Source organism: Anguilla anguilla, chromosome 15, assembly GCF_013347855.1.
Source record: "Anguilla anguilla isolate fAngAng1 chromosome 15, fAngAng1.pri, whole genome shotgun sequence".
NCBI classification, from domain to species: Eukaryota; Metazoa; Chordata; class Actinopteri; order Anguilliformes; family Anguillidae; genus Anguilla; species Anguilla anguilla.
The window spans coordinates 33,427,948-33,572,126 of record NC_049215.1 but is presented as its reverse complement, the minus strand read 5'-3'; the positions used below and the strand labels follow the sequence as shown (position 1 = coordinate 33,572,126).

Genomic DNA, 144,179 nt, shown 5'->3' with positions numbered 1-144,179 from the left:
AGCAACAGACAATGTGCATTTAGACAATCAAATACAACTGTATTATATCAACTGGGACCACCTGTGTGATAACTTATAGATACAGATCATTTTGTTGGCTGAACAGATGCACATAGTGTTTTCTCTGCACATCCCTTGTGTATGGCTTTCAATTTAAGAAAAATGAAATAATGGACGACATTTAGGATTAGTTTTAGCTGAACTGGCCAAAGTGTGTTTGGAAAAAATTATTTCTTTTAATTGTTAGTCAAAGTTATCAACAAAATTTGATAAAATCCAATATATCATTAGAAATGTTAATTTTTGTCTGCCTTCGGTTTTTTCATTAAATTAACTAGTATGTTTTTTTATTGTTCCCAGTGCAGCTATCTCATTTACAGCAGCTGTAGTTTTCTCTACAGCTTCTTTTACAGTCTCTGCTTCACTTCCTGCCTTAGCCCCTGCAATTGCCCCTATAATCGCCCCTAAAATTGCACTCCCACTGGCAAATCCCTGTCCCTTTGTCAGTGAACTGCTTGCTACTGTACCTTCAGCAGCATGTTTAAATGCAGTTGATGGTACAAGACCTAAAAATGCACCATACAGAAACCCTACTGTTATGCCTACTGTCTTGATTAAACACCTTTTCATTACATTCTGTTTTGCCTTTTCTCTGGTATTTCCCTTTGCCATTTCCTCTTCAATGGCTTGTTCCACAGCCTGGAGCATCTCATTGGTGTAGTGCTTCCCTCTGTTCTGTGTCACCATCTGATCAATCGTGTTCATAAGCTTTTCGATTTGAGCGGCGTTGCTTTTCTCATCACCGTGGCCTTCAGTGGGATTGTTCCAGTATTTGTTATCGATGACATGAAACCGGTGTCCACACTTTTGGACAAGTGTTTTCAGGCAGTAATTTTCATCCACAAACTGCTGGATGGTCTTGCCGTTCTCAAGCTGGTCTCCGTGGGTAAACAGGACAACAGCGTACTTCAGAGCCTCCTCCCCAAACATTTTCAGAATCTCTTCCACTGCTTTCTTCTCCTCCACTGTGTGTCTCCTCACAGGCAGCACTATAAGAAAAGCGTGAGGTCCAGGGGAACACTCTACGATGCATTTGGCTATCTCATGTTTTAGCTCTTCATCAGTGCACTCAGTAGAACAATACCCTGGTGTGTCAACCACAGTGATTTTCCTCCCATCAACAGTGTTGGTTGCAGCCTCACATGTAACTATATCTGAGTTTGCACGACATGACGATTTGAGCAGCTTCTCTCCGAGAATGGTGTTGGCTGTGCTGCTCTTCCCAGCTCCTGTCTTACCCACCAGGACAATCCTTAGATCAGCTGACGCTAGGAAAGATGATATTACAATAAGAAAATGTCATATTTATAAAATACACACAGGGTTTCCCCCAGAAACATTGTTAGGCCCTGTGGCAAGTATCTTTTGACAGGGCCCAGTGGCCCGGCACGGGCCGGCAGCCAAGTGTCGTTTTTGATGGGGGCCCGGCGAGGGCCAGCGACAGACTGATGGCAGCATTAATGGTAAATGGACTGCATTTATATAGCGCTTTTATCCAAAGCGCTTTACAATTGATGCCTCTCATTCGCCAGAGCAGTTAGGGGTTAGGGGTTAGGTGTCTTGCTCAAGGACACTTCGGCATGCCCAGGGCGGGGTTTGAACCGGCAACCCTCCGACTGCCAGACAATCGGTCTTACCTCCTGAGCTATGTCGCCCCCCATTAAGGTAGGGCCCTATAGTTTCTGTGATAACAGAATCGCGGAATTGAGAATTTAAAAAAGCTATAACACAGATTCCATGGGGCCCTACATTAAGTCAGTGCTAAAAGCTGACTGGAGATTTGAAAATATGACTATGTAATGTGAATGTTGTTATAAATAAGTCATTTATTCAACACACATTTTAAAAAATCAACAACTATTTACAGCATAGCAGAGTCTTACAAGGAATCTGACAACAATGTACAGTCTTGGAATGCTGTGGTTTCAAGAACAACAAAAGAACTTAAATTAAATTAAAATAAATAATATCAAGGTTTTTGCATTCTACAATGTTACAATGTTGTATTGAAGTCTTGATTGGCTACTGAATTTTACAACAAGCCTTGGAATGCTGGGGACATTTAAATATTTAAAAAACTGTCTAAGGTTTTTTGGCTTTTACAGTAGGGTACCTTTCCTCCTTGACATTATCCCTAAATGGCACAAAGTAAGTATCTGTGTTACTGACTGTTTGGCTAGCTAGCTAAGTTAGCTACATGACCACGTTGTCAGATAATATTTCCCAACTGTGTAAACTGGCTGACTTGTTTACATTTTGGACAGATGTGGCTCCTCAGTAAATCAATCGTTGTTTCTGTCGCAGCACTTTAGACACAAGCAATATCAAAAAAATCCTGAAATTTCTTCTTATCGTGAAGAGTGCCTGACCCTTAACCGTAGCGTTTTTTCCCCAAAGATGGTATTTCTAGATATAGCCTAATTTTGCCGCTGTGTTAACACATTTTTACAGCTGCCGGTCAGGCACTCTTCACCATAAGAAGAAACTTTAGGATTTTTACGATATTACTTGTGTCGAAAGTGCTGCAATGGAAACAACGGTGGATTTACTATGTAGCCACATCTGTCCAAAATGTAAACAAGTCAGGCAGTTTTCACAGTCGGGAAGAATTTTATGACAACGTTGTCGTGCACATCAGTGTCATCAAGCTAACGTTATTAATAAACAAGTGAAGTCGTTATTTCGATGGCAATGAATAAGTCATGTAATGTTACAATACATCGAACGTTACATTCATGCTACTTTTTTAACGGAGTTGGAAGCGTCAAGTGTTGAACGTCACTGTGCACAATGAGGGTAAAGAACACTGATCCTCAGACCTACTTTCCTACAGTGCGTTCACGTTTTAACCAACAGATGTCGCTGGTGAGCTTTTCAACCGAGCCGCCCCACTGTAACTGTAGTTTAAAAAACATCTTAAAAATACATTTAAAAAAAAATTCCCCGATGGTTAGGCCCGGCGGGGGGTCAATTTAGGCCCGGCGGGCCGCCGGGCTTGCAATACACTGCCGGAAACCCTGACACAGGAGAGCATACTCCTGGGGACTCATTTATAAAACTTTGCTTAAGTATGCACAAAAGAAGAAGTGTGTACGGTCAAAAATATCCTGAATAGCCTAAAACCATCCATATGCTCACTTGCATGCAATTTTCTTTTTATAAATCAAAATGAACTTGACATTTTGCATATATACACAAGCCTTGTATCCCACCCTGTTAACTCCAGTGGTGGACGAAGTACGCAAATCCTGTACTTGAGTCAAAGTACAGATACCCTTGCTAAATTTTACTCCACTAAAAGTAGAAGTCTTCAATTTAAATTTCTACTTGAGTCAAAGTACAAAAAAAACAAAGTACAAAGTACAAATCTTTTTAAAATACTTGAGTATCAAAAGTAAAAAGTACTATTATTTAGTATGGTTATGTTTGTCAGGGGTTGCTGACATGACAAAAATACAGTAGGCAAACTAAATTGTTCACGGTCCTAACATACTGTAAGTAAGAGTGAAAACTATGGTATAAATACAAATTCAGTTTAATAAAAAAAAAAATGGAACAAAGGCACCATCAATTCCAATATTTCACTATCAAATATAAAAGTACATTGAGGTTTCCTGGCGACTTAGCCACCAGAAATGATATAGCACAGGCAACAGGTCATAGCTTAATGCAGAAGTGAATGCGATAAAAACACTATTCCAAATGCAAAATTACAAATGAAAAATATATCAGCTAGGTATATCAACAAACATGGCTTAGGCATACACAGAAGTCCTCAATAATAATAGCATTTCCCAAGAAATTACGAAACATTGTTCACAACGTTTCGTCAGGTGCAGCGTCTTTGCCTGCTAACACAGAGTGAATGCGATGATGAGAAAACTTTCAGTTGACCTATAAAATGATATTTCAAAACCAAACTTAGACGTGTTATACATGGTTAGAAAACTTATACTCTCACCTACTGAATAAATGAATTCTCAATCAAGCAGGGCTGTACTAAAAAGGGCAACAACGTTGTCAAAAACACGTGTGCAGCAGCTTCTGGTCTGGTTTTACTCCAGAAAACGACGTCAGCTTGTAATACCACACGTTGCGTTCAGTGTTGTCATCCTTTGTAGTACAATCTGGCTTGATCTACAGTTAATCGATCCAATAGGTGACAGAATAAGCTTTCTAACGATGTATAATATGTCTAATTTGACTTTTGTAATACTGTTTTATATCCCAGCGTATTCAAAAGTTTTGTCTCATTATAGCTGCATTACGCATTCAGTCTGTGGTAGCAGTGAAAGCAACGCTTTATCACCCCAACTCGTAGATAAAAGACACTGCACTTGGCAAAATGTTATCGATGACTTCCGTTGTTTCTTGGACAATACTATTATCCTCGAGAAATTCTGAGCGTGGCTGAGGCATATGTTTGCTGATAGACCGAGCTGATTTACTGTTTTTAGATGTACTCAGACTGTTAAGCTGCCTCTCTTCCTTCCAAATCGCCTGTCTCTACTCGCCTTCCCCGCCTAGCTAACGTCTTTGGTTCAAAGTGTCATGATCCGATCGAAATGCGCGCTGTGCCCTGATTGGTAGGCTTCAGTATGAAAGTGATGTCATATTATTATTCTTTTAGACTATCCATTTTCTCCACATCAAAGTAACGAGTAACTGACAGATATCGCACAAAAGTAGTGAAGTAAAAAGTAGGATATTTCTTTTGAAATGTAGTGGAGTGAAAGTAAAAAGTCTCCCAAAATGGAAACACTTGAGTAAAGTACAGATACTTGAAAAAGGTACTTAAGTACAGTAATGAAGTACATGTACTTCGTTACTGTCCGCCACTGGTTAACTCTCACAACTAACCATAATATGGAATGCCCATTGTGAATATTGATATGCATATAAATCAGTTTATCATTCCACTGAATTGTCGCAGAGAATGGGGAAATCAGTCTGCAAAACGAAGAAGAGAAACTTCACAAACTGTGACAACAAGACGCTCATTACAGAGGAAGAGGTTATAATGTTTGGTGGAAATAGTTCTGGCATAACTAATGAAAGAACATTTTTGAAATTTAGAAGGTGGCAGACCTTCAATTGGATGCGAAGAAGCACATTGTGTGAGGAGCAAAGCCTAACTCACTGGGGGGAAAATAGACATCCTTCTCCCCCCCCCCCCCCCCCCCCAAAAAAAACTAACAATCCTGCTCATGTTATTTACGTCACAGCCCTTGCGGTTCCCTGGCAACGCTTGTGAAGTGCTAGTAGCCTAGTTATATTAAGATGTTTACAACGATACAACTGTAAAAAATAGATGAATGTATAATTTATTACAATAACGGGAAACAACAGGAAGAAAACGGATTTTGCACGTGTATCGAAACAGCTCTGTGTGTGATGTAATTGTGCGACGGGTCATCTCGGGTGGCTAACCACTTAGCTGTTAGCAATTGGCTTTTTAAAATGACACAGAATTTTTTTTGATTGTAAAAAATGTGTAAAAAGCATTATTTTTTCATATACAATTAAAGGTCCAAATGTCATAATTTATTTTAAAGGAATTCGGAAATAGGCATTCATTTGTCCCATAGGGGCGTCTATTTTTTGAACCGGAAGTCTCGAAAATGCTAACGAACTCGAAGGGAATGACGACATGACTTCTGGGGCCTATTGCACCTTTATTAGACTTTCATTTAGAAATATAGGCAAGGATATGTCATCTACACACTAATATAAGTAGAAATCAATCTTCTGACACAACAAATCGCTGCTTGCTTACCTCCTGTTATACCCGCCATTGTCTTGTCAGTTGAAAAACTGGAAAAGGACAGTTCTGATCAGACCTTCTGTTCTAGCATGCAAGTCAAGAGTAGCTCTTTGAGGAAATGACCTGCTTTCTTAGCCAAACACGTAACAAGTGGATTCCAGCATATCAGATTACCCTGGTCTGATGTCTTTATGGTAAATCACGTGTTTAGCAGAAAAAATGACAGTAGCTGCTATGCATTTACAGATTACAGAAGAAGTGAAACAAGAGTTGATCAGTCAAACTGGTCTCTGTGGCTAAAAAGGATAATAACATTACTTAAGAGCTTCCTCTCCAAAGCAGTCCGCAAACCTCTTCATCACTAGTAACTCCTCTGCAGTTTGCTTGTACGTTTTCAACACTATACCAAAGATGTGCATGCCATAACATTCTGGTTGTGTATGTAGTTGTGCACATATTTTGTAACCCACTGTGTAAGGGCCAGATTGCTTCTATTTTACTTCCATTGGTATACGAGAATGGATGGTTTGTTTTTAAAATGTAACTTATTTTCATTTTTAATGTATTTTTATGAAGCACATGTGCAGGGCTCTCACACCCAGACCAGTGATTCTCTCATTTCTTCACTGCATCCAGGCCTTTTCTTTTATGTAAATATCACACAACTGATTGAGTTCATATTTTATGATATATTTTTATGCTTTACTCTGATATATTTACTGGGGTTAACTAAAAAAGCAAAATGAATTTCTGGTCCCCTCAGGGTGGGTTTTTGATCGTTTCATTGAATAGCAAGCATGCAGTTGGCAAGAGGCAGGAATACACCCTGGACAGGTCGCCAATCTATTGTAGGGCCCACACACCATTCACTCGTACATCCAAACCTACGCACAATTTGCAGACTCTAGTTAGCCTACTGCTTGTCTTTGGACTGTGGGAGGAAACCCACGAGGACAGGGAGAGAACATGCAAACTCCACACAGAAAGGCCCTTGGTCAGGATTCAAACTCGGTACCTTCTTGCAGTGAGGTGCTATTCACTGCTCCATTGTGCTGACCTGAAGTTATTTCCTTTTAAATAATTTTTTTCCACTGAATAATGGTATCACAATAAGAAGATATAATTTTTGCATATTGGTGAGCATAGAAATCATTTGATAAAAGTTAATTTTATCCAGCATTTTTTGTTTATGTTAATTGAGGGTGTCAGTAATACTGGAGGGCACTGTATATGGTAGTATACTGTATATAGTGTATCTGAACCAAAACCCTTTAAATACACAGCTTTGTATATATTTTTTCTTCCCAAAAGGTTACTGTGTCATTCGGTCCGGTGGTGAAGCGGATTGGTCTCGGCAACGCTGGCTGGTGGAGAGAGCACACGCACCTGGGTTGCGTTCGCTAATCAGCCCAGGTGCTTAAAGGTGTGCTGCTCTCCAGAGTTCAGGGCCGAGACCGGGAGCTCACACCGAGAGTGCGTTTCTTTGTTTAGTTTTAGTTTACATGTTTAACAGCACAAAACTAAAATAAGCCACCATGTGAAAGTAGGAGGAGCTGGTCGCTCCGTTTTACTTTTTTTAGCTTTTTGTTTTCGCCTGGAACCCGTGAGAGGGTGAAGGTGTAAACACCTCACAGCTAGACCAATGAGGGTTTGTAGCTGGAGGGGAAGGCACCGCGTGTTTTCCCTTGGCTGGTGTGATTCAAAACGGAGATGTTGGTTATTTTTCCTCTGTTCGTAAGAACAGGGCACAATTAGGCTACACTTAAGAATGCACTGGTTCCGTCACCGCGGGTCAGATATGAAGGCGCTGCTTCGTATCCCACTTAAGACTGGCCTGAAACGGACCAGTAGCATTCTGGTTGCTCTCCGTTCGCAAACGGGGCTATGCTGTCATCAGAGATATATCTGATCTGTCTCCGGACTGTCAATATTCCAATGGGAGCATCAGAATATTCACAAATGCGCGGAACAACACATCAAATATATCCATGACCACAGCAAGTAAGCGTAACAGTTACTAGGTTTTACCCTCGTGATAATCTGACTCCATATGAAATTAGAATTTAAAATTTGGGTTTAACTATACGTGGAACTTGGGAGTGGTTACACTCGACTCTATCTTGTGCCATCATTCCTCAATATAAGCTCCCGGGTTTAGCACTATTGTTAAATCTCAGTTCGGTGAAGAACCCAGAGAGTAGGAGGCTGACCACCATAATATATGCCTTCCTTTGTGCATAGATAGTTATGAGACCAGGACAGTGTGTATCTATCGGGCTCCTTAAGGCGAATTTGACAAGAACCGGCGTATAACGCCCATGGGTCCTCTTAAGCCAAAACACCAGAACCAATACTACCAATCCCATTAGTGGGCAGATCGTGGTCACCTATCTAACTTGAAGACCTCACTAAAGACGTTTGCTGTACTAGACCCCTGATCAGTAGGTCCTAGTCATAATTGTCCCCCTGAGTATTTAATCGGAATTTCGGCTGAAAAGAAGATAAAATGGATTAGAGTCATGAAGACCACGCAAGTTAAAAATAAGAAGAATTTGTTTAACAGGCGGGTAGGTCATTAGCTTCAAATTCACAATCAATTATAAGGTTTAAAAACATAAATACAGAGTAAAAAGTTCTTACCCAGCCTGTTTAGCTACACACGAAATCACAGAGTCTGCGCAGTGTGGGAAGTCGATTGCGATCTTCCCTGTTCAGCTATGCAAAGAACACAGTGCAGTGTGGGATGTCGGTTACGATCTTCCTTGTCTAGCTACACACAGAGCACAGAGTATGCGCAATGTGGGAAGTCGATTACTATCTTCCTTGTGCATCTACACACAGAGCACAGAGTATGCGCAATGTGGGAAGTCGATTACGATCTTCCTTGTGCATCTACACACAGAGCACAGAGTATGTGCAATGTGGGAAGTCGGTTACGATCTTCCTCGATTGCTTTGTCTCCCTTCCCTTTAAGCTAAATCCCGCGTTTGGTCTAGGCGGCATTGCCATAAATTAACCTGTCCGAGTCAAATCTGGAATTCCGGCCCCCACCATTTGGAGGCTGCTGTTAAAACAATAAGTGGGGAAATTGGGAAAAGGAGATGATTCCATTGTGATAGTTTTTTCCTGAGTTTCTGTAACTATGTTTTATTACATTTCATTTGGTATGAAACATATTTCATTCAATTTCTAAAATTTTTCTGAATACGTCCATACCAAACATCAGGGGATGTAATATTATGGTGCAGTTGTCATGAAAATACCCTTTTGTTGAACCATTTTACATGCAATCCATGTTATTACTACATAAGGCATAATACAGTAATACAATGAAAACATGTGAATGGTTTGTACGGTTTTCCGGGGTTTGTAAATAGGATAAACCGATGGTTTAAAGTCCAGATCCAGAAAAGAAATAAAAAGTGTAATGACGGAGGACCACATAAGGGCACTGTGGTACTGTCAAGTGCAGTTGCCCCACCATTTTGCCAGAGGCCTGATGATCTTTTCACTCGTAATGACCCCAACACACACACCCCCACAACCATAGACAAAGAGACCAGTTCCCCTTAGTTGTGTCCAGATGGCAACATTCCAGAGGCCCAATGGCCTGCTCATCCCGAGGAAGTCCGAGTAACTTATTGTTTTAGCACACGGCTCTGGGTTCTTTGAAGTCCAGGATGACTCTCAGCCTGCAGGTTCATTCAAATTCCAGCCTTTTCTGGGTCCCAGTTTGACTTCTCTCTTACAAAGGCTTGAAGATGTTCATTTATTTTATGTTGTGTTTGTGTGGGTGTGCTCTCTCTCTCTCTCTCTTTCCATGAGGTAACCAACGGTGTCAGAGGCGTCACTAGGGTGGTGCGGGGGGTGCGGATCGCACCAGGTGACACCATCAGAGGGGGGTGACACCGAAATTACTGGCACAATTTTTGTGTGCAATATTTTGTGTAGCGACGAGTTGAAACAGCTAATTTCTCCGTTGCAGTTTACTGCCGGTTGATTGAATTAGCGGTATTAATGTGGCGAGAAGTGCTTTGTCGTTTGAATGCATAACACGCAATTCCTTGCGCCCACACCCGCCAGCACCCCCCTGGTCGACAACAGCGGGTGACCCCAACGATCGACCGCACCGGGTGTCACCAGCCTTAGTGATGCCAGAGCTGCCACATCTCCCTCCCAGGGGTGTCACGCTGGCATCTGACTTTCACCAAAGATGTTTGGAAGATTAGTTTGGTGGAAAGTAGAATAGTGAGCATTAAAGAGACAATAAACCAAAGGTAATTTATTGTTCATTACAGGCATGTTCAGAATAATATGTTTTAATTTCCCAACATGTTAACAGATGCATTCATTAAATGGTTCAATACATGTGTACAGAAGCCTCCACTGAGGAATGATCAAAATAGAAAGATTCTTTTCATTACTGTATATGATATATATTTTCGTCTCTAGAAAAGTAGTGTTTCCTAGAACTTTCACCTCTTCACAGAAACATGACATCAGATTAAATTTTGATTACTTGTGAATTATCACAAGGATAGTCGCAGAATTTCACAGAATCTATAACATCACAATACACAAAAACTCAGAATTATCACTTTAGTTATGTCTTTGATGTTTTCACTCAGCCCATTTAGACAACTAGATTATATCAACTGGGACCACCTGTTTGATACCTGTTAAAGGTACAGATCATTTTGTTTGTTGAATAGATGCACAGTGTTTTCTTTGCACACCTCTAATACATGGCTTTCAATTTAAGAAAGAAAATGAAATAATGTATGACATTTTGGATTAGTTTAGCCAAAGTGTGTTTGGAAACAATTCAGTTTAATTGTTAATTGGGTGGTATTCCCCTTCAGCTGTGCCTGTTACAGCAAATATGGCTCTCTTTACGCCTTCTCCTACAGTCTCTACTTCACTTACTGCATTTGCCCCAATTATCCCCCCTGCAGTCGCACCCACACTGGCACTTACTCCATCTACAAATCCAGGTCCCAGTGCCAATTGCTTCCCTACCTTTGATGCTAGCATAGTTGCTGTGTGTGCTCCGGCTAATACTATAGCTTCAGTATCACATGATTGAATCACTTTTGCTATATCAATTGCAGCTGATCCTGCATCAGTACCCAGCAATGCACCACACAGAGATCCTGCTGTTATGCCTGCTAACAGGATTAGAAACATTTTCATTACGCTCAATTTTGCCTTTTCTCTTGTTTTTCCCTTCGCCATTTCCTCTTAAATGGCTTGTTCCACAGCCTGGAGTATCTCACTGGTGTAGTGCTTCCCTCCGTTCTCTCACCATCTGATTAATCGTGTTTATAATCTTATTGATTTGAGCAGCATTGCTTCTCTCATCATCGGGGCCTTCAATGGGATTCTTCCAGTATTTGTTATGGAGGACATGAAAGCAGTTTCCAAACTTTTGGACAACTGTTTTCAGGCGGTCATTTTCATCCACAAACTGCTGGATGGTCATGTCATCGTCAAGCTGGTCTCCGTGGGTAAACAGGACAACAGCGTACTTCAGAGCCCCCTCCCCAAACATTTTCAGAATCTCTGCTTTCTTCTCCTCCTCTGTATGTCTCCTCACAAGCAGCACGATAAGAAAAGCGTGAGGTCCAGGAACACACTCTACAATGCATTTGACTATGGCAGGTCAAAGAATAATCCTCAGATCAACTGACCCTAGGAGAAAAAGTTGATATTTAAATCAAATAAACAGAGCTACATTGCACTGTATGAGACACGAACATTTTTGCATGTTAATCATCTAAATTTCCGCTATGAAATGTAAAATTACAGCTAAAGACAACTCCTGGGCCACTGTTACAGTCAAGATGGAATCTGTGCAATAGTGCACGTGTGGTAAGAATTCAGGTGTCTGTGCACATGTAAAAATAGAACACTTGATTTTGAGCAATAAATATATTTAATGCAGTTGTTTCCTATGCTAGAATCACCGTTAGTTCTTTATCACATGTTTCACCCATTGCATAACACATCTTCTGTTCAATAGAATGTCAGCCCACATACGTACACTGAACAAAAATAAAAAATAGTTAAAATAAAATTAAAATAAAAAAATAGAGAATAGTTAAAGTATATTTCATGTTTATTTAATCATCAATAATCAGCAATATATCAACAAAGTATGATATAGTCAAATTCAAATCACTGCTAATACGGAAGATAGTACATCTACCTTCGCAGTTCTCCTTGGTTTTTTTCTCTTTTTTTCAATGAATTATAATTTATTTGACAAAATGGGAAATCGATGCACAGACAATACAGGCTGTGCTACTCGACTAGTTCAAGAAACATGATCAACATCGGTCATGGTCACATCGCTAGATAATCAATACAAATTACTGAAGGGCTTTTTGTAGGTCTGCTGTGAGACATTAGCATGTTCCTACTTCAGCAGAAGTATTCTTGGTCTACAGCAATAAATGTACATGAGCCTAGAATACCATCTCAAATGGAAAATCATGCACTATAGTAGATATGGCACTTGCTGGTATAGATAAGTGGACGGTTCTAGAGTTCCTCTATTAATCAGCCAGTGGCACCTCAGCCTCCAAGACCTTGGAATGACTGAATGGTGACATGGCACATGGTAGTGAGTGATCTCTAAGCCTTGAAGGTTTTAGGGTTAAACTGCAGTGTAGCCAGCTGACCATCAATCAGTTTGCTCTATACAAGCGGTGAAGGTTTCTTTATGGTAAATCACGTGGACTTAACAGAAACTGAATAAACTCTATGCAGTAAAACTACATAATTAAAGGGATGGGGACAGATCTGTAATATCCTCATGTATACTCTCTTCTTGTCCTAGTTATTCTGCCAGAAAAAAATGCATATTTTGCTTAACTCTTTCTCCCTTTTCACCTGGGTGTACTACTCTCTAATAAAGCTAACACACAGCAGAGAGCTGTGGCATTATTTGATGGTCACATGCAGGGCTAGACTGGGACAAAAAATAGGCCCTGCCATTTTTGGCTCAGACCGGGCCCACCGCAATCGGTCGGACACCGCCCATCAGAACAACATCCTCGCAGACCGTTCAATATGTATATGATATATATCTAACCATTTGCCAAAGCCCCTACAGAGCGGAGTGTTATGGACAAGTCAAGTATACCAATGCAAGTGGAGCAGTGTACTCACTCACTCTTGACCCTGGTGATCAGAGGTGGCTGTGGAGTAAACAATACCCATACTCAAAAAGTAATTATTAAAGAAAAACTCTGTTGTATGAATAATTCAAATGATTTAATACAATTTTATGTAAAAAAAAAAAAAAAAAAAACACATTCACTGTACATTGATTGCCATTCAAAGGCAAAGAATAAAGGTCTTAAATAAAACAAATAGCCTACAATACAGACTCTCTACAGTAGACAACGTACAATGGAACATGCTAAATGCTAAGGCAACTTCGCTTTCCCTCGGTTTAGTTTTCTCCATTTAACGCAAATGCATCAGAATCGTCGTCATTTAGAAATGAGATCGCATTGATGTATGATCGTGATTTTTTTAACGAATTGTGCAGCCCTAGTCCATACAATTATTTATTATATCCTTGCAAATTTAGCTACTTCTCCTGCCTCCTCATTCGTAGACTACCTCGCTCGCGCTGACTAGTCTCGACGTGCACCTCTCTCTCGCTCCTCTGCTCACACCTCTGATAGTGTAGTAGTGATGTGTCCCGAGTGTTTCCGTTTTTGCCATAAGAATTTGAGAACACATTGTTCATTCTGTTAAAATATTCAGAGAAAAGAAAAAGCCCAAAAGCATTTTTGATCGACTTGTTTATGTATGAATCTTATTAAACCCGCCCCATATTAGACAAACGGTTGTGACTGGCCCGCCATATCTCAGGACGAGAGAAATCCATTTAATACTAGCCTGAGTGACCAGACTGATCTGCAGAGCGGAATTAAATGTGTTTTAGGCAATGGTATTATCAGAGGCAGAAGAACCACAGTACAATATTTTTAGCTCATCAAGAAAAACACAAGAGAGCTAAGCTAACGACAGTGCATAGTGTCTCCCCAACACTGATAATGATAACGCTAGCTTGCGGCCAAACCATGCTAACGTCATTACTAGCTTATAGTTTTGCTTGACACTAGACTAACCACATGCTGCTGCTTACCACTTCAGCTTCATTATCCTGCTCATTTTGTGACTGTCCCTCGTCTGCCCTTTCGGGTTCATCCTGCTCAGAACTCACTATCAGAGCTGTCTCGCTGTCTGCCTCATCTTGGACCTTCACATCTCTGATTTTAAACACCTGTTGCTGGTGCTGACTGCCAGCAGCAGGCACTGCAGGAGCCCCCACAGTCGTTCCAGCAAACATTTAAGTTATTTTGACACATTTTGAGGCATCCTCCGCCAGCTTTCTTATTTTTTTCTCCCGCAATTTCTCAGCACCACTTTTACGCTTTCCTTTCTCCATCGCACACCGCACCGACTACGAGGCTGAGGTGATGTCGACTCGAGTCTCAAGGGCAGAAACGGACAGCGAGGGGTGGGGCCTAGACATGTGATTGGGCCAGCCCAGTGTCAGTATAGAAAACGAACCAATGGGCCACTGAAATTGGGCCAGGTCAGTGTCAGTATGAACAAAAGGCCCACTGGCCCAAAAGTAGGTCGGCCCACCGGGCATTTGCCCGGTAGAATATAGGCCCAGTCCATGCCTGGTCACATGTGTGCCACCAGAACTTCATATCAAAATTTAGGAAATGTGAAGAATTATTAATGGTATATGCAATATGTACACAAAAATGCAACAAATTTTTATTTCACAAAATTCACAAGCTAGCATGGTAAATGGACTGCATTTATATAGCGCTTTTATCCAAAGCGCTTTACAATTGATGCCTCTCATTCGCCAGAGCAGTTAGGGGTTAGGTGTCTTGCTCAAGGACACTTCGACATGCCCAGAGCGGGGTTTGAACCGGCAACCCTCCGACTGCCAGACAATCGGTCTTACCTCCTGAGCTATGTCGCCCCTAGCATCAAAATTATTATAAAACCTCCAACCTTTCCCATCACTGCAAAATAAATTGTGTTGATAACTAAAAGCAGTGAAATTTTGCAAGGGTTTTACCAAGTCCCAAAACATCTCCAAATTGCACATTTTGGATGTTTTGAACACATAATCTACACGAAAAAAACTAATTTTCTTCACTCAAAATCACATATTTTGAACAGATAAGAGAGGAGAATCAATTCTAAAAAGTGTCAATATCTTAAAAGATTTAACATTATGTTCAATGCTGAAATACGTGCGTTAGCTGGCATGAATTATAAGTGAAAACTAATATTAGTTTGGGTTGAATGTGCTTTACCTATTCCCAGAGAACTCGTCCATTGGAAGCTTTGCAAAAGAGAGAGAGAGACGGTCTGTGCCTATGGCAGCGGCTGCGTCTGACTGTGGCTTGCATCTGCAAGTTTGTTGTTTACATTCTAAACATGTTAATCGATGGGAAATTATCCTGTGTGAAATCGTAAACATCTGAAAAAAATATCTGCGCTATTTGCAAAGAGCACATGCAACTAGGTGAACTACTAGCAAAACTTGGTAGTCTAGGTGGTCTTGCTGAAAAGCTGTTGGATGAGTGGCGTGCAGAAGGTTGATGTGGAATAAGAAGAAATAAGGAGAACACTGAACTCCCTTTTTTAGTGAACTTTGTCTAGGTCCCCACCGTTGATCAAACTTCCGCTATAAACATGAAAATGAAGCTTCTAATTGAGATCCTCTTTTTCAAGCACTTCAAATACTGTCACAGTTATAAAAACCTTTTCTTTGATCCGCCATTATTACAAATACATTTCATAGCACGATGGCAAGTTGTTGGAGAACTAGCTGGCTTTTCTGCTGCGCACATTCCCTCACTATCAACACGAGCTTTGTGACACAGAGCCCCCTCGGCAATACGCAGTTAGGCTACTTGGGAATGGCTGGACCCATCAACACCAATAAGGGGTGTCTAATGTTTGTTTGGTTGGCTTAAATCCTCCCGTAAAGTCGCACGTACAGGCGAAGCTTAGTCAGCTGGGCCACTCGGTTAAGGCTAGTTTGCCTTGAATGGTGTTTCTCTCCCCCTTGTGCTGGTGGCGTGTGTTGCATTTAGAGTGTTCATTTTTTCAAAGCGGTGAAAACTGTTAAAATTTCATAATGGCGCAGGAAATGACAAAAGTCGAGAGTGAGAAGGTTAAAAAATTTATTCAAGAACCTTCAGATACAGTGTTTTTGACCTTTAGTAAAGTTCAGGAACAGACTTCGCTGAAAAAAATGAAATATGATTTTGAAATGAAAAAACAAGAATTAAAAATGAAACAAGAAGAAAGAGAACTAGAATTAAAAATGAAACAAGAAGAAAGAGAACTAGAATTAAAAATGAGAGTGAAAGAAAAAGAGAGAAATGGAAATGTAACGAGGAGAGAAAGAAATTGAATTGGAGAAACTGAGGCTTGAAGAAGTCCGCATACAAGCTAATCTGACCTTAGAGCATGACCGATAACAAGAGCAAAGCTCTCGGAGACATTCTTTGAATCCGACCGTGGGTAATCACGCTGACATAGCCAGTAATTTAAGACTCTTTCCGGAAATTTCAGAGAAAGATCCGAACACTTTTTTTGTTTTATTTGAGCGACTTGCTAAAACTTGTAAATGGCCTATAATCAAATAGTTGCCGCAGCCTGTCTTGGTCGGTAAAGCTCAAGAGGCGTATTCTGCTCTTAGTGAGGAACAAACATTGTCATATGATGCCGTTAAGGAAGTCATTCTGAATAGTTATGAGATGGTGCCTGAGGCATACCATTTAAAGTTTTGAAAATGGAGGCGTGGAGAGGGTAACACCCATGTAGAGTTTACCCGTGAAATGCTACTCCATTTCACACGGTGGTGTAATGCAACTGGAGCCGATACTTATGAGAAACTGCGTGATTTAATAACCTTGGAACAGTTTAAAAATTCTGTTTCAGAGGATGTTGCCACCTACGTAACTGAGTGTAAAGCCTGTGCCGCAACTGAAGCGGCAGTATTAGCCGATGAATTCGTTCTTATTAGGAAAGGTAGTTTTGCAAATCGAGGCTTCCGTGGTGGTTCCCGCCAGGGTGGTTCCTCTTGGGGGGGATTTCCAAGGGGGTTCTGGTTCTTGTTCACAGTCTTCCGAGTCTGGTTTTAGTCAGTCTACCTCCAAGAGAGGCAGTTCATCCCAGGCGAAAGAAGTAGCTGACACTGATGGGAAATTGATCCTCACTCGCTCCTGTCATGGGTGTCACGAAAAAGGACATTGGATAAACGAATGTCCTAGTAAAAACCGTAAAGACCCTAAATATGTAGGTCTTATGGTAAAGTCAAGTTCTCAGCTAATTTCTCCTCCTTGCTCAATTGATCAAAAAGACAAGTCATTGATTTGAGGCGAAGCCTCTGATTACACTCCTTTCATTTCCAGTGGAGTAGTTTCATTGAAAAATGATAAGAAGCCAATGAATATTTTGCGAGTTACGGGATCTTCCCAAAGTTTAATATTGGCTAACGTTTTACCTTTCTCTGCGGACTCGTATACTGGCCGCAGTGTTTTATTTAATGAATTATTTAATTTCTACGCCTGACCGTAGGAAAAAAGTACAATTGTGTCATATTAATCTCCTTAAACCTTACCATTCGGGGGAATTATTTGAGCCTGCACAGTCTTCCAAGCCTGCCCTTCCGGTTCAGTCTGTTCTGTTGTCCCAGATTGCAGAGGGCCGTGACTTAGCCAGTCTTGAAATGTCCCCGACCAGTGATGAAGGGGAAGACATTGTGGCAGAAGGTGTTTTCGGAGGAAAGTTAAAAAATTCTGAGTACCTGCAGTCTTTGGAGGATTATTTTAGATACATGCCAAATGAACAGCGTGGTGACCTGGACCACCTGGTTCAAAAATACCTTTGTTTATTTCCTGATGGCCCTAGTGGTACGAATGTTTTAACTCATGATATTGATGTGGGCTCCGCAATTCCCATAAAACAGCATTTTTATAGAGTCCCGTTACCCAAGCAAAGGTACTTGGTCACGGAGATAGATTATTTGATTAAAAACGGTATTGCTAAACCTTCGTTTTCTGAGTGGTCTTCTCACTGTATTTTGGTAGGAAAACCTGACGGGACATATCGTTTTTGTACCGACTTCCGTAAAGTGAACGCTGTCACTAAAACCGATAGTTTTCCTTTACCAAGAATGGAAGATTGTGTAGATCAGGTCGGGTCAGCTAAATTTGTTTCTAAAATAGATCTGCTCAGGGGATTTTGGCAAGTGCCTCTTACGCCGCGTGCTCAGGAGATCTCCTCATTTATTACCCATAATGGGTTATTTTCCTATTTGGTAATGCCATTCGGTTTAAAAAATGCGCCTAGCACATTTCAACGGCTAATGAATCGGGTGTTGCAGGGCTTGGAAGGCTGTGCGGCCTATATGGATGATGTGGTGGTATGTTCCGACACCTGGCCACAACACATGACACGGTTGGAGGCCTTGTTTGACCGCCTGGCACAGGCCTTGTTAACCATCAACTTAGCAAAGTGCGAATTTGCTAAAGGGACGGTGACTTACCTGGGTAAGGTCGTGGGGCAAGGGGAAGTTTGGCCGGTATCAAGTAAGGTTGGTGCAATTCCAACTTCCCTGTACCGTCTTCAAAAAAAGAGCTAATGCGTTTCCTGGGGATGATCGGGTACAGTCGGGGGTTTTGTGAGAATTTTTCCACAGTTGTAGCTCCGCTCACAAACTTATTGCCTGGCAAAGTTTCCTTCCACTGGACGGACCAATGTGAAATGGCTTTTAAATCGGCAAAAGCCTTGCTTTGCAGTGCGCCAGTACTTGCTGCTCCTCGTTTCGATCGTCCATTTGTGTTACAAGTGGATGCTAGTGGGGTAGGTGCTGGTGCTGCTTTGCTACAAGCAGACGACGTGGGCATAGAGCATCCGGTTGGTTATTTCTCACGAAAATTCACTCCTTGTCAAATCCAGTACTCGGTCATAGAACAGGAAACCTTAGCTCTCATTTTAGCGCTCCGCCACTTTGAAGTGTATGTCAGCTCGGTGCCAGGACCGTTAGTGGTGCATACAGACCACAATCCCCTTACATATTTACGTTCTATGGTTAATCACAATCGCCGTTTAATGCGATGGTCCTTATTTCTTCAACCCTTCGACCTAGAAGTTAAACATATTAAAGGAAAAGAAAACCTAATTGCAGATGCTCTTAGCCGTGCACCTGTATAGTGGGCCTATAGCTCGCTTTGCCTCTCCGCCTGTTGTCTTTTCTCTCTGTGTCTCTGTATGTATCTTGTCGTCTTTATCCTGTGGGGGCGCGCACCACAGGGTGGAAGAAAGCCGGAGCTAAAGGAGGTGCTGAACAGAAGGTGACATGATGAGTGAGGCGGTATAGTGGGCCTGATGGTGGAGGGAACAATTAATAAAACTTGTGTAAAAAAATGAATTGTATGAATTGTGTAAAATATGATTTGGCCGTGCCGCCACCTATTGGTGACGTCTTTTGGGGGGAGCGTGTCACGCCTGGTGCCCGCCCTGTGTTTTTTCACCTTTTTTCTTATATTCATTTGAGTAGGTAATCTATGGACGCCATTCGTGGAAGCCAGCGATTACCTTTAATTGCTTCCAGCTGGGAGGCGAGGCCGCGGATTGCTTAACCGTGGTCAGCTGGGATCATGCTTTTTAAAAAGGCTGCGAGTTCTACCAGCGGGAGCTCTCTCTTCTCATTTTCACCCGCTTGCCTTTTTGACTCACCTGCGTAGTAGCTAGCCAGCTTGTCAATTTGCCAACTCACTGCGCTGCACATTCTGGCATTTCCAGCCAGTTCTTTGTTGGTAACTTTTTGTTTTTGTGTAATAAATTCTTGTTATTCCTTCACTCGGTTGTCGCGTGATTTCATGTGTCGGACCTACGAGCCGGTTCGTCACATGAGTCATTTAAAAGGTTCCAGGCTTGTTTAGTTTGTTCTGAAACTCAATTGACTTAAAAGTAAACCAGTAAATCAGTGTTCAGATAAGCAGATGTCTACTATAAATACAGTAATTGTCACAGATGTGACATATATGCAAATTATATTATTAGAGTATCAAACGCCAATGCATAAGACTTTGATTGGTGTTTTTCATCCGGAGTCATCAGTGTGAACCGCCACCAGATCGGGAGCACACCCAACGTACAGTTCAAAGTGCTGCAGAGCGAGGATGAGGGTGAGTGCCTCCTTTTCAATAGTAGGTTAAACCTGTTGATGTTTATCAAATTTACTAGAGAAATAACAACGGGATGATCTATGCCTTGAACGTCTTCTTGAAGAAGGACTGCATCAGCACCTGCATCACTTGCTTTCACATCAATTTTGAAAGGTACAGCAAAATTGGGAGCAGACAAAACCAAAGAGGGAACAAGGAGAGCTTTCATTCACTCAAAAGCTTGCTGACAGAAGACCACATAAAGCTGATCTTATGACTAATAGGTCAGTTAAGGGAGAAGTGACAGCTGAGAAATTTGTACAAAGACCTCTGTAGTACTCAACCATTCCCAGGAACCAACATAATTCACATTGTGTTGTCGGGACAGGGAACTGACTGATGGTCTCGATTTTAGAACCCAGCAGCCGAACTTGTCCTCGCCCAAAAGGGTAGGTGACCAAACTCACACATGGCCAGATTCAGTGTCAACTTAGGACTGGCCAAACATTTAAAAAGAGTCCAAACTTGACCGAGTGTGCTAGTCCCACAAAGTAGAGTGGATGATTAAATCATCTAAATAAGCCTCACAGTCTGAGAACCCCAAAATAACTAGTATGTTTTTATTTCCCAACATGTTAACAGATACATTTATTAAATGGTTCAATACATGTGTACAGAAGCCTCCACTGAGGAATGATCAAAACAACGAGAGAATTTTCATTACTGTATATCATATATATTTGTCTCTAGAAAAAGTGATGTTACCTAGGGCTTTCACCTCAGAACAGAAACATGAAATCAGATGACATTTTTATTACTCACAAATTATTACAAGAAGAGTCGTAGAATTTCACAGAACATCTAACGTCACAATACACAAAAAGTCAGATCATTTTAATTATCACTTTAATTATGTCTTTTTTTGTGTTTTAGCTCAGCAACAGACAATGTGCATTTAGACAAATAAATACAACTGGATTATATCAACTGGGACCACCTGTGTGATAACTTATAGATACAGATCATTTTGTTGGCTGAACAGATGCACATAGTGCTTTCTCTGCACATCCCTTGTGTATGGCTTTCAATTTAAGAAAGAAATGAAATAATGGAAGACACTTACGATTAGTTTTAGCTGAATTGGCCAAAGTGTGTTTGGAAAAAATTCTTTCTTTTAATTGTTAGTCAAAGTTATCAACAACATTTGATAAAATCCTATATATCATTAGAAATGTTAATTTTTGTCTGCCTTAGGTTTTTTTCATTAAATTAACTTTTGTTGGTTAACGTTTTATTGGTCCCCATTGCAGCTATAGCTATCTCATCTACAGCAGCTGTAGTTCTCTCTACGGCTTCTTTTACAGTCTGTGCTTCCCTTCCTGCCCTAGCCCCTGCAATCGCCCCTGCAATCGCACACTCTTGGGCCCTTGCTGCATATCCCTTTCCCTTTGTCTGTGGTCTGGTTGCTGCTGTACCTTCAGCAGCACGTTTAACTGGAGCTGATCGTATAAAACCCACAAATGCACCATACATGAACCCTACTGTTATGCCTACTGTCTTGATTAAACTCTTTTGCATTTCACTGTGTTTTGCCTTTTCTCTGGTATTTTCCTTTGCCATTTCCTCTTCAGTGGCTTGTACCACAGCCTGGAGCATCTCACTGGTGTAGTGCTTCCCTCTGTTCTGTGTCACCATCTGATCAATTGTGTTCAGAAGCTTTTTGATTTGAACAGCGTTGCTTCTCTCATAATCGGGGCCTTCAGTTGGATTGTTCCAGTATTTGTTATCAATGACATGAAGCCGGTTTCCACAGTTTTGGACAAGTCTTTTCAGATGGTCATTATCACCCACAAACCGTTGGATGGTCATGTCATCGTCAAGCTGGTCTCCGTGAGTAAACAGGACAACAGCGTACTTCAGAGCCCCCTCCCCAAACATATTCAGAATCTCTTCCACTGCTTTATTCTCCTCCTCTTTGTTTCTCCTCACAGGCAGCACGATAAGAAAAGCGTGAGGTCCAGGGGAACACTCTATGATGCACTTGGCTATCTCAGGTTTTAGCTTTTCATCAGTGCACCCAGTAGAAAAATACCCTGGTGTGTCAACCACAGTGATTTTCCTCCCATCAACAGTGTTGGTTGCAGCCTGACATGTAGCTGTAACTGAGTTTGCACGACATGAATATTTGAGCAGCTTCTTTCCGAGAATGGTGTTGGCTGTGCTGCTCTTCCCAGCTCCTGTCTTACCCAACAGAACAATCCTCAGATCAGCTGACCCTAGGAAAGATGACATTACAATAAGAAAATGTCGTATTTATAGAATACACAGGAGAGCATACTCCTGGGGCCTCATTTATAAAACTTTGTTTGAGAATGCACGAAAGAAGAAATGTGTACGGTCAAAAATATCCTGAATAGCCTAAAACCATCCGTATGCTCACTTGCATGCAAGTTTCTTTTTATAAATCAAAATGAACTTGACATTTTGCATATGCACACAAGCCTTGTATCCCACCCTGTTAACTCCAGTGGTGGACGAAGTATGCAAATCCTGTACTTGAGTGAAAGTACAGATACCCTTGTTATATTTTACTCCACTAAAAGTAGAACTCTTCAATTTAAATTTCTACTTGAGTCAAAGTACAAAAGTTACCTACTTTTAAAAATACCTAAAGTAAAAAGTACTATTATTTAGTATGGTTATGTTTGTCAGGGGTTGCTGACATGACAAAAATACAGTAGTCAAACTAACTTGTTCACAGTCCTAACATACTGTATGTATGAGTGAAAACTATGGTATAAATACAAATTCGGTTTAATTAAAAAAAGTAACAAAGGCACCATCAATTCCAATTTCACTATCAAATATCTAAATACATTGAGGTTTCCTGGCGACTTGGCCACCAGAAATGATATAGCACAGGCAACAGGTCATAGCTTAATGCAGAAGTGAATGCGATAAAAACACTATTCCAAATGCAAAATTACAAATGAAAACTATATAGGCTAGGTATATCAACAAACATGGCTTAGGCATACACAGAAGTCCTCAATAATAATAGCATTTCCCAAGAAATTACGAAACATTGTTGACAACGTTTTGTCAGGTGCAGCTTCTTTGACTGCTAACACAGAGTGAATGCGATGACGAGAACTTTCAGTTGACCTATAAAATGATATATCAAAACCAAAATTGGATGTGTTATACATGGTTAGAAAGCTTATACTCTCACCTACTGAATTACGTTACGTTAAAGATGTACACTATGCGAGGAGCAAAGCCTAACTCGCTGGGGAGCAAAATAGACTTCTTGCCCCCCCCCCCCCCCCCCCCCCCCCCCAGTTTCCTAAGGTTACACTGCCATAGCCAGTGATTAATAATAACTAAGTTATGGCACTTATCAGCCTGTAATGAGGCACTATTCAAAGTATACAATGTGATATGATAACACTTTATTGTCTGATTACGCAGGACTTTATCTTGCATCTTAAAATGACAGTTGCAAACGTGAAAGTCGGATACATTGACACAAAACATGCATATTAACAGATATCCAAGAAAATGTCTCCCAGATTGAACCCTTCACTATCAAGTTGTGGGACCTCACGTTCAGCATTCTGCAGTAAAAGAGTACTCTAATCGTATGCATCTACTGAGGGACTGTATACCGTTTCTCTGATGGCATAAGCTGAAGCTCTGAATTTTATGCATGGAAGACCGAAAATAAGCCTAGATGTTCCTCTGACAAGGGATATGATCACGTGTACTTCGATATGAAATGAAAGGAATTGAGTGAAACAAGTCAGACTTTTTTTTGTATTTCACTATTTTGCCATCGGAGTCACCGTTTCCCACAGTCTACAAAATGTGTGCATTCATGGGTCGTAGTTTGTGTAAATGTGCGCATATTTTGATGATAAGTTTCTTTTTTTTGAATCCCAAATCCATGAGGTATTTGGGATTTATAACTGAGGCTGCAGAAGCTTTGAATGAATTGTATGTAACCAGGTGGCCAATGTGTATAACACTGCCCAATTTAAAGAAGACTTTCACACCTTTGTGTGCTACACAGCTAGCATCTGAAACCAGGTTTAGATTATCATTGCACCTTTATTAGATTTTCATTTACAAATATAGGCATGGATATATGTAATCTACACACTAATATAACTGTCTAGAAATCAATCTTCTACACACAACACAACACGAAGCAAAGGTTGGAAAAATGGCTGCTTGCTTACCTCCTGCTTGCTTACCTCCTGCTTGCTTACTTCCTGTCATACCCATATCTTGTCAGTTGAAGAACTGGAAAAGGACAGTTCTGATCAGACCTTCTGTTCTAGCAAGTCAAGAGTAGCTCTTTGAGGAAATTACCTGCTTTCTTAGCCAAACACGTAACAAGTGGATTCCAGCATATCAGACTACCCTGGTCTGATGTCTTTATGGTAAATCACGTGTTTATCAGAAAAATGACAGTACCTGCTATGAATTTACAGATTACAGAGGAAGTGAAACAATAGTTGATCAGTCAAACTGGTCTCTGTGGGTAAAAAGGATAATAACATTACTTCAGAGCTTCCTCTCCAAAGCAGTCCTCAAACCTCTTCATCACTCGTAACTCCTCTGCAGTTTGCTTGTAAGTTTTCAACACTATAACAAAGATGTGCATGCCATAACATTCTGGTGGTGTATGTTGTTGTGCACTTATTTTGTAACCCACAGTGTAAGGGCCAGATTGCTTCTATTTTACTTCCATTGGTATATGAGAATGGATGGTTTGTTTTTTAAATGTAACTTATTTTCATTTTTTATGTATTTTTATGAAGCACATGTGCAGGGCTCACACACCCAGACCAGTGATTCTCTCATTTCTTCACTGCATCCAGGCCTTTTCTTTTATGTAAATATCACACAACTGATTGAGTTCATATTTTATGATATATTTTTATGCTTTACCCTGATATATTTGTTGGCAAAATGAATTTCTGGTCCCCTCAGAGTGGGTTTTTGATCATTTCATTGAATAGCAAGCATGCAGTTGGCAAGAGGCAGGAATACACCCTGGACAGGTCGCCAATCTATTGTAGGGCCCACACACCATTCACTCGTACATCCAAACCTACAGGCAATTTGCAGACTCTAGTTAGCCTACTGCTTGTCTTTGGACTGTGGGAGGAAACCGTGGTACCTGGTGGAAACCCACGAGGACAGGGATTATATCAACTGGGACCACCTGTTAAAGGTACAGATCATTTTGTTGGTTGAACAGATGCACAGTGTTTTCTTTGCACACCCCTAATACATGGCTTTCAATTTAAGAAAGAAAATGAAATAATGTATGACATTTTGGATAGGTTCAGCCAAAGTGTGTTTGGAAACAATTCAGTTTAATTGTTAATCAAAGTGAAGAACAAAATCTGAGTAAATCCCAGCCATTGTCACGAACGGCACTATATCATTAGAAATTTTTGTTTATGGCCTTCGGTTCTTGTATTAAATTATGTATTTTTATTTAATAATGGTTTTTTAGTGGTTTTCCCCTTCAGCTGTGCCTGTTACAGCAAATATGGCTCTCTTTATGCCTTCTCCTACAGTCTCTACTTCACTTACTGCATTTGCCCCAATTATCCCCCCTGCAATCGCACCCACAGTGGCACTTACTCATCTACAAATCCAGGTCCCAGTGCCAATTGCTTCCCTACCTTTGATGCTAGCATAGTTGCTGTATGCGCTCCGGCTAATGCTATAGCTTCAGTATCACATGATTGAATCGCTTTTGCTATATCAATTGCAGCTGATCCGGCATCAGTACCCAGCAATGCACTACACAGAGATCCTGCTGTTATGCCTGCTAACAGGATTAGAAACATTTTCATTACGCTCTCTTTTTCCTTTTCTCTTGTTTTTCCCTTTGCCATTTCCTCTTCAATGGCTTGTGCCACAGCCTGGAGCATCTCATTGGTGTAGTGCTTCTGACACCGTCTGATCAATCGTGTTCATACTTTTACTTCTGTATAGTTGAAGTTTATCTAAACTTCAACTATGCAGAAATGGAGCATCGCGTAGTTCTGGCAGGTCACGAGAGTCAAGCGCTCCGGCCGAATCAGCTGATGGCTCAGCTGAGTGATGTTCGCCTATCACAGTACATTCACTAACAGGGCGGTCTACTTAAACTGCCTCCCTCTACTCATTCAGCTGCTCCTCCTGCATGCAAGCGCTGCACGTTGCTTCGTAAATCCCCTCCACCACCCCAGCTCCATCCCCATGCGTCAAGAATTTGCATTCTCCATTCCTATGTGTTAAGAATTTGTATTGCTCCATCCCTATGCGTTAAGAAATTGCATTGCTCCATCCATATGTGCTAAAAACTGCTTTGCTGCTGGATCTGTTCTGTGTGTACCCCTCTAGGGGGGTTTGGCTGCTGGCCTCCCGGCCTTATCCACGCGGGCTGCGTGGTTGGCGGGAGAGCTCCAGAACAGAGCCATACCGCCAAACATAACTGTATTGCCTTTATTGTCAATAAAGTTCTACTTGATGACAGTGGTCCTGACAGAAGTAAAAGTATTCTCAAGTAAAGTATTGCATGTTTAAATTACATTTCTGCAGCGTACTATTTTTTTACTTAGGACTATTACTACTACTAATAAACTATTGGTACAATTTTTTTTTCCACATAGGATCTCATGAATAATTGAATTAGAGTAAAATTACCTTAACCTATTTAACAATGGGGACCATAATTCAGGTGATTGTCTTGAATAACTTCAATAAATTCATATGTGTTTCATGGATATGAGAAATATATTTCAGTTGTTTCACTCGCAATTGCACTCATTTCAGATTCTGCCCCTGTGGTGTAGACGACAGTCTGGATCTATGATAGATGTCTTGAACCTTCTCACATTGTCAAACAAATATCTCGAAGAAAAAAGATTTAAAAAAAAAAAAATGCTCAAATCATAACGAGGCAAACTCAAGCCCAACAGGCAAAAACAGATGGGCATATTGACCTGCTAAATTTAACATTACTTAGTAATATGAGTACTCACACAATGTAGTGTGTCCAACTTTACACTTATAAAGGTTCACTAAAACATCTCGTTTTTTAAGCATTAACACAAAACGATGGACCTCAATGCATCGCAACAACGGACACATTGTACAACAGGTACATTGGTCAGCTAAATTTTCCATTACTCAAAGATCATTCCCTGGATCCCTCGCACTACTAAAGGAAATCACACAATATAATTGTGTCCAACCTCACATGGGGAAAGTAAATTCCACTGTTTGGCTACTTACATAAAGTGCTTGGTGCACGCTTCAGCAAAATGCCTCTCTCCAGTCTTCATAACAGTCAAAGCATGTGACCGAAGTTCCCACTGTTGGTCAAAATAATGCACTGTTACCCCGAGGTAACTGTGATTGCTCAGTGAAGTCCAATAGTCTCTGATGAGCGCAACTGTCGTAGTCTGAGGAGGGCATGGCTTTTTACATAAAGGTGTATAACTTCTGAACGGTTTGACCTAACACCACACAACTTTGTAGGCATATCAGCTCACATAAGTGGAGGCTAACCCTCCATTGTTGGCCCGATCAAACAAAATGGCAGTGCTAGAGAGCTCATTTCCGGTTTAGGCATAACCACTATGCCGATTTTTTCTAAACTCGGCACATTGGTATAGGGGCACTCCAAATGGACAGGAGCAAATATGAAGGCGATTGGCCATAAGGTGGTGCTATCATGAGCGAACAGGTGTGGTTTTTGGACAGTTTTGAACAAGTATATCTCCTGCCCCATTTGAGCTACAGTCATGAAATTTTGGACATATGTGCAACTCGTCAAGCGTAACACGTTTCCCATAAGGACCCATAAGCTCCACCCATTAGATCTTCCACAAATGAGATTTTTTTGAAAAATGCTTCAAATGCTACTAATCCTGTATGATTTGATTACACTATGCAACCTCCTGTTCTCTTGTCACCAAACTTTCCATAATGGCGTGTTGTGCTTGCTGCTTGGCCCCCGTAATCGCTACTTGCAGTTATATTTGTTGTTGTTGTTGTTATTGTTGTTGCTGTTGTTGTTGTGTCTAATAATAATGACACTTTATTTTGAATGTCCAGTGTTGATAGTCAACTTCATATCAAGTGAATATCATTTGTGTGTCAATTAACACTCTGTTGACACTCAGTCTTGTTAAAAAATATCTATTGACACTCAATAAAGTTCTAGACTGCTCACGCTCCACTGAGTGAGCAGACATCAATTGAGCATGAAATATTGCTATCTACTACAAGTAAATGGCCTGTCTGCGGACATTTCAGTAAATATGAATTCAGTTTCAAAAAGAGTCAACTAATCATGGCATGACTATCAACATATCATTTACCCACGTTTTCATCATCAAGTGACATCATCAAAATGTCATAGTTAAGCACCATCTATTGGTTGCCTACGTGTTGACTATCAACAGACTCTCAGCAAGTTGTTACTATTAATAGATGCTAAACTGTTGATTTAAAGTTGAGTGTCAGCATTGGACACTCAATATAAAGTGTTAACGTAAAAATACAAATATAATCATAATCATCATGGTAACCAATACAAAGTTATACCGATTTAAAATGACAATCCTTGGCATGTTTTCTAGGGTCAGCTGATCTGAGGATTGTCCTATTGGGCAATACAGGAGCTGGAAGGAGCAGTTGGTGGGAGGAGCATCACTGTGATTGACACACCAGGGTTCCTTGATGGTAAGAACCCTGGTGAAGCACTGAACCCCAAAATAATAGAGTGCATCAGAGAGTGTTCTGAAAAACTACCTCACACCTTTGTTATGGTGTTGAAAACTTACAAGCAAACTGCAGAGGAGTTACAAGTGATGAAGAGGTTTGAGGATTGCTTCGGAGAGGAGGCTCTGAAATATGTTGTTGTCCTTTTTACCTACGGAGACCAGCTCGACGACCACACAACCATTGAGCAGTTTGTGAATAAAAACGAGCAATTGAAATTGTTTGTCGAGAAGTGCAGAGGCCGACTTCATGTCATTGACAACAAATACTGGAACAATTCCACAGTAGTCCACGGTGATGAGAGAAGCAACGCTGTTCAAATCAAAAAGCTGCTGAACACGATTGATCAGATGATGATGCAAAATGAAGGAGAGGACTACACCAAAGAGATGCGCAGAGTTGTGGAAAAGGCTCAGTCCGCAGGTCAAGCAAAACCAGTGCAGACAATGATGAAAATGTTTCTGAAAACAAGAGCAGGGGTTCTGTTATTTCTTTATAAATGGCTGACACATGCATCTAGATTTTTGCCTAGAGCAAAGGGCGCTCTCTTTGGGGCAATAAATTATGTTTGGGCATGTGTAACTAAGAAGAAAGAAAGAAAGTAAGGCAACTAAACCCAATACTGATGATGCATATAAGACACAGGGAAAAGAAGCAGAGACAGAACACTAAGAATTTATTGGCCAGTGGTAATATTTGGGTTTATTAGTAAGAAGAATAGGATTTTTTATTTCATTTACCAAATTACTTTCTCTAATGTCATTGAAAGATTCATCATAACTGAAGGGGACCTGTAGAAACCTTGTCCAGATTTTTAAAATTCTACAGGAAATTGCCCTCTTGTATTAACCATTGGATAGATCCCTTTAGGAATCTGCATTGTATTTGGGGAATGAGACCATGATTCTTTGGGACACACATTTTTATATAAGAACATTTATTGCACTCTCTTTTGATGCAGACAGAAACATAACAGAAATTATGATAGCGATTGTGTGTGTGTGTATGTTTGTGTGTGTGCGCACGTACATGTGTATGCACGCATGTTTGAGTGAGAGAGAGGTAGGTTTGAATAACATAGAAATGAAATATTGCACATTGATTGAACATGGGGCATTGGTTGTGTAATACATTTTATTTGTGCATTTTATCAGTGTTTAAAATTGTGGATACGTGCTCTTCATTTTCAGCACTCACACTGAGAATATTCATGGCACAGATTTGCAATGTTCAGATCTTGTCATTGAAATGTCATTGTAATGTGTAGCCTATATAATTAATCATGATCAATTTCCACAGATGCGCTTTTGCCTTTCATCTACGATCATTTTTGCACTGCAGAGAAAAGTCAGCAGGAATCAGTGGATATGCTGCTACAGTTGCCTATATATTGTGTGACAAAAACAAATTAACATTAGACCTTTGTTTCAATAAAAACAAAATAATTCACCCATATGTAGCATTTATCCTTTTCCCTGGGCTTCCAAGATGTCCCAGACTATGGCTTATATGTCCTGATTGATGCTGTTTATTTTATCTTTTGTAGCCTATATGTACGTATTCACAATGTCTCGTCTTGACTCAAGATTAGCAGATGATCTTTAGTAGGTATAGCTTCCTCTTCTGCAATATTAGATTGATGTAAAATGATTATGACAACACTTATGTTAAAACGTCATTCATAAGCCTTTACAAGGGAGACAATCGATTCGCTTGGCATCGATTGATAAACTTTTCAGCACCACAGTGAAGGCCAGCTCCAAATTACGATGTACCTTTGGAAGTGTCCCTCAAGGGAACTGTTAAGGTATAGTCTGGGAAACACTTGTAAAAAAGGGGTCTCCGTTTTAAAGCTATACCTTAGAAACCTTTGTAAAGTTGTATTTGATTGTCTAAATGGGCTGAGCTAATACATTAAAGAAGACATAATTAAAGTTATAATTCAAATGATCTGACTTTGTGTATTGTGATGTTAGAGATTCTGTGAAATGCTACAACTCTTCTTGTAATAATTCATCTGTTAGGATTGCGTGGGGGGTTTGGACCCAAGTGCAGAGGAAAAAAAACATGCAAAACTCCAAAATGGAAGAACAAAGACTTTACTTGAAAAGGGGGGAACAAAAGGGAACAAAGCCTCGCAGGGCGACCTTCAAACAAACAAGGGAGGTCTGGCCGACCGGGAGGCAGCCCGACCACGGCGCCTCCATGACCGCCCGCCCCGGGCGCTGGGAAGCTCAAGGGCGAAGGCCTCCCAGTCGCTGGGTGGCGAGTCCTCCGGGTCACTCCACCACCCCGGTGGCATGATAAAAAAAACAACAAACCCAGGAGAGAAAAAGAAAAGGGAGAGGGGAAAAAAAAAACCTCTGCTGGGTCCAGCACTGGCTGGATCCTTCTGTTAGGATTGCGTGGGGGGTTTGGACCCAAGTGCAGAGGAAAAAAACATGCAAAACTCCAAAATGGAAGACCAAAAAGACTTTACTTGAAAAGGGGGGAACAAAAGGGAACACAAAGCCTCGCAGGGCGACCTTCAAACAAACAAGGGAACAAAACACAGGAACAAGAAAATGCAAAACTCCAAAATCACTAGAACACCAGGGCATAGGCAGGAACACATGGATTACTCGCAAACAATCGGAACGAACCACATAATCACAAGGATCCAGCACCTGAGTCAAGGGAGGGGGAAACTTAAATAGAACACACGCTGACGAGACACAGGAGGGCACCATGAACAATCAGGCCACAGAGAGGGAAGGGAAAACGGAGACAATTGAAAACAATGATTGAACAATGGGAAACAATCATACAATTAACACAGGGGGAGCAGGACACAAAACAGAAGTGCCGCCATCTGGCGGCCCAACAGGGAAAACGCAGACAGAAACACAGGACCATGACATCATGAGTAATAAAAATTTCATCTGATTTCATGTTAACGTTTCGAGGTGAAAGCTCTAGGTGACATCACCTTTCTGGAGACAAAAAATATACATGATATACAGTAATAAAAATACTCTTTCTATTTCTATCATTCCTCAGTGGAGGCTTCTGTACACATGTATTGAACCATTTAATGAATGCATCTGTTAACATGTTGGGAAATTAAGACTATTTATTCTGCACAATAAAGTACCTTTGATTTGTTGTCTCTTTAATGCTCACTTTTCTACATTCCACCAAACTAATCTTCCAAACATCTTTGCTAACTTTTTGGGAAGAAGAAATAGCTATATACAGAGCTGTGTATCTAAAGGGTTTTGGTTCAGATACACTCCTGCCATATACAGTGCCCTCCAGTATTACTGACACCCTCAATTAACATAAACAAAAAATGCAGAATAAGGTTAACTTTGTTTATCAAATGTTTTCTATGCTCACCAATATGCAAAAAGTATATCTTCTTATTGTGATATCATTACTTTATTTAAAAGGAAATAACTTCAGGTCAGCACAATGGAGCAGTGAATAGCACCTCACTGCAAGAAGGTACCGAATCCTGACCAAGGGTGTGGAGTCTGCATGTTCTCTTGCTGTCCGTTTGGGTTTTCACCAGGTACTACAGTTTCCTCCCACAGTCCAAAGACAAGCTGTAGGCTAACTAGAGTCTGCAAATTGCCTGTAGGTTTTCATATACGAGTGAATGGTGTGTGGGCTCTAGATTGGCAAGCTGTCCAAGGTGTATTCCTGCCTCTTGCTCGTGACAGTTCAGTGCAAAATGAAAACTGGATCCTGTTTTTTTCTTCAAGATGTTTGTTTGACAATGTGAGAAGGTTTAAAGCATCTGTCATGGATCCAGGCTGTTGTCTACACCACAGGGCCAGAATCAGAAATTAGTGCAAAATGCGAGTGAAACTATTGAAATATATTTCTCATATCCACATGTCCACATGTATTTTTACATGTGTACCCACACCTGCATTCTTACCATACCTGCACTATTGCACCGATTCAATCCTGACTGTAACAGTGGCCCGGGAATTGTCTTCAGATGTAATTTTGTATCATGGCATGCAGACTGTGACAATATAGTTTAGATAATGAACAACAGAAAAATGTTCTTGAACAATTCAGTGTAGCTAAGTTAGCCATATGATTCTTTTCTCTATTGGTCCTCTTATTGTGTCATGTTCTATGATTGCATTATTATTATTATTATTATTATTATTATTATTATTTATTTTTAGTTTTTTTATTATTATTGTTGTTGTTCTCGGGGTTCAAGCCCGAAGGGCTGAAACTTTATTGTTTTCGCTTTTGTGCTGGTTTATTATTAATCTTCTTCAGAAATGTTTGCGTAAATTCCTGTGAAGGCTCCCTTTTCCCAAACCCAATACCTATCATTAAATAGTTTTCATGCAGACACAATCAAACAGTCATTTATTTTTTATTTAGTTCTTGTATGAGATGATGACTATTTTGTATAGTTCTTGTATGACATGATGATGATGGTCATATGCTACTGTTAATTTGTTGTGCAATTAAACCTTTTCATTCATTCATTGAAAATGAACATAGTGCCAAGTCAAATTCCTTGTATGTATAAATGTACTGTATTATTGCAATTACTCTGATTCTGACTAGTTCTTATTGCACTTCGCAGCTTTTACCTTCTAACGGTCCGTGTTGGCTTGAACCCTGGAATCGCCGCTTGCGGCTATATTTATTATTGTTTTTGTTATCGTTAATAATTATATTATATATCTAATAATAATAATGACACTTTATTTTGAGTGTCCAGTGTTGACAGTCAACTTCATATCAAGTGAATATCATTTGTGTGTGAATTAACACTGTTGTCACTCACTCTTGTCAAAAAACATCTATTGACACTCGATAAAGTTCTAGACTGTTTGCAGACTCTCCACTGAGTGAACAGACTCAGCCTCATTTGAGCCTGAAATATTACTTTCTACTACAGGTAAATGGCCTGTGTGTGGACATTTCAATAAATATTAAGTTAGTCTCATGAATATAATGACATGACTATCATTAATGACATGACTATCAACATTTTGTCATTTACCCAGATTTTCATCTTCAAGTGACATCATCAAAATGTCATAGTTAAGAGCCGTCTATTGGTTGCCAACATTTTGACTATCAACAGACTCTCAGCAAGTTGTTACTATTAATAGATACTATTGTTGCTTTAAAGTTGAGTGTCAGCATTGGACACTCAATAGGAAGTGTTAACGTAAAAATACAAATATCATCACCTGTGCGTAGTGAGGTAATCACTGCGCACAGGTTAAATCTGCCATCCCCACCCACACCAGAGAGCTCTGTCATGACAGTTTTAACATCTGCTCCTCGGCTATAACATCTTGCCGACCCTTGTAAATAAAGCTGGACTGTTGGAACATCATCTCCCTGTGTCTCTGTGCTGGAGGGCCCCAAGGAAAGCCACTTCGGTGGCCTGTGGCAGGCGTGTTTGCCACAATCAGTTTCAAGGGAAGTTTTACAGCCTGTCCATTTTGAGCTCACCAGTTGTTACTGTGCAGTCATATCCATTTTATAAAATCATGTATCTGGTCGATTGTTCTTATTGGTCAATTTGCATTCCAGTCGTGACAATAATAATAAAGTCATGGGTAAATAGAATGTTCAAGCATTTTAAATACTGCAACCTTAATGGTTGCATTGGCCTACACCAGTGGTAACCAACCCTGCCCCTGGAAATCTACTAATAATAATAATAATAATAATGAATTTATTTTATATAGCGCTTTTCATGAACCCAAAGACGCTTTGATCTGACGTACTGTACCAACCTGTAGGTTTTCATTGCAACCCTCATTTGGCACGCCTAACCCTGATAATTAGCAGCTCAATGAGATCTCTAGGGTTGGAATGAAAACCTACAGGATGGTAGAACTCCAGGACAAACAGTTCACAAACGGTTCACAAGCACAAAGTTCTGGAAAATGGAAATGATGTAACGAGCAGTACATTCACTGGGAAAACAGCCGAAGAACACCTCCTGCTCAGCCAATCATAATCAAACCTCATGACCCCCTCCCTTCATTTGAGGAGGGGGCAGAATCATTGTCATTTAGGAATGAGATTGCATAGAGGTATGAATTGAGATTGCGGTTTTTATGTTATTATTATTATTATTATTATTATTATTATTAACTATATAACTATGTAACTTCCCTTTGTGATTCAAGGACTGATGTTTGCCAAGGAAACCGAAAAAGAACTTTCTCAATACTTCTCAGTACATCTGCACACACATTCACGCACACACACATGCACACACACACGCACATATGCAGTACTTCCGATATACCTGCACACTCAGTGTCTCGTCTGCTCAATTCTCTGTCTCTTCTACTTATTTAAATTGTCTGTCTTGAGTTGCTGCACTTCAATCCTGGAGCAATGCCTTTTCTTTGTGGTTCTTATGCTCAAGGTGGTGCTGGAAATTAATTTATACAAATTAAATATGTCACGGATCACTGGACCTCTTAATTGTACCCCAGGTATTATCACCATGCCGATATTTAATTTGCAGACTCTTACCTGCTTTGCTTCTCCCCCTTTAACCACCCCTTTCCCCCTCCACCACGTTCATAAATCAATTGCTGCACAATTTATTCTTAACTTTGCTGACTAGCAAGTCTGCATGGTGATAGTGCACTGCATCTTCACCATGTTCATGGCCCATTGTAGTTTCAGGGCACAACCAGCAGATGTCACTCTTAGCACACACATGGTGCACAGCTTTGTTTATATTGTTTCTTCAAAAAGGTTTACTGCGGCATTCGGTTCGACAGTGAAGCAGATTGGACTCGGCAACGCTGGCTGGTGGAGAGAGCACACGCACCTGGGTTGTGTTCGCTAATCAGCCCAGGTGCTTAAAGGTGTGCTGCTCTCCAGAGTTCAGGGCCGAGACCGGGAGCTCACACCGAGAGTGCGTTTCTTTGTTTAGTTTTAGTTTACATGTTTTACAGCACAAAACTAAAGTAAACCACCATGTGAAAGTAGGAGGAGCTGGTCTGCTGGAAAGCAGGCCAGCTACGTGGTCACTCTGTTTTACTTCCTTTTATCTTTGTTATTTTAGCTTATTCGTTTTTACCTGGAACCCATGAGGGAGAAGGCTGAAGATCATTTATTTTATGTCATGTTTGTGTGGGTGCGCTCTGTCTCTCTCTCCTTTTCCATGAGATAACCAACGGTGATTCCCAGAACTGCCGCGTCTCCCTCCCAGGGGTGTCACGCTGGGCAACACAGGAGCTGAAAGGAGCAGCACAGTAAACAGCATTCAGGTGGTGAAGGTTTCTTTATGATAAATCACGGGGGTTTAACAGATACGGGAAACTGTGTGAAAAAAAAAAACTGGATGTAAGTTTATTTATGCACTGTATGCGTTCTTTTCAATCAGATAACATGTAATGTGGCTCTCACTCAAACATAAGAGACTCCTCAAATACAAATAAAAAAGTCATGTACAGTACTGTGCAAAAGTCTTAGGTACCTATAAAAAAATGCTGTACAGCTAAGATGCTTTTAAAAATAATGAAATGAAAGGTTATAAATATCGAAAAAAAAATTATAGAAAGAGCAGTAAATAGTTAAAAACAAAATAAAATAAATGTTTTGTGTGACCACCCTTTGCCTTTAAAACTACATCAATTCTCTTAGGTACACTGTCCGGAAGTTTTATAAGAAAATTGGCTGGTAGGTTGTTCCAAACATTTTGGAGAACTTGCCACAATTCTTCTGCAGATTTTGGCTGTTTCACTTGCTTCTGGCTGTCCAGGTAATCCCAGAGACCCAAGGTGATCAAGGTTTTATCTGGAAAGTAGTCTATTACTTAAAATATTACTTTATTTAACAAAATACAAAAATGTATCTGTAAAATTTCATTTTTTGGAAAATTCGTGTTTGGAAATCTCAAATGTGCTCTTTTCTACTGACACACTAATGCAGAAAACAAAAAATAAACATCTAAGACCAAATATATACTATATATTCTATTTAAAAATCTAGGGTGCCTAAGACTTTTGCACAGTACTGTATATTATATGTTGTTGGGCATTTTGATAGTTATGTTTATTTTTCGATGTAGATGTAGTAAATCAGACAGTGTATTCACAAATGTTTTCTGTGATTATCCCTTACAAATAAACCAATTAAAAAATAAATAAGTATATATTTTTTATTCACAAAGGTGGCCAAGATATTTGGAGAATTGGTTAAAAAAAAAGTAGAAATGTGAACATTAATGGGGAAAAACCAAGAGTAATTTGTGTGCAGAGTAAAACATGTTTTAATACATTTCCAGATGTATTTGCTAAATAGTTCAATAAATGTGTAAGGAACAAAGAGTAGCAAGACAATACCAAGAGTAATTCATCATATATCATCATTTGTCTATTAGCAGTCATATACTGTACATTTAAGTTCATGCCATCCGCACTATTCATGATTCTGAAAATAAGAAAGAAAAGAAAAGGGGTGGAAGCCTAGGGCATTCACCTCCCCACAGAAACATGACATCAGATGACATTTCACTTACTCAGTAATCATGACAAGAAGAGTCACAGCATTATGTTTCCTTTAATCTTTTAGTACAGCAAAAGACAATAATAAATACAACTGGACTATAGCAAGGGACCAGTTGTGTGCAGTATTACAGATACAGATAATTTTGTTGGTTGAACAGAGTTGTCTCTGCACACCCCTAATACATGGCTTTTAATTTAAGAAAGGAATGCAATAGTTTTGATACAATTTAATACATTTACGGTTGGTTTTAGCTGAACTGGCCGATGTGTGTTTGTGAATGATTTCAGTTTTAAATTATTATTGTTGTTGTTGTTATTATTATTATTATTATTTAATTATTAAGTGAAGAAGAAATGTTGATTGAATTCTGGCCATTGTGAGACAGAGAGAGTACAGAAGAGGACATTACAGATCTTTTCCCTCCCCTCTAATCATGAAGTTTTATGAAAATAAACTGAGCCAGTTTTTTTCCCCCAAGCAGTTTCCTGTTTCTGTTAAACGCACGTGATTTATCATAAAGAAACCTTCACCACCTGAATAGAGCAATCTGATTGGCTTGTTAGCTGGCTGCTCTGCGCAGTTTAACTCTTAATCCCCCAAGCCTTAGAGATGAAGCTCTCACTACCATGTGCCATAATGTTACCAATCAATCATTCCAAGGTCTGAGAGACTGAGTTTGTTGCTGGCTGTTTAATAAAGAGGAACTCTTGAACGCATTTATACCAAGAAAGTGCCATAACTGCTGTACAGTGCATGATTTTCCATTTGAGATGGTATTCTAGACACATGTAAATGTATTGCTGTAGATTGAGTGTATTTCTGCAGTAGTAAATGCATGGCTCTGTCTCACAGTTGACCTATTTAACCGTGTCAAAATCACCTCTGTAATTTATATTGATTAGCTGGGAATGTGATTAAAGAAAAACGAAAATAAGAATTGAGGGGGTGGATGTACTGTTCCATCTTAACAGTGATTTGAATATGAAAGATTATATCAATTACATTGTCCAATGCAAAATAGTGTACTTCTGTATAAATGAAGTTTTGATAAACTTTTATTATACTACAAGTATTGTCAAGTAAACTATTGTATGCTTAAATTATATTACTGCAGCATACAAAATTTCTACTTAGGACTATTATTACTAATAGTAAATTATTAGTACATTTTTTTCCACATATTCCATATCTGGCACCGCACTGGGCGTGACGGTGCAGGCGAGGCGGCACAGAAATACACAGACTGGAGGTTTTGGGAAAAATAGCCCAACAGGGCCTTTTATTTACCAAAAATTATATACAAAAAAACCAAAACCAAACTCAACAACTAAAGTCTCTTGTCAGAATTAACTTAAAGTAAAGCAACCAAAATTAGGGGTAACGGCGTCCAGGACACCGCTGAGGGGATCCCTCTTCAAAGCAGGAAGAGGGATGTGGTCCTGCGTCTCCACCGGATTCTGCAAAGTAGGGAAAAAGTTATCAACAGTTTTCAACAGCTCTCCTGCAGCCCAAAACCCCTCTCCTCAAGGGAGACAAAAGGCCTCCTTTTAAGCTCCCAGCCATTTCCCTGGAGTGGCCTCATTGATTGCAGGTGTGTTGACTGCAAAGGAGAGAGTTTGGGAATTTCCAGTTTGCCGCTCTCCAGGGTCCTGTGGCTGGGCTTCATAGTGGGGCGCTGTCCCGGGTCCTGAAGAGCTGGCCTGGTGGCAGGTTTTAGCTGATGCCTATAAGGCTGGGAGGGGCACTGTGGGGGCATGCCCCGGTCCACGCCACACATGAATAATTGAATTACAGTAAAATTACCTGAACTTATGTAGCAGAAGAGACAATAATTAATGGGATATATGACTATGGGCTCATTCTACCTCCTGGTGGTTAATAGTCATGAATAACTGCGTCCATATGTATTAAGTTTCATGGATATGCAAAATATATTTCAGTTGTTTCACTCGCAATTTGCACTCATTTCAGATCCTGGCCCTGTGGTCTAGACAACAGCCTGGATCCATGATATATGCCTTGAACCTTCTCACACTGTCAAATAAATATCTTGAAGAAATAAAACAGGACCTGGTTTTCATTTAGCACTGAACTGTCACTTTGAGAGGCAACTTTGAACATGGGGAGTCAACATCATTGGAGGAAAGAGCAGACATTCACCTGTTTGTGATTTACGGTCATACAAAATCCCAGCTTATCAACAGCAAAGGGTCTGTAATTGTGTGTTGTTGTTTTTTTTTGTTTGTTTGTTTGTTTTTCCCACAACAAGGCAATGAGGAAATTGAAGAGAGGGGAAGTATAAGGGAGTGCTGGGGGCTCTATTGTGCTATGATTTTCCAACTCAGGGCTGAGCTGAGCTCTCATTACATGGTCATTATTGTAGAGCTTATTTATTGGGGAAGTGGACTTAATGGACAATATAAATGCACGGTCAGTGTTAATGGTATGGGGCAGACAAATAGTACATGAGAAACAAATCCAGCCATATCTCCCTTTTGAATTTTATTGATTTTCCACCACCAGGTAAAACATGACAGTGCAGATATAACAAACACAGACACCATAGCTTCAGACTGCACTAACAGCACAGGGAGAGTTTATTCATACTGTTTGAAGTGCCACCTATTCTAATGAAGTATTTCAGGCAGACATTTTTCTATTTGAAATACATTTATTTTATTTCAGTGCTGTTTATATTTGTCTAACCCCTTTGGTCAGTTAGATCATTTATTATTTATCCAGAACCAAGGTCAGAGCAACAACCATCGGCAACAACGTCTTAGAAACACCATGCGGCGTACAAACTGTTGGAAAATGTCACATTAAAATGTTAATTTCACATGGATGTATTGCACCACCTATTGGTGAACTTCATCAAAGCCTGAAAAATGTAAGGGCTAAAATGCATAGATTCATTGTTACAAGCACACAACACAATTTAATGTAAGCGCAGCTAAATTAAAATACAGATAATGGATGTTATACATTTTCACATTACATTTGAAGTTTACATTTGCTTTTACACTTAATTGATTTGCAAGGATGACTTGTTTTTAAAAAGCTCTCTGTTAGTTCAGTCTGTAGCGCATGAGTTTGAATCTCACGTTTGTGGGTTCAAGCCCCGTGTTGGGCGTCCTGTTGTCCTTGTGTGCTGCAGGCATCACAACACTTCTCAGAGATTGTATGTGGTGTGATGTAAGTGTTGGAAAATGTCAGTTTCACATAGATGTATTGCACCACCTAGTGGTGAACATCAAGGCCTGAGGGAGGTAATAGATCAAAATCAAAGATTCATTGTAAACATATTTTAATGTAAGAACTGCTAAATTAAAATACAGATAACGAATGTGAAGCATTTGCACATTACATTGGGAGTTTATATTTGCTTGTACTCTTAGTTTGATTGCAAAGAAGGCCTGTTTTCCAAAAGCTCTGGGTGGATTTCCTGAAAAAGGATATTAATGCAATTAACAGACAAAATCCAGAACAGCTTTTAGTTTGACAATACTTCAAACATTTTATAAATATTAATGAAATTCAGTTCGATGTAATTTTTGTGGTTATTGTTCTTTTGACAATGTGACTATCACAAATGTATTGAAGGGAAAATGAAGACAATTAAAAAATGCATAGAACATGCAATACTTCCTATTCAGACACATCATATTGGAGATTCAGTAAAATAAATAAAATAACATAAAATGCTATATGAAGAGCAGGATTTACTAAACTGGATGGTTTTTAACATTCTCTGTCTCGCAGAGGCATGAACCTGCCCTTAGTGAAGAAGCTTTCCCGCTTGGTTCAGTGGTTCACTGCTGGTGAGGTAATAGCTTAGAATCGCGGTGGTTTTAGGTTCTGTGACCGGCGATGACTACACATGAGAGTAAAGTGTGCCTTCCTGCAAAGCGAAGTGGTACGTGCGAAAGCATGTGAACTAAGCGTTACACTGACTATTGTGGTACTCAAAATATTTTCCTAAGGTTGGCAGGTCTGGAGTAGTTTGGTGGAAAGTAGAAAAGTGAGCATTAAAGAGACAATAAACCAAAAGTAATTTATTGTGCAGACAAATGTTTTAATTTCCCAACATGTTAACAGATGCATTAAATAAATGGTTCATTACATGTGCACAGAAGCCTCCACCGAACCAATGATCAACATAGTGAGAGTATTTTCATTACTGTATATCATCATATGTTTTGTATCTCAAGAAAAGTGGTGTAGCCTAGGGCGTGCACCTCTCCACGGAAACATGACATCAAATGACATTTTGATTACTCGTGAATTATTACAAGAAGAGTTGTAGCATTTCACAGAACATCTAACGTCACAACACACAAAAAGTCAGATCATTTTAATTATCACTTTAATTATGTCTTTTTTAATGTTTTTGCTCAGCCAAAGACAACGTACATGTAGACAATCAAATACAACTGGATTATATCAACTGGGACCACCTGTGTGATAGCTTATAGATACAGATCATTTTGTTGGCTGAACAGATGCACATTGTGTTTTCTCTGCACATCCCTTGTTTATGGCTTTCAATTTATGAAAGAAATTAGATAATGGAAGACATTTAGGATTAGTTTTAGCTGAACTGACCAAAGTGTGTTTAGAAAAAAATATTTTAATTGTTAGTCAAAGTTATGAACAAAATGTGATAAAATCCTGGCCATTGTCTGTTATGAACAGCACTATATCATTAGAAATGTTCGTTTTTGTCTGCCTGAGGATCTTTCATTAAATCATGCATTGTGTTTGTAATGGTTTTCGCTGCAGCTGCAGCTGCGGCTGTTACAGCAGCTGTGGCTGACTGTATTGCTTCTCCTACAGTCTCTGCTTCACTTACTGCGTTAGCCCCAATTACCCCCCCTGCAATCGCACCCGCACCGCCCCCTACTGCAGCTACAACTGCCAATCCCTTCCCCATTGCTAATGAAGCTACCACCTTTAATCCGATTTTTGCTCCATTTCCCACTACACACCCATTAACAGCTTCTGATTGAAATGCTGTTGCTGTAAGAGTGATTAGAGCTACCATAACAGCACCTGCACATATAGCAAGACCCAGCAATGCACCATACAGAGACCCTGCTGCTATGCCGGCTGTCAGGATTAAAAACCTTTTCATTACATTGTGTTTTGCCTTTTCTCTTGTTTCTCCCTTTGCCATTTCCTCTTCAGTGGCCTGTGCCACAGCTTGGAGCATCTCGTTGGTGTAGTGCTTGTTTCCGTTCCGTTCCACCATCTGATAAATCGTGTTCAGAAGCTTTTTGATTTGAGCGGCGTTGCTTCTCTCATCATTGTGGCCTTCAGTGGGATTGTTCCAGTATTTGTTATCGATGACATGAAGTCGGTTTCCACACTTTTGGACAAGTGTTTTCAGGTGGCTATTTTTATCCACAAACTGCTGGATGGTCATGTTTATGGGAAGCTGGTCTCCGTGGGTAAACAGGACAACAGCATACTCCAGAGCCTCCTCCCCAAACATTTTCACAATCTCATCCACTGCTTTCTTCTCCTCTTCTGTGTATCTCCTCACAGGCAGCACGATAAGAAAAGCGTGAGGTCCAGGGGAACACTCTACGATGCACCTGATTATTTCAGGTTTTAGCTTTTCATCAGTGCACTCAGTAGAAAAACACCCTGGTGTGTCAACCACAGTAATTTTCCTCCCATCAACAGTGTTGGTTGCAGCCTTACATGTAGCGGTATCAGAGTTTGCAAGACATGACGTTTTGAACAGGTTCTCACCCAGAATGCTGTTGGCTGTGCTGCTATTCCCAACTCCTGTCTTACCCAACAGGACAATCCTCAGATGAGCTGACCCACGGAGAAAAAGATAATATTAAAATTAAATACACAGAGCAAACCTTAGCTACATTGCACTGTTCGAGACATTTAAATTGACATCTAAATTTCCATCATGAAATACGAAATTATAGCTAAAGACATTTTCTGGGCCACTGTTACAGTCAGGATGGAATCTGTGCAATTGTGCAGGTGTGGTAAGAATGCAGGTGTGGGTACACACATGTAAGAATAGAACACTTGATATGCTAAGTGAGCAAGTTTTTTTGCCTACGCTAGAGTCACTGTTCTTTATCACCCGTTTCATCCATTAAATAATACATCTTCTCTTCAATAGAATTTCAGCCCACATATGTATGCTGCTGGTTACATTTTCACAGTGTAGTGAGGGAAAGACAAGTTTAGTTGAAACTAGTGTGATAGAACTTGTGACAACATTGAAAAGCACTGATGAGTTTTCTTACCTTCCATTCCCCTGTAATGGTAACACCGTATGACTAGACAAACCCGAACGAGATACTGCTGGGGAGTAGCTGGTGTAAATGAATGTTCGCTTTTGATAAACTGAGATCTTACATGACCGTAATCACATACAGGTGAACGCCTGCTCTTTCCTCCAATGAAGTTGACTCCCCATGTTCAATGTTGCCTCTTAAAGTGACAGTTCAGTGCAAAATGTAAACCGGGTCCTATTTCTTTTCTTCAAGATATTTCTTTGACAGTGTGAGAAGGTTTAAAGTAGAGCCCGACCGATGTATGTGTGTTTATTTTTATTTTTATTTGTTTGCTTATAAGTTAAATGTTCTTAAATATAGAAACTTTAATAAAATATAAGTTTTTCAAATTGATTTGAAAATGTTGTACTTTTTGACAAAATATCGGTCAAAACATCGGTAATCGGTGGGCTAGGACTCTCCAAAATGGGGAACGGCATCGGACCCAAAAATCTGGCATCGGTCAGGCTGTAGTTTAAAGCATCTGTCATGGATCCAGGCCAGAATCAGAAATTAGTGCAATTGCGAGTGAAACAATTGAAATATATTTCTCATATCCATGAAACATAATACATATGGACACAGTTATTATCAGCCAGCAACACCTCAGTCTCAGTCTCTCAGACCTTGGAATGATTGATTGGTGACATCATGGCACATGGTAGTGAGAGCTCTCTCTAAAGTTTGAGGGCTTAAGGGTTAAGCTCTGCAGTGCAGGCAGCTAACTAACCAATCAGATTGCGCTATACAAGAAGGTGGTGAAGGTTTCTTTACAGTAAATCACGTGGGTTTAACAGAAACAGGAAACTGCGTGTGGGGGGGAATAAAAAACAGGATCTGAGTACTGACTAGTCTCTTTGATCCTGCCTCCTGAAAACAGCCTTCACAGCATGATGCTGCCACCACCATGCTTCACTGTAGGGATGGTATTGGCCAGGTGATGAGCGGTGCCTGGTTTCCTCCAGACGTGACGCTTGGCATTGTGGCCAAAGAGTTCAATCTTGGTTTCATCAGACCAGAGAATCGTGTTTCTTATAGTCTGAGAGTCCTTTAGGTGCCATTTGGCAAACTCCCTGCGGGGCTGAGAGACTGAGGTGCTGCTGGCTGTTTAATAAAGAGGAACTCTGGAACTCATTTATACCAGTAAGTGCCATAACTGCTGTACAGTGCATTATTTTCCATTTGAGATGGTACTCTAGGCACATGTAAATTTATTGCTGTAGACAGTGTGTTTCTGCATTAGTAAGCACATGGCTCTGTCTCAGTTGACCTACAAAACCGTGTCAAAATCACCTCAGAAATTTATGGTGATTAGCTGGGAATGTGAACATCCCAGGTGCTGTTCGCCTTCTTTTAACTAGACATACAGTAGCCTGTATTGTCTGTGCATCAATTTCAGATTTTTTCACAAAAAAGAGAAAACGAAATAAGAATTGAGGAGGTAGATGTATTGTTCCATCTTGACAGTGATTTGAATATGAAAGATTATATCATTACTTTGCCTGATGCAAAAATAGTTTACTTCTGTAGAGTTGAAGTTTATATGAACTTCAACTATACAGATGTAAAAGTATTCTCAAGTAAAGTATTGCATGTTTAAATTGTATTTCTGCAGCGTACTATTTTTCTACTTAGGACTATTACTACTATTAATAAACTATTGGTACAATTTTTTTTTTCCACATAGGATCTCATGAATAATTGAATTACAGTAAAATTACCTTAACTTATTTAACAATGGGGACCATAATTCAGGTGCTTGTCTTGAATAACTGCATTCATATGTGTTTCATGGATGTGAGAAATATATTTCACTCGCAATTGCACTCATTTCAGATTCTGCCCCTGTGGTGTAGACGACAGTCTGGATCTATGATAGATGTCTTGAAGCTTCTCACATTGTCAAACAAATATCTTGTAGAAAAAAGATTTAAAAAACAGGACCCGGTTTTCATTTTGCAGGGTACTGTCACTTTAAGAGGCAACTTTGAACACGCGGAGTCAACGTCATTGGAGGAAGGAGCAGCCATTCACCTCTGTGATTATGGTCATTTAAGATCTCAGTTTATCAAAAACAGACATTTATTAACACCAGCTACTTTTCAGCAGTATCTGTCTGATCATACGGTGCAGTGGAATGGAAGGTAAGAAAATTCATCAGTGCTTTTCAAAATGTTGTTGTGTTTTACCAGATTACAGTTTCAACTAAACTTTTTTTTTAGTTCAGTGTACATATGTCGGCTGAAATTCTATTGAACAGAAGATGTGTTATGTAATGGGTGAAACGAGAGATAAAGAGCCAATGGTGATTCTAGCATAGCAGGAAAAAACTGGCAATAAATACGTTTATTGCGTATCAAGACTATCTATTTTCACATGTGTACCCACACCTGCATTCTTACCATTCCTGCACTATTGCACAGATTCCATCCTGACTGTAACAGTGGCCCAGGAATTGTCTTTAGCTGTAATTTTGTATCATGGCAAACAGTGACAATGAAGTTTAGATAATGAACAACACAAAAATGTACTTGTACAGTGCAGTGTAGCTAAGTTAGCCATATGATTCTTTTCTCTGTTGGTCCTTTTATAGTGTGATGTTCTATGATTGCTTTATTATTATTATTATTATTATTATTATTATTATTATTATTATTATTATTATTATTATTATTATTAGGGGCCAAGCACCAAAAGTGCGGAGGCACCCTATTGTTATTATTATTATTATTAGGGCTGTCAATCAATTAAAATATTTAATCGCGATTAATCACATGATTGTCCATAACAACCCAAAACAATGACAAATATTGTCCAGAAACCCTCAAAGGCACTGCATTTAGCATATAAAAATATGCTCAAATCATGACAAGGCAAACTCAAGCACAACATGCAAAAACAGATGGGCATATTGACCTGCTAAATTTAACATTACTTAGTAATATAAGTACTCACACAATGTAGTGTGTCCAACTTTACGCTTATAAAGGTTCACTAAAACATCTTGTTTTGTTAAGCATTAACACAAAACGATGGACCTCAATGCATCACAACAACAGACACATTGTACAACAGGTACATTGGTCAGCTAAATTTTCCATTACTCAAAGATCATTCCCTCGCACTACTAAAGGAAATCACACAGTGTAATTGTGTCCAACCTCACATGGGGAAAATAAATTCCACTGTTTGGCTACTTACATAAAGTGCTTGGTGCACGCTTCAGCAAAATGCCTCTCTTCGGTCTTCATAACAGTAAAAGCATGCGACTGAAGTTCACTGTTGGTCAAAATAATGCGCTGTTACCCCAAGGTAACTGTGACTGTGAACAAGCATATCTCCTGCCCCATTTGAGCTACAGTCATGACATTTTGGACATATGTGCAACTCGTCAAGCGTAACACATTTCCTATAAGGACCCATAAGCTCCACCCATTAGATCTTCCACAAATTAGATTTTTTGAAAAATGCTTCAAATGCTACTAATCCTGTATGATTTGATAACACTATGCAATCGCCTGTTCTCTTGTCACCAAACTTTCCATAATGGCGTGTTGTGCTTGCTGCTTGGCCCCCGTAATTGCTACTTGCAGCTATATTTATTATTATTATTATTATTATTATTGTTGTTGTCGTCGTCGTCCTCGTCCTCCTCCTAATGACACTTTATTTTGAATGTCCAGTGTTGATAGTCAACTTCATATCAAGTGAATATCATTTGTGTGTCAGTTGACACTCAGTCTTGTCAAAAAATATCTTTTGACACTCGATAAAGTTCTAGACTGCTCACGCTCCACTGAGTGAGCAGACATCCATTGAGCATGAAATATTGCTATCTACTACAAGTAAATGGCCTGTCTGCGGACATTTCGGTAAATATTAATTCAGTTTCAAAAAGAGTCAACTAATCATGGCATGACTATCAACATATCATTTACCCACGTTTTCATCTTCAAGTGACATCATCAAAATGTCATAGTTAAGTGCCATCTATTGGTTGTCAACATGTTGACTATCAACAGACTCTCAGCAAGTTGTTACTATTAATAGATACTAAACTGTTGATTTAAAGTTGAGTGTCAGCATTGGACACTCAATATAAAGTGTTAACTTAAAAATACTAATATAATCATCAACATCATCATGGTGATCAATACAAGGTAATACCGATTTTAAATGACAATCCCTGGCATGTTTTCTAGGGTCAGCTGATCTGAGGATTGTCCTATTGGGCAATACAGGAGCTGGAAGGAGCAGCACAGCCAATAGCATTCTGGGAGAGAAGCTGTTCAAGACCTCGTGCTCTGCCAACCCCCAAACAGTAGGATGTGAGGCTAAAACAAAAACTGTTGGTGGGAGGAGCATCACTGTGATTGACACACCAGGATTTCTTGATAATAAGAACCCAGATGACACACTGAACCCCAAAATAGTGGAGTGCATCAGAGAATGTTCCGCCAGACCTCACACCTCTGTTATGGTGTTGAAAACTTCCAAGCAAACAGCAGAGGAGTTACGAGTGATGAAGAGGTTTGAGGACTGCTTTGGAGAGGAGGCTCTGAAGAATGTTATTGTCCTTTTTACCCACGGAGACCAGCTCGACGACCACACGACCATCGAGCAGTTTGTGAATAAAAATGAATGCCTGAAAACACTTGTCCAAAAGTGTGGAAACCGGTTTCATGTCATCGATAACAAATACTGGAACAATCCCTCTGAAGGCCACGGTGAAGAGAGAAGCAACGCTGCTAAAATCAAAAATCTGCTGAACACGATTGATCAGATGATGAAGCAGAACAGAGGACAGGACTACACCAAAGAGATGCGCAGAGTTGTGGAAAAGGCACAGTCTGGGGGTCAAGCAAAACCAGTGCAGAATGTGATGAAATTTTTTTTGAAAACAGGTGCATGGGTTCTGTTATTTCTTTCTGAATGGTGCGCATATGCATCTAGTTCGGTTTTTAGAATTCCGGCTATAGCAATGAGAGCTCCGTTAAGGGCAATAAATTATGCTTGTGCATGTGTAACTACACATGCCCAAGAAGAAAATAAGGCAACTAAACCCAATACTGATGATGTATGTAAGACACAGGGAAAAGAAGCGGAGACAGAATACTAAGAATTTATTTACCAGTTGTAATATTTGGGTTGATTAGTAAGAAAAATGGGATTTTTTAAATTTCATTTACCGAATTACTTTCTCTAATGTCATTTAAGGATCGTCTACTTCATAACTGAAGGGGACCTGTAATCTTGTCCGATTTTTTAAATTCTACAGGAAATTGCCCTCTTGTACCAATAATTGGATAGATCCCTTTAGGAATCTGCATTGTATTTAGGGAATAAGATCATGATTGTGGTGTTAACAGAGTGGTGTATCTTTTTTCATTATGTATACTTGGTGACTAAAACAGTTTTTCCTAGATTTAATTCATTGTTTAATCTCCCTAACATGCTGTAAAGAAGGACACTGTGTTTACTTGCCAATTATTCACATTGTTTGCTCACTGGTTATTCAAGGAAAATGAATGAAAACACCAATGATCAGTTTCAAGGGAAGTTTTACAGCCTGTCCATTTTCAGCTCACCTGTTGTTACTGTGCAGTTATATGATTTTATAAAATTGATATGTCTGATTGATTGTTCCTATTGGTCAATTTACATTTGTCCAGTTGTGACAATAATAATAAATGCATGGGTAAATAGCATGTTCAAGCATTTTAAATACAAACATAGAAGTATGAATCGAGATTGCGTTTTTTATGTTATTATTATTATTATTATTATTATTATTATTATTATTAACTATATAACTATGTAACTTCCCTTTGTGATTCAAGGACTGATGTTTGCCAAGGAAACCGAAAAAGAACTTTCTCAATACTTCTCAATACATCTGCACACACATTCACGCACACACACACGCACACACACACGCACATATACAGTACTTCCGATATACCCGCACACTCAGTGTCTCGTCTGCTCAATTCTCTGTCTCTTCTACTTATTTAAATTGTCTGTCTTGAGTTGCTGCACTCAATCCTGGAGCAATGCCTTTTCTTTGTGGTTCTTATGCTCAAGGTGGTGCTGGAAATTAATTTATACAAATTAAATATGTCATGGATCACTGGACCTCTTAATTGTACCCCAGGTATTATCACCATGCCGATATTTAATTTGTAGACTCTTACCTGCTTTGCTTCTCCCCCTTTAACCACCCCTTTCCCCCTCCACCACATTCATAAATCAATTGCTGCACAATTTATTCTTAACTTTGCTGACTAGCAAGTCTGCATGGTGATAGTGCACTGCATGTTCACCATGTTCATGGCCCGTTGTAGTTTCAGGGCACAACCAGCAGGTGTCACTCTTAGCACACACATGGTGCAGAGGGCGAGGGTGCCAAGCTCTACATGGAGAGAACTTCGAACTTGGACTTGCTATGAAACCGTTGCAGTTGAATGACTCTGGATAATTGATAGCAGTGACGCATACAATATTTATTCCATAGTCATGTGATCATTTCAGTTCTTGTTACTTGTCCCCTCTTGGAAAAGCTGAGTCATTTCAGCAAAGCCAAAAATGCTATCAACTGCTGAGGAATCTCTGCAGGCAAAATTGATAAGCATGATTTTCAAGTGTGTGTGTGTGTGTGTGTGCATATGATTGTGTGTCCATGCGTGTGTGCAAAAGTATTGGGACAGAGACAACATTTTTGTGTTTTTGTTAAACAAAACAGTCAATATGAGGTTGAGATTGTAGTGCAGACTGTCAGCTTTAATTTGAGACTTTCCCAGGCAGCACAGACCTCAGGTCAGTTGACGGTGTGGCAGAGTCACAGACCTCAGGTCAGTTAGCGATGTGGCAGGGACACAGTCTTTCCCAGATAGTACAGACCTCAGGTCAGTTGGCAGTGTGGCAGGGTCACAGACCTCAGGTCAGTTGGCGGTGTGGCAGAGTCACAGACCTCAGGTCAGTTAGCGGTATGGCAGGGTCACAGTCTTTCCCAGATAGTAAAGACCTCAGGTCAGTTGGCAGTGTGGCAGGGTCACAGACCTCAGGTCAGTTGGCGGTGTGGCAGAGTCACAGACCTCAGGTCAGTTAGTGGTGTGGCAGGGTCACTACCTGTCCTGGCCTTTTTGCACCAAATCCTGCACCAGTTAGCGCACAAACACTGATTATGTTCTTAACCTGAATTTCTTCAAAATAAATATTCTGCTGTATAAATGGATTGTATGTGAAAGAATGTAAGCTGTGTAAGTGGCTCAGAATAAGAGAATCTGCTAAATGCCTAAAATAAAGATGTTGAGATTAATAAATAAACAACAACAGCAGCAAAATCTAGTTGTGTGCCATGTGAAATGTACTTTTGTAAATTACTTTGGCTAAAAGCATCTCCTAACTGATTAAATCTTAAGTTGTAATGATGCAACAGTCATGTGCTTCATGTATACTGTGATTTTTTTTGATAAATGAGAGGGCCAAGATAGCACAAACTTGTATGAAATAAAAGGAAATGTGAAAGCTTGCACCAGTGAGGCAGTGCTCTGTGGAGCCAGCCCTGGGGGTTCGGTGGTCCTGAGCAAGTGAAAGCAACGCTTTATCACCCCAACTCGTAGATAAAAGGCACTGCACCTGGCAAAATTTTATCAATGACTTTCGTCGTTTCTTGGAAAATACTATTGTCCTCGAGAAATTCTGAGCGTGGCTGAGGCATATGTTTGCTGATAGACCGAGTTGATATACTAGATTTTAGATGTACTTAGACTGTTAAGCTGCCTCTCTTCGTTCCAAATCGCCTGTCTCTACTCGCCTTCCCCGCCTAGCTAACGTCTTTGGTTCAAAGTGTCATGATCTGATCAAAATGCGCGCTGCGCCCTGACTGGTAGGCTTCAGTATGAAAGTGGTATCATATTATTATTCTTTTAAACAATCCATTTTCTCAGCATCAAAGTAACGAGTAACTGACAGATATCGCACAAAAGTAGTGTAGTACAAAGTAGGATATTTCTTTTGAAATGTAGTGGAGTGAAAGTAAAAAGTCTCCCAAAATGGAAACACTTGAGTAAAGTACAGATACTTGATAAAGGTACTTAAATACAATAATGAAGTACATGTACTTTGTTACTGTCCACCACTGGTTAACTCTCACAACTAACCATAATATGGAATGCCCATTGTGAATATTGATATGCATATAAATCAGTTTATCATTCCACTGAATTGTCGCAGAGAATGGGGAAGTCAGTCTGCAAAACGAAGAAGAGAAACTGTGACAAGACGCTCGGTACAGAGGAAGAGGCTATAATGTTTGGTGGAAATAGTTCTGGCATAACTAATGAAAGAACATTTTTGAAATTTAGAAGTTGGCAGACATTAAAGTGGATGCAAAGATGCACATTGTGTGAGAAGCAAAGCCTAACTCACTGGGGAGCAAAATAGACATCCTGCACCCCCCCCCCCCCCCCCGCCAAAAAAGCTAACACTCCTGCGCATGTTATTTATGTCACAGCCCTTGCGGTTCCCTGTTTACAACGATACAAAATAGATTAATGTATCATTTATTACAATAACGGGAAACAACGGGAACAAAACGGTTTTCGCGCATGTATCAAAACAACTCTGTGTGTGATGTGATTGTGCGACGGGTCATCTCGGGCGGCTAACCACTTAGCTGTTAGCAATTGGCTTTTTAAAATGACACTTTTTGATTATAAGAATGGGTAAAAAGCATTATTTTTTCATATACAGAAAAACGTCCAAATGTCATAATTTATTTTTAAGGAATTCGGAAATCGCCATTCATTTGTCCTTTAGGGGCGTATTTTTTGAACCGGAAGTCTCGAAAATGCTAACGAACCCAAAGGGAATGACGACATGACTTCTGAGGCCTATTGCACCTTTATTAGACTTTCATTTAGAAATATAGGCAAGGATATGTCATCTACACACTAATAAGTAGAAATCAGTCTTCTACACACAACACAACAAGAAGCTACCACCATTGTCTTGTGAAAAGGGCAATTCTGAACAGACCTTCTGCACTATCATACAAATCATGAGTTGCTCTTTGAGGAAATAACTTGTTTTCTTAGCCATACACATAACAAACAGGGTGGATTCTAGTTTATCAGATTACCCTGGTCTGATATCTTTATGGTAAATCTCGTGTTTGGCAGAAACATGACGCTCCCTGGAATATATTTCGATTACAGACGAAGAGAAAGAAACAAGTTGACCAGTCAAGCTGGTTTCTGTTAAAAGGATGATAACATACTCCAGAGCCTCCTCTCCAAAGCAGTCCTCAAATCTCTTCATCACTAGCCACTCCTCTGCTGTCTGCTTGTAAGTTTCCAACACCATAACAAAGGTGTGAGGTCTAGCAGAACATTCTCTGATGCACTCCACAATCCTCAGATCAGCTGACACTACAAAACATGGCAGGGATTGTCATTTTAAATAACCTTGTATTGATTACCATGATGGTGATGTTATTATTATTATGGTAACACTTTATTTTTAATGTCCAATGATGATTCTATACTTGAAATCAAGTGTTAGTTTAATGTAACAGCTCATTGAGACTTTGTCAATATATGTTTTGCTCATAATATTGTCATCAAACATTTTGATTCACATGAAGATGAAATGCAAGTGAACAACAATATGTTGATATGTCATGTTTAGTTGACAGTTGTTGAGAATCACTTAACATTTCTTGAAATATTCTTGGTCTGGCCATCTACATGCTGTAGATAGTTCACATTCGGCTGAACACTTTTCTCAATCGATGTCATGCTCACTTAGTGAAGGGAACCTGGAGAGCAAATAGTCTAATACTTTTTGGAGTCAAGTCATCATTTATTTAAAGGGCATTTCACAGATGTCTCTGTCACACTGTACATTTAAAAACATAAAAGATTGGACAACAGTATAAAAACAACAGGAACATCATCAAATCAAGGGGGTCATAGGAAAGTGAGAGAAATTGTGTTTTAAGTTTACTTACACAACTGATTGAGTTCATATTTTATGATATTTTTATGCTTTACTCTGATATATTTACTGGGGTTAACTAAAAAAGCAAAATGAATTTCTGGTCCCCTCAGAGTGGGTTTTTGATCATTTCATTGAATAGCAAGCATGCAGTTGGCAAGAGGCAGGAATACACCCTGGACAGGTCGCCAATCTATTGTAGGGCCCACACACCATTCACTCATACATCCAAACCTATGGGCAATTTGCAGACTCTGGTTAGCCTACTGCTTGTCTTTGGACTGTGGGAGGAAACCGTAGTACCTGGTGGAAACCCACGAGGACAGGGAGAGCATATGCAAACTCCACACAGAAAGGCCCTTGGTCAGGATTTAAACTCGGTACCTTCTTGCAGTGAGGTGCTATTCATTGCCCCATTGTGCTGACCTGAAGTTATTTCCTTTTAAATCATTTTTTTCCACTGAATAATGGTATCACAATAAGAAGATATGATTTTTACATATTGGTGAGCATAGAAATCATTTGATAAACAAAGTTAATTTTATCCAGCATTTTTTGTTTGTTAATTGAGGGTGTTAGTAATATTGGAGGGTTCTGTATATGGTAGGAGTGTATGTGAACCAAAACCCTTTAAATACACAGCTTTGTTTATTTTTTCTTCCCAAAAGGTTACTGTGTCATTCGGTCCGGCGGTGACGCGGAGGTGATCTCGGCAATGCTGGCTTGTGGAGAGAGTGCACACACCTAGGTTGCGTTCGCTAATCAGCCCAGGTGCTTAAAGGTGTGCTGCTCTCAACAGTTTGGGGCCGAGACCGGGAGCTCACACCGAGAGTGCCTTCCTTTGTTTAGTTGTAGTTTACATGTTTAACAGCACAAAACTGAAGTAACCCACCATGTGAAAGTAGGAGGAGCTGGTTGCTCCGTTTTACTTTTTTTGTCTTTGTTATTTTAGCTTTTTGTTTTCACCTGGAACCCGTGAGAGGGGGAAGGCTGAAGATGTTCATTTATTTTATGTTGTGTTTGTGTGGGTGTGTTCTCTGTCTCTCTTTCCATGAGGTAACCAACAGTGTCAGAGGCGTCACTAGGGTGGTGCGGGGGTGCTGACCGCACCAGGTGACACCGAAATAACTGGCACTAAATTTTTGTGTGCAATGTTTTGTGTAGCGACGAGTTGAAACAGCTAATTTCTCTGTTGCAGTTTACTGCCGGTTGATTGAATTAGCGGTATTAATGTGGCAAGAAGTGCTTTGTCGTTTGAATGCATAACACGCAATTCCTTGCGCCCACACCCGCCAGCACCCCCCTGGTCGACAACAGCGGGTGACTCCAACGTTCGACCGCACCGGGTGTCACCAGCCTTAGTGATGCCAGAGCTGCCACATCTCCCTCCCAGGGGTGTCATGCTGGCATCTGACATTTACCAAAGATGTCTTGAAGATTAGTTTGGTGGAAAGTAGAATAGTGAGCATTAAAGAGTCAATAAACCAAAGGTAATTTATTGTGCAGAATAATATGTTTAAATTTCCCAACATGTTAATAGATGCATTCAGTAAATGGTTCAATACATGTGTACAAAGCCTCCACCGAACCAATGATCAACATAGTGAGAGTATTTTCATTACTATATATCATCATCATATGTTTTGTATCTCAAGAAAAGAGGTGTAGCCTAGGGCATGCACCTCTCCACAGAAACATGACATCAAATGACATTTTGATTACTTGTGAATTATTACAAGAAGCAATTCACCCACAGTGGGCATTTCAATAATGAATAAACACAAGTGGCCTATATCAAGGGACCAGTTTTGTGCTGGATTACAGATACAGATATTTTTATAGGTTGAACATACACAGAGTTTTGTCTCTGCACACTCTTAGTACATAACTTTCAATTCTACATTACATTACATTACATTATAGGCATTTAGCAGACGCTCTTATCCAGAGCGACGTACAACAAGTGCATAGGTTTCATGATGTAGAGGCGCAAAAGAAACACTAGAGTGAAGTAAGGATCGTAGTGCCAGAAGTGACCACATCGATCAGGACTCCAACCCTGTAGAGTAAGCTTGTTCAGCAAGCAAGAATCCTACGAAGTACAAACTAGCACTGGAATCACACCTAATCATACAAAAAGAATCCTGCCAGATACACTAACATAATCAAATTATCCTAGCTAGGTACAGTGAGCTGAACTATAGGCTAGGGAGGGGTGGGGAGAGGTGCAGCCTGAAGAGATGAGTCTTCAGTCTGCGTTTGAAAGTGGTGAGATTCTCTGCTGTTCTGACCGTCACGGGGAGGTCATTCCACCAGCGAGGGGCCAGGACAGACAGCAGACGGGAGCGGGAAGTGCAGACGCGAAGAGGGGGAGGTGCCAAGCGTCCAGAGGTGGCAGAACGGAGAGGTCTGGCTGGTGTGTAGGGTCTGATGATCCTCTGAATGTACCCTGGTGCTGACCCCTTAGCTGCCTGGTATGCAAGCACCAAGGACTTAAATTTGATGCGAGCCATAACAGGCAGCCAGTGGAGGTCAGTGAGCAGGGGGGTGACATGGGAATGTCTGGGGAGGTTGTAGACCAGACGCGCTGCAGCATTCTGGATGAGCTGCAGGGGTCTGATGGCGGATGCTGGCAGACCAGCCAGTAGCGAGTTGCAGTAGTCCAAGCGGGACAGGACCATCGCTTGAACCAGGAGCTGGGTTGCGTAGGTGGTGAGGAAGGGGCGGATTCTCCGGATGTTGTACAGGAAGAACCTGCACGTTCGACTCACCGCCGTGATGTTCTGGGAGAGGGACAGTCTGTTGTCCATCACCACTCCAAGGTTTTTTGCGGTGGGTGATGATGACACCACAGTGTCCCCCAGGGAAATAGAAAAGTCGAGAAGGTTAGAGGATGGAGCAGGGATGAAGATCATCTCCGTCTTGCCTGGGTTCAGCTTAAGATGGTGGTTATCCATCCAGCTCTGGATGTCCCTCAGGCAAGCAGAGATGCGAGCAGAGACCTGAGTGTCAGAGGGCGGGAAGGAGAGAAAGAGTTGGGTGTCATCGGCATAACAATGATAGGACAACCCATGGGCAGAGATTACAGGACCAAGAGATTGGGTGTACAGGGAGAATAGGAGGGGACCAAGGACAGAGCCCTGGGGAACTCCTGTGGCAAGGGGGCGAGGTGCTAGAAAGAATTCTAGAATTCTAGAAAGAAGAGCAACAATGTTAATGGTAGTGAGAGCTTTCTCTCAAAATTTGAGGGCTTAAGGGTTAAACTGGCTTGTTAGCTTCCCTCACCACAATCAGATTGCTTTGCTCAGGTGGTGAAGGTTTCATTATGGTAAATCAAAAGGGTTTAACATAAACAGGAAACTGAATAAAGGAAGTGGCTATGAGGTGAAGGGATGTAATCTGGGTGGGGGTGGGTGGACAGATCTACAGATCTCCAATGTTGTCTTCTGTACTCTTTCTCTCCCCCCCCCCCCCTTCCCCCTCCTGTCAAGGAGTTGAAGGATAAGGGGAGTGGGGGATTTCTTGCTTGTTGAATGAATCTTGGCCGTTATTGGTTGCAGCATTTCAAAGGAAATTGGCTCACTTTTTTGCAACACTCTTGCATTTTATCAATGTTGTCCTTAACACGTTTCCACTGCTGGTTCTGTTACAGCATGAAAGGCTCTCTCTGTGGCCTCTCTGGCAGTCTTACATGGCCACGGGCCCCTGCTCCAGCTACTCCAGCTGCAGCACCAACTGCTGCTCTCGTTTCTATCTTTGTGGCTGCTGATGCTGCAACTACACCATTTGCTCCGGCCACCGCTGCAAGTGCAGCAGCACCACCTGCCATACACACTTTTACTGGAAGACATACAAGTAATACTGCAGCTGCACCAACACCGAATAATGCACATATCAGAGCCCCTATTGACACACCTGCTGCCAGGATAAAAAGCCTTTTCATTACTTTCTCTTTTGCCATATCTTTGACCGTGCTCTCGGGTAACTGTCCTCCAGTTTCTTTCCTTATGTTGACCATTTCCTCTTCAATGGCCTGTGTCACAGCTTGGAGCATCTCATTGGTGTAATGCTTCCCTCCGTTCTGCCTCACCATCTGATCAATCGTGTTCATAAGCTTTTTGATTTGAGCGGCTTTGCTTCTCTCATCATTGTGGCCTTCAGTGGGATTGTTCCAGTATTTGTTATCGATGACATGAAACCGGTTTCCACACATTTGGACAAGTGTTTTCAGGTGGTCATTTTTATCCACAAACTTGCGGATGGTCACATTGTCGTCAAGCTGGTCTCCATGGGTAAACAGGACAACAGCGTACTTCAGAGCCCCCTCCCCAAACTTTTTCAGAATTTGTTTCACTGTTTCGATCTCCTCTGGTGTTTGCCTCCCCACAGCTAGCACTATAAGAAAAGCGTGAGGTCCAGGGGAACACTCTGTGATGCATTTGACTATTTCACGTATTAGCTCTTCCTCAGGGCGCTCAGTACAAAAATACCCTGGTGTGTCAATCACAGTGATTTTCCTTCCATCAACAGTGTTGGTTTCAGCCTTACATTTATCTGTATCAGAGTTTCCATAACAAGAAGTTTTGAACCGCCTTTCTCTGAGAATGCTGTTGGCTGTGCTGCTCTTCCCAGCTCCTGTCTTACCCAACAGGACAATCCTCAGATCAGCTGACCCTAGGAAAGATGACATTCTAATAAAAAAGTCATATTTATAAAATACACACACACCTCATTTATAAAGCTTTGTGGAGGTTCTACATGAAAAGTTTAAGTATGCACAGAAGAAGAAATGCGTACGGTCAAAAATATCCTGAATGGCCTAAAACCATCCATATGCTCACTTGCATGCAATTTTCTCTTTATGGATCAAAATTAACTTGAAATTTTGCATATGCACACACGCCTTGTATCCCACCCTGTTAACTCTCACAACTAACCATAATATGGAATGCCCATTGTGAATATTGATATGCATATAAATCAGTTTATCATTCCACTGAATTGTCCCAGAGAATGGGGAAGTCAGTCTGCAAAATGAAGATGAGAAACTTCATGAACTGTGACAACAAGACCCTCGGTACAGAGGAAGAGGCTGTAATGTTTGGTGGAAATAGCTCTGGCATAACTAATGAAAGAAAATTTTGGAAATTTAGAAGTTGTCAGACATTAACGTGGATGCCAAGATGCACATTGTGTGAGGAGCAAAGCCTTAGTCACTAACTCAAATAAACTTCTTGCCCCCCCCCCCCATATTTCATAAGGTTAGACTGCCATAGTCAGCAATTAATAATAACTAAGTTGTGGCACTTATCAGCCTGTAATGAGGCACTATTCAAAGTGTACAATGTGATATGACAACACTTTATTGTCTGATTACGCAGAACTTTATCTTGCATTTTAAAATGACAGTTGCAAACATGAAAGTCGGATACATTGACACAAAACATGCATATTAACAGATATCCAAGAAAATGTCTCCCGGATTGAACCCTTCACTATCAAGTTGAAGTCACGTTGTGGGACCTCACGTTCAGCATTCGAATGGATTCTGCAGTAAAAGAGCACTCTAATCGTATGCATCTACTGCGGGACTGTATACCGTTTCTCTGATGGCATAAGCTGAAGCTCTGAATTTTATGCATGGAAGACTGAAAATAAGCCTAGATGTTCCTCTGACAAGGGATATGATTATGTGTACTTCGATATGAAATGAAAGAAATTGAGTGAAACAAGTCTGAATTTTTTTTGTATTTCACTATTTTGCCATCGGAGTCACCGTTTCCCACAGTCTCCAAAATGTGTGCATTCATGGGTCGTAGTTTGTGTAAATGTGCGCATATTTTGATGTCAAGTTTGTTTTTTTTAAATCTCAAATCCATGAGGTATTTGGGATTTATAACTGAGGCTGCAGAAGCTTTGAATGAATTGTATGTAATCAGGTGGCCAATGTGTATAACACTGCTCAATTTAAAGAAGACTTTCACACCTTTGTATGCTACACAGTTAGCATCTGAAACCAGGTTTAGATTATCATTGCACCTTTATTAGATTTTCATTTACAAATATAGGCATGGATATATGTAATCTACACACTAATATAACTGTCTAGAAATCAATCTTCTACACACAACACAACACGAAGCAAAGGTTGGCAAAATCGCTGCTTGCTTACCTCCTGCTTGCTTACTTCCTGTCATACCCATATCTTGTCAGTTGAAGAACTGGAAAAGGACAGTTCTGATCAGACCTTCTGTTCTAGCATGCAAGTCAAGAGTAGCTCTTTGAGGAAATAACCTGCTTTCTTAGCCAAACACGTAACAAGTGGATTCCAGCATATCAGATTACCCTGGTCTGATGTCTTTGTGATAAATCACGTGTTTAGCAGAAAAATGACAGTACCTGCTATACATTTGGAGATTACCGAGGAAGTAAAACGAGTTGATTGGTCAAACTGGTCTCTGTGGGTAACATTACTTCAGAGCCTCCTCTCCTAAGCAGTCCTCAAACCTCTTCATCACTAGCAACTCCTCTACAGTTTGCTTGTAAGTTTTCAACACTATAACAAAGATGTGCATGCTATAACATTCTGGTGGTGTATGTAGTTGTGCACTTATTTTGTAACCCAGTGTAAGGGCCAGATTGCTTCTATTTTACTGCCATTGGTATATGAGAATGGATGGTTTGTTTTTAAGATGTAACTTATTTTCATTTATGTATTTCTATGAAGCACATGTGCAGGGCTCATACACCCAGACCAGTGATTCTCTCATTTCTTCACTGCATCCAGGCCTTTTCTTTTATGTAAATATCACACAACTGATTGAGTTCATATTTTATGATATTTTTATGCTTTACTCTGATATATTTACTGGGGTTAACTAAAAAAGCTAAATGAATTTCTGGTCCTCTCAGAGTGGGGTTTTGATCATTTCATTGAATAGCAGGCATGCAGTTGGCAAGAGGCAGGAATACAGCCTGGACAGGTCGCCAATCTATTGTGGGGCCCACACACCATTCACTCGTACATCCAAACCTATGGGCAATTTGCAGACTCTGGTTAGTTGTCTTTGGACTGTGGGTGGAAACCGTAGTACCTGGTGGAAACCCACAAGGACAGGGAGAGAACATGCAAACTCCACACAGAAAGGCCCTTGGTCAGGATTCAAACTTGGTACCTTCTTGCAGTGAGGTGCTATTCACTGCTCCATTGTGCTGACCTGAAGTTATTTCCTTTTAAATAATGTTTTCCCGCTGAATAATGGTATCACAGTAAGAAGATATAATTTTTGCATATTGGTGAGCATAGAAATCATTTGATAAACAAAGTTAATTTTATCCAGCATTTTTTGTTTGTTAATTGAGGGTGTTAGTAATATTGGAGGGTACTGTATATGGTAGGAATGTATCTGATCCAAAACCCTTTAAATACACAGCTTTGCATATATTTTTTCTTCCCAAAAGGTTACTGTGTCATTCGGTTCGACGGTGAAGCGGATTGGTCTCGGCAACACTGGCTGGTGGAGAGAGCGCACACACCTGGGTTGCGTTCGCTAATCAGCCCAGGTGCTTAAAGGTGTGCTGCTCTCAACAGTTTGGGGCCGAGACCGGGAGCTCACACCGAGAGTGCGTTTCTTTGTTTAGTTGTAGTTTACATGTTTAACAGCACAAAACTAAAGTAAACCCCCATGTGAAAGTAGGAGGAGCTGGTCGCTCCGTTTTACTTTTTTTGTCTTTATTTTAGCTTTTTGTTTTCACCTGGAACCCGTGAGAGGGTGAAGGCTGAAGATGTTCATTTATTTTATGTGGTGTTTGTGTGGGTGTGCTCTCTGTCTCTCTTTCCATGAGGTAACCAATGGTGTCAGAGGCGTCACTAGGTTGGTACCGGGGGTGCCGACCGCACCAGGTGAACCATCAGAGGGGGGTGACACCGAAATGACTGGCACTGAATTTTTGTGTGCAATGTTTTGTGTAGCGACGAGTTGAAACAGCTAATTTCTCTGTTGCAGTTTACTGCCGGTTGATTGAATTAGCGGTATTACTGTGGCAAGTGCTTTGTCGTTTGAATGCATAACACGCAATTCCTTGCTCCCACACCCGCCAGCACCCCCCTGGTCGACAACAGCGGGTGACTCCAATGATCGACCGCACCGGGTGTCACCAGCCTTAGTGATGCCAGAGCTGCCACATCTCCCTCCCAGGGGTGTCACGCTGGCATCTGACATTTACCAAAGGTGTTTGGAAGATTAGTTTGGTGGAAAGTAGAATAGTGAGCATTAAAGAAACAGTAAACCAAAGATAATTTATTGTTCAGAATAATATGTTTTAATTTCCCAACATGTTAACAGATGCATTAATTAAATGATTCAATGGATGTGTACAGAAGCCTCCACTGAGGAATGATCAAAATAGAAAGATTCTTTTCATTACTGTATATAATATATATTTTTGTCTCTAGAAAAGTAGTGTTTCCTAGGACTTTCACCTCTTCACAGAAACATGACATCAGATGAAATTTTGATTACTCGTGAATTATCACAAGAGTCGCAGAATTTCACAGAATCTCTAACATCACAATACACAAAAACTTAGATCATTTAAATTATCACTTAAATTATGTCTTCTTTAATGTTTTCGCTCAGCCCATTTAGACAACTGGATTATATCAACTGGGACCACCTGTTTGATACCTGTTAAAGGTACAGATCATTTTGTTGGTTGAACAGATGCACAATGTTTTCTTTGCACACCCCTAATACATGGCTTTCAATTTAAGAAAGAAAATGAAATAATGTATGACATTTTGGATTATTTTAGCCAAAGTGTGTTTGGAAACAATTCAGTTTAATTGTTAATCAAAGTGAAGAACAAAATCTGAGTAAATCCCAGCCATTGTCACGAACGGCACTATATCATTAGAAATATTTGTTTATGGCCTTCGATTCTTGTATTAAATTTTTATTTAATAATGGTTTTTTAGTGGTTTTCCCCTTCAGCTGTGCCTGTTACAGCAAATATGGCTCCCTTTACGCCTTCTCCTACAGTCTCTACTTCACTTACTGCATTGCCCCAATTATCCCCCCTGCAATCGCACCCACACTGGCACTTACTCCATCTACAAATCCAGGTCCCAGTGCCAATTGCTTCCCTACCTTTGATGCTAGCATAGTTGCTGTGTGCGCTCAGGCTAATACTATAGCTTCAGTATCACATGATTTAATTGCTTTTGCTATATCAATTACAGCTGATCCTGCATCAGTACCCAGCAATGCACCACACAGAGATCCTGCTGTTGTGCCTGCTAACAGGATTAGAAACATTTCCATTACACTCTCTATTGCCATTTCTCTTTTTTTCCCTTTGCCATTTCCTCTTCAATGGCTTGTTCCACAGCCTGGAGCATCTCATTGGTGTAGTGCTTCCCTTCGTTCTGCCTCACCATCTGATCAATTGTGTTCATCAGCTATTTGAGCACCGTTGCTTCTCTCATCATCGGGGCCTTCAGTGGGATTCTTCCAGTATTTGTTATGGATGACATGAAAGCAGTTTCCAAACTTTTGGACAAGTGTTTTCAGTCGGTCATTTTCATCCACAAACTGCTGGGCGGTCATGTCATCGTCAAGCTGGTCTCCGTGGGTTAAAAGGACAACAGCGTATTTCAGAGCCTCCTCCCCAAACATTTTCAGAATCTCTTCCACTACTTTATTCTGCTCCTCTGTGTGTCTCCTCACAGGCAGCACGATGAGAAAAGCGTGGAGTCCAGGAACACACTCTACGATGCATTTGGCTATCTTAGGTTTTAGCTTTTCATCAGTGCACTCAGGAGAAAAATACCCTGGTGTGTCAACCACAGTGATTTTCCTCCCATCAACAGTGGTGGCTGCAACCTCACATGTAGCTGTATCAGAGTTTGCACAACATGATGTTCTGAGCAGGTTCTCACCCAGAATGCTGTTGGCTGTGCTGCTCTTCCCAGCTCCCGTCTTACCCACCAGAACAATCCTCAGATCTACTGACCCTAGGGGAAAAAGTTGATATTTAAATCAAATAAACAGAGCTACATTGCACTGTATGAGACACGAACATTTTTGCTTGTTAATCGTCTAAATTTCCGCTATGAAATGTAAAGTTACTGCTAAAGACAACTCCTGGGCCACTGTTAGTCAGGATGGAATCTCTGCAATAGAGCACATGTGGTAAGAATGCAGGTGTGGGTACACATGTAAAAATAGAACACTTGATATCCTATTTGAGCAATAAATGTATTTAATGAAAGTTGTTTCCTATGCTAGAATCACCGTTAGTTCTTTATCACGTGTTTCACCCATTGCATAACACATCTTCTGTTGAATAGAATTTCAGCCCGCATACGTACACTGAATAAAAAAAAAAAATAGTTAAAATAAAATTCAAATAAAAAAATAGAGAATAGTTAAAGTATATTTCATGTTTATCTAATAATAATCAGCATGGGATAAAGTATGATATAGTCAAATTCAAATGACTGCTAATACGGAAGATAGTACATCTACCTCTGCAGTTCTTCTTGGGTTTTCTCTCTCTTTTTTCAATGAATTATAACTTATTTGACAAAATTGGAAATCGATGCACAGACAATACAGGCTGTGCTACTCGTCTAGTTCAAGAAACATGATCAACATCGGTCATGGTCACATCGCTAGATAATCAATACAAATTACTGAAGTGCTTTTTATAGGTCCGCTGAGAGACATTAGCATGTTCCTGCTTCTGCAGAAGTACTCTTGGTCTACAGCAATAAATGTACATGAGCCTAGAATACCATCTCAAATGGAAAATCTTGCACTATACAGTAGTTATGGCACTTGCTGGTATAGATGAGTGGACGGTTCTAGAGTTCCTCTATTAATCAGCCAGCGGCACCTCAGCCTCTCAGACCTTGGAATGACTGAATGGTGACATGGCACATGGTAGTGAGGGCTCTCTAAGCCTTGATGGTTTTAGGGTTAAACTGCAGTGTACCCAGCTGACCATCAATCAGTTTTCTCTATACAAGTGGTGAAGGTTTCTTTATGGTAAATCACATGGACTTCACAGAAACTGAATAAATAAACTATATGAGGTAAAACTACGTAATAAAGGGGGTGGGGACAGATCTGTAATATCCTCATGTATACTCTCTTCTTGTCCTAGTTATTCTGCCAGAAAAAAAATGCATGCTTTGCTTAACTCTTTCTCCCTTTTCACCTGGGTGTACTACTCTCTAATAAAGCTAACACACAGCAGAGAGCTGTGGCCTTATTTGATGGGCACGTGTTCCACCACGACTTTGTATCAAAATTTAGGAAATATGAAGAATTATTAATGGTATATGCAATATGTACACAAAAATGCAACTAATTTTTATTTCACAAAATTCACATGAGCTAGCATCAAAATTATAATAAAACCTCCAACCTTTCCCACCACTGCAAAATAAATTGTGTTGATAACTTAAAGCAGTGAAATTTTGCATGGGTTTTTCCAAGTCCCAAAACATCTCCAAATTGTACATTTTGGATGATGTTTGGAACACATAATCTACACCAAGCAAACAAATTTTCTTCACTCAAAATCACATATTTTGAACAGACAAGAGAGGAGAATCAATTCTAAAAAGTGTCAGTATCTTAAAAGATTTAACATTATGTTCAATGCTGAAATACGTGCGTTAGCTGGCATGAATTATAAGTGAAAACTGATATTAGTTTGGGTTGAATGCGCTTTACCTATTCCCAGAGAACTCGTCCATTGGAAACTTTGCAAAAGAGAGAGAGAGAGGGTCTATCTATGGCAGTGGCAGTGTCTGACTGTGGCTTGCCTCTGCAAGTTTGTTGTTTACATTCCAAACATGTTAATCGATGGGAAATTATCCTGTGTTAACTCGTAAACATCTGAAAAAAATATCTGTGCTATTTGCAAAAAGAACACAAGTAGGGGCAGGAGCAGGTGATTTAATCGCTGCTACTGTAAGAGCAAAAACTGATACCATAACAGCACCTGCACATGTAGCAAGCCCCAGCAATGCACCACACAAAGACCCTGCTGTTGTGCCTGTTGTCAGGATTAAAAACCTTTTCATTACACTCTGTTTTGCCTTTTCTCTTTTTTTCCCTTTGCCATTTCCTCTTCAATGGCTTGTTCCACAGCCTGGAGCATCTCATTGGTGTAGTGCTTCCCTTCGTTCTGCCTCACCATCTGATCAATTGTGTTCATCAGCTATTTGAGCAACGTTGCTTCTCTCATCATCGGGGCCTTCAGTGGGATTCTTCCAGTATTTGTTATGGATGACATGAAAGCAGTTTCCAAACTTTTGGACAAGTGTTTTCAGTCGGTCATTTTCATCCACAAACTGCTGGGCGGTCATGTCATCGTCAAGCTGGTCTCCGTGGGTTAAAAGGACAACAGCGTACTTCAGAGCCTCCTCCCCAAACATTTTCAGAATCTCTTCCACTACTTTATTCTGCTCCTCTGTGTGTCTCCTCACAGGCAGCACGATAAGAAAAGCGTGAGGTCCAGGAACACACTCTACGATGCATTTGGCTATCTTAGGTTTTAGCTTTTCATCAGTGCACTCAGGAGAAAAATACCCTGGTGTGTCAACCACAGTGATTTTCCTCCCATCAACAGTGGTGGCTGCAACCTCACATGTAGCTGTATCAGAGTTTGCACAACATGATGTTCTGAGCAGGTTCTCACCCAGAATGCTGTTGGCTGTGCTGCTCTTCCCAGCTCCCGTCTTACCCACCAGAACAATCCTCAGATCTACTGACCCTAGGGGAAAAAGTTGATATTTAAATCAAATAAACAGAGCTACATTGCACTGTATGAGACACGAACATTTTTGCTTGTTAATCGTCTAAATTTCCGCTATGAAATGTAAAGTTACTGCTAAAGACAACTCCTGGGCCACTGTTAGTCAGGATGGAATCTCTGCAATAGAGCACATGTGGTAAGAATGCAGGTGTGGGTACACATGTGAAAATAGAACACTTGATATCCTATTTGAGCAATAAATGTATTTAATGAAAGTTGTTTCCTATGCTAGAATCACCGTTAGTTCTTTATCACGTGTTTCACCCATTGCATAACACATCTTCTGTTGAATAGAATTTCAGCCCGCATACGTACACTGAATAAAAATAAAAAATAGTTAAAATAAAATTCAAATAAAAAAATAGAGAATAGTTAAAGTATATTTCATGTTTATCTAATAATAATCAGCATGGGACAAAGTATGATATAGTCAAATTCAAATGACTGCTAATACGGAAGATAGTACATCTACCTCTGCAGTTCTTCTTGGGTTTTCTCTCTCTTTTTTCAATGAATTATAACTTATTTGACAAAATTGGAAATCGATGCACAGACAATACAGGCTGTGCTACTCGTCTAGTTCAAGAAACATGATCAACATCGGTCATGGTCACATCGCTAGATAATCAATACAAATTACTGAAGTGCTTTTTATAGGTCCGCTGAGAGACATTAGCATGTTCCTACTTCTGCAGAAGTACTCTTGGTCTACAGCAATAAATGTACATGAGCCTAGAAAACCATTGTGGCAAACAAGCCTGCCACAGGCCACCGAAGTGGCTTTCCACGGGGCCCTCCAGCACAGAGACACAGTGAGAAGATGTTCAAATAGTCCACATTTATTTACAAGGTTGGCAAGATGTTACCGCCAAGGAGCAGATGTAAAAACTGTCATGACAGAGGCTCCCCTTGTGTGGATGGGGATGGCAGATTTAACCTGTGCGCACTGATTGCCTCACTACGCACAGGTGCAGCCACCCCTGTTCCTGGATCCAATCAGCCTGGCCAATTATCCAATTCCTAACCAATTAGATAACTAGCCAGCTCTAATTAGCTTGACCCAGGACAGGTGTGGCTGCTTAAACCAGCCATCCCCACACCACAACCATCTCAAATGGAAAATCTTGCACTATACAGTAGTTATGGCACTTGCTGGTATAGATGAGTGGACGGTTCTAGAGTTCCTCTATTAATCAGCCAGCGGCACCTCAGCCTCTCAGACCTTGGAATGACTGAATGGTGACATGGCACATGGTAGTGAGGGCTCTCTAAGCCTTGATGGTTTTAGGGTTAAACTGCAGTGTACCCAGCTGACCATCAATCAGTTTTCTCTATACAAGTGGTGAAGGTTTCTTTATGGTAAATCACATGGACTTCACAGAAACTGAATAAATAAACTATATGAGGTAAAACTACGTAATAAAGGGGGTGGGGACAGATCTGTAATATCCTCATGTATACTCTCTTCTTGTCCTAGTTATTCTGCCAGAAAAAAAATGCATGCTTTGCTTAACTCTTTCTCCCTTTTCACCTGGGTGTACTACTCTCTAATAAAGCTAACACACAGCAGAGAGCTGTGGCCTTATTTGATGGGCACGTGTTCCACCACGACTTTGTATCAAAATTTAGGAAATATGAAGAATTATTAATGGTATATGCAATATGTACACAAAAATGCAACTAATTTTTATTTCACAAAATTCACATGAGCTAGCATCAAAATTATAATAAAACCTCCAACCTTTCCCACCACTGCAAAATAAATTGTGTTGATAACTTAAAGCAGTGAAATTTTGCATGGGTTTTTCCAAGTCCCAAAACATCTCCAAATTGTACATTTTGGATGATGTTTGGAACACATAATCTACACCAAGCAAACAAATTTTCTTCACTCAAAATCACATATTTTGAACAGACAAGAGAGGAGAATCAATTCTAAAAAGTGTCAGTATCTTAAAAGATTTAACATTATGTTCAATGCTGAAATACGTGCGTTAGCTGGCATGAATTATAAGTGAAAACTGATATTAGTTTGGGTTGAATGCGCTTTACCTATTCCCAGAGAACTCGTCCATTGGAAACTTTGCAAAAGAGAGAGAGAGAGGGTCTATCTATGGCAGTGGCAGTGTCTGACTGTGGCTTGCCTCTGCAAGTTTGTTGTTTACATTCCAAACATGTTAATCGATGGGAAATTATCCTGTGTTAACTCGTAAACATCTGAAAAAAATATCTGTGCTATTTGCAAAAAGAACACAAGTAGGGGCAGGAGCAGGTGATTTAATCGCTGCTACTGTAAGAGCAAAAACTGATACCATAACAGCACCTGCACATGTAGCAAGCCCCAGCAATGCACCACACAAAGACCCTGCTGTTGTGCCTGTTGTCAGGATTAAAAACCTTTTCATTACACTCTGTTTTGCCTTTTCTCTTTTTTTCCCTTTGCCATTTCCTCTTCAATGGCTTGTTCCACAGCCTGGAGCATCTCATTGGTGTAGTGCTTCCCTTCGTTCTGCCTCACCATCTGATCAATTGTGTTCATCAGCTATTTGAGCAACGTTGCTTCTCTCATCATCGGGGCCTTCAGTGGGATTCTTCCAGTATTTGTTATGGATGACATGAAAGCAGTTTCCAAACTTTTGGACAAGTGTTTTCAGTCGGTCATTTTCATCCACAAACTGCTGGGCGGTCATGTCATCGTCAAGCTGGTCTCCGTGGGTTAAAAGGACAACAGCGTACTTCAGAGCCTCCTCCCCAAACATTTTCAGAATCTCTTCCACTACTTTATTCTGCTCCTCTGTGTGTCTCCTCACAGGCAGCACGATAAGAAAAGCGTGAGGTCCAGGAACACACTCTACGATGCATTTGGCTATCTTAGGTTTTAGCTTTTCATCAGTGCACTCAGGAGAAAAATACCCTGGTGTGTCAACCACAGTGATTTTCCTCCCATCAACAGTGGTGGCTGCAACCTCACATGTAGCTGTATCAGAGTTTGCACAACATGATGTTCTGAGCAGGTTCTCACCCAGAATGCTGTTGGCTGTGCTGCTCTTCCCAGCTCCCGTCTTACCCACCAGAACAATCCTCAGATCTACTGACCCTAGGGGAAAAAGTTGATATTTAAATCAAATAAACAGAGCTACATTGCACTGTATGAGACACGAACATTTTTGCTTGTTAATCGTCTAAATTTCCGCTATGAAATGTAAAGTTACTGCTAAAGACAACTCCTGGGCCACTGTTAGTCAGGATGGAATCTCTGCAATAGAGCACATGTGGTAAGAATGCAGGTGTGGGTACACATGTGAAAATAGAACACTTGATATCCTATTTGAGCAATAAATGTATTTAATGAAAGTTGTTTCCTATGCTAGAATCACCGTTAGTTCTTTATCACGTGTTTCACCCATTGCATAACACATCTTCTGTTGAATAGAATTTCAGCCCGCATACGTACACTGAATAAAAATAAAAAATAGTTAAAATAAAATTCAAATAAAAAAATAGAGAATAGTTAAAGTATATTTCATGTTTATCTAATAATAATCAGCATGGGACAAAGTATGATATAGTCAAATTCAAATGACTGCTAATACGGAAGATAGTACATCTACCTCTGCAGTTCTTCTTGGGTTTTCTCTCTCTTTTTTCAATGAATTATAACTTATTTGACAAAATTGGAAATCGATGCACAGACAATACAGGCTGTGCTACTCGTCTAGTTCAAGAAACATGATCAACATCGGTCATGGTCACATCGCTAGATAATCAATACAAATTACTGAAGTGCTTTTTATAGGTCCGCTGAGAGACATTAGCATGTTCCTACTTCTGCAGAAGTACTCTTGGTCTACAGCAATAAATGTACATGAGCCTAGAAAACCATTGTGGCAAACAAGCCTGCCACAGGCCACCGAAGTGGCTTTCCACGGGGCCCTCCAGCACAGAGACACAGTGAGAAGATGTTCAAATAGTCCACATTTATTTACAAGGTTGGCAAGATGTTACCGCCAAGGAGCAGATGTAAAAACTGTCATGACAGAGGCTCCCCTTGTGTGGATGGGGATGGCAGATTTAACCTGTGCGCACTGATTGCCTCACTATGCACAGGTGCAGCCACCCCTGTTCCTGGATCCAATCAGCCTGGCCAATTATCCAATTCCTAACCAATTAGATAACTAGCCAGCTCTAATTAGCTTGACCCAGGACAGGTGTGGCTGCTTAAACCAGCCATCCCCACACCACAACCATCTCAAATGGAAAATCTTGCACTATACAGTAGTTATGGCACTTGCTGGTATAGATGAGTGGACGGTTCTAGAGTTCCTCTATTAATCAGCCAGCGGCACCTCAGCCTCTCAGACCTTGGAATGACTGAATGGTGACATGGCACATGGTAGTGAGGGCTCTCTAAGCCTTGATGGTTTTAGGGTTAAACTGCAGTGTACCCAGCTGACCATCAATCAGTTTTCTCTATACAAGTGGTGAAGGTTTCTTTATGGTAAATCACATGGACTTCACAGAAACTGAATAAATAAACTATATGAGGTAAAACTACGTAATAAAGGGGGTGGGGACAGATCTGTAATATCCTCATGTATACTCTCTTCTTGTCCTAGTTATTCTGCCAGAAAAAAAATGCATGCTTTGCTTAACTCTTTCTCCCTTTTCACCTGGGTGTACTACTCTCTAATAAAGCTAACACACAGCAGAGAGCTGTGGCCTTATTTGATGGGCACGTGTTCCACCACGACTTTGTATCAAAATTTAGGAAATATGAAGAATTATTAATGGTATATGCAATATGTACACAAAAATGCAACTAATTTTTATTTCACAAAATTCACATGAGCTAGCATCAAAATTATAATAAAACCTCCAACCTTTCCCACCACTGCAAAATAAATTGTGTTGATAACTTAAAGCAGTGAAATTTTGCATGGGTTTTTCCAAGTCCCAAAACATCTCCAAATTGTACATTTTGGATGATGTTTGGAACACATAATCTACACCAAGAAAACAAATTTTCTTCACTCAAAATCACATATTTTGAACAGACAAGAGAGGAGAATCAATTCTAAAAAGTGTCAGTATCTTAAAAGATTTAACATTATGTTCAATGCTGAAATACGTGCGTTAGCTGGCATGAATTATAAGTGAAAACTGATATTAGTTTGGGTTGAATGCGCTTTACCTATTCCCAGAGAACTCGTCCATTGGAAACTTTGCAAAAGAGAGAGAGAGAGGGTCTATCTATGGCAGTGGCAGTGTCTGACTGTGGCTTGCCTCTGCAAGTTTGTTGTTTACATTCCAAACATGTTAATCGATGGGAAATTATCCTGTGTTAACTCGTAAACATCTGAAAAAAATATCTGTGCTATTTGCAAAAAGAACACAAGTAGGGGCAGGAGCAGGTGATTTAATCGCTGCTACTGTAAGAGCAAAAACTGATACCATAACAGCACCTGCACATGTAGCAAGCCCCAGCAATGCACCACACAAAGACCCTGCTGTTGTGCCTGTTGTCAGGATTAAAAACCTTTTCATTACACTCTGTTTTGCCTTTTCTCTTTTTTTCCCTTTGCCATTTCCTCTTCAATGGCTTGTTCCACAGCCTGGAGCATCTCATTGGTGTAGTGCTTCCCTTCGTTCTGCCTCACCATCTGATCAATTGTGTTCATCAGCTATTTGAGCAACGTTGCTTCTCTCATCATCGGGGCCTTCAGTGGGATTCTTCCAGTATTTGTTATGGATGACATGAAAGCAGTTTCCAAACTTTTGGACAAGTGTTTTCAGTCGGTCATTTTCATCCACAAACTGCTGGGCGGTCATGTCATCGTCAAGCTGGTCTCCGTGGGTTAAAAGGACAACAGCGTACTTCAGAGCCTCCTCCCCAAACATTTTCAGAATCTCTTCCACTACTTTATTCTGCTCCTCTGTGTGTCTCCTCACAGGCAGCACGATAAGAAAAGCGTGAGGTCCAGGAACACACTCTACGATGCATTTGGCTATCTTAGGTTTTAGCTTTTCATCAGTGCACTCAGGAGAAAAATACCCTGGTGTGTCAACCACAGTGATTTTCCTCCCATCAACAGTGGTGGCTGCAACCTCACATGTAGCTGTATCAGAGTTTGCACAACATGATGTTCTGAGCAGGTTCTCACCCAGAATGCTGTTGGCTGTGCTGCTCTTCCCAGCTCCCGTCTTACCCACCAGAACAATCCTCAGATCTACTGACCCTAGGGGAAAAAGTTGATATTTAAATCAAATAAACAGAGCTACATTGCACTGTATGAGACACGAACATTTTTGCTTGTTAATCGTCTAAATTTCCGCTATGAAATGTAAAGTTACTGCTAAAGACAACTCCTGGGCCACTGTTAGTCAGGATGGAATCTCTGCAATAGAGCACATGTGGTAAGAATGCAGGTGTGGGTACACATGTGAAAATAGAACACTTGATATCCTATTTGAGCAATAAATGTATTTAATGAAAGTTGTTTCCTATGCTAGAATCACCGTTAGTTCTTTATCACGTGTTTCACCCATTGCATAACACATCTTCTGTTGAATAGAATTTCAGCCCGCATACGTACACTGAATAAAAATAAAAAATAGTTAAAATAAAATTCAAATAAAAAAATAGAGAATAGTTAAAGTATATTTCATGTTTATCTAATAATAATCAGCATGGGACAAAGTATGATATAGTCAAATTCAAATGACTGCTAATACGGAAGATAGTACATCTACCTCTGCAGTTCTTCTTGGGTTTTCTCTCTCTTTTTTCAATGAATTATAACTTATTTGACAAAATTGGAAATCGATGCACAGACAATACAGGCTGTGCTACTCGTCTAGTTCAAGAAACATGATCAACATCGGTCATGGTCACATCGCTAGATAATCAATACAAATTACTGAAGTGCTTTTTATAGGTCCGCTGAGAGACATTAGCATGTTCCTACTTCTGCAGAAGTACTCTTGGTCTACAGCAATAAATGTACATGAGCCTAGAAAACCATTGTGGCAAACAAGCCTGCCACAGGCCACCGAAGTGGCTTTCCACGAGGCCCTCCAGCACAGAGACACAGTGAGAAGATGTTCAAATAGTCCACATTTATTTACAAGGTTGGCAAGATGTTACCGCCAAGGAGCAGATGTAAAAACTGTCATGACAGAGGCTCCCCTTGTGTGGATGGGGATGGCAGATTTAACCTGTGCGCACTGATTGCCTCACTACGCACAGGTGCAGCCACCCCTGTTCCTGGATCCAATCAGCCTGGCCAATTATCCAATTCCTAACCAATTAGATAACTAGCCAGCTCTAATTAGCTTGACCCAGGACAGGTGTGGCTGCTTAAACCAGCCATCCCCACACCACAACCATCTCAAATGGAAAATCTTGCACTATACAGTAGTTATGGCACTTGCTGGTATAGATGAGTGGACGGTTCTAGAGTTCCTCTATTAATCAGCCAGCGGCACCTCAGCCTCTCAGACCTTGGAATGACTGAATGGTGACATGGCACATGGTAGTGAGGGCTCTCTAAGCCTTGATGGTTTTAGGGTTAAACTGCAGTGTACCCAGCTGACCATCAATCAGTTTTCTCTATACAAGTGGTGAAGGTTTCTTTATGGTAAATCACATGGACTTCACAGAAACTGAATAAATAAACTATATGAGGTAAAACTACGTAATAAAGGGGGTGGGGACAGATCTGTAATATCCTCATGTATACTCTCTTCTTGTCCTAGTTATTCTGCCAGAAAAAAAATGCATGCTTTGCTTAACTCTTTCTCCCTTTTCACCTGGGTGTACTACTCTCTAATAAAGCTAACACACAGCAGAGAGCTGTGGCCTTATTTGATGGGCACGTGTTCCACCACGACTTTGTATCAAAATTTAGGAAATATGAAGAATTATTAATGGTATATGCAATATGTACACAAAAATGCAACTAATTTTTATTTCACAAAATTCACATGAGCTAGCATCAAAATTATAATAAAACCTCCAACCTTTCCCACCACTGCAAAATAAATTGTGTTGATAACTTAAAGCAGTGAAATTTTGCATGGGTTTTTCCAAGTCCCAAAACATCTCCAAATTGTACATTTTGGATGATGTTTGGAACACATAATCTACACCAAGCAAACAAATTTTCTTCACTCAAAATCACATATTTTGAACAGACAAGAGAGGAGAATCAATTCTAAAAAGTGTCAGTATCTTAAAAGATTTAACATTATGTTCAATGCTGAAATACGTGCGTTAGCTGGCATGAATTATAAGTGAAAACTGATATTAGTTTGGGTTGAATGCGCTTTACCTATTCCCAGAGAACTCGTCCATTGGAAACTTTGCAAAAGAGAGAGAGAGAGGGTCTATCTATGGCAGTGGCAGTGTCTGACTGTGGCTTGCCTCTGCAAGTTTGTTGTTTACATTCCAAACATGTTAATCGATGGGAAATTATCCTGTGTTAACTCGTAAACATCTGAAAAAAATATCTGTGCTATTTGCAAAAAGAACACAAGTAGGGGCAGGAGCAGGTGATTTAATCGCTGCTACTGTAAGAGCAAAAACTGATACCATAACAGCACCTGCACATGTAGCAAGCCCCAGCAATGCACCACACAAAGACCCTGCTGTTGTGCCTGTTGTCAGGATTAAAAACCTTTTCATTACACTCTGTTTTGCCTTTTCTCTTTTTTTCCCTTTGCCATTTCCTCTTCAATGGCTTGTTCCACAGCCTGGAGCATCTCATTGGTGTAGTGCTTCCCTTCGTTCTGCCTCACCATCTGATCAATTGTGTTCATCAGCTATTTGAGCAACGTTGCTTCTCTCATCATCGGGGCCTTCAGTGGGATTCTTCCAGTATTTGTTATGGATGACATGAAAGCAGTTTCCAAACTTTTGGACAAGTGTTTTCAGTCGGTCATTTTCATCCACAAACTGCTGGGCGGTCATGTCATCGTCAAGCTGGTCTCCGTGGGTTAAAAGGACAACAGCGTACTTCAGAGCCTCCTCCCCAAACATTTTCAGAATCTCTTCCACTACTTTATTCTGCTCCTCTGTGTGTCTCCTCACAGGCAGCACGATAAGAAAAGCGTGAGGTCCAGGAACACACTCTACGATGCATTTGGCTATCTTAGGTTTTAGCTTTTCATCAGTGCACTCAGGAGAAAAATACCCTGGTGTGTCAACCACAGTGATTTTCCTCCCATCAACAGTGGTGGCTGCAACCTCACATGTAGCTGTATCAGAGTTTGCACAACATGATGTTCTGAGCAGGTTCTCACCCAGAATGCTGTTGGCTGTGCTGCTCTTCCCAGCTCCCGTCTTACCCACCAGAACAATCCTCAGATCTACTGACCCTAGGGGAAAAAGTTGATATTTAAATCAAATAAACAGAGCTACATTGCACTGTATGAGACACGAACATTTTTGCTTGTTAATCGTCTAAATTTCCGCTATGAAATGTAAAGTTACTGCTAAAGACAACTCCTGGGCCACTGTTAGTCAGGATGGAATCTCTGCAATAGAGCACATGTGGTAAGAATGCAGGTGTGGGTACACATGTGAAAATAGAACACTTGATATCCTATTTGAGCAATAAATGTATTTAATGAAAGTTGTTTCCTATGCTAGAATCACCGTTAGTTCTTTATCACGTGTTTCACCCATTGCATAACACATCTTCTGTTGAATAGAATTTCAGCCCGCATACGTACACTGAATAAAAATAAAAAATAGTTAAAATAAAATTCAAATAAAAAAATAGAGAATAGTTAAAGTATATTTCATGTTTATCTAATAATAATCAGCATGGGACAAAGTATGATATAGTCAAATTCAAATGACTGCTAATACGGAAGATAGTACATCTACCTCTGCAGTTCTTCTTGGGTTTTCTCTCTCTTTTTTCAATGAATTATAACTTATTTGACAAAATTGGAAATCGATGCACAGACAATACAGGCTGTGCTACTCGTCTAGTTCAAGAAACATGATCAACATCGGTCATGGTCACATCGCTAGATAATCAATACAAATTACTGAAGTGCTTTTTATAGGTCCGCTGAGAGACATTAGCATGTTCCTACTTCTGCAGAAGTACTCTTGGTCTACAGCAATAAATGTACATGAGCCTAGAAAACCATTGTGGCAAAAAAGCCTGCCACAGGCCACCGAAGTGGCTTTCCAAGGGGCCTTCCAGCACAGAGACACAGTGAGATGATGTTCAAATAGTCCACATTTATTTACAAGGTTGGCAAGATGTTACAGTCAAGGAGCAGATGTAAAAACTGTCATGACAGAGGCTCCCCTTGTGTGGATGGGGATGGCAGATTTAACCTGTGCGCACTGATTGCCTCACTACGCACAGGTGCAGCCACCCCTGTTCCTGGATCCAATCAGCCTGGCCAATTATCCAATTCCTAACCAATTAGATAACTAGCCAGCTCTAATTAGCTTGACCCAGGACAGGTGTGGCTGCTTAAACCAGCCATCCCCACACCACAACCATCTCAAATGGAAAATCTTGCACTATACAGTAGTTATGGCACTTGCTGGTATAGATGAGTGGACGGTTCTAGAGTTCCTCTATTAATCAGCCAGCGGCACCTCAGCCTCTCAGACCTTGGAATGACTGAATGGTGACATGGCACATGGTAGTGAGGGCTCTCTAAGCCTTGATGGTTTTAGGGTTAAACTGCAGTGTACCCAGCTGACCATCAATCAGTTTTCTCTATACAAGTGGTGAAGGTTTCTTTATGGTAAATCACATGGACTTCACAGAAACTGAATAAATAAACTATATGAGGTAAAACTACGTAATAAAGGGGGTGGGGACAGATCTGTAATATCCTCATGTATACTCTCTTCTTGTCCTAGTTATTCTGCCAGAAAAAAAATGCATGCTTTGCTTAACTCTTTCTCCCTTTTCACCTGGGTGTACTACTCTCTAATAAAGCTAACACACAGCAGAGAGCTGTGGCCTTATTTGATGGGCACGTGTTCCACCACGACTTTGTATCAAAATTTAGGAAATATGAAGAATTATTAATGGTATATGCAATATGTACACAAAAATGCAACTAATTTTTATTTCACAAAATTCACATGAGCTAGCATCAAAATTATAATAAAACCTCCAACCTTTCCCACCACTGCAAAATAAATTGTGTTGATAACTTAAAGCAGTGAAATTTTGCATGGGTTTTTCCAAGTCCCAAAACATCTCCAAATTGTACATTTTGGATGATGTTTGGAACACATAATCTACACCAAGAAAACAAATTTTCTTCACTCAAAATCACATATTTTGAACAGACAAGAGAGGAGAATCAATTCTAAAAAGTGTCAGTATCTTAAAAGATTTAACATTATGTTCAATGCTGAAATACGTGCGTTAGCTGGCATGAATTATAAGTGAAAACTGATATTAGTTTGGGTTGAATGCGCTTTACCTATTCCCAGAGAACTCGTCCATTGGAAACTTTGCAAAAGAGAGAGAGAGAGGGTCTATCTATGGCAGTGGCAGTGTCTGACTGTGGCTTGCCTCTGCAAGTTTGTTGTTTACATTCCAAACATGTTAATCGATGGGAAATTATCCTGTGTTAACTCGTAAACATCTGAAAAAAATATCTGTGCTATTTGCAAAAAGAACACAAGTAGGGGCAGGAGCAGGTGATTTAATCGCTGCTACTGTAAGAGCAAAAACTGATACCATAACAGCACCTGCACATGTAGCAAGCCCCAGCAATGCACCACACAAAGACCCTGCTGTTGTGCCTGTTGTCAGGATTAAAAACCTTTTCATTACACTCTGTTTTGCCTTTTCTCTTTTTTTCCCTTTGCCATTTCCTCTTCAATGGCTTGTTCCACAGCCTGGAGCATCTCATTGGTGTAGTGCTTCCCTTCGTTCTGCCTCACCATCTGATCAATTGTGTTCATCAGCTATTTGAGCACCGTTGCTTCTCTCATCATCGGGGCCTTCAGTGGGATTCTTCCAGTATTTGTTATGGATGACATGAAAGCAGTTTCCAAACTTTTGGACAAGTGTTTTCAGGCGGTCATTTTCATCCACAAACTGCTGGGCGGTCATGTCATCGTCAAGCTGGTCTCCGTGGGTTAAAAGGACAACAGCGTACTTCAGAGCCTCCTCCCCAAACATTTTCAGAATCTCTTCCACTACTTTATTCTGCTCCTCTGTGTGTCTCCTCACAGGCAGCACGATAAGAAAAGCGTGAGGTCCAGGAACACACTCTACGATGCATTTGGCTATCTTAGGTTTTAGCTTTTCATCAGTGCACTCAGGAGAAAAATACCCTGGTGTGTCAACCACAGTGATTTTCCTCCCATCAACAGTGGTGGCTGCAACCTCACATGTAGCTGTATCAGAGTTTGCACAACATGATGTTCTGAGCAGGTTCTCACCCAGAATGCTGTTGGCTGTGTTGCTCTTCCCAGCTCCCGTCTTACCCACCAGAACAATCCTCAGATCTACTGACCCTAGGGGAAAAAGTTGATATTTAAATCAAATAAACAGAGCTACATTGCACTGTATGAGACACGAACATTTTTGCTTGTTAATCGTCTAAATTTCCGCTATGAAATGTAAAGTTACTGCTAAAGACAACTCCTGGGCCACTGTTAGTCAGGATGGAATCTGTGCAATAGAGCACATGTGGTAAGAATGCAGGTGTGGGTACACATGTAAAAATAGAACACTCGATATGCTATTTGAGCAATAAATGTATTTAATGCAAGTTGTTTCCTATGCTATAATCACCGTTAGTTCTTTATCACGTGTTTCACCCATTGCATAACACATCTTCTGTTCAATAGAATTTCAGCCCACATACGTACACTGAACAAAAATAAAAAATAGTTAAAATAAAATGAAAATAAAACAATAGAGAATAGTTAAAGTATAGTTCATGTTTATCTAATCATCAATAATCAGCATGGGACAAAGTATGATATAGTCAAATTCAAATCACTGCTAATATGGAAGATAGTACATCTACCTCCGCAGTTCTTCTTGGTTTTTTTTCTCTTTTTTCCAATGAATTATAATTTATTTGACAAAATGGGAAATTGATGCACAGACAATACAGGCTGTGCTACTCGTCTAGTTCATGAAACATGATCAACATCGGTCATGGTCATATCGCTAGATAATCAATACAAATTACTGAAGTGCTTTTTATAGGTCCGCTGTGAGACATTAGCATGTTCCTACTTCTGCAGAAGTACTCTTGGTCTACAGCAATAAATGTACATGAGCCTAGAATACCATCTCAAATGGAAAATCATGCACTATACAGCAGTTATGGCACTTGCTGGTATAGATGAGTGGACGGTTCTAGAGTTCCTCTATTAATCAGCCAGTGGCACCTCAGCCTCTCAGACCTTGGAATGACTGAATGGTGACATGGCACATGGTAGTGAGGGCTCTCTAAGCCTTGATGGTTTTAGGGTTAAACTGCAGTGTACCCAGCTGACCATCAATCAGTTTTCTCTATACAAGTGGTGAAGGTTTCTTTATGGTAAATCACATGGACTTCACAGAAACTGAATAAATAAACTCTGTGAGGTAAAACTACGTAATAAAGGGGGTGGGGACAGATCTGTAATATCCTCATGTATACTCTCTTCTTGTCCTAGTTATTCTGCCTGAAAAAAATGCATGTTTTGCTTAACTCTTTCTCCCTTTTCACCTGGGTGTACTACTCTCTAATAAAGCTAACACATAGCGGAGGGCAGTGGCATTATTTGATGGGCATATGTTTCCACCACGACTTTGTATCAATATTTAGGAAATGTGAAGAATTATTAATGGTATATGCAATATGTACACAAAAATGCAACTAATTTTTATTTCACAAAATTCACATGAGCTAGCATCAAAATTATTATGAAACCTGTGGCTTGCATCTGCAAGTTTGTTGTTTACATTCCAAACATGTTAATCTATGGGAAATTATCCTGTGTGAAATCGTAAACATCTGAAAAAAATATCTGCGCTATTTGCAAAAAGAGCACAAGCAACTAGGTGAACTACTAGTAAAACTTGGTAGTCTAGGTGGTCTTGCTGAAAAGCTGTTGGATGAGTGGCGTACAGAATGTTGATGTGGAATAAAAAGAAATGATGAGAACACTGAGCTCACTTTTTTTGTGAACTTTGTCTAGGTCCCCATCGTTGATCAAACTTCCACTTCCACTATAAACATGAAAATGAAGCTTCTAATTGAGATCCGCTTTTTCAAGCACTTGAAATACTGTCACAGTTCAAAACCTTTTCTTCGATCCACCATAATTACAAATACATTTCATAGCACGATGGCAAGTTGTTAGGAGAACTATCTGGCTTTTCTGCTGCGCACATTCCCTCACTATCAACACGAGCTTTGTGACACACAGCCCCCCCGGCAATGTGCAGTTAGACTACTTGAAAATGGCTGGACCCATCAACACCAATAAGGGGTCATTTGAAAGGTTCCAGTCTTGTTTAGTTTGATCTGAAACTCAATTGACTTAAAAGTAAACCTATCATTGTTCAGATAAGCAGATGTCTGCTATACATACAGTAATTGTCACGAATGTGATATATATGTGCTAATTATATTATTAGAGTATCAAACGCCAACGCATACGACTTTCGTTGGTTCATCCGGTGGAGGAAACACCAGAAGGTTGTCATCAGTGTGAACCGCCACCAGATCGGGAGCACACCCAACATACACTTTGAAGTGCTGCAGAGCGAGGATGAGGGCGAGTGCCTCCTTTTTAATAGTAGAATACACCTGTTGATGTTTATCATATTTACTAGAGAAAAAACAAATGGGATGATCTATGCCTTGAGCGTCTTCTTGAAGAAGGACTGCACCAGCACTTGCTTTCACGCCAATTTTGAAAGGTTCAGCAAAACTGGGAGCAGACAAAACCAAAGAGGGAACAAGGAGTGCTTTCATTCACCCAAAAGCCTGCTGACAGAAGACCACATAAAAACTGATCTTATGACTACGTAGGTCAGTTAAGGGAGAAGTGACGGCTGAGAATTTTTTACAAAAACTTCTGCGGTACCCAGCCATTCCCAGGAACCAACATAATTCACATTGTGTTGTCGGGACAGGGAACTGACTGACTGGCCTCGCCCGACTGGCTGACCGGCCAGAGGTTGAACTTGTCCTTGCCCAAAAACCTTTTCCGAAGTAGGTGACCAAACTCACACATGGCCAGATTCAGTGTCAACTTAGGCCCGGCTAAACGATTAAAAAGAGTCCAAACTTGACCAATGTGCTCGCAGGGTTTTCCCTACCATAGAAAGGCCTAGGCGCAGCGCCTAAGTGATTTTCCGGAGCGCCTCAACTCTCTGGGGTCTAAGGGTAAAATGAGGCACACTGGTGATTGTGTGATGCTCTGACATTTGTGTAAATTTCATCAACTTTATATGCAGTGATTCCAAAGTGTTTCATATCTTTGTTTTCAGCACAAACTCAGCTACAACAATATGGCAGCAGTAAGTAGGTCATAATAATGTGTGGATTGTAAACTGCTCTAAAAACACACAAACTGTAAACAGTAGTTTTGAACACGCACAGGAATGTTGTAATAAAACACACTAAACAATTGTGAATAAGACTTTTGGTCACTGAAATGTGTTCTTCAAGGTCTTGGGTATCAAAAGATGACAAAATATTTTAGCAAATCCAATGAGAAATATAAAATATTTGCCTCTCCGCCTGTTGTTTTTTCTCTCTGTGTCTCTGCATGTGCCTTGTTGTCTTTATCCTGTGGGGGCGCGCACCACAGGGTGGAAGAAAGCCGGAGCTAAAGGAGGTGCTGAACAGAAGGTGACATGATGAGTGAGGCGGTATGATGGGCCTGATGGTGGAGGGAACAATTAATAAAACTTGTGTAAAAAAATAAATTGTATGAATTGTGTAAAATATGATTTGGCCATGCTGCCACCTATTGGTGACGTCTTTTGGGGGGAGCGTGTCACGCCTGGCGCCCGCCCTGTGTTTTTTCACCTTTTTTCTTATATTAATTTGAGTAGGTAATCTATGGATGCCACTCGTGGAAGCCAGCGATTACCTTTAATTGCTTCCAGCTGGGAGGCGACGCCGTGGATTGCTTAACCGTGGTCAGCTGGGATCATGCTTTTTAAAAAGCTACCAGCGGGAGCTCTCTCTTCTTATTTTGGTAAATGGACTGCATTTATATAGCGCTTTTATCCAAAGTGCTTTACAATTGATGCCTCTCATTCGCCAGAGCAGTTAGGGGTTAGGTGTCTTGCTCAAGGACACTTCGACATGCCCAGGCAGGGTTTGAACCGGCAACCCTCCGACTGCAAGACAATCGGTCTTACCTCCTGAGCTATGTCGCCTCCGCCTCATTTTCACCAGCTTGCCTTTTTGACTCACCTGCATAGTAGCTTGCCAGCTTGTCAATTAGCCAACTCACTGCACTGCACATTTTGGCATTTCCAGCCAGTTCTTTGTTGCTTTGTTCTTTCTGTTTTTGTGTACTAAATTCTTGTTATTCCTTCACTCGGTTGTCGCGTGATTTCATGTGTCGGACCCACGAGCCGGTTTTGTCACATGAGTCATTTAAAAGGTTCCAGTCTTGTTTAGTTTGTTCTGAAACTAAACTTGTTTAGTTTGTTCTGTTTGTTCTGAAATTGACTTAAAAGTAAACCTGTTCAGATAAGCAGATGTCTACTATAAATACAGTAATTGTCACAGATGTGACATGTATGCAAATTATATTATTAGAGTATCAAACGCCAACGCATAAGACTGATTGGTGTTTTTCATCCGGTGTCATCAGTGTGAACCGCCACCAGATCGGGAGCACACCCAATACAGTTCAAAGTGCTGCAGAGCGAGGATGAGGGCGAGTGCCTCCTTTTCAATAGTAGGTTAAACCTGTTGATGTTTATCAAATTTACTAGAGAAATAACAAACGGGATGATCTATGCCTTGAACGTCTTCTTGAAGAAGGACTGCACCAGCACCTGCATCACTTGCTTTCACGCCAATTTTGAAAGGCACAGCAAAATTGGGAGCAGACAAAACCAAAGAGGGAACAAGGAGAGCTTTCATTCAAGTGAAAGCCAGCTGACAGAAGACCACATAAAAACTGATCTTATGACTACGTAGGTCAGTTAAGGGAGAAGTGATGGCTGATTTTTACAAAAACTTCTGTAGTACCCAACCATTCCCAGGAACCAACATAATTCACATTGTGTTGTCGGGACAGGGAACTGACTGATGGTCTCGATTTTAGAACCCAGTAGCCGAACTTGTCCTCGCCCAAAAACCTTTTCCGAGGTAGGTGACCAAACTCACACATGGCCAGATTCAGTGTCAACTTAGGACTGGCCAAACATTTAAAAAGAGTCCAAACTGGACCCAGTGTGCTAGTCCCACAAAGTAGAGTGGATGATTAAATCATCTAAATAAGCCTCACAGTCTGAGAACCCCAAAATAACTAGTATGTTTTTATTTCCCAACATGTTAACAGATACATTTATTAAATGGTTCAATACATGTGTACAGAAGCCTCCACTGAGGTATGATCAAAACAGCGAGAGAATTTTCATTACTGTATATCATATATATATTTGTCTCTAGAAAATTGATGTTACCTAGGGCTTTCACCTCAGAACAGAAACATGAAATCAGATTACATTTTTATTACTCATGAATTATTACAAGAAGAGTCGTAGAATTTCACAGAACATCTAACGTCACAATATACAAAAAGTCAGATCATCTTAATTATCACTTTATGTCTTTTTTTGTGTTTTAGCTCAGCAACAGACAATGTGCATTTAGAAAATCAAATACAACTGGATTATATCAACTGGGACCACCTGTGTGATAACTTATAGATACAGATCATTTTGTTGGCTGAGCAGGTGCACATAGTGTTTTCTCTGCACATCCCTTGTGTATGGCTTTCAATTTAAGAAAGAAATGAAATAATGGAACACACTTATTAGTTTTAGCTGAACTGGCCAAAGTCTGTTTGGAAAAAATTCATTATTTTAATTGTTAGTCAAAGTTATCAACAAAATTTGATAAAATCCTATATATCATTAGAAATGTTAATTTTTGTCTGCCTTTTTCATTAAATTATTATAAATTATTTTTTGTTCCCGGTGCAGGTATAGCTCTCTCATCTACAGCAGCTATAGCTATCTCATCTACAGCAGCTGTAACTCTCTGTACGGCTTCTTTTACAGTCTGTGCTTCACTTCCTGCCCTAGCCCCTGCAATCGCCCCTGCAATCGCACACCCATAGGCCCTTGCTGCATATCCCTCTCCCTTTGTCTGTGGTCTGGCTGTACCTTCAGCAGCAAGTTTAACTACAGCTGATCGTACAAGACCCACAAATGCACCATACAGAAACCCTACTGTTATGCCTATTGTCTTGATTAAACACTTTTTCATTACATTGTGTTTTGCCTTTTCTCTGGTATTTCCTTTTGCCATTTCCTCTTCAGTGGCTTGTGCCAAAACCTGGAACATCTCATTGGTGTAATGCTTCCCTCCATTCTGTGTCACCATCTGATCAATCGTGTTCATAAGCTTTTTGATTTGAGCAGCGTTGCTTCTCTCATCATCGGGGCCTTCAGTGGGATTCTTCCAGTATTTGTTATCGATGACATGAAACCGGTGTCCACACTTTTGGACAAGTGTTTTCAGGCGGTAATTTTCATCCACAAACTGCTGGATGGTCATGTCATCGTCAAGCTGGTCTCCGTGGGTAAACAGGACAACAGCGTACTTCAAAATCTCCTCCCCAAACATTTTCAGAATCTCGTCCACTACTTTATTCTCCTCCTCTGTGTGTCTCCTCACAGGCAGCACGATAAGAAAAGCGTGAGGTCCAGGGGAACACTCTACGATGCACCTGGCTATCTCAGGTTTTAGATCTTCATCGGTGCACTCAGTAGAAAAATACCCTGGTGTGTCAACCACAGTGACTTTCCTTCCATCAACAGTGTTGGTTGCAGCCTCACATGTAGCTGTATCAGAGTTTGCATAACATGATGTTCTGAGCAGGTTCTCTCCGAGAATGGTGTTGGCTGTGCTGCTCTTCCCAGCTCCTCTCTTACCCACCAGAACAATCCTCAGATCAGTTGACCCACGGAGACAAAGATAATATTAAAATAAAATACACAGAGGAAACTTCACTATATTGCACTGTACAAGACATTAACATTTTTGTTTGTTAATTGTCTAAATTTCCCTCATGATACTGAATACTAAATTACAGCTAAAGACATTTTTTTGGGCCACTGTTATAGTTGGGATGAAATTGGTGCAAGAGTGCAGATGTGGTAAGAATGCAGGTGCGGGTGCACACGTAAAAATAGACAGAACACTTGACATGCTAAGTGAGCAAGTTTTTTTTTGCCTATCCTAGAGTCACTGTTTCTTCTTTATCACCCGTTTAATCCATTAAATAATACATCTACTACATGGAATTTCAGCCCACATATGTATGCTGCTGGTTACATTTTCACAGTGTAGTGAGAGAAAAACAAGTTTAGTTGAAACTAGTCTGGTAGAACTTGTGACAACATTGAAAAGCATTGATGAGTTTTCTTACCTTCCATTCCACTGCACCGGTAACACCGTGTGACTAGACAAACCTGAACGAGATTAGCTGGTGTAACTGAATGTTCGCTTTTTATAAGCTGATAATTAGTATGACCCTAAATCGCATGTAGGTGAACGCCTTCTCTTTCCTCCAATGATGCTGACTCCCCATGTTCAAAGTTGATTCTTAAAGTGACAGTTCAGTGCAAAATGAAAACTGGGTCCTGTTTTTTCTTCAAGATATTTGTTTGACAATGTGAGAAGGTTTAAAGCATCTGTCATGGATCCAGGCTGTTGTCTAGATCACAGGGCCAGAATCAGAAATTAAATGCAAAATGCGAGTGAAACAATTGAAATATATTTCTCATATCCATGAAACATAATACATATGGACACAGTTATTATCAGCCAGCAACACCTCAGTCTCTCAGACCTTGGAATGATTGAATGGTGACATCATGGCACATGGTAGTGAAGTAAAGAGGGCTTAAGGGTTAAACTCTGCAGTGCAGGCAGCTAACTAACCAATCAATGCGTGTGGGGGGGAATAAAAAACAGGATCTGAGTTTTTTTTAAATTTTTTTAAATTTTTTTAATTTTTTTTTTTTACATAAACCTGAGCTCTCTGGCGCAGGTTTTCATCAAGGATCCCTCTGTACTTTGCTCTCCCTCCATCCTGACTAGTCTCTTCGATCCTGCCTGCTGAAAACACCTTCACAGCCTGATGCTGCCACCACCATGCTTCACTGTAGGGATGGTATTGGCCAGGTGATGAGCGGTGCCTGGTTTCCTCCAGACGTGACGCTTGGCATTATGGCCAAAGAGTTCAATCTTGGTTTCATCAGACCAGAGAATCTTGTTTCTTATAGTCTGAGAGTCCTTTAGGTGCCTTTTGGCAAACTCCAAGCGGGGCTGAGAGAGTGAGGTGCTGCCGGCTGTTTAATAAAGAGGAACTCTGGAACTCATTTATACCAGTAAGTGCCATAACTACTGTACAGTGCATGATTTTCCATTTGAGATGGTACTCTAGGCACATGTAAATTTATTGCTGTAGACAGAGTGTATTTCTGCAGTAGTAAGCACATGGCTCTGTCTCAGTTGACCTACGAAACCGTGTCAAAATCACCTCAGAAATTTATGGTGATTAGCTGGGAATGTGAACATCCCAGGTGCTGTTCGCCTTCTTTTAACTAGACATACAGTAGCCTGTATTGTCTGTGCATCAATTTCAGATTTTTTCACAAAAAAGAGAAAAGGAAATAAGAATTGAGGAGGTAGATGTATTGTTCCATCTTGACAGTGATTTGAATACGAAAGATTATATCATTACTTTGCCTGATGCAAAAATAGTTTACTTCTGTAGAGTTGAAGTTTAGATGAACTTCAACTCTACAGATGTAAAAGTATTCTCAAGTAAAGTATTGCATGTTTAAATCATATTTCTGCAGCGTACTATTTTTCAACTTAGGACTATTAATACTACTAATAAACTATTGGTACAATTTTTTTTTTCCACATAGGATCTCATGAATAATTGAATTACAGTTAAATTACCTTAACTTATTTAACAATGGGGCCATAATTCAGGTGCTTGTCTTGAATAACTGCATTCATATGTGTTTCATTGATGTGAGAAATATATTTCACTCGCAATTGCACTCATTTCAGATTCTGCCCCTGTGGTGTAGATGAGAGTCTGGATCTATGATAGATGTCTTGAACCTTCTCACATTGTCAAACAAATATCTTGTAGAAAAAATATTTTAAAAAACAGGACCCGGTTTTCATTTTGCAGGGTACTGTCACTTTAAGAGGCAACTTTGAACACGCGGAGTCAACGTCATTGGAGGAAGGAGCAGCCATTCACCTCTGTGATTATGGTCATATAAGATCTCAGTTGATCAAAAACAGACATTAACACCAGCTACTCTTCAGCAGTATCTGTCCGATCATACGGTGCAGTGGAATGGAAGGTAAGAAAATTCATCAGTGCTTTTCAAAATGTTGTTTTACCAGATTACAGTTTCAACTAAACTTTTTTTTTAGTTCAGTGTACATATGTCGGCTGAAATTCTATTGAACAGAAGATGTGTTATGTAATGGGTGAAACGAGAGATAAAGAGCCAATGGTGATTCTAGCATAGCAGGAAAAAACTGGCAATAAATAAGTTTATTGCATATCAAGTCTATCTATTTTTACATGTGTACCCACACCTGCATTCTTACCATTCCTGCACTATTGCACAGATTCCATCCTGACTGTAACAGTGGCCCAGGAATTGTCTTTAGCTGTAATTTTGTATCATGGCAAACAGTGACAATGAAGTTTAGATAATGAACAACACAAAAATGTACTTGTACAGTGCAGTGTAGCTAAGTTACATTACATTACATTACAGGCATTTAGCAGACGCTCTTATCCAGAGCGACTTACACAACTTTTACATAGCATTTTTACATTGTATCCATTTATACAGCTGGATATATACTGAAGCAATGCAGGTTAAGTACCTTGCTCAAGGGTACAACGGCAGTGTCCTTACCCGGGACTCGAACCTACGACCTTTCGGTTACAAGAAAAGAATCATATGGCTAACTTAGGACGGAGTGTAGCACAGTGGGTAAGGAACTAGTCCTTACCCACTGTGCTACACTCCGTCCTAAGTTAGCCATATGATTCTTTTCTCTGTTGGTCCTTTTATAGTGTGATGTTCTATGATTGCTTTATTATTATTATTATTATTATTATTATTATTATTATTAGGGGCCAAGCACCGAAAGTGCAGAGGCACCCTATTGTTATTATTATTATTATTAGGGCTGTCAATCAATTAAAATATTTAATCGCGATTAATCACATGATTGTCCATAACAACCCAAAACAATGACAAATATTGTCCAGAAACCCTCAAAGGCACTGCATTTAGCATATAAAAATATGCTCAAATCATGACAAGGCAAACTCAAGCACAACATGCAAAAACAGATGGGCATATTGACCTGCTAAATTTAACATTACTTAGTAATATGAGTACTCACACAATGTAGTGTGTCCAACTTTACGGTTATAAAGGTTCACTAAAACATCTTGTTTTTTTAAGCATTAACACAAAACGATGGACCTCAATACATCACAACAACAGACACATTGTACAACAGGTACATTGGTCAGCTAAATTTTCCATTACTCAAAGATCATTCCCTGGATCCCTCGCACTACTAAAGGAAATCACACAATGTAATTGTGTCCAACCTAACATGTGGAAAATAAATTCCACTGTTTGGCTACTTACATAAAGTGCTTGGTGCACGCTTCAGCAAAATGCCTCTCTTCGGTCTTCATAACAGTAAAAGCATGCGACTGAAGTTCACTGTTGGTCAAAATAATGCGCTGTTACCCCAAGGTAACTGTGACTGTGAACAAGCATATCTCCTGCCCCATTTGAGCTACAGTCATGACATTTTGGACATATGTGCAACTCGTCAAGTGTAACACATTTCCTATAAGGACCCATAAGCTCCACTCATTAGATCTTCCACAAATGAGATTTTTTGAAAAATGCTTCAAATGCTACTAATCCTGTATGATTTGATAACACTATGCAACCGCCTGTTCTCTTGTCACCAAACTTTCCATAATGGCGTGTTGTGCTTGCTGCTTGGCCCCCGTAATTGCTACTTGCAGCTATATTTATTATTATTATTATTATTATTATTATTGTTGTTGTCGTCGTCCTCGTCGTCCTCGTCGTCCTCGTCCTCCTCCTAATGACACTTTCTTTTGAATGTCCAGTGTTGATAGTCAACGTCACATCAAGTGAATATCATTTGTGTGTCAGTTGACACTCAGTCTTGTCAAAAAATATCTTTTGACACTCGATAAAGTTCTAGACTGCTCACGCTCCACTGAGTGAGCAGACATTCATTGAGCATGAAATATTGCTATCTACTACAAGTAAATGGCCTGTCTGCGGACATTTCGGTAAATATTAATTCAGTTTCAAAAAGAGTCAACTAATCCTGGCATAACTATCAACATATCATTTACCCACGTTTTCATCTTCAAGTGACATCATCAAAATGTCATAGTTAAGTGCCATCTATTGGTTGTCAACATGTTGACTATCAACAGACTCTCAGCAAGTTGTTACTATAAATCAACAGTTTAGTATCTATTAAAAGTTGAGTGTCAGCATTTGACACTCAATATAAAGTGTTAACTTAAAAATACTAATATAATCATCAACATCATCATGGTGATCAATACAAGGTAATACCGATTTTAAATGACAATCCCTGGCATGTTTTCTAGGGTCAGATGATCTGAGGATTGTCCTATTGGGCAAGACAGGAGCTGGAAAGAGCAGCACAGCCAATAGCATTCTGGGAGAGAAGCTGCTCAAGACCTCTTGCTCTGCCAACTCCCAAACAGTAGAATGTGAGGCTAAAACAAAACCTGTTGGTGGGAGGAGCATCACTGTGATTGACACACCAGGGTTTCTTGATAATAAGGACCCAGATGACACACTGAACCCCAAAATAGTGGAGTGCATCAGAAAATGTTCCGCCAAACCTCACACCTTTGTTATGGTGTTGAAAACTTCCAAGCAGCAGAGGAGTTACGAGTGATGAAGAGGTTTGAGGACTGCTTTGGAGAGAAGGCTCTGAAATATGTTGTTGTCCTTTTTACATACGGAGATCAGCTCGAGGACCACACGACCGTCGAGCAGTTTGTGAATAAAAATGAACGCCTGAAAACACTTGTCCAAAAGTGTGGAAACCGGTTTCATGTCATCGATAACAAATACTGGAACAATCCCACTGAAGGCCACGGTGAAGAGAGAAGCAACGCTGCTCAAATCAAGAAGCTGCTGAACACAATTGATCAGATGATGAAGCAGAACAGAGGACAGGACTACACCAAAGAGATGCTCAGAGTTGTGGAAAAGGCTCAGTCCGTGGGTCAAGCAAAACCAGTGCAGAAAATAATGAAAATGTTTCAGAGAACAGGAGCAGGGGTTCTGTCATTCCTTTATGCATCTAGTTTGGTTTTTAGATTTCCGGCTACAGCAATGAGAGCTCTGTTAAGGGCAATAAATTATGCTTGTGCATGTGTAACTACACATGCCCAAGAAGAAAATAAGGCAACTAAACCCAATATTGATGATGCATGTAAGACACAGGGAAAAGAAGCGGAGACAGAACACTAAGAAGTTATTGACCAGTTGTAATATTTGGGTTGATTAGTAAGAAGAATACAATTTTATTTTTTTAAATTTCATTTACCAAATTACTTTCTCTAATGTCATTTAAAGATTGTCTACTTCATCATAACTGAAGGGGACCTGCAGGAATCTTGTCCGATTTTTTAAATTCTACAGGAAATTGCCCTCTTGTACCAATAATTGGATAGATCCCTTTAGGAATCTGCATTGTATTTAGGGAATAAGATCATGATTGCGGTGTTACCAGAGTGGTGTATCTTTTTTAATTATGTATACTTGGTGACTAAAACAGTTTTTCCTAGATTTAATTCATTGTTTAATCTCCCTAACATGTTGTAAAGAAGGACACTGTGTTTACTTGCCAATTGTTCACATTGTTTGCACACTGGTTATTCAAGGAAAATGAATGAAAACACCAATGATCAGTTTCAAGGGAAGTTTTACAGCCTGTCCATTTTCAGCTCACCTGTTGTTACTGTGCAGTTATATGATTTTATAAAATTGATATATCTGATTGATTGTTCTTATTGGTCAATTTACATTACATTACATTACATTACAGGCATTTGGCAGACGCTCTTATCCAGAGCGACGTACAACAAAGTGTATATCCATAACCAGGAACAAGTATGACGAAACCCCTAGAGAGAAGTACCGGTCCAAGTACAGGGAACAACCGCATAGTTCAACTTGGACCCTGGTGGTTAAACTGATTAACACTAACAACAAGAACGGCAACAACGCAATCTATGGAAAAATAAAAATAAATAAAAATACAAGTAGTCGTTAAGACTGGCGCATCAACTAAGTCACCTATTAAACAGCTGCCTAGTTACACCCCTAAGTTTAGTCATTTACAGGGGGGGGAAGGGAGGGATGGGGAGAGGTGCAGCCTGAAGAGGTGGGTCTTCAGTCGTCGTTTGAAATTGTTCACAGTCTCAGCTGTTCTGACCTCCACAGGGAGGTCATTCCACCATCGTGGGGCCAGAACAGACAGGAGACGTGTTCTGGAAGTGCAGGTGCGAAGAGGGGGAGGTGCTAGGCGTCCTGAGGTAGCAGAACGGAGGGATCTGGCTGGCATGTAGGGTTTGAAAATCTTGTGAAGGTATGCTGGGGCTGATCCCTTGACTGCCTGGTATGCTAGAACCAATGTTTTGAATTTGATGCGAGCTATAACAGGCAGCCAGTGGAGGGTAGTGAGCAGGGGAGTTACGTGGGAGTGTCTGGGGAGGTTGAAGACCAATTTACATTTGTCCAGTTGTGATAATAATAATGAATGCATGGTTTAAATAGAATGTTCGAGCATTTTAAATATTGCAAACACAGAGGTATGAATCGAGATCACGGTTTATATATATATATATATATATATATATATATATATATATATATATATATATATAACTATATAACTTCCCTTTCTGATTCAAGGATTGATGTTTGCCAAGGAAACCAAAAAATAACTTTCTCAATGCTTCTCAATACATCTGCACATACACACACGCACGCACACACGCACATATACAGTACTTCCGATATACCGCACACTCAGTGTCTCGTCTGGTCAATTCTCTGTCTCTTCCACTTATTCAAATTGTCTGTCTTGAGTTTCTGCACTTCAATCCTGGAGCAATGCCTTTTCTGTGTGGTTCTTATGCTCAAGGTGGTGCTGGAAATTAATTTATACAAATTAAATATGTCACGGATCACTGGACCTCTTAATTGTACCCCAGGTATTATCACCATGCCGATATTTAATTTGTAGACTCTTACCTGCTTTGCTTCTCCCCCTTGAACCACCCCTTTCCCCCTCCACCACATTCATAAATCAATTGCTGCACAATTTATTCTTAACTTTGCTGACTAGCAAGTCTGCATGGTGATAATAGTGCACTGCATCTTCACCATGTTCATGGCCCATTGTAGTTTCAGGGCACAACCAGAAGGTGTCACTCTTAGCACACACATGGTGCAGAGGGAGCGGGTGCCAAGCTCTACATGGAGAGAACTTCGAACTTGGACTTGCTATGAAACTTTTGCAGTTGAATGACTCTGGAAAATTGATAGCAGTGACTCATACAATATTTATTCCATACTCATGTGATCATTTCAGTTCTTGTTACTTGTACGCTCTTGGAAAAGCTGAGTCATTTGAGTAAAGCCAAAAATGCTATCAACTGCTGAGGAATCTCTGCAGGCAAAATTGAAAAGCATGATTTTCAAGTGTGTGTGTGTGTGTGTGTGTGCATATGATTGTGTGTCCATGCATGTGTGCAAAAGTATTGGGACAGTGACAACATTTTTGTGTTTTTGTTAAACAAAACGGTCAATATGAGGTTGAGATTGTAGCGCAGACTGTCAGCTTTAATTTGAGACTTTCTCAGGCAGCACAGACCTCAGGTCAGTTGGCGGTGTGGCAGAGTCACAGACCTCAGGTCAGTTGGCGGTGTGGCAGAGTCACAGACCTCAGGTCAGTTGGCGGTGTGGCAGAGTCACAGACCTCAGGTCAGTTAGTGGTGTGGCAGGGTCACAGACCTCAGGTCAGTTGGCGCTGTGGCAGGGTCACAGACCTCAGGTTAGTTAGCGATGTGGCAGGGATACAGTCTTTCCCAGATAGTACAGACCTCAGGTCAGTTGGCGGTGTGGCAGGGTCACAGACCTCAGGTCAGTTGGCGGTGTGGCAGAGTCACAGACCTCAGGTCAGTTAGCAGTATGGCAGGGTCACAGTCTTTCCCAGATAGTACAGACCTCAGGTCAGTTAGTGGTGTGGCAGGGTCACTACCTGTCCTGGCCTTTTTGCACCAAATCCTGCACCAGTTAGTGCACAAACACTGATTATGTTCTTAACCTGAATTTCTTCAAAATAAATATTCTGCTGTATAAATGGATTGTATGTGAAAGAATTTAAGCTGTGTAAGTGGCTTGTATTAAATAAAAGGAAATGTGAAAGCTTGCACCAGTGAGGCAGTGCTCTGCGGAGCCAGCCCTGGGGGTTCGGTGGTCCTGAGCAAAAAACAAAACGCTCCAGCATAAATCAGGCCCACCGAATCGCGTGGCCCGGGGACGGCTGGGGCCCTAAATGACTGCATGGAGTGTGTTTATGCCTGCAGCTTTGCTCTGGAGCTCCAGCCCAGTGCCACTCTTTTTTCATTTTTGTTTCCTGTCTGATCCTCCTCAGTGAAGGTGCTCCTGTTCGCTCTCTGTTGGTCTTGAAGGCGTGGAAGCCATTTTGAACAGGCAAATGGTAAATGGACTGCATTTATATAGCGCTTTTATCCAAAGCGCTTTACAATTGATGCCTCTCATTCGCCAGAGCAGTTAGAGGTTAGGGGTTAGGTGTCTTGCTCAAGGACACTTCGACATGCCCAGGGCGGGGTTTGAACCGGCAACCCTCCAACTGCCAGACAATCGGTCTTACCTCCTGAGCTATGTCGCTCAGGACCAGCCTGTTGCGCAGGGATCTCGCAGCTTGTCCTGGTCAGTATCCAGGGTGACGACAAAGCATCGCTTGCACGTGTGCGTCGTGTCATGAGTGTGTTTCGATTTTGGACTTCACTGGTCTTGTGCCCACGGTCTCCCCTTTGTCCTCCAGGAATATAGTTTGGAATTATGGCTCTCCCATTCCCAGTAATAATCCGGCTGCATGGGGCCTCTAGTGGGGCAGTCCGTAGAGCGCTATCCACATGCTCGATGCGAGCCGCGTGCACCTTTGTCGCTCGTCTCTCCCTCTCTCTCCTCCTCCTAATTATTCCTGTCTCTCTACACTGTTCTGTCCGAATAAAGATGAAAAAAGCCCCAAAAAATATTTATTTATTTTAAATAATCCAGCCGCATTGCTGGGATTATCGCTGGGTTAGTCTGATTCCGTCTGTTCTGTGTTTAGCCCTCGCAGAGCCAAATACGCAATTAAGCAGGAAGTGGGGAAGCAATGGCGGCCAATGACGCGATGAAGAGAAACCTGATGGCGACTGGTCCTGCACTGTGACCCTAGGTAGCAGGGTCACGATAGCGAGACCAAGAGACCGGTAAATATTTCGGAGGTGAGTGGGAAGGGGTAGGTGATGGGCAGCGTTCCAGACAGACCTCAGTTTAGGCTCTCATTCTGTGCCTGATGGTGGCTTGAGATCAGTCAGCAATCAGCCGAGGGCCACCAGGATTGAGGGGGCAAGGAGAGAAAGAAAAACAGATCTCATAATAATAACAGATTTACTAAAACAATCCACCATGCTGTCATTAGTGAATTGGATGGCTAGCTTACAGTATGCATCTTTTTCAGAGCTGTATTTCTGGGGACTGTAGTATATTCACAAAAAAGCAGTGTATATGCACTCACTGACATAAAAAATCCATAGTCAGATTTAAAAAAAAAAAAAAAAAAAAGCTTGCAAGTACGGAAAACGATGTCTGAATGTTCAAGTGGGAGATTCATCTGAGTCAAAAGAAGAAAAAAAACCCAGCATAGAACCATGCTTCAGGATTTGCCTGCATTTCATCTTCATTTTCAAATACTGAAAATGAAAGTATTGCAGTATCCACTACCACAATAATCTTTGTGTTTTACTTAGATGTAAAACGATAACAAATTGTGGTAGCTGTAGAAATGCCAAAAAAAAAAAAAAAAAACGAATGATTTGGCTGTAAATGAACCTCAGTTTGCTGGTACTGCTGGTCCCCTGACAGGCAGTATTGACAGATCAGAAATATTTTCAGCCAATGGTCTCTCAAATCCCACCCAAAATGGCCAGAACCAAGATCTGGGCAGGCCTGGAAACACCGGCGACACGAGTGGTATGTATCGGAGAAATCTGCTAATGAGGGAAAGTATTAAACCATCTACTTTTGTCCTGCCATGATCAATTTTATTTTCACATAACTGAAGACGGGATGATTGAAAATGCCTATGGATTTAAATGTTGTTCACGTGTTTGAAAATGTAATTTATCACTCGGTGAAAAAATTGTGAGCCAACCTTCCTTCCTTCCTTTCGTTCTTTTTTTTTTTTTTTTGCTCCTACTGCTTAGTTGTGATGTACATGTGACTGTTTTGAAAAAGTCAAATGATATGAGAACTTTATTGACTGAATTATGACTGTTGTTATAAGCTCCATTAAGGCTGGCCGTTCTTACTGTTACTGCTGCTACTGCTCTTGCTGCTGCTACTACTGCTGCTACTACTAATCTTGCTACTGCTACTACTACTACTCTTGCTACTGCTACTGCTGCTGCTACTGCTACTACTACTCTTGCTAATGCTACTACAACTACTACTGCTACTGCTGCTGCTGCTACTAGGACTGCCACAACTGCTACTGCTACTGCTGCTGCTACTGCTACTACTATTGCTGCTACTGCTACTGCTACTTCTACTACTACTGCTGCTACTGTTACTGCTGCTGCTGCTGCTGCTGCTACTACTACTGCTACTACTACTCTTGCTACTGCTACTACAACTACTACCGCTACTGCTGATACTGCTACTACTATTGCTGCTACTGCTGCTACTGCTACTGCTACTGCTACTGCTGGTACTGCTACTACTTCTACTGCTGCTGTTGCTACTGCTGCTACTACTAGTAGTACTAATAACATAATAATAATAATAATAATAATAATAATAATAGCATTTAAGGAAATGTGCAGCTGAAAATGCTCCTCAGTCAGAGTACATTGTAGTGAACCACAAGATGTCTCTCTCCAAAAACATCACAACAGCGTCAGTGTCCCCCGCTCACCTTTTACTTTATTCTTGCAAATGACATCAAAAAGAATGACTTTGCTATAGGCCACAATTGAATGCGATTCCCCTGAGAAATCAATTTCGCTCTTGACGGTATCTGAGAAAGCATTAGAGCCAGTTTGAACACAGATGCCAAGGAGATTTCAGCTTTCTGTGTAATGGTGTTTTTTTTTTTGTTTTTTTTTTTGTAATAGCAATTTGGGATCTTTTAAATGCACCTCATGACTGCATAAGTGGCACTGCAACGTTTGGCAGCGTTGCCTTTATTTGAAGTGATTGCGGATTAGGCAATTACACATTTCTTTACCAAATGTTAAAACCAAAAATCGAATAAAAACAAGTGGTCCCCTGCTTCGGGTCAGGGCCAAGGGCTTACGGTAATCGGCAAATCCGGCGGGGCGAAACTACCTGGGCTTCAAGGGTCGATAGAGCGGATCGCAGAAAGGTCGTGGAAAACGAAAGCAGTTAATCCCCCAGGCAGAAAGTTGGTGCCGTCTCTTTAAGAAAGGCAGTGTAATTCCCAGAGCTCGTGCTCCAGATGGTTCTGAGTACTCGTCTGGCCTTTTGCCAGGATGCTGCTCTCAATGGGATTAGTCAAGGATGCTGTTGATTGCTACGTGCTATGCGCTGCATTAAATTGCACTCACCATCCGGGAAGAAGTAAAGGGTCAATTAATGGTGTGAATATAGGATTCAAGGGTTATGATTAATTGGTGGGCAAATGAGACTGTGTGTGTGTGAAGAAGAGAAATACGGGCAGATTTCTTTCCCTCCTGCTCTCTCTCTCTCTCCCTTTGTATCGTTACATTTCTCCTCATGTCTCATACTTTCTCTCTCTCTGTTTGTTTTCCTGTTCAAACAACTTCCATTCCTTTAAGGCCTCAAGTGGTAATAATTCTGAGTTTTTACTGTTGGCCAGGTATTGCTGTAACACACACACACACAAACACACACACACACAGGCACAGACACACACACATGCACAGGCACAGACGCACACACATGGCACAGGTGTACAAACAGACACACACAGGCACGGACACACACATACACACAGGCACACACACACACATGCACAGGCACAGACGCACACACACGGCACAGGTGTACAAACACAAACAGACACACACAGGCACAGACACACACACACATACACACAAGCACAAACACACACACAGGTACAGACATGCACACACAGACACATACACACAGGCATAGACACACACACACATACAAACAGACACATACAGGCACAGACATACACACAAACACACAGGCACAAACACACACACAGGAACAGACATGCACACATGCACATACAGACACATACACACAGGCATAGACAAACACACACACACACTAGGCCTAGGCACTGTCATAGCTGTTTGGTATGCTCAGTTATGCTTGCTGTAGTTCTTAACTCTTGGGTGGTCATCTGATGCTGTTGTTTCAGCAGTGATCTAAAGTAATCCTCAAGTTGTGGGAGAGATGCATTTTTCTAATACCAGGTACTAATGAAAAGCAATAGTTACCTATTTTATGGAAACACATGTAGCCCCAGTATCTAAGTTCAGTATGCTTGCAAAACAGAACCGCTGTCAGAGTGAACACGACTGTACATCCCACATTATGTACAAAGAATGATAAATTAAAATAAAGACAAGATTTTGCTGAAGAACACCTTTTCTTTGGTCCGTTTAACAAAATAGCTTTTTTCTTAATAAATAATACACATTTTTCCACACTGGAATTTGGAAATACATACACCTTTCTGGATATTTACAAGCTGTACATATATATTCTTTTAAAAGATAAACTTGTGTCTTTGGGGTACAAAGAAATACACTCATGGAAAATATTCAGTTGGGCATACAAAGCATTTATCAATCAGCATAAATGGCGGCTGTTTGCTAGATGAAAGGAAACACTTTCCTTGAATTTAAATTTCATACACTTCTCAACTTGTTTTAGATGACAAAGCAGATTTCAAAATAATTGCATACCAAAAGATAAAAGCAAATTAAATATTAATATTTATTTTCACAGAAAGAACCCCTGCTGCATTTAATGATTAAAGTTGATTGTATAACAGTATTATTCTCTCCATTGGTTGTCAGGCACACATTTTTAATAACAGTTTTATTAGAACAATCGTTCATATCATTCAGCAACAGTTGGTGTCGGCTGAATTCAATGATGGTTTTCATTTTCAAAACAAAAATTAATTGAGAGGTTGGTGTGCAAGTGTACGGCCAGGGTGGTTTTTTGAGTGAGAGAGAATGAGAGAGTGTAAATGGTAAATGGACTGCATTTATATAGCGCTTTTATCCAAAGCGCTTTACAATTGATGCCTCTCATTCGCCAGAGCAGTTAGGGGTTAGGGGTTAGGTGTCTTGTTCAAGGACACTTCGACATGCCCAGGGCGGGGTTTGAACCGGCAACCCTCCAACTACCAGACAATCGGTCTTACCTCCTGAGCTATATCGCCCCGAGTGTAAGAGAGTGAGTATGGGTGAGAGTGACTGGCACAGGAAGCAGAACACAAACGCCTGCTTCACAAAAGTAAAACTGAAAGGAAGAGAGACACAGAGAGACTCGTCCACATGCAGTATATCAATGATAAACACATTTCAGGAAGAAGAATCTTGTGACGTCAACGTGGTGGAGCAGGACAGTAAAGGGGATTATGGGCTGGGGATGGCTGGTGGGATTCATAACTGAAACAGGGAGGGAGGTGGACCCGGTTTCTCCCACCTCCAGTCACATGACCACAGATGTGAACACAAAAAAGGAGAAGAGGGAATGTTAACCAATTCCGCATTTCAGCTCATAGCATTGGAAACTCATCTGAACATTGTTGTGTGGATGTGTCATAAGAGAACAACCTGGACTTTACTGCCTATACAGACTCTGTGAACTGGAGAAATACACACTCACGATCTAGATCAGTGGTGTCAAACTCGTGCCATGGAGGGCCGTGTGTATGCAGGTTTTCATTCCAACCAATGAATGCTGCCTTAATTGAGTCCAATTACTCATTCAGCCATATGCGTTTAACTGCATTGAAGCACAGAATATAAGAAAATTTTTATTTAGACAATGCGGGTCACCATAGACGTCGGGTCACCATTGTGCACAAACCTGCATCCCTAATTCAGCAAATAATTTAACTAATTATATAATCAAGATCTGAGGCTGGAATGAAAACCTGCATACACACAGCCCTCCATGGCACGAGTTTGACACCACTGATCTAGATCTTTCAGTAATGTGTGATGTGGTTCATTTAAAATAAATTCATTTTACCCATAATTTTACGATTACCAAAGCAAGCGTGTCATTATTAAATGGAGTGTGATCTCTGTGGGCTTTGGGGGATCTTTGTCATTTAATTTAACTGACTGAATGAAGAGATTGCATTGCATTTGGTGTGACCCATCCCCTTTAGCACATTACTGCCTCCCAGGAGACTATGTGCTGCCTCCTATTGGCCAGTTGTGGCCACTACAGCCTTAATAGGATTCCTTGTTTCCAAGGTAGTTTTCCCACCTGTTATGTGCTGGTGATTTAACTTCCCCCTGCTGGTGATCTGTGCTTCTGTCCTCTACTTGTTAACCTGGAGCTCCACCTTAACAAGCTGCTGATTGCCTGATTGGCTTCACCTGCCTGTGGCCCTCCATAAGCCTGCTGCAGCTGAAGAAAGGGGATATTCTTTTGCAGAGAGATTTTGTGGCTGGACCATGCACCATGATGCAGACTTGTGGTTTTGTTTAGTTCTTCATTTGCCTTTTTGTGTGGTGTTGGACAGGGAATGTTCTTTTTATTTCATGCACACGTTTTTGTTAAGTTTTAGGTCAGAGTAGGAAAGACTGTGGAAAACTCACCATTATTGTTTCCATCAGGAGAAAGATGACTACTTGTAGTAGACCAGGGTAAGTAGTCTTCTGTAGGCCCTGCTTTGGCCTGACCTGTTTTGTCCAACACTTATGACTGTTTGTGTATACATTTTGTGGTTTTTGGGTTTCGTTTTTGTGTCTTTATAATAAATGTGTTTTGTTTATAGTATGTTGGGTAAATTTCTTTTGAACGTTCCTTTGTTTTAGACACAAGGGACTTTGTTGCGCTCCAATTCCTGTTGTCCTTGTTATTGTATTGTGGGTGGATTTGGGATGTAACACGACCTGCTTTTACCCTCAGCTTGAGGTCAGTTGAGCCACCTTTGACTGCACATATTAGACCATTATCACATCACACTGTGCCAGGGCAGTAGTATTTGGGGAAGTTTACAAATCTAAAGCTTGATAATTGAGATGCTGGGAATGGGACAACGCAGCAGAATACTAACTGCCCCATCTTGATTTGCATGGCTCGGAAGGAAGTTTTATTAGTTAGTCTGAAAATTGCTCCATTAGTGGATTCCATAGAAGTGCTGTGTAAGACAACTTTCTGCTTGGGTAATGCTTTAAACCCTTAAGTTTGTCAAGTTGTGGAAGTTTTTGTATTCGGGTGGTATCCATCTGCCTCTCAAAGCTCTTGTGCTCTAACCTTCTTGCTCTTTCCCCTTGTTCTTAGTCTCCATACAACAACAAGAAAATGTTGATTTACTGTTGTTTTCTGTGAAAGTATGGATAAATTGCAAACTGTGAAGAATATATTACATTCTTCTGTGTGCAGGCAGATACTGGACATTTTTTGTTTGGCATTCCTTCTGTATTTACTTCCTCTCCATGTGTTAGGAAAACACGTTACTTTTATGAGGGTCACAAGTAAACACAACTTGTACGATTAGTCAGGTGCTTGTGCAAATCCAGTGCCTACGGGGGCCCCCATGAGGATATTCATTATAATGCAAGTTTAAATCCCTATAGGTTGCATGCAATAGAAACTGTGTCCATAGGAATTTAATATAATATTCAGGTCTCAGGAGGGCCTGAGCCTTTAGGGAACTGTGGGGGAAGAGTGAGCCTTTATGGAGCTATAGGGGAAGAGTGAGACTTTCGGGAACTATAGGGGAAGAGTGAGCCTTTCGGGAACTATAGGGGAAGAGTGAGCCTTTAGGGAACTATAGGGGAAGAGTGAGCCTTTCGGGAACTATAGGGGAAGAGTGAGCCTTTCGGGAACTGTGGGGGAAGAGTGAGCCTTTCGGGAACTGTGGGGGAAGAGTGAGCCTTTCGGGAACTGTGGGGGAAGAGTGAGCCTTTCGGGAACTGTGGGGGAAGAGTGAGCCTTTCGGGAACTGTGGGGGAAGAGTGAACCTTTAGGGAACTATAGGGGAAGAGTGGGCCTTTGGGGAACTATAGGGGAAGAGTGGGCCTTTAGGGAACTATAGGGGAAGAGTGGGCCTTTATGGAGCTATGAGGGAAAAGTGAGCCTTTATGGAGCTATGGGGGAAGAGTGAGCCTTTGGGGAACTATAGGGGAAGAGTCAACCTTTAGGGAACTATAGGGGAAGAGTGAGCCTTTAGGGAACTATAGGGGAAGAGTGAACCTTTAGGGAACTATAGGGGAAGAGTGAGCCTTTCGGGAACTGTGGGGGAAGAGTGAGCCTTTCGGGAACTGTGGGGGAAGAGTGAGCCTTTCGGGAACTGTGGGGGAAGAGTGAGCCTTTCGGGAACTGTGGGGGAAGAGTGAGCCTTTCGGGAACTGTGGGGGAAGAGTGAACCTTTAGGGAACTATAGGGGAAGAGTGGGCCTTTGGGGAACTATAGGGGAAGAGTGAGCCTTTAGGGAACTATAGGGGAAGAGTGGGCCTTTGGGGAACTATGGGGGAAGAGTGACCCTTTAGGGAACTGTGGGGAGGGACTGAGTCTTTAGGGTACTGTGGAGAATCTGCTTAAATGAGGTTCTGTCTCACTGCTGCTCACCTCAAGCCCTTCTTAGTTCATCAACTCCATCCATCACCAGTGGGGTAATACGATCTAAAAGATTAACCATCAAGGATCCATCCTGGGATAAACTGCCAGTGATATAATCACCTTGAATCAGTGGATTTCAGCCTTGAATCAACAGCTGGTATGTGTCATTTTATAATGGGGGTTTTGGGAGGATGGTTTTCTGCTTGTCTTCCTGATTCAAACCCCTGACTCTATTTGTAGCATTTTTATAGTACCTGTCAGTCTTTCACAACAGAAATGGACAATGTAAAATTGTACACAGGCAGTGAACTGTTCAGAGTGTAGGTTCAGCAAAGTAAGTGAATAGAAAAGTAGAACTTTTCTTCAGCTGTCAGGTGTTACAGGTCCAAGGACTTGCTGATGTGTGGGCTTTCTTGATGCATGATTGCTGGACTGGGTGGTACTTTGAGGTCCAAGTGACGCATGGGTCCTGACTCTGCACACACACTGTCCCTTGTTCTTTCTCTTGCTCTGGCCAAATGTGTCTGCCGCAAGCTTAAAGCGCTTATCCATCAGATCAAATGCCTGATCAAATGAAATGAAAACAGAGTAAACTGTACCTTCCAATTGCTTTGAATTCAAGCTATTTACTTAAAAAAAAAAGAAAAAAACACAGGCAGTTAAAATAATCTTAAGAATTAGCGTGTCAGCAAATATGGGATTTTCAGGTTGTATTTCAGAGGTAATCCCATGGGTAATCCGGGTCTTCTGGCGCAATGCTGTGAAGGCATGTTCCTTTGCCTCTTTGTAATTACCATTATTCTTCTTAATGTTCTGCCACTCCTCTTCCTTCAGCTTCATTCATCTTCCTTCCATTATTTCCCTATCTTCAGCTCTCCTTTCTTCTATTCCTCCTTATCCTCTTTACTCAGAGCTTGAGAGCAAAGGCTTTGAAGGCACATTGCTTTACCCCACTCAGGGTTTGGTCTCGGTGATATTGCCCTGTGCCTACAGATGTACACCACCCTCTAGTGGACAGAAAGAGTTCTGCAGGCCTGATATGGCCCAGTACAGAAGCTGCCTCTTAATGCACTGCTTGAGTTGGAGAATTGCCTCTGGTTGGGTAGGACATGACAATACCAATTTGACGGGTAGGGAGCTGCTGACTATATCCCCCACAGGTAAATACAAATTTTGGGCACATATTTTGGGCACAAGTGAGTGCCCCTCTACACTGGAATGTGAGTAGTTTTAGTTTACCCATAATTCCATAAACCTGGCCCTTACTCACCCTGTCTTGTTGCTTTGTACATTTTCTTTGTTCTTTTATTACTCTTTGTATTACTCTTTATGGTCACAGTCTAGGCAGATGGTTGAAGACCGTATTGTTTTTTTTTTTTTTTAAACAATGCAAGCACTTTGTGTTGAAACACAAATGTCCTAGACAATCTGTCTGTTTGAGCAGCATAAACAAGTAGTAGTAATAATAATAAAAGTTATCGAAGTTAATAAAACCAATGCTGTGGCATGAAGTTGCTGCAGTCGCTGCATCCTTTCGGCCAATCCCAGATCAAAACGGCCTCCGATCTCCACTGGATTGTCGTCCAGCCGCCACGCCCACACGTGGCATGCTGCGCTTTTAGCTCCGCCCATGTCACGCTGTAGCTCCGCCCCTTTGCTATGGAGACGTGTGTCCGTTGAGGCACTCCCTGCGTAGACACTGGGCCGGTTTCCACCAGTCCCCCATGTGGCATCGGCAGATGGTGCAGCCGTCCACCTTCACCTCGATACCAGCCGGGATGATGGTTGAACCGGCAAAGCAGTTCGGGCCTGATAGAAAGAGGAAAAAGTTACTAAACTAAAATCTGTGCTTCCATATTTTAACAAACTTACAGGACACAATCCAGACCTGAGGACCCTACAACCCCCAGCCCTCAGGGTTGCACTCTATAGTTTCTTTAGAAAATTCTGGAAAGTTTTTGGTTGGATGTACCTGGTAGGTAGACATTGCACAGGCTCCTGAAAACCTGAACTAAGCAAGTTCACATTCTGAGATTGACAAATCACTCTAAGGGCTTCCAAATGATGGGTTCGCGGTTGGAGAAAGGAGTGTGCGCAGCTTATAAATATTCCAAGATGCACTCATGTTGCAGAAGTAAGAAGTGTCCACTAAGTAAATAAATAACGCAATAGAATAAATAATGTAATGTAATTAAACTGGAGCCAGCTTCCTGCGGCAGAACAGTTTGTGCTGGAACACCTCAGCATTTTTTTTTCGTCCTGACAGTGCCTGTCACTAATCACTTCTGGCTGAAGCAAGCATCTTTTACCCTCTGCTCTGCAATCACATTCACATCACCTGTCAACCTGGCGACCTCTCCCTTTTAGTGCGACAGTGAGCATTTTTCAGCCAGTGTTCATCCAAAGATCCAGAAAGTTAGAGGGTACAGCTTCTATTTCGAAATTTCCTACTTCAATACAGTGAGAGATAGAGAGCACTTCAAAGAGAACTGGGGGCACAAACAGAAACCCAAGTGGGTTTCTCTCTGTTTCTCTCTTCACTAAATTTAGAAAGTTGTAGCTGTACTTGTAGGCCTGTCTCCTTGCGGCCACGTTCTGCTTCAGTTTGGGAGAGAAAGTCTGTGCTGCCAGCTGTAGCTCCCTGTGCTTCTGCAGTCTGCGCTCGCTGAGCTGCGCAGTCAAAGGGGCGCTCTTCACGCGCAGCTGACGCAGACCGACTGCGGGTCTCACAGGGTGAGCGATGGGGCGGGAGCAGCCGTGCTAACTGAATCCCTCCCTCCCTGGGTGATGCTACAGCCCAAATGTGAACTGCCCCCGTGATGATGCCAGAGAGACCTGGCACTGAACCGGGCAGGATCTGTGGGCAGGATCTGCAATCAGACCATGGGGAGTCCCGACACAGAAACCCAGTGATGACGTCCTCTCTGAATTTTTAAATTATCTTCATTCTGCCAGCAAATACAGCAGTGTGGCACCTGCTTTAATTATTTGTATGCATATATGTGTGTGTGTGTATATGTGTTGTATATGTATGTGTATATAAGTTATATATATATATATATAACTTAAGCAGGTGCCACACTGCTGTATTTGCTGGCAGAATGAAGATAGTTTAAAAATTCAGAGAGGACGTCATCAGGTTCCATTTCCTCTCTGCGTCCCTGGGGCGTCTCTGCCAGGTGGCTCGTTGCACTACTAATAGTTGTTAATATGTGGAACGCAAGTATTCTTTTCACTGACGACTTTGAGTGTATCCGTTTGGTATTGCTGTGGCATGGAGCGTTCTGCTTTCTGAATCACAGGCTCTGTCCTCATTCATAATTCACGAGCTGCATTTCTTCAGCTCCACATGACGCTATTATGGAATTTTTTTGGATTTCTTTAAAATCATTACCACTCTGATACAGGGCTTAGGGCTCATGTTTTTTTTTAAATCCCCTTTAAGTACACTTAAGTCAGGAGATTCTAAAAGGTAAGGTCACCCTTAAGATGAAGGTGATACAAGAACCTATTTGGTTCTAAGGGAACTGCTCCACAGATTCTCAGCTTGCCAACTGTTACAAGTGCATGATACATTCATACACACACACACACCTATAATCTTTCCTCTTCTTTCATGATTGGTTGCTGGCGTCAAGTGATGTAAACCAGGTGGCCCCTGGGGGTGGGGCTACTCCCATGTGACTTCTTCATGAGCTCAGAAGAGAAACGCACATGGGGGAGTGGAGGATGGGCTACCGGAATGGGTTTTTTTATTTTTAATTGTCCGTGTTCTGCTGGAAGACGCGGCGGCGGCGGCGGTTTTGTTTGTGAGTTTGCCTCGCCGAGAGGACTTTCGGAGTCAAGAAGAGTTCCGGCGAGGGCTGAAGTGAGGAAAATGGCCGTTTTTTTTTTGAGTTTATCTTCACGCCCGTAACCACACCACAGAGCCTCCGAAGCACCTGAAGCCACCCTTGGGATTTTAATATCGCACCAGCAATACACCAAATAGCCCTCTGACAGGACGTTGGGACTTCGTCTTTGCCGAAGCGGGACTGGCCGGGGGAAGTCACAGGCCCCCCACTCTCAGGAGCGGGTTCAACGCCAGCGCCAGTTCTTAATTTTCTTCCCAAAACCCTGCAGTACACATACTTTTACGCTGCAACTGTTCCTCACACATTAGACGAAGCCTACGTAGCAGGCCAGGGGGGGACATATTTGTCACACAGCCATATGCCTCCAAGACCTGTTGAAATCCAGTCTTTTAATTGATGGATTCCCCCACCTAAAAAAAAGGATCTCTTATCTTAAAAAGGTACTCAATAAATAATATATATATATATATATATATATATATATATATATATATATATATATATATATATATATATATAACTTCTCAGTATTGGTCAGTTTGCGTTGCTCTTGGTCTCTCCTGGATAGTTTGATTGGCGGAATCTTGTTGTGAGCGTAACTCCGCCCCCCGGCTGCGGAACAGGAAGTGGCCGTACCGTTCTTGCAGACGGGGCAGCACTGCTCCGGCTCGTACACGGGGTTGACGCACTCCGGCACGGCGCAGTCGGCCACCACGCAGTGCACCTCTTTACTGGGCTCACACCGGCACCATTCACACGGAGACGGCTGGGGAGGGGGGGAGCAGAGAGAAATGGAGGGGGGGGGGGGGAGCAGAGTAATTGAGAGGGAGGGAGGGAAGGAGGGAGGAAGGGATTTAGTGACAATTAGTAACAATAACACAGTCAGTAACAATTTTAGGTTTTGAAGAATTTGCACCTCAGACTGCCACAAACACGTTTACGTTCTAAAATGTAAACCTTCAGCCTTTCACGAAGCACGCCGTGATGAATCGCAGCCTTGGTGGGGAAAGCAGCAGTTGCTCAGTCTGCAGAACGGAGCTCTCGTGGCTCGGACCACGTCCAGCCCGTCGTTCTGCGAGGGGTCTGGCTTTTTGTGTTTTCCCTTGTAATTATTTCGCTATTTTTATCAGACCCAATCCTCCAGCAACTGCCGCTGATGCTACCACCAGCAACAAATCTAACCGCCCACACCCAGCCTCCCCAAGGCTGCGTCCTCACTTTCCTGGACTTTTTTTCCTCGTGTGGATGTTTATGCTTTACGCTTTATTTATGGCTTTATTCAGGGGGGAATACAACATATGTATTAATAGCAGGATACTGCAGCAATGATTTATCTAAAGAGGCCATTTTGGCTCCTGGTTACATTCAGTCTCACGTACGCAAGGTGCAGAGTTGTGCGCATTCGTCTAATGCGTGATGGCTACTTATGCAATTGCGTGCAATCATTTTCCATATGAACACAAAGCATTATTCCCTCGTAACAAAAGTAATGTGTAATAATGACAATATTTGTTAAGGGCCCATGGGAACTATGTCCTGAAGACGAAACACTAACAAACACCGGGACTTAAAGACAGCCAGTGTAATCCTGAAACACTTTTTGTAAGACAATGCGTCTCTGCAGGCTCGAACGGTTCTCCTCGTTTATTCATAAATAGTTCAATACAGGATTATCCTATTTTACCCAGAGCTCTTAAACTGCTGCCACTCTCATTATCCAAGCTGTTCCCACGGTAAACATAGCTCTCTGGGGCCCCTGATGCTAAACACACCAATTATGCCAAAAAGAGAGCCTGACTCAGGGGTGTTCTGGCCCCCTGCAGCCTGTGTGTAAGTGAACACAGTCAGTCTCAAATGGGCCCCTGTAGCCTGTGTGTGAGTAAACACAGTGTATAAAATGGGCCCCTGCAGCCTGTGTGTAAGTGAACACAGTGTCTCAAATGGACCCCTGTAGCCTGTGTGTGAGTGAACACAGTCAGTCTCAAATGGGCCCCTGCAGCCTGTGTGTGAGTGAACACAGTGTATAAAATGGGCCCCTGCAGCCTGTGTGTGAATAAACAGTGTATAAAATGGGCCCCTGCAGCCTGTGTGTAAGTGAACACAGTCAGTCTCAAATGGGCCCCTGTAGCCTGTGTGTGAGTAAACACAGTGTATAAAATTGGCCCCTGTAGCCTGTGTGTGAGTGAACACAGTCAGTCTCAAATGGGCCCCTGTAGCCTGTGTGTGAGTAAACACAGTGTATAAAATTGGCCCCTGTAGCCTGTGTGTGAGTGAGCACAGTCAGTCTCAAATGGGCCCCTGTAGCCTGTGTGTGAGTAAACACAGTGTATAAAATTGGCCCCTGTAGCCTGTATGTGAGTGAACACAGTCAGTCTCAAATGGGCCCCTGTAGCCTGTATGTGAGTGAACACAGTCAGTCTCAAATAGGCCCCTGCAGCCTGTGTGTGAGTGAACACAGTGTATAAAATGGGCCCCTGTAGCCTCTGTGTGAGTGAACACAGTGTCTCTTATTGGCCCCTGTAGCCTGTATGTGAGTGAATACAGCCTGATTCATGTCGGCTGGTGATCATTACCTTCGGTAGCCTGTGACCTTTCACTAATCATACCGTTTGCTGCAAATAAGTAAATTCATCAAACTGGACGAGACCACATGGTCTAGGCAATCATGTTGAGAGAGCTTCCTTCCTGAACACAGATTAAAAATATTTAGAAATTAAATGCAATGCCTGCACCTTCACTTTGCTTTGGGGAATTTGAACAGCTGAATTATTGGACTGCCATCAAAATTAGTATACAAAAAATACGTATAAGAAGTAATAATTAAACAAACACGGCTAATACACTGTATACGGTGTACTAAGCTAGCTAGGCTAATTAGCAATACCCATTAGTGAAAAGCAAGCCCATAAATCACACACTGAAGGTTCCAGTGAATAATTTAATCTCCTAGCTTGGGACGGTGTGTCAGAGTTTGTAAATCTAATGAAAGGTTTTTGGGAATCAAGTTTGAATTTATTATTATTATTATTATTTTTATAATATTTTTTTTTGTCTGTCTCTAGAAGTTTTGGTCGAGCGGATTCAGCTTTTTTTTTCTTTTTTCCTTTTTTTTTTTTTTTTTTTTTCCCCCCTGACACAAATTACACAGTCATGAGTTTGCAGAACCTCCAGGCCACACTTCAGTTGACGAGAAATGGAGGAGAGGCAACTCTTCAGCCGTTAAACCCACGGGTGCCCTGGGGGGGAACTCGGAGCGCGACCGCCAGCTTGCCCAGGCGATATCGATCCGCGGCACACAGCGTGCTGCATATTAACGGAACGGTCTGGTAAGCAGGCAACAGCCACGAGCCCCGAGAAAACACCTATGGATTCTGCACTTGTGTGCTTTTCCGTCCAGGAATTTGTCTTTTAATCTTATCTGACCAGTGCAGTCTAAAATCTAAAGGGCCACAGATCTCCAGAGAGCCATTATCTCTCCACTATATTTAGCCGAATGCCCAGATGCAGCGAGAATGCCAATGATCTCAGTGCCTCCTCAGATTTTAGTCCGTTCTGGCCGTCTGGCTGAAGACAAGCCGCTCTGGTACAGAGGCACGATATGCAGGGAGAGGAAGTGCAATCCTTAGCCCTAAACCACAACACTGAAATACTAAACCACAGCACTGAGAGATACTCCTGAAAATCGCTGCACTGAAATACTAAACCACAGCACTGAAATACTAAACCACAGCACTGAAATACTAAACCACAGCACTGAGAGATACTCCTGAAAATCACTGCACTGAAATACTAAACCACAGCACTGAAATACTAAACTACAACATTGAAATACTAAACCACAGCACTGAAATACTAAACTACAACACTGAAATACTAAATCACAGCACTGAAATACTAAATCACAGCACTGAAATACTAAACTACAACACTGAAATACTAAACCACAACACTGAAATACTAAACTACAACATTGAAATACTAAACCACAGCACTGAAATACTAAACCACAGCACTGAAATACTAAACCACAACACTGAGAGATACTCCTGAAAAGCACAACACTGAAATACTAAACAACAATACAACATTGAGAAACCATCACCAAACCAGAGCACAGAACCTCTGTGTGCTTTGTTTAAAGCTGCGGTTGCTGTTTGTTTAGGACATTATCAGCAAGAGGAGAGACTTCTGATCAATTCCTCAAGGCTAATAGATGATATCTGGCCACATTCAGGGTGCATGTGATAACTTCGAACGACCGGATGGCTTGGCTCACAGCACTCAGCCTGAAACTATTAAGGCTCATTCAGTGCACCAGAGAGAGCCTTTAAAAACAGAAATCTTGCAGTCTCAACTAAATGACACTTCAGTGTTCTGGGATCAGTCTGTGGGATTAGCACTGGTGATTTCAGCTTTCACGCCACGCTTCTCGAGGTTACAAAAATTTGGATGGAAGCAATCCATCATTTGCATCGTATCTGAGACCGTACAAAAAAAAGGTGTTACCATGGGGTGTTCAGTGAAACAGGACTCACAGAATGTTTTGTATTATGAGCTTATTTTACGCTTCTATTTAGCTAAGATGGCTCATGTCTATATTCTGCTATTATGTTATAGCATGTTCTCATTGGCCAGTATTGTACAGCTGAGCTAGCATATGATTTATGGTTATGGTTCTGACACAGAAAAATATGTATTCTTTGTACAGACAGACATTTTGGTTGTGATTTTTTGTAATTTTATAAATTCTTTTGTAAAGCAACGGGATGAAATAGTGCTTAGATAAAGTGCTTTTCAGGGGGATTTGTGTTGGGTTTCTAATGGTGCCAGCCTGTTAATAGCTTGAACTAGACCACAACCATGTGTCAACAATAGTTGTTTTTTTATTTTTTACTTATGAAGCAAAACGGCAGTGATAAACCTTGATCTTACTGTAAAATAGATCAGTTAAGTATAACCACAATACACATGCGTTTCTTCGAGGGTTAGTTCACATGTTTAAAACCAGGTCCACTGAGCTACTCGCCACAAATAATCTGAAAGCAACTTGTGTACGTACAGCTCACTCTCTGTTAGCTTTGTTAACAAAATAACTTTGATATTGAACAGTAGCTGTGTAAATATTATGATCAATAAACAACACAAATGTCAAATATTAGTTTTTACAGAACACAATGTAGTTTCCCCCTCCATTTTGGCTCTTCTTGTCTGTGAAAAAGACGCAGAATCCTACGTTAAACATGGCCTCAGAGTCATGACATGAACCTCGTGAAAACAAGCACATAATTGAGCATGTGCATAAAATTAAACGGAAAAGATTGAGTCAATGATCTTGAGTATATAAGAAAAAGAGTCCTGTAAAATGACCCTCCATCTGCTGCCTGAACCCCTCCTCCCTCCAATCACAGAATTTTTTATAAAATGCTACTTTTCCTGGCAGGTGCAATCAAGACGTTATTTATCGTGGTTGTTGTTATTATTATTAGTAGTAATAGTGGTAATAATAGTTGTAGCAGTCAGTCCACACTTATCTTAACCCCCCTACTGTAGGTAGTACTATTGTTGCTTACTTAGACATAAGGTAGCATTGCCCAGGAATGACTCATCATTCACTTGCTACCTCTCTCTTGTGACCACATTGCCCCGTGCCCCCCCCCCCCCCCCCCCACCTCCCACACCCCCTCTAGGGCATCACTGCACTTCAGTCCCAGATCTTTGTACTTTCTGTTTGCACTATATGTCTCTCTGGATCACAGCGTCTGGTTTAAAATGCCAGTAAAGTAAAAAGTACACCCTTTCACTGCACAAAATTTTGTTTTCGTGCAACGTCTTCGTGCAGTTGCGCTTTGATGCTGTGCTTCTGGGATAAGTGGGGAAAGACATCATGCGTCCAATGATGGCTCTGCATCAGTCAAGAGCACACGGTTCAGTCTGCTCTCCAGTCTGGTATTCCTGCTGGACCCCGGCACACTCCTGCAACCCACGGGCCCCCGGTGCAATCGCTCAGCCCATAAAAAATGTAACTTCATTCATTTTTAATGCATCGCGCCGCAGCCCCAGTGTATTTCGATGCGTTGTTGCTCGCAGTCTGCCTCGTGCCATTGGACGGCAAAGGTCGCGCGGGGTTTTCCCAAGTGCAGTGAAAGGGGCGAGGTAGAGTGGCAGCAGCGGAGAGGCGGTTGCTACTGTTTGTGTCTGGGAGGAAGCGCAGAGTTTCACACCACACACTTCCTGAAGGTAGGGTTGGGGATTAGTCATGAAGGCACATCAAGCCCTCACTGAAGACGGACAGGGGGTGTCTGAAAATAGGGTTGTGATTAGTCATGAAGGCGCATCAAACCCTCACTGTGAAGATTGACAGGGGGTGTCTCTGAAGGTAGGGTTGGGGATTAGTCATGAAGGCACATCAAACCCTCACTGTGAACGACTGACAGGGGGTGTCTCTGAAGGTAGGGTTGGGGATTAGTCATGAAGGCACATCAAACCCTCACTGTGAAGATTGACAGGGGGTGTCAAGGTTTTGTTAGGGGGTAGTCGTGATGATGCCATGTAAAAGATTTGCTCCTGGTTTTAGGACCAGAACCCCCATGCTGTGCATTGCAAACATTCTCAGACATTCTAAAAACAAAACGGTTCAGATCTTTCAACCAAATTAATTTTTCCTCTCAGGTATTACAAAACTTGACTCATTTTAAGCAAATATAATTTTGGGATCCTTCTAAGAGCAGATCCTTTGAAGTCACTGATTAATAACAACTGTAGAGGGTGTGCATCTGCACATTAATATGAGTAATATGGGGGGGTGGACATCAGTGTGTTCTATGTTTTTGTGCCAATTCTGGTACACACCACCATATGTTATAATCAGATTTTTATTATTTTTTCCAAAAACAAATGCGCAGGGAATTCTAATTTAATTTAAATCAACTTATACATAAAACGAGACGTGTTTAGAGACATAAATAGATGTTGGTGTATTAGTAAAATGGCAGTGTATTAGTAAAATGAGCTTATTTTGGAGTCACACTGTGGGAATTAATTTTTCTAATGTGTGAAATCTGGTGAGTAAGCTATGGTATGGAGCAGGCTACTGATTGGTTAACCCCATGAAGTCCCTGGAGAGCCAGAGTGGCTCTGATCCTGAAAGACTATTAGCGGATTCTGCTATGACCCACACGGAGAGAGAGAGGAGAGGTGGAAGGTGGGAGCCTCATATAATTTACCATAATTCCCCTCATAACTCTCCAAAGACTCAAAACAAGACATCGGCAGGATTCGGTAAATGTGTTCATCCTTTCCCCCCCCTCCCCCCAAAACAAATCAAACAAGTTGTTGTACTGACAAGGGACTTGCATACAGATGGCGAATTTTCCTCAGACAGCAGGACACTTTCTAGAAAGTTCAGCCGCCCAGCCTGCATCGCTGTTGCAGGGATTTGCCGATCTTCGTGTGAATGTCACGAGCGCTGTCATGTCCAGAGCTGTTCCGTTCAGCTTCAGAGAGAGCATTAAACTTCAATCTGCCATTTTAACACAGGCCCACGGAACACTCCTCCTCATATAATTATTAAATGAAGGGCCATTTAATTGTTTTGTATAACCCATAAAATGGATGAGGGGTGTTAGCTGAGTGTATTTCTCGCCAGTGCAAGCCAAACGGGGGAAATAATGGAGCCTTTTCACGAAATTGAATCTCTTTTCTGGACAGCAGGTATGCACTGCCCGGGTGCTGTACAGTGGGTCCTGTGGCGCTGCTAATATGATTTTGTACTTCGCTGCTCACAATTACACAACTTTATATGGCCTTTATTATTATTATTATTATTACCCTATTCATATGTGCTGAGGTCATCTGGAGATTCTACAGAAACATGTCAAATTGCGCTCGCCAAAGAAATGCTGGAAGGTGCTGATTTAGAAAATGAAAGGAGTATGTGACTTTAACATGTTCTATTTGTACAGCATTTCATTTTTAATGGGTGTTTATTTTGGGTCATCTCACACATCGAGGTACTAAGCGCTACCGTCACTCACAGGAAGTGCGAAGATGGGTTCAAGCAGAAGTGCTGGAATGTTCTCTCTGGGGGGGCTGTTCTAAAAGAGCCCATGGCAAGTTCTGTGTGTCTAGCAGTGTAGCAAGAGCTCAGTCTTGTTTCTCAGCAATTAACACGCACTTCAAGCTTCAGGGTCTGGTTGGTTTGATCTTTAGTCAGAAGGTTAAATCCAACGGAAAGCTCAAATATCCCACGCCCATCCACGATCATGTCATGAGTGTAACACAGTGCGTCACTGTGACAACATGCTTAGTACTTTTGGGAAGTGTACGCACTCTTGTATGAAGTATCCAATGGTAATGGCTTTAAATCGCTACTCAGTATTTGGGTAGCATTTTGCTGCACCTTACCAACAAGGTAAATATGAATTGAAATCGGAATGGTGAGGCTATGCAGGTGAAGCTACTTTATGCTGTTTTAGGTTTCAAAGTCCAGAGCCAAAGTCCAGCGAACATTGCCAAATATGACTGAATTTACTTTGCTAATAAAGACAGCTACCTAACCTGAATGCTGACTAGTCACTTAGCGTTAGGTTAGACACCGAGGCGACCCTGTCTCTCCAGCACTTCATACCAGTCAGGCAGTCACAAGTTTTCCAAAATGCTTGATCGACATATCCGATGGCAAAAACTCCCCCTTAGCAGAAAAGTTACGGGGCAGCTGCCTTTAGCTCAGTAGCAGTGGAACAGGACCTGCGCTAGCCACTGCTAGCACAGCACCAGCGAGTTTCAGCCTGCTCAAGCTTGCCTAGAAGCACGGCAAAATTCTGTAACTTAAACACACATATTTGCAAACAATCGTGTCATTGTTGATTTTTATTGCCTTTTTTTTTTTTTTGCATCTTTACTTAGTCCGGCTTCGCGTATCCTTTGCAGCGCAGTCAGGTGACTCTCCCGCCGCACGCACGGCTCGATGGGAGGCCCGCTCCCCTGCTTCGGCAGGCCCGAGAAGCGGCCTAGAAGCCCTCCGGACGCAGAGTGTGAGCGGGCCGGAATCCGAGAGCGTTACCACGGCGCCCTGAGAATTCCGTCTGCTGAAGGACCGACAGTACGGGTGAGGGAATGTTCCCAAACCCCTTACTCCGACCTACACAAGGCCTTCCCTGAAGCTTCATCTTTAGTAAAACAACGACCCTCTCCTCGTGAATATAATCACTAACTGTTGTTACCTTTACCCAGAATCCACTGCAGGCTGTAATTCAGTAGCTGCTGAGCGCACTAGTACATGAAAGCATGTCTAAATCGTGATGTCATATCATGGGATGAGACATGCGCCCATCAACTGGCCTTTAATCAGTTTTCCCACGGGCCTAAAATGCCACCCACCTCCGCTCCTTTCGTGTCAGCTGTTTTAGGCCATCCCTCCACCCCCATTTCACGTTTTATTCCGTGTTTTTTTTTTTTTTCTTCTCCCCCCTCATTTATTTCCTCTTCCGCTATTGCTGACGTTGTCCTACGGCAAGGTGCAACCCCACCTCTGGACTGCTAGCCCAAGATTAAATGCATCAGTCATTCCTAATGCAATGTACAGCGCTTTCTCCTCCTCATCCGTTGTATGGAAATTTTATTCTACTTTAGATTAAGATTAATTAAATAGTAAATGCTCACTAGGATCACACTGTTCCCAATGGTGTGTAAATCAGACAAGGTTTATTTATTCTGAAAATCTACAATATGTCTGAAATACAGATATGCTAAATATTCTGATAGGATTTTTTTATTTTTTGTATTTTTCTCACTACTGTACTGTGTTTGTAGGGTGTAGCACAAGGATATTATTATTAGAAAGTGTCAGATCTTCCATGGATTGATAACAGCTCATTGATTCTGTCACTGTCACAGAAATCCCATTGAATTGGCTGCTACCACTGTAGACCTTTTCATTTTGATTGCTGACTGCTACTGCTGTCATTCCTTAAAGTCAAACCCACAATTTCTTCAATAGTGTGAAATGTACTTGGCGATTGATTGACTATCCTGGAGATGAGAGGTGGTAGCTGAGATTAATGGATTGGTCGATGGACGGATAGATGGATGGATGGATAGACAGATAGATGGATGGATCGGTGGATAGATACATTAGTGTCCTCCAAAGATGGAGTTAGTTTCACAGCTCATAGGGGGGTTACGCATACCGATCCGTGCAATTTCTACAAATACACACAAATCACAATGGTTTTGTTTTCAATAAACATTCTACTGACAAATACCAGGTCAAATATTTCGTTTGATTGTTTTCTTTAAAGTGTTTGTAATACACGGTTTAAAAAAGTTGTGCTAAACTTGCCTTTTTACAATGAACGTACCTACACCTATGACTAGATTCAAGGTAACAAAGGCTGAAGACATTCTCCAGCACTTCACAGACTTCTGTTCAACAGTCTCCTAATTGGTGAAAGTGTGGATACATGGCCTCTAAAAATAGGTCTGGTGTGCACAGCATGTGCGAACACCCTCAGAATACTTCGGCACATATTTCACCTGGGTTTGAATACATCAGGCACATGATTTAAATACATCGAACACATAGACGGAGTGTAGCACAGTGGGTAAGGAACTGGGCTTGTAACCGAAAGGTTGCAGGTTCGATTCCCGGGTAGGACACTGCCGTTGTACCCTTGAGCAAGGTACTTAACCGAAATTGCTTCAGTGTCTATCCAGCTGTATAAATGGATACAATGTAAAATGCTATGTAAAAGTTGTGTAAGTCGCTCTGGATAAGAGCGTCTGCTAAATGCCTGTAATGTAATGTAATGTTTGTGATGTGCAAGAAACCTTTGGACAGCAACTACAAATGGCATGTATTATTGTCCTTAAAAGCATCATAGATATCAGTTTGGAGATCATGGACCTGTCCAGGGTGTATTCCTGCCTCTCGCCCAACGCATGCTGGAATAGGCTCCAGGACCCCTTGCGACCTTGACCAGGATAAGCAGATATAGATAATGTGTGGATGGATGGATGGATGGATGGATAGATGGAGATCATGTCCAAATGTGGCTGTCGTCCAGGATGTGCCGCAATCAGAAGGAAATAGCCAGAAATTTTAGTTCAGCTATGTTGATGTCCAGGTCGTTGTCTAATAATGTGATGGATGGCCACCATGACAACAGGAGAAAACAACAATGTCAAGAAACAGGGAAAATGCAGCGGCCGTTCCTGTAGCAAACTGAGCAGCTGATTTGCAGCAATAGCCCTAAATATAAACCCGCATCTCGTAGCGTGCTTGTTGAAATAGAATGAATCACGTAATTACGATGCACAGAGACTTTTCATTAATCGGATATATTTATCCTGCCTGTTTCCAGCGAGACTGTCCAGCTGCTGCTCTTGAATTATGTGGGAAGGTTACTTTAGTTATGGGAAATAGGGCGGCCCTGAATCCAATCAGTTGAACCCATTTGCATGTTATATTGTTCAATGCGCGAGTGTTGGCAACATTATTATTCAGGGCACTCCTTGCCTGAAAAAAAAGATTTACTGAGTCCCAATACATACAGCCTAAAGTATGATGATTGGTAAAGCCAAAGGAACCATGAAATAAGAAAACGGTGGTAACTAGAAACATATTTGATCAAATCAAGCATTTCCTGCCTTATCAATTTTTCTTGTTGTGAAAATGAAATGGGTGTCATGTTCTTCATGTTGCACAGGTATTAAGAGAACCATGCATGCCCTTAGCTAGACAGCGGGCATACCTGCCATGCCAGTGTATGACTTTACAACAATGTACTTTTCAGCTTTAAGACAAATTTCACTGACTTAACATCTTTTTACACTCACAATCATGACCACTGAGGAAAACTGTAGACATCCTGAATCTGAATCTACAATGCCTTGGCCCCATGCTACAAACAGCATCATAGGCCTGGTCTGGAAAAACTCCACGGCAAAACTGACTTCAACTCCATGGCAGTGTAGTGCAATGGTTAAGGAGCTGGTCTAAATGTTCGATTCCCATTTTGTTGTACTCTTGAGCAAGGTGCTTAACCTGCATTGCTTCAGCGTGTATATCCAGCTGTATAACTGGATACAATGTAGAGGCTGTGTAAAAAGTTGCGTAAGTCGCTCTGGATGAGAGCGTCTGCTAAACGAACGCCTGTAATGCAGCGTAACTCCACAACTGCGTAAATAGGTGCATTTAACTGGGCGCGAGGTTATCCGGCCCTTACCTTAAACTCCTCCAGGACCTTGTACGTCTGCCCCCGGTACTCGCACAGGCGCCTGAGCTCCTTGCACTCGGGGCAGCAGCCGTTGTGCTCCACCTTGGTGCACTTGGGGTGTATCCTGGGGCAGTCGGGCTGGTCGCACACGGGGCCGTCCCCGGTGCAGACGCAGGGGCAGCTGGAGTGGCCCGGGAAGAAGCGCTCGCCGAGCGCGTACACGAAGCCGCTGTCGTCCACGCACCCCTTGCCCCGGTAGTCGTCGAAGAGGACGTCGTTGCCGCCGCCGCCGCCGCCCGCCTCCTCCTCCGCCACCTCCGCCCGCTCGGCCTCGTCCGCGGCGGCGGGATAATCCTCGGCGTTGAGGGAGGCCGGGGAGGCGGCGGCGTTCAGGGCCAGGAGGAGCAGCACGCAGGTCGCCGGAACCGAAGGGCCCATCCTGCCACATGCATTCAGGGTCAGAGGCCTTCGGTTGTCTTCACGTATCCAAGGAGACGGAGTCTGTTGTCCTTTTGCACATTTAGAGAGATGGCATTACTTGTCTTTACACATTTGGAGAGATGCTACTACTTGTCTTTGTGCATCCAGGGAGATGGTATTACTTGTCTCTGCGCATCTAGAGAGATGATATTACTTGTCTTTGCGCATTTGGAGAGATGATTTCCGCTGTCTTTGGGCATTTAGGGAGATGGCCTCAGCTGTCTTTGCACCCAATTTCCCCCAGACTGAGACGTGAGCTGAAAGCATCCAAATTTGAACAAAAAAAATGTCACATCACTTCACTGTAATTCATCCAAACAAATGGGATGGCATTGCTTAAATGTGGAAATGTATTCAGTAGTAGCTTACAGTTGTCACAGAAGAGCGACAGACATTATGACTGTAGTGTATTAACACCTAAGAAGATGTAACTGAATTTCACGGGGATTTGGTTAATATGCATACAACCACAACAACCAAGCTAAATCCCTAACCTATTTTCAGACTCAATATATTCGGAACTGTGACGTAGATTAATTAGTCTTGCAGCAGATGGCAATGCAAGGTTACATACACATATTTATTATTAATTGTCTTCTGTTTGTGTCATTCGTAGTAGTAGTAGTTGTAGTAGTAATCGTATTTTAAAAAAATAATGTAAATGTAAAACTAACACAATAAAAGTGTGATATTATATCTACTGCTACTTTGAACTAATACAGAAATTATACGTAAATAATGCTTCGTGATTTAGGCCCTATCACGCAAAAAAAAAAAAAAAAAAAAAAAAAAATTAACAGCCAATTCGAGGTGTACGTAACTATACAAGCCATCCAGTCAACAGGTGCATGACTGCTGTAAGGTTAACTCTCCGTTTTCCAGGTTTGCGCGACCAAATGAGGTATCTTGTTGATTAATATCCGTTGTCACGTTTTGTCATAATTTTCTCCCAAAAGGTTGCACCGCGCATAACAGAACAAATGTTTGGTATTAGATTCTAGCTTAAATAAAGAAAGGAAGTATTACTTACCCCGTGATTTTGGAACTCTTAAGTCTCGTGAAACAGATGCACAGAACTCACGCGATTACATTACATTATGTTGACTGTAGCAACGTGATCACAATCAAAATCGTATTCGATTTGAAACTAATGTTTTTAAAATAACGCTGACAACGAATATAGGCCTACATAGTTTTTTTCGGCAAGAGTTTGCAATTGCTTTTAAGTGATATTGAAAACTCTTGCAGGGCGCTTAAGCCAACGGGGTAGCTTGTGTTTTACTCACCGCGTAGTAACATTAGCTTACACATTGTTGTAGGTCTGGTGGGAAACAGATCCTCAGTTCCAGTCCAGTTTCAGACCTCAGAACAAAAAAAAAAAAAAAAAAAATAGGACTAATGGATTATGGCCGACATGCACACCAATAACGTCCAGTAAGCAATACGAGAAAGATAGTTTCCGTAACCTGTAACTTGGCAGGAACCATGACTGCGCTCCAGCTCCACGAAATCATAGAAACAAGCAGGGACAAGCACTGCATGCAATTTGTATTCCTGGTTATCAGTTCGCTCCACGATCCGTTGTAACCATTTTAACGAACTTCCAGATCCAGAAAGAAAATATCCAACCGGAAATTTATAAAAATCGAAAACGTTATGAATGATAAAAGCCCTACTTCCTGTTAGAGTAAGTGACCTGCCGAGAAAATCAGCATTCCTTTAAAGCGCAGCACAGCAAAGTTAAAAGTCTCGGTAGACCGCACTCTAAGCCCGCAGACTAATCCGCTCACGGGCAGAGGACTGGAGCACTGCACCTCGCTGTCCTACAGCGCTGCCGCAAAGTAAACTGCTGTCGAGAGTGGAAAAAGCCCCGAATCAATCCGGCTACAGCAAGTCGACCAGATAACAGAAGCGTGGTTCATTTGAACAGAGCTCCTCTGTGACGTGACCCCCCGTTCTGATGTGTTTTAGCAGCACGGAGAGAGACAGCTTCAGTACCACAGACAGAGGCAGGAGATTTGTTTTATTCCACCCCCCCCCCCCACCCCCACCCTCTGTTGAGCCGGACCGCACGTGATTGGCGCAGCGTGTGGCTCCCTTGAATCTTTTGGAGTTAACGCACCCTTTTAACACGCGGATCCTCGTCCTTGATGCTAGGAGGCAGGCAGTCTGAATCTCATTTTGCTGAAGCGAAATCAACGCATTCCCCCCTGGTGTCTTGTGAAAAAATATAATATACGAAATTTACAGAGAAAACACTGCAGCAGAAAACCTTTAAGAGGCATTGAGAAGTGTCTCCTTCTTGATTTAATTTGATATAAATTTGGTAGCCTATGTAGATTCTGAAGCTAATTTAATTCCTTAAAATCAGTCGTGTGTGCGTGCAACATACCATATCCTGTTATCTTAACACCTTGTCCTGTTGGAGCTCTCTCTCTCTCTCTCTCTCTCTCTCTCTCTCTTTCTCTCTCTCCCCCTGTGTCTCCCCCCTCAAAGGAGAAAACTAATTTCACTGAAGACTGCTCTACTGAAGTCTGCCTATAGGGGACACCCCTTCCTACCATAATAGTGAAATGAAAAGACTCAACGAACACCAGAGTGAATGAAATAGATCTTCCTTTGAAATGAATCATGTAATCGTCATAAAAAGCTTATATCTGCATCTAAAACGGATCACTGGAAGCGAGTCAGATAGAAGCTACTTGCACTGCAACTCTGCCACTAATTACTGTAAATGTACATTGTAAAATACTGTAATTTATCACATACTGGCATTTTACTCTGCCAACACAAACATTTTGCCTTTTATTTATTCAGAGCCTAGAGATGCAAATGGGGACAAAAAAAACATAAACATTTTACATTAAAAATGGCAGTAGCTCATAAAGCCCCACTCCAGAAAACTTTAGGATACCGGATCAATTAAAATTTGAAACACCAAACACTAATAGTACAGATACAGTACAGGTCCTTAACACTGACTAAGGTGCTTCCACACCAGATTGACCAGTTTTTGCATTGCAGTGAGGACAACTTGATGCTCTTCCTTTTACACTTTGAGCCTCTGTCAGAGTTAATGACCCCGAAGCATCTGTGAACAATAAGCAAATGTGTACAGTCAGCCTGTCCTGTGAATCTGCTATGCTATCCTGAGCAGGGCTACAAAATGAATCACTCATCAGGCACTGGATCGCACTGACCTGGTGTAGTGGCAAAAATGATCCATTTATTTACAGTATAGAAACTCTTTGATGTAACTGCCTGTCTTTCTGAGTCCTTGTCACCCTTAAAATGACATAATTTCGTATTTGGAGCTAGGCATTGTTCTACACATATATACCCCCTCCCCTCCCCTCCTTGAAAATATTGAATGCCCCGATATAGAATTGAATTATGTGTTTATTAAAAGTTTATACATTTTAAAAATTGCCAGGGCATGTAGTAGAGGCAGAGTCTCTGGGGGTCTTCATGCTGAGAATTGATAAGGTGTTAGATACAATCTAGTCTGTAGGTAATCAGGACAAATAGGTACAATTTAGTCAGGAAAATGGCAAGCATTGTTGAGCTAAATGGTCTGTTCTCATTGTTATGTTATGTTATGTTATGTTATGTTATGTTATGTTATGTTATGTTATGTTATGTTATGTTATGTTATGTTATGTTATGTTATGTTATGTTATGTTATGTTATGTTATGTCAAAACAAGTAACACTGTTACTGAGATATTACAATTTCCCCACATTTAGAAAATATTGTACTTTAAATATACATTTCGAAGGCAATTTTTATTTCCAAAAAAAAAAAAAAAAAAAGGTTTTTTTTTTCTCAATTATTGGCCCTCCTTTGATTAGTGCCGGGTGCAGCCTCTGCTGGTACGGATAATGGCCCTCGGGCTTCTCCCTGTACTGTTTGATAAGGCTGGGAACTGCGGGTGGAGGGGTCCTGAACCCTTCCTCCCTGCAGAACCTTTGAAGATCCATAATACACTTGGGCTTGCGTTCTCACGGAGTGCCCTCTTCTCAGTCAGACCGGTGTGACGGTCCGTGGCTGACTTCGCAAGACCAGCGGGGGCCGTTGCAAAACCGCCATCTTGTTTTCACTGGAACCATTTTTTCTGTGTCGATTTTAAGGACAACGGTTGATTTTTACAGGAGCCTTCACCTTAATTTCTCCATCCGCCACCGATTTAATTCACGGGTCGTCTCCTGCCAGGTTGCTGTAGCTGTACGAAATTTAATAATTGAAAAAAGTAATACAGACTTTATGATTTTATGTGGTTTGTGGATTTTGTGGTTGGATAAATCTCTTTAAAATTGATCTTCGGCTTATTGTTTGATACTATGCATAGACTACTGTTTTAGCATGATTATTTGAAATAACTGCAACGAGCAGGTTATGTAGCTAAGCTAACGTAAGATAAAGGGACAGCAGAATAGATTTATTGCACAAGCATTTCAATACTCAGTCTTCAGTCTTCCTTAGTATGCTTCTGAGTGCTGAAACCTGTGTGTATTCATTCTGAATGACAGTTTAAATCAGCCTGTTTTTCTTTTGTCTGCTTGCTGTTTAGTGGGGATGAATAAGAGTTTATAGTAATGAAGCATGTTGTTTACATTTCCTGTGAAGCTGATGGAGACAGTAATCGAGCGTATTAGCCAGAGCCAGCTAATAAGACATTTTAATGTTTCAGGCTGTCACCAGACAAACTGTCTGCAAGCTCTAACTGACACGCAGTGGAAATACATCACATGGAGGTTCACCCTGTTCATTTTGTCCACATCAGAAGAGGAAAAAAAATTGAAGAATGAAACTAAATTTGCATTCAGAGCAACAACAAAAAAAAAGTTTCGGCAGAGATTTCAGTTTTCATTTATCCGACAAATGAAACACAGGGATTATTTACCAAGTGGAATCTTCCGTGCAGTGCATCTACACAGCTGCACATTTACATTTACATCGGGAGCCATACAGGCATTGAGTGAAGCGTTTCAGTGGAGAGAGAGGGGGAGTTACGTTCACAGTCCGCCAGCAGCAGACGTACAGCCTGTCGCTGCTTTTGATGTTAAAGGGCAGCCGCTCTGTGATTTTCCCGTGCAGTGTTTTCCATGCAATACCACTGCCGTAATTACACCTCACCGAGCTGCGGGAGTGGCGTCTTCACCTTCCTCACCTTGGCCTCCTCTCCCATGGCAACGGGCCATGGCAACGGGCCGTGGCAACAGGCCCCGGCGGTCGCTGCGGTAGACCACGACCCCATCGCAAGCCGGACATGACACCCCTGGGGAGGGACGGAACAGGTGGACCGGGGGGAGATGTGGTAACTACAGTTTTCACTTGCGTGTTTGTCAGAGAGAGGGAGAGAGGGAGAGAGGGAGAGTCCAAAATCTCCCATAGGTGTTCCCAATTATGTTGAGATAGGGTGACTGTGACGGCCGTAACCATGTGATTCACATCAAAGTCATCAAACCATTCGGTGACCCCTCTTGTCCTGTGGATGGGAACATGGGAGAGAGTGCAGGCTGTTCACATCTCCAGGTGTTACATCCATCCCTACTGCTGTTACATCCATCCCTTCTGCTGTTACATCCATTCCTTCTGCTGTTAAATCTATCCCTTCTGCTGTTACATCCATCCCTTCTGCTGTTACATCTATCCCTTCTGCTGTTACATCCATCCCTTCTGCTGTTACATCCATCCCTTCTGCTGTTACATGCGTTTGCATGCATTTACAAGCACCTCTCCTGTTGGCGCACGCATTTGTCCCACTGGAACAAACTGCTTTCTCACTGTTATGTGCGTCTCCCCCCCCCCCCCCCATTGCTACACATCATAGCACAGGATGTTGGGATACATTTCGGCGCGGACACGCTGCAATGCAGCAGAACACTGGCTTGCCCATGATCAAATCAGTCAGTCGCACAGAACCCCGTGTCACATCTGTTAGACGTGCCTGTCTACCCCCTGTATTTAACGGGTCCTAGAATTAAACCCTTCACGCGAGCACGTTAAAAGTTGACACCTGGCCGGTGTCGATCCACTGAGATTGATTGGGGACACGAAGTGGTATGAGGGCAGGTTTCCATGGTTACCTGCATGGTTCCGCTCATTAGGACGGCCCGTTGTTTTGATCTCACGCCCGGATCCTTAATGGCGCAGATTACCGAGGGCCCGGCGTTGCGTTTTGTAATTTGCGCTTTGGAATGCGAGCGGGATCCTCCAGCGGCCGCGGCGTTGAGCTTCCTTCTGTTACGGTGTGAATTTAATCTTCCTGTCTGCTGTGTCGTTTTAATCTCGTTTGTCACAGCGCTGTGAATTTAACCCTCCTGCGATGCTAAGCGGATTGGTTGAAGCAGATATTTTATTTTATTTTATTGTATTTTTTTTGTAGACAGAGGTCTGCGGAGGTCAGTGAAATGGAATAAAATGAGATACGGTGAATGATAAAAGTCTCGGCACAGCTGGTCTGCCTGGTTACCATGACGCTGCAGGCAAACAGAACCCACCCCCCCCCCCACATTTGAACTGAGGTTAGCGTTTCGAGTTCCCTAACCCCCTCTCCTTTATCGCGGGCACTTGGCTTCAATATGGAGATTTTAAGGTGCGGTATGATTCCATCCACCATAATCAACAATCAGGGGAGTAAATCATAAAAAGTGCTGGTCATGTGAATGCAATGAGCATAAATATACTGTAATACAACAAATAATAGATTTCAATAAATGTAGGCAGAATATAGTAATTTATGCTTAGTATTACTATCTTTGTTACATTCAAATAACATCCTATGCAGACCAAAGCTGCAAGTGGTATATTTTTAAAATATATTTCTACATATTATTAAATATATTTCTCAACACAAATTAAAACATGTTGCACACTTCAAGTAACAGTGTTGTATTTCAGTCTCATATTTCAAAATGTGAAATATGATAGTTGGCTGATGGTTGTAGACGTGGTTCTGAGAGTCTTTCATTGCTTACATTACTTCCGAAAATCATAAATTTAGACTCATCCGACCATGAAATCTCACTCTACATCGCTGGTGTCCAGATTTGGTGTTCTAGGGTTGGTTAGAAGATGAGGTCTACTAGGGGGCAGGACCGCAGTGTACTGATAGGACAGCAGCGGCGGGGGGGGGGGGGGGAGTCAGTCTCGCTGGCTGGTGGTGGGACGTCGGCAGAAGCGCCTCGAGCGTTGAGCATCCCGGTGATCTGCTCCACCGAGCCCTCGCCCTGAGGATGGGGGATGGCAGCGCGGGCAGCGGGATGGCAGCGAGATGGCGGCACAGGTTTCCCTGGTGGCCGAGCCCCTGCAGGCTTTTGAAGACTTGGCTCTCCTGAGTTTGCCGAACTGGCAGGAAGTCCCCTCTGGCAGACGGGTGGTGAACACTACAGCCTGCTGGGAGGGAGTCACGTGCACCTTTCACTGACTCCTCTACAGTGCTGTCTCTCTTTTCCTTTTTCCTCTCTAAAATTCAAATGTGCTTCATTTCTCTCTCTCTCTCCCTCCCTCTCTCTTACACACACACACTCAGAGGCACATGCACAGGTACACACACACACACACACACACACTCAGAGGTGCACACACACAAGTGAAAAGTCGCACAACCTTCAAATTGACTGGAAACCTGTCATTTTTGCCTTTCCTCAGGGCCACTTCCCCTTAGCCGCACGACCATATGACAAAGCCCAACGACAGCTCAGCTGTTCCCCTGGCTGCATCAGTCCTCCCCCTCGCTCACACGACCCCTCTCCCTGAATTTAGGAACCAAACGCACCCTTTCAGATTCTGGTCAAAAAAAAAAAAAAAAAGATTTTGTAACATCTGGTCCGTTATAGTAAATGAAGTTGTTTCCATGTTCATCACGGTTTAATTCCCGCGGGCAGCGGTGTGCTGTGAGTGAAACATCTGTGCTGGAAGCACGGTCGAAACACAGCCGTCAGATCGCGCGTTTGGCGCACAGGCACAGGGTGGGCATTTGCGGACGCAAAGCAGGGGTTCTGCGAGCGTGCGATTGGAATCGTTCGTTCGTCCCCCGAGTTTGGCGACGCGGCACGCCGCCACCGCCACCCGTCGTTTGCCGTCGTCGTTTGTTCAAACGGCGCTCGGAATCCCGGGCGCTGTCCGCGGAGGCGCGCGGGCGATGGCGGAAGTGGCCCGCGCGGGAGATGGCGGAAGTGGCCCGCACGTCCGCGGGCGTGACGGTCCTTCGCCCATCTCGCCCGTCACGATCTGGCGGCCGAGATGAGAGCTCGTGATTACTCGGCCTTGACTGAAGCCAGTCGCGTTGCCGTGCAACAGATGGACGTGTTTAATGCTTTCCTCCTGGGAGCCAAAGGCTCCTCACAGATGGTTTGTGGGTATAGAACATTAGCTTTTGGAAAGCAGGTGAACAGGATTTCTGCGGTTTGTTTGTCTGTTGGTTTGTTTGCTTCAGAGCTGTACGAAGCGGACGTGTGATTGCAGCAAGGTATTCTGCCAGGATTGGCTGGATCTCAGCAGAGCCAGGAGGCTTCATAAATTAGCTTGGTATTGTGCAGCGCATGGGGGGGAAAAAGGCAGTTGTGAGTGCGAAAAGACAACCATGCAAGCAGCCAGACTATACACACAAACACACACAGACACTCACACTCTCACACACACACACTCACACTCTCACACACACACACTCATACACACACACTCACACTCGTACACACACACACACACACTCATACTCTCTCTCTCACACACACATAAATGCACACACACACACACACACTCACACTCATACACACACACACATAAACGCACACACACACTCACACTCATACACACACACACACCCACACACAAACTCACACTCACACTCATACACACACACTCACACTCTCTCTCTCACACACACACATAAACGCGCACACACACACACACACACTCACACTCATACACACATACACACACACTCACACTCACACTCATACACACACACATATACACACACACACAAATGCAGTCTCAGCCCAATGTGGGGATGGACAGGAAGTTGATCTTGATTCAGGGCTCAGTTGGACCACACTCCTAAGAGGGTTGAGGTCAATTATACTTTGAACTGACATTCATGGGAGCTGTCCAGTTCAAATCTCATGAAAGAAGAAACGAATTAATTGGAATTCCGGGAAGATTTAAGCAATGAAATTGGAATTTGGACATTTTGTGAACAGGAATTTTAGTGCAAATGACCACAAACCCATTTTGACTGGTGTTATGAAGTAACATTATTTTTTTATGGAAAAGAAGCAACAAACCCTAAAATGGGGACTGTGGGGGAGCGTAATGTCACTCCCAATGGGAGAGATGAGGTGTGGAGAGGGGAGGGGGGAGGGGAAGGGAGGGGAGGGAAGAAGGGAGGGGAGGACAGATGTGAGGAAGTTGGGGAGGAGGAGGAGGAGAAAAGGGGGATTTGACTCATTCCCACGGCCATCTGTATGATGAATGTAGTGTTTACTCTCCAGTAACTGTAATTATTCCACATCTGGAGCGTTAACGCTGTGTTTGCTTAAAGCAGATGCCTTTAAAGTCAGTGCCCAGACGGCACCCCATGATGCTGAATCCCCACAGCTAAATCTACAGGGCCCTCATGCAGGGAAATATCCTGGGACATATGTATATTTGTATGTATGCATATACATATCCATCCATCCATCCATCCATAATCTATGCCCGCTTATCCTGGGCAGGGTCGCGGGGGTGTGGAAGCCTATCCCAACATGCATTGGGTGAGAGGCAGGATTACACCCTGGACAGGCCTTCAATCTATCACAGAGTATATATATATATATATATATATATATATATACTCCATAGTGTATAAAATACCCTTCAATAACAGCTGAGAATGTTTTTTGTTTTTTTCTTTTCTTTTTTACAAATCTAAAATTGTGGGGTGCAAAGCCAAATAGCAAAAATAATTTAAAAAATATGTCTTTGTCCCAAACGTTATGGAGCTCGCTCCACTTTAATGTCCAACCAGTTCTTTTTAATTCGCTAAATCATTCGGCTTTGGGGCCTGGCAGCGTTCACAGCCGCTGTGACATGGGACCGCTCCACAAATGTTAATTCATCGCTCATGGCCAGAACTGTGACACGTTGGCCTTGGTGGTGCTGGGGGAGAGCTTCCCCCTCATGACTGTCTACCGCTTTGAGTGTGCCAAAAGTGAAAGAGATCTGAGCACCCCTAGTCTGTGCTCGCAATCTCGTGGTCTCTTAGAAACCCCTGAAAGCCAGAGTGTAATCTGAACCCTGAAGTTTTCACTATTACTATTACCATTACTACTACTACTACTACCGCTGCTGCTACTACTGTTAATACTACTACTACTATTACAATAGCTATTACTATTGCTATTACAATAGCTATTACTATTACTATTCCAATTGCTTGTAATATTACTATTACTACTACTACCACTGCTGCTACTACTGTTACTACTACTACTATTACAATAGGTGATACTATTGCTATTACAATAGCTATTACTATTACCATTACTACTACTACTACTACTACTACTGCTGCTGCTGCTACTACTATTACTACTACTACCACTATTGCAATAGCTATTACTATTGCTATTACAATAGCTATTACTACTACTATTACAATTGCTTGTGCTATTACTATTACATTACTATTACTATTGCTATTACTATCATTATTATGGCTGCCGTACAATCGGCCTGTGTGGCCACTGCCTCTGTGAGGAAGGTCTCAGTTTCGCACCGTGTGAATGAAAAGCTGATTTTTATGCATCCCATATTCACACTGGCTGCTCCGCTGACCGGTTGTGGGGGTTACTGGGGTGGGATACCAGGCCCGTTACGCTTTTAAGATGCAAGATAAATTTCTGTGTAATCAGACAAAGTATTATTGTATCGTATTTTGATCACGCCTCATCGCAGGCTGATAAACGTCATGACTCAGTTAATGGTAATAACTGTTGTCACTTCCTGGCAGGTGGCCTAACCTCATTTTTATTATAATTTATTTTATATATAGGCGGTACTAGGAACTTTCAGGTATGCAGCAATGCCCTTCTCTGCATCCTCTTTAAAAAACAAAAAGATTTATTTTTAAATAAATGTTTCGGATACTGTGACACGCTGCCACTCCACTAAACTGTATTTTATCGGTTACGCCAGAACTGTTTCCACCAAAAAACTACGGCCCGTCTGGCCTCTTCCTCCATGAGGAGCATCTCAATTTCACACCTCGTGAATTTTCTCTTCTTTGTTCTACGGTCTGACCGCTCCATTTTCCCTGACAGTCCATTGGCCTGGCAGGCTGATTTAAACGTGTATCGATACTCTCAAGGGTGTTCCATTAACCGTTTATGGTAAATTGTGGGAGTTGATGGGATACTAGACTCATGCCCGTATACAAAATTTTCAAGTATCGATACTCTCAAGGGTGTTCCATTAACCGTTTATGGTTAATTGTGGGAGTTGATGGGATACTAGACTTGTATGCCCGTATGCAAAATTATATTAATTCCACAGCTACGGTTTCAATTTTGTGGTTTTATGTACACATTTAGACATAACTAACTCTCATCTAGTCCTCACCAAGTCCTGACCGTAGATGAATGTAACCTGATGTGAAAAATGATGCATAACAGATTTTACTTTTACATAAAAGTACAATTTTAGAATTTCCTTTTAACGTTTTGATGTTTATTCAGCCAAAAAACAGGCCAGCAATGCAGAGGCCAGGCCGTCTGTGAAAAGGAAAGTGCATCTGTGTTTTATTTATTTGTGTGCATTTTTCTGTCGCGCACATTTGAGTGCATCAGTCTGTAATTCTGCTGGGTAGTTTACTTTAAGACTGAACGCTAGTAATAAAATCCCTGCTTTTTGATAAAAAAAAGGAAGCCCTGGATGAAAACAAGCAGTTTGCACAAAGGAAAGCACAGAAAGGGAATCGCTGAAAAGGAGCATGTCTGGAAAGCGTAGCATTGAAATTAACAGTTGTGATTACACCTGGACTGACTGTTTGTTCATTTAAATGAAACTCCTGTGGCTGCACGTGTAGCCTGCTTAGAAGTAAGGTTAGCATTAATGACAGCGGCAGAATTCAATTGTTTAAAATGGAAAAATTTTACAAAGAGATATTTCAGTTAAAAAAAACTTAATTCCCAGTTTTTTTTACATCTACCGTTCATACATATATTTATTAAACAATTTTATATTTTAGAGAATTTGAGAAGCACAGAGCTGGTCTCTCTGTCTCCCCCCCTCTCTCTCTCTCATTCACCAGACAGGCTTGTGTGGTCACTTTTCTGAAACATATTGTATGTTCAACATTTATAATGTGTGTGTGAGCCATTGGCCATTATAGTTGAACTGGGGCCTGGGCTGGTTAAAAGGCACATTATTAGACACATTTTCACTCTGTCTAATGTTTTTACCAACACACCGCCTATTGTGACACCCAATCCATACTGGCATGAATTGGTTTATTGGGCGCAAAACTAGATCGAACCAGATTGAGGTGAAAAATGTCACTTTAAACAGGACAAAGTTGACTATTGTCTCCAAAAATAAAACCCTTAGTTACAAGGCTGCTCTGCTTGATTCATTCTTGTCGGGGAGGGCAAGGCATCACGGTTGTGATGATGTCACAACTGTGCAGATACTTTGCCCAATGACAGGGGACTCGGTCTCTATAGCGACACACAACAGTGGCAGCACCTCTCTTCTCTGATAACTCTGACTGGATTTAAGTAGATTTAAGCTGTTCTTCCCCTTCTGGGCCGGCCAAGCAGGAAGACTCAGCTCTGCGATTTGGGCCCATCTGCGCATACAGTCAGTCTTTCAGAGAGTCACTGAGAGAGATCGGCACAGACGGGAGACTGGGTGTTACAGAAGTCAGGCCAGGACTCACTGAAAGTGTTTTTATCTCTCTCTGCACCTTAAAAGTTGCCCCTGTGAGACCCCTTTTCTTCTGTCTAAATTATTCTTTCTTTCTTTGCCCCCTGGCAGGCCGTGCCTTCATGAGGGGGGGGGGGGGGGGGGGGGGGGGGGGGGGGTCAGATGGGGGGTGGGTGGGGCGGTTCTACACTAAATCCAGATTTGTGAGACGGGGAACAATTCTATTGCCCCGACGAAATGCTCTGTGAACAGCAGCCAAGAGTGCAACGGAAAAGCTTTTTTAGGTGAGACAAGGCTATGAAGTGAATTTATGCTACATCGCTGCTTCTTGACAAGTGTCATAAATTTGGCTGGGTTTTGACTGTCCCGCAGAATGTGAGAGAGTTTTCTCTGTAGGCTCTGTAGGCCGAAACATGTTCCGTGTCTGTCCTTTAACATAAATCATTGATGAGGTAACTCATTGTTTATTTATTTTGATATGCAGGTAGTTCAGGCATCTGTTTTGCTGATGAGGTGATTTGATTGGGAAACAGATGTTTGTGTCCCACAATAGGAGCTGAGTGCTTAGTTCTCGTTATGTATAATTGATTGCGGAGATTTATTCTGTGACATTGGCACTGTACAACTGATTGCCTGATTCCCTGAAACTGCGTGGAACCATGCAGGCATACAGCTGAGACATAAGCCTGAGGTTCTGAATCGCTGTGTTCATTCAAGTTAGCATAGATGACCTAATGACCCTCAGTCCGGCCATCCAGTCATCTTCAGGTTAACTGGCACCTCAGCTGTGGCGCGATGGATTCTCCGTCACAAAATGGTGGCGCAAAATGGCCGCCGTGCATCACTAAGTTAGGGGGAGTGCACGGGGAGTGACTGAGATGAGAGAGCCTCCTGTCCCTCCACCTCCACCCCCATTATACTGCAAAACAGTGTGAGGTCTCTGACAAGGGACGAGAGGCACTACGAAAATTCACTTCATTATCGTTAGAGGCCGCCGCCACAGAGCTGTCCCGCTTCCATATCGCTGACTTCCACATCGGCCCTCTTTGGCCAGGCCTCTTTATTTAGACAAAAGCCATTTCAGCGCAATTATTCGTTTGGAGCTTCAGGATGAAATTGAATTTTCCACGATTTCTCTCTCACACCAGTTACACGGCTCCCCACTTTGCCCAACCCCCTGCCCCCCCCCCCCCTCCCCCCCCACTCCATTTGCAGATGTACTAGAGGCCTTCGGGAGATTGGATTCTGTAATTTGATTTCTGAGGGGGGGGGAGGGGGAGGGGGGGGGGAGGGTGTCTGTCAGTCAGCCAGTCAGCCACACACTTTCACTTTCATTGCCCATTGCCTCGACCTCATATCGTAAAAACACAAAAAGCGCGCGGCATGCTATTGTGCAGAACAAAAGGCTGCACAAATAAGACTCCGAGCCAGGCGTCCGCTGAGAGCTCATTAGCTTAGCAGAGCTGAGGCAGCTGGTGTCCTCCGGAAGGGACAAACAGCACCGCAGCCCAGCCGGTGACACTCCAGCACCGCGGTGCTTAAGGGATGGTATACGGCTCGCTCAACACGGGCTTCTCAGCTGCAGCGACCAGGAACTGCGGTGAAAAGGCCTTGCCGTAAAAGAAAAACCGCGCCATTACCCCCCAAGTTACAAAACTCTGAATTCCAATTATTATACATTTAAAAAAAAAAATAACAGCACGGTCTGTTCAACTCATTGTTCTCAGCTGTCTGATTAGCAAAAAAAAAAAAAGCTCAATTTCTTGCCAGCCGTCAAAATGCAGATATTTTGGCACAGAGAAAAGTTTTGAAAGAAGGAGCAATGTGAAATCTGAGTTTTCACAAGACAAACAGAGTCTAGATGACTGTTCCCTGTCACTCTCCTCTCTGTCAAGAACATATTACCAAGGCCCTAGTCCCTAAACGTGAATGGCCATGTAGGCAAGTCCTTCCCAAACTTGGTCCAGGAGGATCACTGCTTCACTTCAGCTTTTATTTTGATGAGTTAAAAAATTTATTTAAATTATTATTATTGCAATATAGCACAATAAACACATTAAGGATGTGGGACTTTTATTCTTCATGGCCTGCATAGCTATGTGGCTTTTAAGAGGGAAATAATCACACTGAATATGAAAAGCAACCAATTAAAAAAAATTAACAGCTTGTTAAAATTCCAGGATGGCATTTGTGGTTGGAACAGAAACCAGCCATACAGTGGTCCCCTAGGAGAGAGTTTGAGAACCGCTGATGTAGAACAATGGTCATTATTGCTCAGTAGGGCAACAAATGTTAAACTGTGCAGTTGCACTAGGAGGTTGCAGGTTTATGACATCATTATTTCTGCTCAGAAAAAAATCTCTAGAGAAATCATGACACTCTGAGAGCTACCAGTCAGGGTGTGTTCACACACGAGAACCCTGAGCCGCCCGTCGTCCTGGCTACCAGTCAGGGTGCATTCACACACCAGAACCCTGAGCCACCCGTCGTCCTGGCTACCAGTCAGGGTGCATTCACACACCAGAACCCTGAGCCGCCCGTCGTCCTGGCTACCAGTCAGGGTGCATTCACACACCAGAACCCTGAGCCGCCCGTCGTCCTGGCTACCAGTCAGGGTGTGTTCACACACCAGAACCCTGAGCCGCCCGTCGTCCTGGCTACCAGGCGAAACTAAATTTTTTAAGCAAAGTGACCATCTGAAGGTCATCTCATGTAAGATGTTTTTAGAGGTGATTTGGTGCTGCTTGGAATTAGGGTAGCGATAAACAAATTGTAGCATTTGTTGTACTCCAAAGTGCCTTTATATGAATTCATAAGTTATCTTTAATGGGTGTACAACATAGCTGGGAATACAGCAACATAGCTTGGTGCAGTGGACAGAACTGAGCACAGTGCTATTGAGTATAAACTGATGGATGAATCTTTTACAATTTTAAAAGGCGATAATAAGTTGGACGACATATTTCAGGGTTATACTGTAGACATCAGTTAAAGTTAGCAGGTAAATTTGCACTGACATCAGAAAGTGTTGAATTACTGAGTCAATGCGTGGACAGTCTGTCCGTCCAGGTCCATTTTCACCAGCTTCACACGCCACAGAAGGCGAAGGAACGTGTGCAAAAGGACTTCCTCGCCCCAAAAAGCGAGTGCTCTGTGGCTCAGTTCTGTTCCAAAGGAATTGGTGATAAAAGCCTGTGGCGGCGGCCCCTTGCGATGCGGTGAGAGGCCGCTACATAAATGTTAAATGTTATTGATTAACAGGCCAGCAGCGAGCGGCGGTGCAAGCACTCTCGCGGCTACGCTAGCATAATGATCAATTTTACTGTCCGTGTGAGCCGGAGTCGGGGGGCCTCTCCTCGCCGAGCCTGGTTATTGAGTCTGGCTGTATTGGAAGGTCTCCTGTATTGGTAGTTTCCCTCCTTTTTTTTGTTTCGTCCAATCAGAGGGAGCCGTGCGGCCGAGTGCTCGCTATAATACACCAAGGTCATTTTCCCCCTCAGTGTTTCCCTCCTGTGATTCATCGCGCGCACCGCTCTTTGATTTACCGCATCGCCCTCACCGTAGCGAGGTGTTCTGCTGAGAGAGAGAGAAAGAGAGAGAGAGAGAGAGAGAGAGAGAGAGAGAGAGAGAGAGAGAGAGAGAGAGAGAGAGAGAGAGAGAGAGAGAGAGAGAGAGAGAGAGAGAGAGAGAGAGAGAGAGAGAGAGAGAGAGAGAGAGAGAGAGAGAGAGAGAGAGAGAGAGAGAGAGAGAGAGAGAGAGAGAGAGAGAGAAGGCCGCCGCAGTTAAACTGTGAGCTAACGGAAGAAGAAGAAGAAGAAGAAGAAGAAGAAGAAGAAGAAGAAGAAGAAGAAGAAGAAGAAGCGTGAGCTTTGTAGATAACGGCGATAAATCCCGTGAACGTCTTGCTCATTTGGAGCATGGTGCTGAGGAGAGAGGCCTGCGGGGCATTACGAAAGCATTAAGGAAAAATAAAACTGCGCATCAGCGCAGGAGAACTACCAATATGTTCGTTTTTATATCCTCCCCCCCCCCCCCTTCTCTGTTGCATTTTCCTTGTTTACGTGCGTGGTCATTTTTGCAATAGGAAATATTGCCATTCGGTTTAATTTGCATTGAAATTACATTTCTTGCCAATACTTGCCACGGGCAGTGGGGAATCCCCTGCTGTTGCTGAAACCTCCATTGCTGCATGTTTGTGTAATTTTTTCTGTTTGGTCGAAATCATTTTGCAGCTGGAAAATATATAAATTGTCCATCAGGCTGTGGAAAATGGGCTTGGTAATGGGCTCACGCAATGTGGCTGATCTGACTCACAGATTCCTCTGGGTAATAGTATGATGGTTGTATTGCATGTCTACCCAACCCTTTCAGCACAAGAGAAGAAAACTGCATATTTATGACACTTCTGACTGGCTGAGATTATACTGTAGGTTCCCCAGTACACAAGAGAAGAAAACTAGCATTCATTGTACAGACCTGAACTGCATAGCGCTGTGTATTTATGACTCTCCTGACTGGATGAGATTACACTGTGGGTTCTCACACTACACAGAAAGGCTGTACAACAAGTGGCACTACTCAACTCAGGGTTCTGCGGGCAGTGGTGTCTGTAGGTGTTTGCTCCAACCATGCACTACACCACCAGACTTCACTAATTATTTTAATTTCTTGGTCCAGGAAGTAAGTTCATTATTGAAATCAGGTGGTGGATTAAAAAAATTAATAAATTGATGCTTATAAACATGCAAAATGATAGGGTAGAGGAAATTCATTTTGATCGATGGAGGTCTTCCGTGACTGTCCTATAACGGTCAAAACATGTTGGTTCTACTTTGTTGTTTTGTGTTCACACAAAATGATAGTGTTATTATTGTATGAATTAATAAATATCCCTCAAATGTATTCCTACCTAACTTAAATTAATATATACTATTGTAATGCACTATAAATAAGACGAACATTTAACACGATTAATTTAGCTGAAAGCTCCTGGCAAGAAAAAAGTTTAGCATATATTTACAGAGCGCAGACACTCAGTTTAAGCCACCTTGATGAATAAAAGCTCAGCCTACATCCTCTTATTATTCCACCTCTGTCGGTAAACAAGATTTTGATAGCTTGTCTTTCCTTTTCCTTGAGGCGCTGGCTCAAAAAAACGTCAAAGCTTTTCATCCAGGAGTCAGGGCCAGAGAGATCAGGCAGAAAATATCCCAGTCAAATTTCCCAGCGTGCTCGGCGCCGGACTGCTGCGAATGACAGGTCTGCAAATAGAGCCGTTCCTATGCCAGTCAGGCAGCCCGCACGGCAGAGTCGTGTTCATGACTCTCACTTGTCACTCAGAGATCGTGCGGTCTCTCTCTCTCTCTCTCTCTCTCTCTCTCTCTCTCTCTCTCTCTCTTTCTTCCTCTCCCTCTCTTCCTCTCCCTCTCTCTCCTCCCTCTCCCTCTCAATTCAATTTCAATTTCAATTCCCTCTCTCTTTCCCTCCCTCTCCCTCTCCCTCTCTCTCTCTCTCTCTTTCTTCCTCTCCCCCTCTCTCTCTCTCTCTCTCTCTCTATCTTCCTCCCTCTCTCTCTCTCCCTCTTCCACCCTCTCTCTCTCCCTCCCTCTCTCTTCCTCTTCCACCCTCTCTCTCTCCCTCCCTCTCTCTCTCTCTCACTCTCTCTGTCTCTCCCTCTCTCTCTCTCTCTGTCTGTCTCTCCCTCACCCTCTCTCTCTCCCTCCCTCTCTCTCTCTCTCACTCTCTCTGTCTCTCCCTCACCCTCTCTCTCTCTCTCTCTATCTTCCTCCCTCTCTCTCTCCCTCACCCTCTCTCCCTCTCTCTCTCGCTCTCTCTCTCTCTCTCAATTCAATAAATAATAATGGGGGCGGGGGGGGAGGGGGTCACCCTAGGACTAAGTATGAGAGCCCCTGCACTAAAATACTTAGTGAAATATCATAAATACTAAACCCCCGTCAGCATGTGAGAAATGAGTGTGCCACACACTTCGCCGGACTGACTGGCCTGTATCCTAACCCCGTCCACAGCACTCCAGCGGAACGTTTTTGTGCGGCCATTGATCGCGGTAACAGTGCAGATCGTTTATGTCCGCACCGTAAGAGACATAACCGCTTCCCTCCGCCTGACCGCACTCGATGTGAATACTGTGCTTCACGCCTCATTGGGTTAACCACGTCTCAGTTTGCAAAATAACTTTGTGGATCTGTGCCTCCTCCGTGTATTTTCTCCGTCAGAACGCAGATCCTCTTTTAAGTGATAAAGGCTTGTGTAACGTGGTTAATAATGATTACACTTGCCATTGTACCAGAGGTGTATGTGTGTATTTTGGATCTAGTGTTCTGTCACTTTAAAATACTTGTGTAGTTGCCTTTAAGGGAATGACTCACGTTACGTTCTTCCCAGTTTAACTTGCCCATGCAAGGGGTAGGTCACATTATAACATTGTGCCAATTATTTTAAGAGATTGTTCATATTTGTTCACAATTATATCGTTATATCAATGCATATTTACCTAGAGGAGTTTAGATATGGACAAAGGCTTTTGTGCATTTGTAGATTTGTATATCCACTATATCTGTTCTACGAACTGCGACAAACGACATGTAGGCTATGTTGCTAGTTAAGTTAGCCACTTACCAGGCCGTGTGTGTATGTGGTAACATGGGTGTTTCTACATTTTTAGATCACCATTGCTGAAGATACATGCTGAGAACAGTCCAGTGATCGCACTGTTTGTCTATTATCAGAATGAACCAGCTCAACTGGGAATCCTGGTTTGTGGTGTTTTTACACAACGCAAGATCACGCCTGTTACACTTGCATGCAGTGCTCTCTGCTTACGGGAACTTTGCCTTCACAGTGGTCCCTCTCACAGCTGTTGTTTATGAATCTGGGGCATCTGAAGTTTCCGTAAGCCGGTACAAATCTTGCATTTGTAATGTGTTTTTTTTGTCATCTGTAAGCTGGTTTTTATGTGCGACGTAGCTCAGGAGGTAAGAGCGGTTGTCTGGCAGTCGGAGGGTTGCCGGTTCGATCCCCCACCTTGGGTATGTCGAAGTGTCCCTGAGCAAGACACCTAACCCCTAATTGTTCTGGTGAATGCAAGGCATCAATTGTAATATATAAATGCAGTCCATTTACCATTTACCGTGTGCGAGTCACAAGCACATGCAGTACATATATATACGGTTTATGGGGACCCCAAAATGGAATCAAGTGGAAACTCTGCTTCATGCCCAGCATGGTTTTTGGCTGACAGTGCACTTCAGCAGGGTGACATGGTTTTACATTTCATGGGATGGACTGTCTGTACACCACAACTGGCATCAATATAGTTTAATATAAAACATTGTCTCTATTAAAAGTATTTATAATTTAATGAAATAATCAGATGCATACATCAAACCCACACTGAAACATTTTTAAATATCACATTGCATTGAATTTGGTAAGCAGTAGAAGTTGGTCAACAGGTACAGAATTTGACAGTTTCCACCAAAGGACCTTATTCTCTGAGGGAAATCCATATGCTGTGTATATATGATCAGCATGGAAATGACTATCCAAGGTGCAATCCATGTGCATACTCAGCATCTGTATGAGTCAACCTGCTACATAGGAGTTAATTTTTTGTTTATGAAAATGCTATTTGCCACAGTCTTATCTTATCAGGATTATCTCGGTGCGGTAATTCACATCTGTGCTGCTTTGAATTTTATTGAGGTAGGATGAGATGAGGGATCTATCAACAGTGCTCCTCCATGTGCTTTTGGCTGCTCGAAGGGCTTCGGTATGAGGTATCAGTGACAACAGAATCCTCTGAGCTCTGTCCATTTCCTGATTAGGATCCGAATCAATAGCCTCATGGATTAAAGCATGTTGTACAGTAATTCCTTCTAATGCCTTTATCAGAACTGAAGTTAGAGACAATGGTCGGTAGCCATTACACTCTTTCGGTCGTACCTTCTTGAGTGTAGAGATGATGTGTTAAGCTTTCCGTGCTTTTGGAATCACAAGTGAGTCATTGGACATCTAAAACACCTGTTGCCTGACTGGACCCTAGTCTTAAATTGGCTACCCTTAATTTTAATATAATATTAAAGGCTGTTGCTCTTATGCAATCAGCGTGAATTTCCTGTGGGAAATGGGCAAGGAGCGGGTCTTGTATCCTAAAGGTCGCAGGTTTGATTCCCGGGTAGGACACTGCCGTTGTACCCTTGAGCAAGGTACTTAACCTGCATTGCTCCAGTATATTTCCAACTGTCGCTCTGGATAAGAGCATCTGCTCTGTGGAAAACAGCATATAAAAGAGCAATTTATGAATGCATTGAATTGATATTGCCACAGAAACGCCATTGTGAGATGGTGCCAAATATGTTTATTTTCAGTGCTGATCATAGATAAAAGGAGCTTCCGCATTTTGAATAAGGTGCAGGGTAATTGGATGAGCACAGAATGAGGACCGTTACTCTTTCTTGTTTTACATTTGATCACTTGTTTTTTTATTTTCAAAATGGCATTGATTAAAATCTCTGAGAGCAGTAACTGGTGCGTCAGGATACTGCTGCTAACACGAACCCCTTCACAATGCTCGCGAATATTCTGCCTTTGATCATATGCTGACAACAGCAGCGGCCATGTCTCCTCTACGAACCACTCGGTCTCTGCCCATTGTCCGCCGTGGCCTGAAGACGCGTCTCTTACTCTTGATCTCGGATCACTGTCGTATGTCATTATATTGCATCCTTGTATTTTCATCTGGCACTTTTGTGTTGTGCTTGTACGATCATCTTGATTTCGTAGCTCTTTATGATATCTCTTGTAATCGTGCCTCCTTTCTAGTTTGACTTGCCATAACTTTACTGACTTATCTGTGTGAACTAGATATCTGCCAAATAAATGTAATGTAACATCATTTTTATAGACAAAAATGCCACATCCTCTGCATCTACCAGAAAGTTTTACCTTTATCAGACCAGACCAATGTGAACTCTCTCAGTCTGAAATTGTGAATGAAGGAACGCTGGGCATAACACGAGAGACAAATCTCTTTGTGCAACTCACTGAGTTCATTATTAATAAACCACACATTGGAATGCATCATTACTGGGAAAGCAGGCCTTGTTATTTGTGAATGCAGATTTCTCTTAATTCCCCCCAACCTCCTCTTTTCCCTTCACTTCTTCACACACAAACTCCTGTGGAATCACATTGGAGGATTCAGGCCAGGTCTATAGAGCACTACAGATGACCCATAAGGACAGCAGATTTTGTTCAGTGTTCTTGTGCTCGCTTATGAATGAGGATGAAAATGATGAACACTAGGAATCTTCGTTTACTTTTTTTATGCACCATGCCAATGTCCAAGTCCCCACCGCTCTACCTTTAAGACTCATTAATGCAAACTTGGCAACATTATTTTGCCTGCTCTTAGGTCCTTACAGCAGATAGACAGTCGACCAGAATCAGGCGGACTGGAAGGGGGGGGCACACAAACGACAAGACAGCAGGGTAGTTTTTCTTGGAGAGCTTGGCATGCCCGCAGCCCCCCAGTGGCTGCTGGGTAATTCATCAGTTAATTGGTTATAGCACGTGGAAGGTCCCTCCACCACCCTCCTTTGTAGAAGGGAGAGGTGAAAAGAAATGGCCCAAGAACATCCTGTTGCATCCATCCTAAAAGCCTGTTTGCAGAAAGCTTTGTTTATAAAGATGACACACAGGGCACATACAGTAATAAACAATGACACAGTGGCTCCACAATATGGCATACTGTAAGGGACTTCATGTGCCACTTCAAAATACAGTATGTTGTGGTAATAATGTTGCTAATGTTTCCATCAGTAGTCTAGTCACACAAGTCTATTACAAAAGCTTAACTGGATGGTTGTGTGGGACAATAAAGCTAAATTGAATGTATCCATCAATTCAGCTTCACAAGGGCCATGGACTTTGAGTGGGCTTAAAACACAACCAGTCAATCACTCTGTCATCTGACATCCAGCCAATCAAAACAACAGACATGTTTTCAACTTTTGCTGTACAGCTATTAAGATTGGCACAATTAATTATTTTTTTTCCCTTCATTGAAATTAAATTTTTTTGATTGAACTGTTTAACAACAAATTTCACACTTGTGAACAATATGGAAAATGTGTATGATTTTTTTTTCTCTCTTCAGCACAAAAACTAGTTAGGAAATATATTAGATTTGGCCTCACAAATTGTGTGAATGAATACACCATTACACATTCGCACAGTGTCTCGAGGGCTTCATTAATCCGATGATGATTAATGGCTGTAATTAACCATGCCGAATAGATTTTCAAACTTCATAAACAGTGAGCCTCGGTGCAAATCATTTTGCTGAGCAATCGATGGGAGGTGTCAGTGCACAGGCTAAAGTGGCAACCGGCATCCCATTGATCCTGAGTGTTAATCAGACGCCACCTTCTCACTGTCTCTGCAGGCAGCTACAGAGCCAACTGATGACTGTGGAATACAGCAGAGGCCAGGATGACGGGCATCTCTGGAACACCTACACTCCGTGTGCCCGAAACCTGACTCTTTGCCAGCCCTAAGCCCTCCTAAACTCTGTGAACCCTAAACTCTAAATTTTGTGAAACTTAAACCCTGCAGTTTGTGAGTCCTAAACCCTAAACTCTGCGAGTCATGAACTTGGCAAACCATAAACCCTACACTCTGTGAGCCCTAAACCCTACACTCTATGAACCCTAAACCCTACACCCTACATGCTGTGATCTATACCCTCTGTGAGCCTTGAGCCCTATAATCTCTACGCTTTGCAATCCCTACCCACCTCAGGCATAAACCCTACACTATTTTCACTAGCGTTTGATCCCAAGATTCTGTGATTCATATGCTGGTTTAGAACGACACAGCGGTCAACCAACAACCCCCCCCCCCCCCCCCCCCCACACCCCCCCTCCACCTCCATCTCCAGTGTGGTTTCAGCTGCAGACACCCCCTCCCCCCCTCTTCCTTGTCTTTCCTCTTCTCCTCCTTATTTTCTCTTCCTTTTCTGCCCTCTCTCCTTTCTTCCATCATCCCGCTCACTTCCTTAAGCATTCCTTTTTTTATTTTCGACTATTCGTTCCAGATCCTCTTTCTCTTCCTCTCTCAGTCCTATGAACCCTACTCTAGACAAAGGCAAGGGATTCTGGGATTGCCTGAGGGCTTAGTGATACCATATACTCTGAAGTTCGAGGGAGATACAAGAGCACCCTCAAAACATATAAAAACCTACACAGTACACACAACCATGTTCATCAAAGTTCATTAGCAGTAACAATGTTATAGTCATGTCTGATAATTTAATTGGAACGGTTTTTGAGCAAAAAAAAAAAAACCCTTGCTTTTCTAGATTTCTTTCATTTTTTCAAACATCTGAAAAGAGTGCTTGGACATCACTCACTGCTCACTTTAGTGCAGGGGAGAATATGTTGGATATTTTTGTCTGCGTACAAATCTGTCAGTTTATGAATGCTAAACTAATATGTACAAGGCCGTTGGAAAGGTGGAATTAAATTTCACGGCTGCCTATAAATCATGAAGATGTTTTAAGAGACTGGAGCACTTGCTAGATTAATGGGTCTCTGAGTCTGATGAAGTGTTATGTAAATTTCTGACAAAAAAACGTTTTTTCATTCAGAGCCAAAATGAACGCAAGCATACATTTTCTCTGTAGACGAGGCCAAAATGGAAAAGAACATGTGTTTCCTCTGTGGAGTATTTATGAGTGTGTGCACTTCCTGCCAC

At 41.7% G+C, this 144,179-nt stretch overlaps 7 protein-coding genes and 4 pseudogenes across 8 annotated transcripts in view; 1 reads left to right on the top strand and 10 right to left on the bottom strand.

Annotated features, from left to right (window-relative positions):
* Nucleotides 1–6,008, bottom strand: part of LOC118213812 (GTPase IMAP family member 9-like) — a 6,318-nt gene extending 310 nt beyond the window's left edge. The window contains exons 1-2 of the mRNA XM_035392986.1: nucleotides 5,837–6,008; nucleotides 1–1,328 (exon numbers count right to left, since the gene is read on the bottom strand). The exon at nucleotides 1–1,328 is cut by the window's left edge and continues 310 nt beyond it. Of these exons, the coding sequence (XP_035248877.1) occupies nucleotides 331–1,328; nucleotides 5,837–5,855 (1,017 nt within the window). The 5' untranslated portion in view covers nucleotides 5,856–6,008 and the 3' untranslated portion in view covers nucleotides 1–330. The remainder of the gene's footprint in view (nucleotides 1,329–5,836) is intronic.
* Nucleotides 6,009–20,157: 14,149 nt separating this feature from the next.
* LOC118214414 (GTPase IMAP family member 9-like) lies at nucleotides 20,158–24,492 on the bottom strand. The gene is made up of 3 exons (XM_035394339.1): nucleotides 24,300–24,492; nucleotides 21,676–22,334; nucleotides 20,158–20,211 (listed from the first exon to the last, which is right to left on the bottom strand). Exons 1-3 carry the CDS (start codon nucleotides 24,343–24,345, stop codon nucleotides 20,158–20,160), a joined length of 759 nt encoding a protein of 252 aa, XP_035250230.1. The 5' UTR covers nucleotides 24,346–24,492.
* Nucleotides 24,493–38,714: 14,222 nt separating this feature from the next.
* LOC118214413 (GTPase IMAP family member 9-like) lies at nucleotides 38,715–43,653 on the bottom strand. Its single transcript, XM_035394338.1, has 3 exons — nucleotides 43,647–43,653; nucleotides 42,410–43,194; nucleotides 38,715–38,825 (listed from the first exon to the last, which is right to left on the bottom strand). Exons 1-3 carry the CDS (start codon nucleotides 43,651–43,653, stop codon nucleotides 38,715–38,717), a joined length of 903 nt encoding a protein of 300 aa, XP_035250229.1.
* A 1,966-nt stretch (nucleotides 43,654–45,619) lies between these two features.
* Nucleotides 45,620–51,122, top strand: LOC118213813 (GTPase IMAP family member 9-like). The gene is made up of 3 exons (XM_035392987.1): nucleotides 45,620–45,820; nucleotides 47,879–50,581; nucleotides 50,776–51,122. The coding sequence occupies exons 1-2, from the start codon at nucleotides 45,814–45,816 to the stop codon at nucleotides 48,793–48,795; spliced, it is 924 nt and encodes a 307-aa protein (XP_035248878.1). The 5' UTR covers nucleotides 45,620–45,813; the 3' UTR covers nucleotides 48,796–50,581; nucleotides 50,776–51,122.
* A 6,076-nt stretch (nucleotides 51,123–57,198) lies between these two features.
* On the bottom strand, nucleotides 57,199–60,031 carry LOC118213811 (GTPase IMAP family member 4-like). Its single transcript, XM_035392985.1, has 2 exons — nucleotides 59,848–60,031; nucleotides 57,199–58,349 (listed from the first exon to the last, which is right to left on the bottom strand). The coding sequence occupies exons 1-2, from the start codon at nucleotides 59,876–59,878 to the stop codon at nucleotides 57,322–57,324; spliced, it is 1,059 nt and encodes a 352-aa protein (XP_035248876.1). The 5' UTR covers nucleotides 59,879–60,031; the 3' UTR covers nucleotides 57,199–57,321.
* A 5,222-nt stretch (nucleotides 60,032–65,253) lies between these two features.
* LOC118214412 lies at nucleotides 65,254–66,774 on the bottom strand (annotated as a pseudogene).
* Nucleotides 66,775–68,392: 1,618 nt separating this feature from the next.
* On the bottom strand, nucleotides 68,393–69,913 carry LOC118214411 (annotated as a pseudogene).
* A 1,438-nt stretch (nucleotides 69,914–71,351) lies between these two features.
* On the bottom strand, nucleotides 71,352–73,052 carry LOC118214410 (annotated as a pseudogene).
* Nucleotides 73,053–74,670: 1,618 nt separating this feature from the next.
* Nucleotides 74,671–81,747, bottom strand: LOC118214409 (annotated as a pseudogene).
* A 2,898-nt stretch (nucleotides 81,748–84,645) lies between these two features.
* LOC118214408 (GTPase IMAP family member 9-like) lies at nucleotides 84,646–85,667 on the bottom strand (the record flags this gene model as incomplete). The annotated part of the gene is made up of 1 exon (XM_035394337.1): nucleotides 84,646–85,667. A coding segment is annotated over one exon (1,008 nt), but the record flags the coding sequence as incomplete, so codon positions are not given.
* Nucleotides 85,668–103,184: 17,517 nt separating this feature from the next.
* LOC118213880 (von Willebrand factor C domain-containing protein 2-like) lies at nucleotides 103,185–121,935 on the bottom strand. Of its 2 annotated transcripts, XM_035393095.1 has the most exons (5): nucleotides 121,885–121,935; nucleotides 120,779–120,854; nucleotides 119,022–119,749; nucleotides 107,434–107,563; nucleotides 103,185–104,752 (listed from the first exon to the last, which is right to left on the bottom strand). In XM_035393095.1, the coding sequence occupies exons 3-5, from the start codon at nucleotides 119,448–119,450 to the stop codon at nucleotides 104,601–104,603; spliced, it is 711 nt and encodes a 236-aa protein (XP_035248986.1). In that variant the 5' UTR covers nucleotides 119,451–119,749; nucleotides 120,779–120,854; nucleotides 121,885–121,935; the 3' UTR covers nucleotides 103,185–104,600. The 2 variants fall into 2 exon arrangements, with proteins under 2 accessions (XP_035248986.1, XP_035248985.1); XM_035393094.1 differs by lacking the exon at nucleotides 121,885–121,935 and having other exon boundaries at nucleotides 120,779–121,511.
* Nucleotides 121,936–144,179: the final 22,244 nt, after the last annotated feature.

Bases quoted from the DNA above. Each gene is read 5' to 3' on its own strand.
- LOC118213880 (XM_035393095.1), bottom strand. From the start codon at position 119,450: ATGGGCCCTTCGGTTCCGGCGACCTGCGTGCTGCTCCTCCTGGCCCTG. The intron at 107,564-119,021 runs GTAAGGGCCGGA...CCCCCTCCCCAG, and splicing joins AGGTCCTGGAGGAGTTTAAG to CCGTCTCCGTGTGAATGGTG. The intron at 104,753-107,433 runs GTACGGCCACTT...TCTTTCTATCAG, and splicing joins CTGCCCCGTCTGCAAGAACG to GCCCGAACTGCTTTGCCGGT.
- LOC118214414 (XM_035394339.1), bottom strand. From the start codon at position 24,345: ATGGGTATGACAGGAAGTAAGCAAGCAGGAGGTAAGCAAGCAGGAG. The intron at 22,335-24,299 runs GTAAGCAAGCAG...CATCTTTCCTAG, and splicing joins AGGAGGTAAGCAAGCAGGAG to GGTCAGCTGATCTGAGGATT. The intron at 20,212-21,675 runs GCAAAGGAAAAT...TTGATGTGAAAG, and splicing joins AAGCCACTGAAGAGGAAATG to CAAGTGATGCAGGTGCTGAT.
- LOC118214413 (XM_035394338.1), bottom strand. The intron at 38,826-42,409 runs GTAGCTCTAATC...CCTACTTTGCAG, and splicing joins TATGTGCAGGTGCTGTTATG to AATCCGGTGGAGACGCAGGA.
- LOC118213811 (XM_035392985.1), bottom strand. From the start codon at position 59,878: ATGGGTATGACAGGAAGTAAGCAAGCAGGAG. The intron at 58,350-59,847 runs GTAAGCAAGCAG...CATCTTTCCTAG, and splicing joins AGGAAGTAAGCAAGCAGGAG to GGTCAGCTGATCTGAGGATT.